The following is a 141,525-nucleotide window of genomic DNA, read 5'->3' on the forward strand; positions in this document are numbered from 1 at the left end:
CCCCTCCGAAATGGCTTTGGGGGGAACTCCCCACCCCCCCACCCACCCAGCACTGAGGTGGTACAGGATTGTGTGATCCCATCCCTTGTGTGAGGGCCTCGGGGGAGGTCTCCCGCCGGGAAGGGAGAGCGGGGTGGGGCGGGGGAGGGCAGGAGAAGTCAAGGAAATGTGACCCACAAACCGTGGTTAAGTAACGTTAAGGCTGTGACTCAAAACAGATAACCAGGAGATGAATTGAGAGTTATGGCTGACACTGGGGGGCCCTCTCTGCTGATTGTCGAGGTTCACTGCTCAGCTCCCGAGGTAATGGCCCCTACGCCCTGCTCTCCTAGGCAGAAAAAGTGGGGTGAGTTGAGGATCCAGAGTGTCAGTCTTAACTTGGCGTTCACTGCTTCTGTTGTGTATTGCAGTCTTAGCGTTGCTTAAGCTTGTTTCTCTTACTCCGTCTCTGTTGGCCGCGTAACTGAAATCCAGGCAGCCGAGTGGATGGAGTGGCGGGGGCATTGGCTTACCGTGTAACCTGGGTGAAATTCTTTTTACAGGACGTGGATAGAACGCTTTCACCCTTTCCCAGACACCCAGCCCCACCCCCCCCTCCCGATCCGGTTTATCCTGAGGCTTCTCCCAGATGAAGCCCTCTGACCTCTTTTCTTTGACCGTTCCAGCTTCTCTCCCCCCCGACCACCCGCCGACCTCCATGACGGGCACACGCACACACACACACCTCTTAAATCTAGGAATTTCATTTAATCAGTATTTGGAGTGGTGTATAAATAGCGCTAACAATTACCTCAAATCCAGAGTTTATGAACAACGTTTGGCCTCCCGTAATTGCGGGGACCCTGAGAGATGGAGACGTACCGTCTTCCTTCCCAGATTCTCTAAATGCTGGGTTCGTCGTTTGGGAGTTGGGAAGTTGGCAGTCTCAGCGGGATCCCAGGAGGGGGCCGGGTTTGCGGGCATCGGATTCCACTAGCCGCCCCCTCCGGACTTCCGTCCGCGGGGGCCCCCGGGGAGGGGGTGGGAAGGGCGGCGGTGAGTTAGGGGTGCTCAGCAAGGATAAGGTAAGTGTCCGCCCCGGAGAGGTGAGGGCCCCAAGAGACACCCTTGGTCTCTGTGAGGAGAGAGCACGCGTTGCTTGGGTCCTGATGCGCCCTGACAAGTTGAGGGTGGTCCCTCGCCTCCCCCAGCAGGCCCGCGAGACGCGTTTCCGGATCGGTGTTTCTCGGCCCCGTGAAGCCGAGTTCGGCTCTGAGTGGGGAGGGAGAGAAGTTCCCAGCAGGCCTGGGGACCAGTGCGCTTGTCAACCGATGCGAAACGGGCGCCTTACAACTCCCTCTCCCTTCCCTCCCCCGACTCTTCCCCGGCCCTCTCCCCCACGTAAAGCTCCTTGCCCGGATTGAACGTATGGAAAGACGGATGCAGCTGGTGAAGAAGGATAACGAGAAAGAGAGACACCGGCTGTTCCAAGGGTACGAGACCGAAGAGAGGGAGGAGCAGGAGCTGTCTGAGAAGATCGAACTCGAGTGCCAGCCGGACCTCTCGGAGCCGTCCCAGAGCCTTCCCCCCAAGCCTTTCTCCTACAGCCGGAGCGGAAAAGGCCACAAAAGGTGCCTGAACTTGGCTGGCCTTCCGCCGTCCTCGTCGGGGGCCCGGTGGGGGATGACGGGCAGAAGCGGGGCCAGCCCAGCCCCTGGTGACCTTGCTGGCCAACATATGGTGGGGGGACCGTGCCCCCGGGAAATCCCGGCTGGGGAGGGGGGGTGTCCCCGATGTCACCTCGGAGGCATCTGTACCTCTAATGATGGTATTAAGCGCTTACTATGTGCGAAGCACCATTCGAAGCGCTGGGGGAGGTACAAGGTAATTAGGTTGTCCCACGTGGGGCTTACGGTCTTAATACCCATTTTCCAGTTGAGGGAACTGAGGCCCAGAGAAGTGGAGTCACCCAGCTGACTAGCGGCGGAGTCGGGATTAGAACCCATGACCTCCGAGTCCCAAGCCCGGGCTCTTTCCACCGAGCCACGCTGCTTCTCTAGTTTTGAGGCGGCTGACCGGGAGCTTCTAGAGGCCGTGCCGCGGCTACTCAGGCCCCTCCGGGAAGGGAGATGATGATCGGTGGGTGGCAGTTGGGGGGATTCGAGGGGGAAAGACCCACCTGGGTGGGATGGACGGACCCAGCGGGAAGCAGAGAGGAGGAGGAGGAGGCAGCTCTGACCGGCCCTGATCATTGGCTTTTAGACTGTGAGCCCATTGTTGGGTAGGGACTGTCTCTATATGTTGCCAATTTGTACTTCCCAAGCGCTTAGTACAGTGCTCTGCACATAGTAAGCGCTCAATAAATACGATTGATGATGATGATTGGCTCACGGCCAACTTTCCGGTTCGCCTAAAGACTGTGAGGCCAAAATTATTGCCAATTTGAACGTCCCACTCCCTCGTTGGAGGCATTGAGAAGCAGCGTGGCTCAGTGGAAAGAGCCCGGGCTTTGGAGTCAGAGGTCATGGGTTCAAATTCCGGCCCCGCCAATTAGCTGTGTGGCTTTGGGCAAGTCACTTCACTTCTCTGGGCCTCAGTTCCCTCATCTGGAAAATGGGCATTAAGACTGTGAGCCCCCCGTGGGACAACCTGATCACCTCGTAACCTCCCCGGCGCTTATAACAGTGCCTTGCACATAGCGCTTAATATATGCCGTCATCATCATTATTATTATTATTGAGAATAATAATAATAATGATGATGGTATTTGTTCAGCGCTGTCCTAAGCCACCGGGGTGTACAGGGTGATTAGGTTGTCCCACGTGGGACTCACGATTTTAGTCCCCGTTTTATAGATGAGGTAACCGAGTCACAGAGAAATTAAGTGACTTGACCAAAGTCACACAGCAGCGGCGCAGCCGGGATTAGAACCCACGACCCCTGACTCCCGAGCCCGGGCACTTCCCTGACGGATTTTTTTTTTTTTTCCGTTCTTTCCCTCCCCACCCCCATCTCATACGCGCACACAGGAAATCAGCATTTGGAAGCGCCGAGAGAAAGACTCCAGTGAAAAAACTGGCAGCTGAATTTTCAAAAGTCAAAACAAAAACTCCTAAGCACTTGCCGCTGAAAGAGGAGCCCTCTTTAACCGAGGCCGTTTGCCGACGGGAGCTGCGGAGCCAAGAGACTCCTGAGAGAGGCCGCTGTCTGGCGGACCCCTCCCTGAAGCCCTCCCCCCCGCTGAAGGGGCTCGGCGGCGGCTACTCCAAGGAGCCGGCCTTCCCCAGCGAGATCGAAGAGCTGCCATACCTCTCCACCACTGAAATGTACCTGTGTCGCTGGCACCAACCGCCCCCGTCACCGCTCCCGTTGCGGGAGCCCTCTCCCAGGAAGGAGGAGTCTGTAGCAAGTAAGGAGTAGAAGGCGCCTGCCCTTCCCCTCCCTCCCTCCGTCATTCATTCGGTCGTATCTATTGAGCGCCTGCCGTGTGCAGAGCACTGGACTAAGCGCTTGGGAAGTACAAGTCGGTAAAGAGACGGTCCCTAGCCAACAGCGGGCTCCCTCCCTGCTCCTGCAGCCCGTGAAGGTGGGTGGCCGGCCGGCAACGGGGGCTGCCGGGGGGGTGGTAGCAGACTAGCGTCCAGCAAGGCTGAGCCCAGAGGCGGACGAGGAGGGTCTCGCCGGGGGCAGATTCTGGGCAAATTCAGCCTACCCTCAACCTCTCCTGGGTCTGGACGCCAAGTGGAGATTGGCACCCAGAGCGTCTCGCCCTGCTGTCTCTCTCTGTCGTCCTGCTTCCTCGGTCCCCCCCCCCCCCCCCCCCACCTTTGGTGTTTGCACCCTTTAATCCGGCCCTAGAGAGCCGAGAATGGGAACCGCTCCCCCAGGGCCTCGGGCAGCTCGGCTGCTGTTCCTGTGTTGTGAATAAAGGGGTTCCCTGGGCGTGGCTGTGGAGACTGAGCTGCGTGGGGCCTTGAGGCCCGGCCTCTCCCCTCAGGAGGGGGGCCATCGTTGCGGATACCCGGTGGGGCGGGGAGGGGTCTTCTGCTCGAGGGTCGCTCTCCCAGAGCCGGGCCCAGGCGCTCCCGGGCGGGGAGGCGGGCCCACAATCTCCACCATCCCCTGGGGTCCGCAGCCGGCGAGCGACCCGACCACCGAGGCTTCGGATTTTCCCCGCCGCCCCGTGCCCGCCTCCCATCCCTTTGGCAACCCGCTTGTTTCCATGGCAACCCTGCGAGGCCGCTTATGAGAAACTCTGAGGCAACTTCCCATCCGGTATCGGGAAATGGCTGGGCCACGCGTCGTGCCTCCTCCCAGCTTCCCCTCGGTCGGAAAGGCCCGGTCCGGTTGGGCCGAGGGAGGACCGGGGTTGGGGGGAAGGAGACTTCTCGGGGCCTTGTGGAATTGGGAGGGGGTGGAGGCTGGTTTTTCCCGTTGGGTCCGGGGGTTGAAAGTGGTGGAGGCGGAGGGGAGGTTGGAGAAGCCTGAAAGGGCTGGGGTGAATCTGGGATCAGCAGTTGGGTCAAAACCCACTCCCCTGCCGTGTGAGTTTTGGGTCTTGCTGGGGCCGGGACTCCACCCCGGGGGAGCAAGAGGAGAGGATCACAGGGAAAATGGTGCTGAATTTGGGCGCGTCTTCGCCTCTTCTGGAGAGAGTGCCATGGGGGACTCTTCCCCGCTCTCCTTCTAGTCTTCTCCCTGCTCCCCACCGCTGAAAAGCCAATGGAAAGCGACTGCCCCGGGCAGACCTTCAGAACGCTTCGCTCATCCCGTGAGAAGCATGATGTAGTAGACAGGGCACAGGCTTGGGAGTCAAAAGACCGTGGGTTCTAATTCTGCCTCCGCCCCGTGTCTGCTGCGTGACCATGGGCGAGTCACTTCTCTGGACCTCAGGGACCTCCTCTGTAAACTGGGGGTTGAAACTGTGAGCCCCGTGTGGGACGAGGGACTGTGTCCAACCCGATTTGCGTGTACCCACGCCAGCGCTTAGTACACGTGGCGGTTAACAAACACTCCGGATGCCCATTTGTCCGCGTGGGTGGGAGTTTCTTTTCCGTCCTCCTCGGCCTCTGAGCTGACTCTCCCCCGCCGCGTCACCTAGGGTGCCTGGTGCCGTCGAGCGCTGCCGGAGAAACGTCCGTCTTGGCCGGTGAGTAGTAGAGGAACAGGGGCGACCGGGGCTCGTGAGGGGCGGCAGGAGCCCCGTTGCTCAGCACGGCGGGCACAGCAGGGCATTCCCGCCCGCGGCCGGCTGTCTCCCAGGACGATGGTGAGCGGTGGCTTCCGGGGCTGGGGTCGTCTGGGCTGTCGGGGGACGGGCAGGGCGCCCACTCCTCCGCTCCCACCGCCTCCGGGCCGCCCAAGGAGCTTGAGGCTGGGGCCATCGCCCCGTACCCAAAGACCGTCTCTTTTCCCCGCCCCTCTTCTTCCAGTTCCTTCTTGGAGGGATCACTCCGTGGAGCCCCTGCGAGAGACGAGCCCTTCGGAAGTCTTGGAGGTGGGGAGAGGACACCCTGGGAAAGGGGGTGGGGACGGGTCTCCCGGCGCACACTAACCAGCGAAAGATCTTGCGACTGTTGAGAGCGTGGCTCTTAAAGCGTTCATTTGAGCCGTTTGTATTTATTGAGCGCTTACTGTGTGCAAAGCACTGTACCGGGTGCTTGGGAGAGTACAGGATAACAATAAACGGTCACATTCCCCGCCCCGATGAGCTTAACGTTCGATCGTATTTATGGAGCGCTTACTGTGTGCAGAGCAGTCTAGAAGGGGAGACAGTATAAATAAAGAAATTTCAGCGGTCAGCCAAGTGTGGTTTTTGGAGGCTCTGACATCCCTGCCCACTCCGGGGTGGGAGCTCCTAGTTCGTTCAATCCAGCAATGGATTCATTCGGCACTTATCGCGTGCTGACCGCTGGACTAGAGTATGAGGCGGAAGAGGTGGTAGACACCTTCCCTGCCCACAAGGAGTTTCCAGTCTGGAGGAGGAGGCAGATAGGTACCGGAGATCTGTGGGGTGAACTGAGTGTTTAAAGGGGACAGATGCAATGGGCAGAGGCAATGCAGAATAATTTTTAAATGCTTACTATGTGCCAAACATTGTTCTAAGCACTGGGGTAGATACAAGGTGGTGATGAGGGCATTTGTTAAGCACTGTTGCAAGCGCTGAGGTAGATACAAGGTAATTAGGTTGTCCCACGTGGAGCTTATAGTCTTAATCCCCATTTTACAGATGAGGGAACTGAGGCCCAGAGAAGTGAAGGAGCTTGCCCAAGGCACACAGCAGACAAGGGGCGGAGCAAGGATTAGAATTCACACCCTCTGACATCCAAGCCCGCGCTCTTTCCACTAAGCCACGCCGAGTCCCCGTCCCCTAGGGGACTCACAATCGAAATCCCCATTTTGCAGACGAGGTAACCGAGGCCCAGAGAAGTGAAGTGACGTGCCCGAGGTCACACAGCAGACGAGTGGCGGAGCCGGGATTAGAACCCACATCCTGTGACTGCCAAGGTCGTGCTCATGTCACTGGGCCTTAGCAGAAGGGAGAGGGAGTAGGAAATGAGGGTGTAGTTGGGCAGAGGCCCTTTGGAGATGGGATTTTACATGTGGATAGGGAGAAACTCAGCTTCCTGTCTTCCTGGGTGCCACAAACAGGCATCTGCTTGTTTTGTACTTCCCAAGCGCTTAGTACAGTGCTCTGCACATAGTAAGCGCTCAATAAATACGATTGATTGATTGATCTGCTAGTTGATGTTCATTCAGTCGTGTTTATTGAGTGCTTATTGTGCGCAGAGCACTTGGGAGAGTTCAGTATAACAATAAACAGACACATTCCCTGCCCATGACAAGCTCACAGTCTAGAGGGAGTTGACAGGATCCCTGGAGGTGGCTTTGCACCTACTGGATTGAGCAAGGGCCCCAGAGTCACAAAGACCTGGGTTCTAATCCCGGCTCCGCCACTTGGTTGCTGGGTGACCTTGGGCAAGTCACTGCGGCACTCCCCTGCACCTCAGATCCTTCAAGTGTAACACGGGGATGAAGAGTGTGAGTCCCATGTTGGGACAGGGACTGTGTCCAACCTGATTACCTTGTATCTAGCCCAGCGTCCGGTATGTAGCAGGCTCTTTAGTAAATACCATTATTATTAGTAGTAACGAATGACCCGAGCGGGGGGGGAGGGAGGGCTGAGGCCACCTGACCTACCGGCCGCTCTGCCCCCAGAACCTGGACGACAGCGTGTTTTCTAAGCGGCATGCAAAACTGGAGCTGGACGAGAAGAGAAGGAAGAGGTGAGGCGGGCTGGCAACGTCTCCAGGGGCAGGGGGGCGATGGGTTTCCTCCTCCACGTCCCCGATCCCGATTGCTGGGGGGTTTGGGGGCTCCCGGACCCAAATGCTTCCCTAGCCGCGGGCCAGGTGGCCCTCTGCCCTCCCGCCGGCCCCGACCGTAGGCCCTAGGCCGGGTGTTCAGTTTGGAGCGGGTGCTCAGGGGCGTGGGGTTTGTCTGTTCTGCTTGGCCGGTCTTTCCCCACCCAGATGGGATATTCAGAGGATCAGGGAACAAAGAATCCTACAGCGATTGCAGCTCAGAATGTACAAAAAGAAAGGAATTCAGGAATCTGAGCCGGAGGTTACCTCATTTTTCCCTGACCCGGACGATGGTGAGTTTGGCCTGGCCCCTGGGGCCTTTCCAGGGGGGTGGAGGGGGGCGGCTTGCCCTGCGTGCGTCAGGGTGGCCCCGAGCCTCGCTGACTTCAATCCCTCCGGTTCTCTTCTTGCAGTTGAAAGTTTGCTGATCACCCCCTTCCTGCCTGTTGTAGCATTTGGACGACCATTACCCAAACTAACCCCACAGTGAGTATGTGGCCGCCCTCCTCGGCCCCGCCGGCCCCCGTTTTTTGTTTTTGGGTCCTTTTAGGGTTCTGCCTAGCCGAGGGAGGGTGGGTGGGTAAGGAGCCCAGAATGTCGGGCAAGCAGCAGCCACGCCGGAGAGGCAGGCCCCTCCTCGGGTCTGAGCCGAGTCAGTCCGCGGGGCCTGGAGGGGGTCAGAGACCCTCCGCTGCCTGGGCACATCATCATCATCAATAGTGTTTATTGAGCGCTTACTATGTGCAGAGCACTGTACCAAGCGCTTAGCACTGGGGGAGTCTGCAGCAGGACCAGAGCCCCCCCATCCCAGGGGTGATGGCGGGTCAGCGGAGCCCCTCTCCTTCCCCGCTGTCCACCAGGAACTTCGAGCTGCCCTGGCTGGACGAGCGCAGCCGCTGCCGGTTGGAGATCCAAAAGAAGCAAACGCCTCACCGGACCTGCCGGAAATAGCGGCCCGGGAGAGACGGCTCCGGGTGTGTGTTGGGGGGGGGTGGGGCAGGTGGAGCCGGCCGAGAGAGCCAGTCAGGAGCTCCCGCCATCCTCACGTATATCGCCTTTCACGGAGAATCCCCTTCCATGCTTTTGGGTTTTTGCTATCGTCCCCTTGTTCTGTTTTCACAAAGCGTCTTCTCCGGGCTACTTGCGTCCTGCGGGTTTTTTGTTTTTGTGTTTCCCTCCCATTCTGGAGAGCGATAACAGGCGGCACCCCCGGGGCGGGTTTGGCCCTGGCTTGTGGCCATCCGAGCGGCCCGTGCATGGTGTGAGCAGGCCCGGGAGGGTGTGGGCCCACCTGCCTTCTGGCCGAGGTGCTTTTTTCCCCCCCATAAACCATGTCATTAACGGCTCAGGGCCCGGGCGAGGGGTGTGGGTGATTCGAAGGGGGCCGATGACAGTCAGCCGCGTTTTCCCCTCCGTCCCCACCCTGCCGGCAGGGCCGTGAGGCCTTCTGGAGCGGACAGAACAGGGTCAGCACCCTGCCTGCCCTGGGGCTTTCACAACCGTGTATTCCCGATGGCCACACCTTTCTGGGGTCACGGAAGGCCCCTGAGGGGGAGGAAGTAGCTTTCACGAGCTCTGTACTGGTGCCACCTAGGTTCCCCGCCTGTCCCCATCCCCCTGTGCCCGGCGGGCCGTTATCCTGTGACAGCAGAATCCGATACGCACAACGCGGTTCCCTTTTCCCGCGCATTTCACTACAACCCTGCCTAGCGGTTTAGAGCCGGCCGAAGGGCCGCCGCAGCCCTCTGCTCCAGCACCGGCTGTTGCTGCGGAATGGGAAACGGCCTTCACGGCCGTGGCCCGGGTTCCGGGGGAAGGTACGCTTCCCCTTCCCTGGAGAGGAGATGGGGCGTGCCCGTGCCAGCTACCATTTGGGGCACGGTGCCAGACCCAGCTCCGGGGGGGGATCAGTTCAGCACCCCAGGATCCCTTGGGCAAGACCCAGCTGGTTCCCCCAGTTTTAACGGGAAAGAACCGGGCGGCGTGGGCACCCTACGCCCGGGCAGGGCGGGGTGGCGGTCTTTGTTCGGTGATGCTTCCTCTCCTATAACCGTTCTTCCATCTGCCCGGGAGGAGGAGGAGGAGGAGGAAGAAGGGAGGGCTTGGGTGGAGAGCCAGCTGCCCACACTGCAGCGGCGAAGGTGAACGCAGCGAGGAAGCCGGAGCGGACCGGCCGCTTCCACCAGAGCGATGGCCGCAGCAGAGCTGACCTTCTTTTCCCCTTTTCCTCTCTCCTTCCTCCGTCCTTTCAGTCTCTAAGACGACTTAGATCGCGCGCGCTGCGTGGCTCCAGCGCGAATTCTCGAACTTCCCCCGAAGGAAGAGCGATAAAAGGGAGCGGGGCCTCTGCTTTGTCCTTCCCTTTCTCTATCCCAGCACCTCCCGTCCAAGGCAGCGGCTCAAACCTCTTCCTCTTGGATTCCCGCCGGCCTTCCCCGCGCCACACGCGTTTTCAGCGGTAAATTTCTGGGGTCAAGCGATCCCGTCCCGTGTGGGGGCCGTGGGACGCGGCGGAGCAGGACGGGCCGGGATATTAGTGAGGGATAGTCTTATTTCTCCCTTTAAGGGATTCAACACTGTGAAATTCAATCTCCAACCGCGGCCCCTGCCTGCGCTTCTCCCCTCCAACCTAGTCCTCCGTTCTAATCTCTCGCTTTAACCGAGTTTAAAGTCGCGTTACTAAATGAAAGGAAAGGCCCGTCCGTCCCCTCCAGGTTTCGTGGGAAGCCCACCTCACCCGCCGTCGTCTGTGTTGTAATTCATACTTTTGATACCATTTCTGATGTGTAAAATTGGTTGTCTTGTAAATATCTTATATAAAAAGGTTCAACTGTAAATAAACTATCGTGGCTGTTAATTTTTTTTTTTTTTTTGAATTTTTCCTTTGGTTTGTTAGGTTTTAACAGTGTTAACGGGCAGTATTAAACAGTTCTGCTTGTATGTTAAAAAAACATTGAATCAGTTTTTTACAATAAAACAGAAAACCAGAGACCTTGTTCTCACTTACGTGCGAGGGGCTCTCTTGGGCGCGGGAGAGGGGAGGTGGTCTGAGAGGGCCTGGGGCATTGGGTCCGACCCGGCGATGAGGATTGAGAAGTAGCACGTTGCAATAATAGTAATGATGGCATTTATTAAGCGCTTACTACGTGCAAAGCACTGTTCTAAGTGCTGGGGAGGTTACAAGGCGATCAGGTTGTCCCACGGGGGGCTCACAGTCTTTAATCCCCATTTTACAGATGAGGTAACTGAGGCACAGTGAAGTGGCTTGGCCAAAGTCACACAGCTGACAATTGGCGCGGCCAGGATTTGAACCCATGACCTCCGACTCCAAAGCCCGGGCTCTTTCCACTGAGCCACGCTGCTTCTTGTAACGGACGGAATATGGGCCTGAGAGATGGACCTGAATCCCAGCTCTGCCGCTTGTCTGCTGAGTGACCTTGGGCAAGTCACTTCACTTCTCTGGGCCTCGGTGACCTCATCTGGAAAGTGGGGATTGAGACTGTGAGCCCCACGTGGGACAGGGACTGTGTCATTCATTCATTTATTCAATCCTATTTATTGAGCGCTTACTGTGTTCAGAGCACTGTACTAAGCGCTTGGGAAGTCCAAGTTGGCAACATAGAGAGATGGTCCCTACCCAACAGCGGGATCACAGTCTAGAAGGTGTCCAACCTCATTTGCTTGTATAATAATGGTATTTGTTAAGAGCTTATTATGTGCCAAGCGCTGGGGAGGATACAAGGTGATCAGGTTGTCCCTTTTGGGGGCTCACAGTCTTAATCCCCATTTTACAGATGAGGTAACTGAGGCCCAGAGAAGCGAAGTGACTTGTCCAAGGTCACACAGCCGTCAAGGGGCAGAGTTGGGATTAGAACCCACGACCTCCGACTCCCAATCCCGGGCTCCTTCCACTGAACCACGCTGCTTCTGCTGCTGGTATCCATCCCAGCGCTTAGTACAGTGCCGGCACAAGGTGAGCACTTAACAAATACCTCAATTTGTTAGAGAAGCAGCATGGCTCAGTGGAGAGAGCCCGGGCTTGGGAGTCAGAGGTCGTGGGTTCTAATCCCGACTCCGCCACTTGTCTGCTGCATGACGTTGGGCAAGTCACTTCACTTCTCTGGGCCTCAGTTACCTCAACTGTAAAATGGGGATTAAGGCTGTGAGCCCCACATGGGACAACCTGATTACCTTGTATCGCTCCCCAGCGCTTAGAATACTGCTTTGCACGTGGTAAGTGCTTAACAAATACCCAAATTATTATTATAATTATTATTCTCTGTGCCTCAGTTCCCTCATCAGTACAATGGGGGTGAAGACTGTGAGCCCTATGAGGGACAACCTGATTTCCTTGTATCCCCCCAGCACTTAGAACAGTGTTTGGCACAATAGCGCTTAACAAATGCCATAATAATAATAATATCCCCCCAGCGCTTAGAACAGCGCTTCGCACATAGTAAGAGCTTAACAAATACCAAAATTATCATTATTACTATTATTATTCTCTATGCCTCAGCTACCTCAACTGTAAAATGGGGATTAAGACTGTGAGCCCCACGTGGGACAACCTGATGTCCTTGTATCCCCTGAGCGCTTAGAACAGTGCTTGGCACAAGGTAAGCGGTTAACAAATACCATAATAATAATAATAATATCCCCCACCAGCGCTTAGAACAGTGCTTGGCACATAGTAAGCGCTTAACAAATACCATAATAATAATAATAATATCCCCCCCAGTGCTTAGAACAGTGTTTGGCACATAGTAAGCGCTTTACAAATACCCAAATTATTATTATTATTCTCTGTGCCTCAGTTCCCTCATCTGTAAAATGGGGGTGAAGACTGTGAGCCCCACGTGGGACAACCAGATTACCTTGTGTCTACTCCAGGGTTTGAAACGGTGCTTGGCACATAGTAAGCGCTTAACAAATACCATAATAATAATAATATCCCCCCCCCCCAGTGCTTAGAACAGTGCTTGGCACAAGGTAAGCGCTTAACAAATACCATAATAATAATAATATCTCCCACCAGCGCTTAGAACAGTGCTTGGCACATAGTCAGCGCTTCACAAATGGCATAATAATAATAATACCCCCCAGCGCTTAGAATGGTGCTTGGCACACAGTAAGCGCTTAACAAATACCATAATAATAATAAACACCGCCCCAGCTCTTAGAACAGTGCTTGGCACATAGTAAGCGCTTAACAAATACCATAATAATAATAATAATATCCCCCCCAGCGCTTAGAACAGTGCTTGGCACATAGTAAGCGCTTCACAAATACCCAAATTATTATTATTCTTCTCTGTGCCTCAGTTCCCTCATCTGTAAAATGGGGGTGAAGGCTGTGAGCCCCACGTGGGACAACCTGATTACCTTGTGTCTACTCCAGGGTTTGGAACGGTGCTTGGCACATAGTAAGTGCTTAATCAATCAATCAATCGTATTTATTGAGCGCTTACTGTGTGCAGAGCACTGTACTAAGCGCTTGGGAAGTACAAGTTGGCAACATATAGAGACGGTCCCTACCCAACATAATAATAATAATATCCCCCCACCCCCACAGCACTTAGAACAGTGCTTGGCACATTGTAAGAGCTTAACAAATACCATAATAATAATAATATCCCCCCGAGCGCTTAGAACTGTGCTTGGCACATAGTAAGCGCTTAACAAATACCATAATAATAATAATAATATCCCCCCCCCCCGGGGCTTAGAATGGTGCTTGGCACATAGTAAGCGTTTAATACCCAAATTATTATCATTATTATTATTCTCTTTGCCTCAGCTACCTCAACTGTAAAATGAAGATGAAGACTGTGAGCCCCACGTGGGACAACCTGATCACCTTGTATCACCCCCTCAGCGCTTAGAACAGTGCTTGGCACATAGTAAGCGCTTCACAAATACCATAATAATAATAATATCCTCCTCAGCGCTTAGAACAGTGCTTGGCACATAGTAAGCACTTCACAAATACCATAATAATAATAATATCCCCCTCAATGCTTAGAACAGTGCTTGGCACATAGTAAGCGCTTCCCAAATACCAAAATAATGATAATATCCCCCTCAGCGCTTAGAACAGTGCTTGGCACATAGTAAGCGCTTCACAAATACCATAATAATAATAATAATAATACCCCCCTCAGTGCTTAGAACAGTGCTTGGCACATAGTAAGCGCTTCACAAATACCATAATAATAATATCCTCCTCAGCGCTTAGAACAGTGCTTGGCACATAGTAAGCGCTTCACAAATACCATAATAATAATAATATCCCCCTCAGCGCTTAGAACAGTGCTTGGCACATAGTAAGCCCTTCACAAATGCCATCATCGTCATTATTATTAGCTCAATTATGATGAGAAGCAACGTGGCTCAGTGGAAAGAGCCCGGGCTTTGGAGTCAGAGGTCATGGGTTCAAATCCCGACTCCGCCACTTGTCAGCTGTGTGACTTTGGGCAAGGCACCTCACTTCTCTGGGCCTCAGTTCCCTCATCTGTAAAATGGGGATGAAGACTGTGCCCCACGTGGGACAACCTAATCACCTTGTATAATAATAATAATAATAATGATGGCATTTATTAAGCGCTTACCATGTGCAAAGCACTGTTCTAACTGCTGGGGAGGTTACAAGGCCGCGCGCGCAAGGCACTGTGGGAGTGGTAGTCCCCGGGCGCGGCCCTTAGTTTCCCAGCAGGCCCCGCGCCTGCCCCCCCACCACTGCGCGCGCAAGGCACTGTGGGAGTGGTAGTCTCCGGGCGCGGCGCTTGGTTTCCCAGCAGGCCCCGCGCCTGCGCCCCGCGCGCGCATGGCACTGTGGGAGTGGTAGTCCCCGGACTTGGCCTTTAGTTTCCCAGCAGGCCTCGCGCCTGCCCCCCACCCCCGCGCGCGCAAGGCACTGTGGGAGTGGTAGGCTTGGGGTTTGGCCCTTGGTTTCCCAGCAGGTCCCGCGCCCGCCCCCCCGCGCGCGCGCGCGCGCAAGGCACCGTGGGAGTGGTAGTCCCCGGGCGCGGCGCTGGGTTTCCTGCCCCCCGCGCGCGCAAGGCACCGTGGGAGTGGTAGTCCCCGGCCGCGGCGCTTGGTTTCCTGCCCCTCCCGCGCGCAAGACACTGTGGGAGTGGTAGTCCCCGGGCGCGGCGCTTGGTTTCCCAGCAGGCCCCGCGCCTGCCCTCCGCGCGCGCAAGGCACTGTGGGAGTGGTAGTCCCCGGGCTCGTCCCTTGGTTTCCCAGCAGGCCCCGCGCCTGCCCCCCCCCTCCCGCGAGCGCAAGGCACTGTGGGAGTGGTAGTCCCCGGGCGCGGCGCTTGGTTTCCCAGCAGGCCCCGCGCCCGCCCCCCACCCCGCGCGCGCGCGCAAGGCACTGTGGGAGTGGTAGTCCCCGGGCTCGTCTCCCTTGGTTTCCCAGCAGGCCTGTCGCGGGGCGGGCGGAGTCGAGTGGTCAAGATGGCGGACCGGCGGCGCCAACGGGCCTCGCAGGACACGGAGGACGACGAGTCCGGGGGCTCGGGCACCGACAGCGGCGGCGGCGGCGGCGGCGGCGGCTCGCCCGCCCGGGCCGCCGCCGGGGGAGCAGCGGGAGGAGCGGCGGCGGGAGAAGCGGGAGAAGCGGGAGGAGAAGAAGAAGCAGGAGGAGGAGCAGGAGCAGGAGGCGGCGGGGCCCTCAACCCCAGGAGGGCGGACAGCGGCGGGGCCGGACCCACGGACCAGTCCGAGTGTGTGAGTCACGGGCACACGCACACACACACACACACACAAAGCGTCAGCCCGTCATTCACTCATTCATCTCATCAGTCATTCAGTCGTATTTACACGGACATTCAGTCAGCATCCCATCATTCACTCATTCATCTCATCAGTCATTCAGTCGTATTTAGTAGTAATAATTGACACACACACACACACACACACACACACACACACACGGCTATTCATTCACCATCCCATCATTCACTCATTCATCTCATCAGTCATTCAGTCGTATTTAGTAGTGATAATTGACACACACGCACACACGGCCATTCATTCATCATCCCATCCTTCACTCATTCATCTCATCAGTCATTCAGTCGTATTTGATAATAATAATTGACACACACACACACACACACACACACACGGCCATTCATTCATCATCCCATCATTCACTCATTCATCTGATCAGTCATTCAGTCGTATTTAATAATAATAATTGACACACACACACACACACACACACACACACGGCCATTCATTCATCATCCCATCATTCACTCATTCATCTGATCAGTCATTCAGTCGTATTTAATAATGATAATTGACACACACACACACACACACGGCCATTCATTCATCATCCCATCATTCACTCATTCATCTCATCAGTCATTCAGTCGTATTTGATAATAATTCACACACACACACACACACACAGAGCCATTCATTCATCTGATCAGTCATTCAGTCGTATTTAATAGTAAAAATTGACACACACACACGGCCATTCATTCATCATCCCATCATTCACTCATTCATCTGATCAGTCATTCAGTCGTATTTAATAATGATAAGTGACACACACACGGCCATCATCCTTTTAGACTGTGAGCCCACTATTGGGTAGGGACCATCTCTATATGTTGCCAACTTGTACTTCCCAAGCGTTTAGTACAGTGCTCTGCACACAGTAAGCGCTCAATAAATGCGGTTGATGATGATGATCATCCCATCATTCACTCATTCATCTGATCAGTCATTCAGTCGTATTTAATAATAATAAGTCACACACACACACACAGCCATTCATTCATCATCCCATCATTCACTCATTCATCTGATCAGTCATTCAGTCGTATTTAATAATAATAAGTCACACACACACACACACACACAACACACAGCCATTCATTCATCATCCCATCATTCACTCATTCATCTTATCAGTCATTCAGTCGTATTTAATGATAATAATTGACACACACACGGCCATTCATTCATCTGATGAGGCATTCAGTCGTATTTAATAATACTAAGGGACACACACACACACGCACACACTGACACACACACACACATGGCCATTCATTCATCATCCCATCATTCACTCATTCATCTGATCAGTCATTCAGTCGTATTTAATAGTAATAATTGACACACACACACACACACACACACACACACACACAAACACGGCCATTCATTCATCATCCCATCATTCACTCATTCATCTGATCAGTCATTCAGTCGTATTTAATAGTAATAATTGACACACACACGGCCATTCATTCATCATCCGATCATTCACTCATTCATCTCATCAGTCATTAAGTCGTATTTAATAATGATAATTGACACACACACACGGCCATTCATTCATCATCCCATCATTCACTCATTCATCTGATCAGTCAGTCAGTCATATTTAATAATAATAATTGACACACACGCACACACACGGCCATTCATTCATCATCCGATCATTCACTCATTCATCTGATCAGTCGTATTTAATAATAATAATAATAATAATAATGATGACGGCATTTATTAAGCACTTACCATGTGCCAAGCCCTGTTCTAAGCGCTGGGGAGGTGACAGGGTGATCGGGTTGTCCCCCGTGGGGCTCCCAGTCGTCATCCCCATTTGACAGATAACTGAGGCCTAGGCAATAGTAATAACAATAATGATGGCATTTGTGAAGCGCTTGCAATGTGCCAAGCACTGGGGGAGGTGACGACAAGACGATCAGGTTGTCCCCCATGGGGCTCCCAGTCTTCACCCCCATTTGACAGATAACTGAGGCCCAGACAATAGTAATAATAATAATAATGATGGCATTTGTTAAGCGCTTACTATGTGCCAAGCACTGGGGGAGGTGACGACAAGACGATCAGGTTGTCCCCAGTGGGGCTCCCAGTCTTCATCCCCATTTGACAGATAACTGAGGCCCAGACAATAGTAATAATAATAATGGTGATGGCATTTGTTAAGCGCTTACTATGTGCCAAGCACTGTTCTAAGCGCTGGGGAGGTGACAAGGTGATCAGGTTGTCCCGTGGGGGGGCTCACAGTTTTCATCCCCGTTTTACAGATGAGATAACTGAGGCCCAGAGAAGTGAAGTGACTTGCCCAAAGTCACCCAGCTGACAATTGGGATATGAACCCATGACCTCTGACTCCAAAGCCCGGGCTCTTTCCACTGAGCCACACTGCTTCTCTATAATAGTGGCATTTATTAAGCGCTTACTATGTGCAAAGCCCTGTTCTAAGCACTGGGGAGGTGACAGGGTGATCAGGTTGTCCCATGGGGGGGGCTCACAGTTTTCATCCCCGTTTTGCAGATGAGATAACTGAGGCCCAGAGAAGTGAAGTGACTTGCCCAAAGTCACACAGCTGACAATTGGTGGAGCCGGAATTCGAACCCATGACCTCTGACTCCAAAGCCCGGGCTCCTCCCACTGAGCCACGCTGCTTCTCTGAGCGCTTATTTACTGAGCGCTTCCTGTGTGCAGAGCACTGTACTAAGCACTTGGGAAGTCCAAGTCGGCAACATATAGAGACGGTCCCTACCCACAGCGGGCTCACAGTCTAGATTCATTCATTCATTCAGTCGTATTTATTGAGTGCTTCCTGTGTGCAGAGCACTGTACTAAGCGCTCGGCAAGTCCAAGTCAGCAACATATAGAGACGGTCCCTACCCAACAGCGGGCTCACAGTCTAGATAGATTCATTCATTCATTCAATCAATCGTATTTATTGAGTGCTTCCTCAATAACTCCACTGAGCCACGCTGTAATCTCCCCAGTGCTTTGCACATAGTAAGTGCTTAATAAATGCCATCATTATTATCATTATGAGGGAACTGAGGCCCAGAGAAGTGAAGTGCCTTGCCCAAAGTCACCCAGCTGACAATTGGCGGAGCCGGGATTCGAACCCATGACCTCCGACTCCAAAGCCCGGGCTCTTTCCACTGAGCCACGCTGCTTCTGTCTGTTGCCAAATTGGGCTTTCCAAGCGCTTAGTCCTGTGCTCTGCACGGAGGAAGTGCTCAATAGATACGATCGAATTTCCTTCCTTCCTTCCAAGCGCTTAGTACAGTGCTGTACCCACAGTAAGAGCTCAATAAGTACGATTGAATTTCCTTCCTTCCTTGGTTCATTCAATCGTATTTATTGAGCACTTACTGCGTGCAGAGCACTGTACTAAGCGCTCGGGAAGTCCAAGTCGGCAACATATAGAGACGGTCCCTACCCAACAACGGGCTCACAGTCTAGAAGGGGGGAGACAGACAGCAAAACAAAACATGTAGACAAGTGTCAAAATCATCAGAACAAATAGAATTAAAGCTCTATGCACATCATTAACAAAATAAATAGAATAGTAAATATGTACAAGTAAAATAGACTAATAAATCTGTACAAATTTAAAAAAGTGCTGTGGGGAGGGGATCACTCTCCAGCCCCTCTTCGATGATGATGCTTTCATTCATTCATCCATTCATTCAGTTGTATTTATTGAGCGCTTACTGTGTGCAGAGCACTGTACTGAGCATTGGACCTCCCCCTCTAGACTGTAATCCCGTTGTGGGAAGGCATTGCATTCATTCAGTCATATTTATTGAGCGCTTACTGGGTGCAGAGCACTGGACTAAGCGCTTGGAAGAGTACAATTCGGCAACAGGTAAGAAACCATCCCTACCGAACAATGGGCTCACAGTCTAGGAGGGGGAGACGGACAACAAAACAAATGGACAAGCATTATAATAATGATGGTATTTGTTAACCGCGCTTAGTACAGTGCTCTGCACACAGTAAGCACTCAATAAATACGATTGAATGAATGACCGTGCCAAGCACTGTTCTAAGCACTGGGGGGGATACGAGGTAATCAGGTTGTCCCGCGTGGGGCCACAGTCTTCATCCCCATTTTGCAAATGAGGAAACTGAGGCACTGAGAAGTGAAGTGACTTGCCCAAAGTCACACAGCTGGCAAGTGGCGGAGCCGGGATTGGGACCCGTGACCTCTGACTCCGAAGCCCGGGCTCTTTCCACTGATAGATCAATAGCGTCAAGATAGATTAATAGAGTTATAGATCGGTATACATCATTAATGAAATAGAGTAATAAATCGTGTTTGACTTGACGCCTGTTCAATCGTCTGGAGAAGCCGCGTGGCTTAGTGGAAGGAGGACGGGCTTGGGGAGTCGGAGGTCTTGGGTTCTCATCCTGCCTCCGCCCCTTGTCAGCTGAGTGACTTGGGGCAAGTCACTTCATCATCAATCGTATTTATTGAGCGCTTACTGTGTGCAGAGCACTGCACTAAGCGCTTGGGAAAGTACAAGTTGGCAACATAACTTCACTTCTCTGGGCCTCGGTTCCCTCATCCCTAAAATGGGGGTTAAGGCTGGGAGCCCCACGTGGGACCACCTCATCATCTTGTATCTACCCCAGCACTTAGAACGGTGCTTGGCACATAGTAAGCGCTTAACAAATGCCATCATTATTATTATTGTTTATTGAACGCTCACTCGGAGCCCAACACTTTACTAAGTGCTTGGAAAGTACAATTCAGCAACAGGTAGAAACAGTCCCGGCCCACAGCGGGCTCACGGTCTAGAAGGGGGGGACAGACCTCAAAACAAGTAAAAGGGCATCAATATCAATAAGCAGAATCATAGATAGATACAGTCAATCAATCAATCGTATTTATTGAGCGCTTACTGTGTGCAGAGCACTGTACAAGTTGGCAACATATAGAGACCGTCCCTACCCAACAGTGGGCTCACAGTCTAGAAGATACACATCATTAATATAAATAAGTAGAATTATAAATATGTACATATATACGCAAGTGATGAGGAGGGGTAGAGGAAAGGAAGAGAGGGTGATGGGGAGGGGAGGAGGAGCTTAGTCTGCTTAAGGGGGGTTTAGTCTGATGTTCACCAACTCTCTTGTCTTATGCCCCCCCAAGCGCTTAGTACAGTCGTCCGCTCACAGGAAGCGCTCCATCAGTGCCATCGACGGGTTGGCAGAAGTCAGGGATCCCAAACGCCGCTCCGTCTGGGGATTCATTCATTCCTTTAATTGTATTTATTAAGTGCTTACTATATGAAGAGCCCCGTACTAAGCGCTTGGGGATGTACAGTACAGCAATAAAGAGTGACAGTCCCCGCCCACAGCGAGCTCACGGTCTAGAGTTTGGGGGGAGGCAAACATCAGTGCAAATAAATAAAATTATAAGTATATCATCATCATCAATCGTATTTATTGAGCACTTACTGTGTGCAGAGCACTGTACTAAGCACTTGGGAAGTCCAAGTTGGCGACATATAGAGACAGTCCCTACCCAGCAGTGGGCTCATAGTCTAAAAGGGGGAGACAGAGAACAAAACCAAACATACTAACAAAATAAAATAAATAGAATAGATATGTACAAGCAAAATAAATAAATAAATAAATAGAGTAATAAATATGTATAAAATATATACAGGTGGTGTGGGGAAGGGAAGGAGGTAAGATGGGGGGGATGGAGAGGGGGAGAGGAAGGAAGGGGCTCAGTCTGGGAAGGCCTCCTGGAGGAGGTGAGCTCTCAGCAGGGCCTTGAAGGGAGGGTAGAAGTGCTGTGGGGTTGGGAGACGGGGGAAGAGCAAAGGGAGCAAATAAGGGCGACCCAGAAGAGGATGCTACAGGCCAGAGAGGAGGGGCGGGCGGTGGCCCCCGGCCACCCCAGCCCCCTTCGGAGTAGGTTCTTCCCCTCCCCTGCCTCCGTGGGTGTTTTGGTTGCAACTCATCATCAGTCGTATTTATTGAGCGCTTACTGTGTGCAGAGCACTGTACTGAGCGCTTGGTAACTCGTGATGGGGCACAGAGGTGACGGTAATGGCCAGCCAGGAGCTAACGCACATCCTCTCTTTCCCCGCAGGAGAGCGAGGATGGAATCGAGGGAGATGGTGAGTAGCCTACTTGCAGCTCTTTCTCCTCAGGATAAGGGGGGACGCCCCCACTCCCTCCCTTCTTCCTTCCCTCCCTTCCTCCCTCCCCCCCCTTCCCACCTCCAGTCAGTCAGTTGCGTTCATTGAGCGCTTACTGTGTGCGGAGCACTGTACTAAGCGCTTGGAAGAGTAGACTATAACAAGACACATCCCCTGCCCTCACAGTCCCAAGTCCAACAACCATGCTTTCCTGAGGCGGTCGTTGTGCAGGTAGGGGTAATGAGGTGGCAATCACTTACCCACCTTCCCTCCAATCAATCAATCAATCATATTTATTGAGTGCTTACTGTGTGCAGAGCACTGTACTAAGCGCTTGGGAAGTACAAGTTCCTCCACCCAACTAATCCCCGTGGGCTGGGAATAGGAAAGAGCACTGCAGCCTCGATTGAGCCAAGGGACTTCCATTCATTCTTTCAGTTGTATTGAGCACTCACTGTGTGCAGAGCACTGTACCAAGCGCTCGGGAGAGTACAGTAAAGCAGCAGACTCGTTCCCTGCCCACAACAAGCTTACAGTCTAGAGGGCGAGACAGACGTTGATTCTATCTAGACGTTGATTCTATCTAGACGTTGATATAAATAAATATGTTTGTCAGTGCTGTGGGGCTGGGAGGGGGGACTTAGTTTTTGCTGCGTGAAGAGAAGGAAGCCATTGGGAGGAGGCCGACTCCTCTAGGTTCAGACGTTTTCTCCATCTGGTTGACTGTAGCTCTGTCTCTCTCCTCTCTCCTTTCAGCCGTGCTCTCCGACTACGAAAGTGCCGAGGACTCGGACGTGAGTGCGAGGGTTTTCAAACCCGTGGGAAGAGCGGCTGAGAGCCGGAATTGGGGTCAGCGGCGAGGAGGTGGGCGGCCGTGGCTTGAGGTCCGGCGAGCCCACCTGCCCCTCTGGGTTTCCTGAGATCCCGCTGGGCCTAAATCACCTGGCGCGTTTCTCTAGCTCCCGAGCCCCGGCTTGCTGCCTCCTTTCGCTGGAGACAGAGTGATGGAGCGGGAGGAGAAGGGGTAGGGATAATTTGGAGTTTGATTTTGGGAAGCCCGTCAGCCCCACAGCCAGAGGACCCCTGGGGCGGCTTCTCGTCGGTGCCTCTCGGCACCTTCCCTGCCCGCCCTCGAAGGTGCCGGCCAGTGGCTTCGTTCAGCTGCATAGCCTCCACCGGCCCTCGGTGATCCATTCAATCATATTTATTGAGCGCTTTCTGTGCGCAGAGCACTGTACTAAGCGCTTGGAAAGTCCAAGTTGGCAACATCTAGAGACGGTCCCTACCCAACAGTGGGCTCACAGTCTAGAAGGGGGAGACGGACAACAAAACAAAACGTATTAACAAAATAAAATAAATAGAATACATACAAGTAAAATAAATAAATGAGTAGTAAATACGTACAAACATATGTACATAGTGATTTGAATATAGATAGCACACCCCTCTAAATGGTTATCACAACCAAAAGCTTGGTAGACTGTGAGCCCACTGTTGGGCAGGGACCGTCTCCATCTGTTGCCAACTTGTACTTCCCAAGCGCCCAGCACAGTGCTCTGCACATAGTAAGCGTCCCATAAATACGATTGAATGAATGAATGGTAACCCAGTTTTCTGGATATGCGTATGCTAGGTATCTAAGCATGGGGGCTTTCCTTTTTTCAGAGCAGTAGTTGCCCCAAATCAATCAATTAATCAGTGGTATTTATAGTAATAACAATAAGAATGGCATGTGTTAAGCAGTTGCCATGTGCCGAGCATTCATTCATCCAATCATTTTTATTGAGCGCTTATTGATCCAGTTATGGAGTTTCCTCAGGGCACAGCTGGAGCCGGGTGACGGGCGATTTGGAGCCACCCTGGCGCACTTCAGCCCGACGGTTTCACCCGGAGTGACGGGGCAAGGGGTTCTTTGGGTCCTCGGAGATGTCCATCGTCCTTTCATGGCTCGTCCCGGTGAACTCTTTCCTCAGAGAGAAGCCTGCATCTGACCTGGGTCTCAAAAGACTCTCTGCCCCGAGGGATCAGGCTGAACTGAACACGTTTTGGCCGAGTTTGGACCCCCAGCCCACGACCCGGCCAAGCCTCAGTCGGGTCCTTTCCCTGGCTCCTGAAATTCATGTCAGTTTAGAGATCCCGGGCCCAGGCAGCCACAGAAGCCGTAAAGCCCGAGAGGGGTGACTGGGGCCTTGGTGGAGCAAGAGCAGGGCTGGGAGTTGTAGTCCCAGCCCCCCTTACCTTCTCTGTGACCTTGGCCAAGTCACTTCACTGCTGTGTGCATCATTCATTCATTCAATCGTACTTATTGAGCGCTTACTTGTGTGCAGAGCACTAAGTGCTTGGGAAGTACTTCCCCGGCCCACGTCACCCCCCGGGCCTGGAATGCCCTCCCTCTGCCCATCCGCCAAGCTAACCCTCTTCCTCCCTTCAAGGCCCTACTGAGAGCTCACCTCCTCCAGGAGGCCTTCCCACACTGAGCCCCTTCCTTCCTCTCCCCCTCGTCCCCCTCTCCATCCCCCCCATCTTACCTCCTTCCCTTCCCCACAGCACCTGTATATGTTTGTACATATTTATTACTCTATTTATTTATTTATTTATTTATTTTACTTGTACATATCTATTCTATTTATTTTATTTTGTTAGTACGTTTGGTTTTGTTCTCTGTCTCCCCCTTTTAGACTGTGAGCCCACTGTTGGGTAGGGACCGTCTCTGTATGTTGCCAATTTGTACTTCCCAAGCGCTTAGTACCGTGCTCTGCACATAGTAAGCGCTCAATAAACACGATTGATGATGATGATGATGATGAAGTACAAGTTGGCAACATATAGAGACGGTCCCTTCCCAACAACGGGCTCAGTTTCTCCATATGTAAAATGGGAAGATCCTTTTTCTATTCGGGGTTCACAGCGCGTGTCTGACGGGAACATCTTGTGCCTACCCTGGCGCTTGGCACTTAGCAAGGACACAGTGCGTGTCTGAGGGGAACATCTTGTACCTACCCTGGCGCTTGGCACTTAGCAGGGACTTCATCAACTCCGTCATCAGTTTATTGTGGAGATCGATCAAGAACAGAGTTACCCCACGGGGCAGCAGTGCGGCTTTAGTGGATAAAGCACAGGCCTGGGAACCAGAGATCCTGCGTTCAAGTCCCGTTTTAGCCACTTGCCTGCTGTGTGAACTTGGGGGAGTCACTTAACTTCTGGGCCTCAGGTTCCTCAACTGTAAAATGGGGATTTAATAGCTGTTCTCCAGCCTACTTGACTGTGGGCCCCATGTAGGAGGGGACTGTGTCCCACCTGATTAATTTGTAATCTACCTCAAAGCTTAGAATAGTGCTTGTCGCATAGTAAGCGCATAACAAGTACCGCGCGGTGCGTGGGTGTGTATTTCACACCGATGCTGGTTTAGCATGCCTGGGGTCGGTCCGAGTGAATGCCCAGTCTCCTAGGGATAGTGGTGGTGACAACTCTAGGGGGTCAGGGAAAGTGGGCAGAACAGAGACGGTTTGGGATGGCAAATACAATCAGTTGTATTTATTGAGCGCTCGCCGTGTGCAGAGCACTGTACTAAGCACTTGGGAGACTGAACGTAACAATAGAACAGACACGTTCCCTGCCCACGACGAGCTTACGGTGTAGAAGACCGTATGTGTGACCTTGGCACTTAGCAAGGACACAGTGCGTGTCTGAGGGGAACATCTTGTACCTACCCCGGCGCTTGGCACGTAGCAAGGACTTCATCAACTCGGTCACTTAGCTTCCCTGGGCCTCAGTTACCTCATCTGTAAAATGGGGATTAAGACTGTGAGCCGCACGTGGGGCAACCTGATCTCCTTGTAACCTCCCCAGCGCTTAGAACAGTGCTTTGCACATAGTAAGCGCTTAATAAATGCCATTATTATTATTCCAGCGCTTAGAACAGCGCAGTGCTCTCCCCCTTTTAGACTGTGAGCCCACTGGTGGGTAGGGACTGTCTCTATATGTTGCCAACTTGTACTTCCCAAGTGCTTAGTACGGTGCTCTGCACACAGTAAGCACTCAGTAAATATGATAGATTGATTGATTTGCGCATAGTAAGCGCTTAAATACCAACATTATTATTATTATTAGAAGGAGTTTGTCCAAGGATCATCTCATTTGGCCTTTGGCCCGGCCTTCAGGGAGCCTCCATGCCGGGGGCACCTCCATTTCTGAAATGGAGTGGGAGCCCACAAGCCTTCTTGTCGGGATGGGGGTGTCTTGCCTCTCCCCCCTGCCAGCCTCAGGGATTGAGTGCCGAGTCCGGGTGACGCCGGGCATGGGGTTTCCCTGCCGAAGCTGGTCGGAAGGGTTGGGGTCTCGGGGTGGTGGCGGTCCTTCGGAGCCTCAACCCAGCGGCCGACCTGGGGTTTCTCTTCAAGGGGGAGGAGGGGGAATACAGCGAGGAGGAAGGCTCCAAAGTGGAGCTGAAGGCAGAAGCCAACGACGCGGCGGCCAACTCCTCGGCGAAGGACGACAAGGGGGAGGAGGAGCCGGAATCGAAAGGCACCGTGACGGGCGAGAGGCAGAGCGGGGACGGCCAGGTTCGTGCCCGCCGGGGGCCCCTTCCCCTTCCCGTCCCCCAGGGAGCCGGCCGGTCCGGCCCTGGGCCGCCGGACTGAGGCCTCCCGCCCGCCTGTCCCTCAGGAGAGCACGGAGCCCGTGGAGAACAAAGCGGGCAAGAAGGTCCCCAAACACCTGGACGATGACGAGGATCGGAAGAACCCGGCGTACATCCCGCGGAAAGGCCTCTTCTTCGAGCACGATCTCCGCGGGCAGACCCAGGAGGAGGAAGTCAGGTGAGGCCGGCTGGGGGTGGCGGTGGGATGCAGACGCCGTCCGCAGCGGGACCGTCCGTCATATAAGCCAACACGCTTAGCGAGCGCGGGCTGATAATCTAACGCTTTACCGAGCGCTTGGGAGACTGCAGTAGAGTAAACCCGATCAAGGATTTTACAAAAATGAGTTACATCTGGGAGGAAGCCGTAGAGTCTAAAGCTCCGGGCTGTGGACGTGTTAAAGCGGCAGAAGGGACTCGAAGAGGAGTTGTGATTTCACAAGAGCTTCGAAGATGGGAAAGGGATAGTCCGTAGGAGGAGTTGGCGGAGGGAGGTCCAGGCAGAGGGGAAGCTGTGAGCAAGAAGATTGGCGGCGGGAGAGACGAGGGAGAGATCCAGTCAATAAGGTTAGTCGGGGAGGAATGAAGCGTACAGGCCCAGGGTTGTGAAAGGAAAGAGTGTGGATGAGAGAAGTGAACTTTGAAGAGTGGGGAGGCATTGCGGGTTGAGAAAACAGATCTGTGCGTACGATACCTGTTCCTCTTTCCCCTTAGGCTGTGAGCCCCGCGTGGGACAAAGACTGGGTTTGGTCAGCTTATTTTGTATCTACCCCAGCGCTCGGCACATTGTGAGCGCTTAATAAATACCGCAGTTATGATCAGCGAGGAGGCTGAGGCAGGGGACATCCCGGAGGCAGGAGGAGATGAGAGAGTACAGAGCAGGGAAGCGGTCGGGGCTCGCCAGCTCCATTTGGGAACATTCGTGCAGAGACGGTAGCCCCGTCACCGGGACACCGCCAGGCTTGCTTGAGATGGATTGAGGGAGAATGGGTGGGTTCCCCGAAGGAGTGAGCTTAGAGTGAGAAGAGAAGGGGGCCCAGAACTGAACCCTGAGGGTCCCTCCACTCACATACGGAGGAAGAGCTGGCAAAAGAGATCGAGAAGGGTCAAGTGGAGACGTGGGAGGAGAACTAGGAGGGGAGACCAAGGTTTCTAGGAGAAGGAAGCGTCCAATCAATCAATCAATCGATCAATTGTATTTATTGAGCGCTTACTGTGTGCAGAGCACTGTACTAAGTGCTTGGGAAGTACAAGTTGGCAACATATAGAGACAGTCCCTACCCAACAGTGGGCTCACAGTCTAGAAGGGGGAGACAGAGAACAAAACCAAACATATTAACAAAATAGACTAGATATGTACAAGTAAGAGTAATAATGTACAAGTAAGAGTAACAAGTAAGAGTCCACAGTGTTGGGGGCTGCCGAGAGGCTGAGGAGGATCGGGAGAGCGTACGGTCTGTTAGATTTGGCCAGAAGGAAGTCATCCGGGACCTCAGAGAGGGAGGAAACTGGATGAGAGAGAATCAAGAAGGGAGTCGGCAGAGAAGTGGAAGCACTGGCGTTTGGCGAGGAATAGGAGGAGAGGTGAGGGCTGGAGGGTAGGTGAGATGCGGGGGTTTTTGAGGGCAGAGGGGAAAGAGCCTTCAGAGAGGGAGTGGGTGAAGGTGGCATTCAGAGAGGGGAAGAAAGTGGGCCCAGGTGTCTTCAGAAGATGACGGGGCAGGGGGCGGTTTTTGAAAGCAGACGGTTGAGGAGGACGGGGGTGTGGGCGCGGGGACGGCGCTGACCCGGACCGGTGAGTGGGCCCTGTGGGCGGGCGCTGGCGGGCCCCGGGGATGTCCCTCCCCCGGCCGCGAGCAGCCCCTTCCCGTCACGGCCCAGGCCCAAGGGGCGGCAGCGGAAGCTGTGGAAGGACGAGGGTCGCTGGGAACACGACCGGTTCCGGGAGGATGAGCAGGCGCCCAAGTCGCGGCAGGAGCTCATCGCCCTCTACGGCTACGACATCCGCTCTGCCCACGACCCCGACGCCGTGAGGCCCCGCCGGAGGCGCAAGCCCAGGTGAGCGAGCTCGGCCGGGGACCTCCGGTCGGTCGTGGCGGCCGGACCGCCCCGCGCCCACCCCGTGCGCTGAGCGCCGGCTCTCCCGGTCTCCCCCAGGTTCGGCAGCCCCCCGCAGCGGGAGCCCCACTGGAGTGGCGAGCGGCCCCACAAGCCCCCACGTCACCACCCGGGCCCCGGGGGCCCCCCCGCCGCCCCCTCGGACGTTCATCAACCGCAGCGCAGCGGGCACCGGCCGCACGCCCCTGCCCAGGGCTCACCTCCGGCCGGCCAGCTCCAAGGAGGGCCGCGGCGGCGGCCCGAGGCCCGCGGAGGCCGGCGGGCACTTGGGCGCCCGCCCCGGGGACCCCGCCGCCGCCCACGAGAACGGATACCGGCCGCGGCGGGCGGACGCGTTTCCGGCCAGGGAGCCGTCCCCCGAGGCCGAGGCCGAGGCCGCCCGTGTATCCGCCGGCTCCCGGAGGGAGGAGGAGGAGGAGGCGGGGGCTCCGGAGCAGCCCCCCGCGCCCGACCCGGCGCCGCCACCGCCCCCCGACAGGCCCGTCGAGAAGAAGTCGTACTCGCGGGCGAGGAGGACCCGGACGAAGGCGGGAGACCAGAGCAAGCCGGGGGAGGAGGCGCCCCCTCCCCCCGAGGTCCCCCCGGCCCCTCCGGCCCCCCCGGCCCCCGGGGCCAGCCCCCCTCCCCCTGCAAAGGCGGGCAGCTGGGAGCCCCCGGCGGAGCCGGGCCTGGCGGGGCTGGAGCAGGACGTGAGCCAGTTGAACCTGACGGAGCCAAGCTGGAGCCCCGGGCAGTCTCATTTCCTCCAGCCCCGGGAGCTGCGGGGTGAGTGCCCGGCGAGCCGGGGTGGGCAACCACCTGGCATGCACAGGACCCCTCGGGGCTCCTCGTGCTTGACCCCCCGGGGCCGGCCCCCTCGGACAAGTGGGGGCGGGGGTGGTCGACCCAGGGAAGGGTGAGGGCCATGGGAGGATGAGATTTCCTCCTCCCTGGATGGATCCCTCCCGCGGGGCCTTCCTGGGTCCCCTCTCCCTCCTCTGCCACCCGGGAGCCGGGAGCTTCACTTCCTGCGGGAAAGACCACCCCGGAGGAGGAGGAGAGATGAGCCCCGGATCATCCGGCTTCCGCCGCTGGTCGGAGCCGGATGCTCGGAGTGGCCGGGGGCACCAGGACCCACCCCACGGGCGGTCGCCCATCCCCTGCCTCGGGCCGTTGGGTCTGCCCCGGGGGAGCTGCCTGGCCGCCCGCACTGTGATCGATGTCACTGGGGCCCGTTAGAACGGAGGCACGTGCTTCCCCCGACCTCCTCCCGCCGCCTCCTAGTAAACAGGGCTTAGGAGACTCGACCAAAGACACGCCGGAGGCCAGTGGGAAAGCCGAGAGGAGAACCCGGGTCTAACCTCGGGGCCGTGCCGCCTTCCCGCCCCGCCCCGATCCCCGCCATTTCCTCTTCGGCCCTCAGCTTGCCCCGGGCTCACTCGGCCGCAGAGGCTTGGAGCGAGGGTACAGACTGGCAGAGCACAGTGCGTTCCCATCCCCGTGGGCAGCAAGGCCTCGTGGGAGCCAGAGGACCTGGGTTCTAATCCCAGTTCCTCCACCTGCCCCCCGTGTGACCTGGGGCAGGTCCCTTCTCTGGGCCTCCGTTTCCTCATCTGTAAAAGGAGGATGAAACACCCGTTCTCCCTCCTGTTTCGATCGTGAGCCCCAAGTGGGACAATAGACTATCTTGTATCTCGCCTGGTGTGTTTGACGTAGAGTAAGCCCTGAGCCCAGTGATCATTATTATTTATTATCACCCTAATTATCAAAGCCAAGCAATTGTTCTCCAGTCCCCAGGCCTGACTGTCTTTCACTGTGGAGCTAAGAGCGGTCACGGGGCCTTTGGGGAGGGTAGAGTGACGTACACCTACATCGCAGTTGTCTCCAGGTTTTGGGCTTTCCAGGCTGGTCCGAAGGGTTTTTTTTTTCTGTTTCTGTTTTCTTTTTTTAGATAGTATTAAGCACTTACTATTTGGCAGCTACTATTCCAAGCGCCGGGGTAGGTATAAGTCAGTCAGGTCGGTTACCTCTCACACGAAGCTCCCAGGCTAAGTAGGAGGGCGTGGCGGGGCGGGAGCATGCGCGCCTGCAGCGATGGCTTGGGCCCCTCTGTGTGTCACAGGAATACCCAGCCACGTGCACATGGGAGCCGGCAACCCCCAGCCCCCACCTCCACCGCCGCCGCAGTTTAACCGGATGGAAGAGATGGTAAGGGGGGGCGGCAATCGGGGGGCAGCCGGGGTGGGTGGGTGGGCGGGCTGACTCCCCTCGTCCAGGCCGCAGGTGGGCTCTTGCATTCATTCATCCCCCTTTTAGACTCCCCCTTTTAGACTGTGAGCCCACTGTTGGGTAGGGACTGTCTCTATGTGTTGCCAATTTGTACTTCCCAAGCGCTTAGTACAGTGCTCTGCACATAGTAAGCGCTCAATAAATACGATTGATTGATTCATTCATTCATTCACTCAGTCGTATTGATTGAGCGCTTACTGTGTGCAGAGCACTGTACTAAGCACTTGGGAAGTGCAAGTCGGTAACATATACAGTCCCTACCCAACAACGGGCTCACAGTCTGGAAGGGGGAGGCAGACCAACAAAACAAAAGGGTTCCCTCAGCTTCCTTCCCTGGGGTTGGAACGGGGTGGGGACTGTACGGCAGACGGGCCGGGCGAAGGGGACCGAGGCCCTCACAGCCCCGTCCCGGCTTTCAGGGCGTCCAGGGCAGCCGAGCCAAACGCTACTCTTCCCAGCGCCAGAGGCCCGTGCCCGAACCACCCGCGCCCCCGGTGCACATCAGCATCATGGAAGGGCATTATTACGACCCACGTGAGTCGCGGCGGGCGGGCGGCATCCGAGGGCGCCTCCCGGGAGGCTGCCAGGGTCTCGGGGTGTGTGTGTGTATGTGTGTGTGTGTGCGGGTGAGCCTCCTCTTCTCTGGAGCCCTCCAGGTGAGCCCTCCAGGTGGGTCTCATTCATTCATTCATTCATTCATTCAATCGTATTTATTGAGTGCTTACCGTGTGCAGAGCACTGTACTAAGCGCTTGGGGAGTACAAGTCGGCAACATCTAGAGACGGTCCCCACACAACAGCGGGCTCACAGTCTAGAAGGGGGAGACAGACGACAAAACAAAACAGCGGTTAGAAGAGTGCTTTGCACAGAGTGAGCGCTTAACAGAATGCCATCATCATTATTAGTAATATGGAGCAGGGTCATTCATTCATTCATTCAATCGTATTTACTGAGCGCTTACCGTGTGCAGAGCACTGTACTAAGCACTTGGGGAGTACAAGTCGGCAACATAGAGACGGTCCCTACCCAACAACGGGCTCACAGTTGAGAAGTTGGGGACGGATGACAAAATAAAAACAGCGGTTAGAAGAGTGCTTTGCACAGAGTGAGCGCTTAACAGAATGCCATCATCATTATTATTAGTAACATGGAGCAGGGTCATTCATTCATTCATTCAATCGTATTTACTGAGCGCTTACCGTGTGCAGAGCACTGTACTAAGCGCTTGGGGAGAACAAGTCAGCAACATAGAGAGAGATGGTCCCTACCCAAAAACGGGTGCACAGTCGAGAAGTCGGGGACGGATGACAAAATAAAACAGTGGTTAGAAGAGTGCTTTGCACAGAGTGAGCGCTTAACAGAATGCCATCATCATTATTATTAGTAACATGGAGCAGGGTCATTCATTCATTCATTCAATCGTATTTACTGAGTGCTTACCGTGTGCAGAGCACTGTACTAAGCGCTTGGGGAGTACAAGTCGGCAACATAGAGACGGTCCCTACCCAACAACGGGCTCACAGTCTAGAAGGGGGGGACGGACGACAAAACAAAACAGCGGTTAGAAGAGTGCTTTGCACAGAGTAAGTGTTTAACAGAATGCCATCATCATTATTATTAGTAACATGGAGCAGGGTCATTCATTCATTCATTCAATTGCATTTACTGAGCGCTTACCATGTGCAGAGCACTGTACTAAGTGCTTGGGGAGTACAAGTCGGCAACATAGAGACGGTCCCTACCCAACAATGGGCTCACAGTCTAGGGACGGGCGACAAAACAAAACAGCGGTTAGAAGAGTGCTTTGCACAGAGTGAGTGTTTAACAGAATGCATTATCATTATTAGTAGTAACATGGAGCAGGGTCATTCATTCATTCATTCAATCACATTCACTGAGCGCTTACCGTGTGCAGAGCACTGTACTAAGCGCTTGGGAAGTCCAAGTTGGCAATATCTAGAGACAGTCCCTACCCAACAGTGGGCTCCCAGTCGAAAAGAGTGCTTTGCACAGAGTAAGCGTTTAACAGAGTTCATCATCATTATTATTAGTAACGTGGAGCAAGGTCATTCATTCATTCATTCAGTCGTATTTATTCATTCAGTCGTATTTATTGCCCCTCCCGTCCCCCGCTGTGTCTTGCAGTGCAGTTCCAGGGACCAATCTACACCCACAGTGACAGCCCTACCCCTCTGCCCCCGCAAGGCATGATCGTGCAGCCCGAGATGCACCTCTCCCACCCAGGTAAGCCCCCCAACTCCGGGCCCCTGCATTCATTCATTCATATTTATTGAGCGCTTACTGTGTGCAGAGCACTGTACTAAGCGCTTGGGAAGTCCAAGTTGGCAGCATCTAGAGACGGTCCCTACCCAACAGCCCCGTACCAGGCTGCCTGTCTCCAGCATCTCCTCTCTACCCCGGCCCGTGCCCTCTTCTGAGCGGGCTTGTCTGCCCTCGGTCAGTCCATCAGTGGTGTTTTGGGAGTGCTTACTGTGTGTCGAGCAGCAGACGCTTGGGAAACTACGGTTACAGAGCTGGTAGATCATCATCGTCATCAATCGTATTTATTGAGCGCTTACTGTGTGCAGAGCACTGTACTAAGCGCTTGGGAAGTCCAAGTTGGCAACATATATAGACAGTCCCTACCCAATAGTGGGCTCACGGTCTAAAAGGGGGAGACGGAGAACAAAACCAAACATACTAACAAAATAAAATAAATAGAATAGATATGTACAAGTAAAATAAATAAATAAATAGAGCAATAAATATGTACAAGCATATATACATATATACAGATGGGATTATATATATATATATATATATATAGGTGGGATTCCCTACCGACAAGGAACTTAGAGTCTTCAACTTGTACTTCCCAAGCGCTTAGTACAGTGCTCTGCACTCAGTAAGCGCTCAATAAATACAATTATTCCCTTCAAAGCCCTACTGAGAGCTCACCTCCTCCAGGAGGCCTTCCAAGACTGAGCCCCCCCTTTCCTCTCCCCCTCGTCCCCCTCTCCATCCCTCCCGGCTTTTCTCCTTCCCTTCCCCCCAGCACCTGTATATAAGTATGTATGTTTGTACGTATTTATTACTCTATCTATTTAGTTTATTTGTACATATTTATTCGATTTATTTTACTTTGTTAATATGTTGAGTTTTGTTGTCTGTCTCCCCCTTCTAGACTGTGAGCCCGCTGTTGGGTAGGGACTGTCTCTATATGTTGCCAACTTGGACTTCCCAAGTGCTTAGTACAGTGCTCTGCACACAGTAAGCGCTCAATAAATATGATTGAATGAATGAATTGATTGATTCAGGGGGGAGACAGACATTAAAGTCAACTCTAACCCCTCCTTTCCCTCCCCCAAATCCCCCCCCCCGTGGCTCCCCCATTCCCTTCAAACAGCCTCGCCTCGGCTTTGGGATTCCCCAGCTCCCCTCCGTATCTGGCTTCTCGTGGCTCGCTTTGGCCCAGGGCTCACCCTCTACTCCTCACAACTTCATTCAGCTGTATTTATTGAGTGCCTAATGGGTGCAGAGCACTGTATTGAGCACACAACTGCCCCTGGAGTCTCCCGGGTGACCCTCCCTTCCACCTTGTTCACGCCTCGCCCTCTGCCTGGACCTCCCTCCTTCAAGCCTGCCACACCGGGTCTAGGCTGGGTGCTGCTTACAATCCATCAATCGTATTTATTGAGCGCTTACTGTGCGCAGAGCACTGTACTAAGCGCTTGGGAAGTACAAGTTGGCAACATATAGAGACAGCCCCTACCCAACAGTGGGCTCACTTACAGGCCAAGAACGGATACCTACTCTGCTGCATTGTGCTTTCCCAAGCGCTTAGAACAGTGCTCTGCTCACAACAAGCGCTCAGTAAATACCACTGATTTGGTGTCTCTCTCCTCCTTGAAATCCTCCTCCTGGAAGTTTCCCCCAACTAATGCCCATCTCTCTGGTCATGCCATCCCATCCGCTCGCTCCCTCAGCCCAGGAGTTGATGTTGGTTTATTATTCACTTCATTAGAGAAGCGGCGTGGCTCAGTGGAAAGAGCACGGCTTTGGAGCCAGAGGTCAGGGGTTCGAATCCCGGCTCCACCACAGGTCTGCTGTGTGTCCTTGGGCAAGTCACTTCTCTGAGTTCCCTCATCTTTAAAATGGGGATTAAGACTGTGAGCCCCACGTGGGACAAACTGATCACCTTGTATCCCCCCCCCCAGCGCTTAGAACAGTGCTTTGCACGTAGTAAGCGCTTAACAAATGCCATCATTATTGTTATTATTATTGTTTATCTCCTTAATTGTTTACATGGTCATTCGCATCTACATCCCTTTTCCTTCTTAGACGGGCAGATGGGTCCTGCCTTCTCTGCCCCTCGGGGACTTTCAGCTCGCAACTCTTCTTCTTGCCATCTGTCTGCAGGGAAGCAACGTGGCCCAGTGGAAAGCGCACGGGCCCGGGGAGGTAGAGGGCCTGGGTTCTAATCCCGGCTCTGCCATTTGGCCGCTGTGGGACCTTGAAGTGAAGTCACTTTACTTCTCCGTGCCTCCTTTTCCTCAATGTTAAAATGGAGTCAGTCGATCGTATTTATTCTACGCTTACTGTGCACTGTGTAGAGAAGCAGCGTGGCTCAGTGGAAAGAGCCCGGGCTTGGGAGTCTGAGGTCATGGGTTCGAATCCTGGCTCCGCCACTTGTCAGCTGTGTGACCTTGGGCAAGTCACTTAACTTCTCTGGGCCTCGGTTCCCTCATCTGTAAAATGGGGACTAAGACTATGAGCCCCACGTGGGACAATCTTGATCACCTTGTATCCCCCCCCCCCCCAGTGCTTAGAACAGTGCTTGGCACATAGTAAGCGCTTAACAAATACCACCATTAGTATTATTATTATTATTGGAACAGTACAGTATGGCAATGTAACAGACACATTCCCTGCCCACAATAAGCCTACAGTCTCGGGGGGCGGCAGGGACAGACACTAATATAAATAAATACATTGCAGATGTAAGTGTTCATTTAGTTGTATTTATGGAGCTTTTCCTGTGTGCAGAGCGTTTGGAAAGTACAGTTCAGCGACAAGTAGAGACAATCCCTGCCCACAACGGGCTCACAGTCTAGAAGGGGGGAGACAGACATCCAAACAAGTAAACAGTCATCAGTAGCATCAATTGAAGAAATAGAATTATTGATACATATGTATCTATAATTCTGTTTCTTTCAGTTGATGCTATATACACGTTTATAATTCTATCAGTGATACATACATATCTGTAATTCTATTTATATGAGGAGTTTTTGCCCGATGCGGAGCAAATGTTGTGAGGCTGGTGGAGGGAGGGAGGGGAGGGTATTCTCCCTCCTTAGACTGTGACTTCTTAGACTTTGACTTAGCCTTCCTCTAGACTGTATGCTTGTTGAGGGCGGAGAACGCGTGTGTGTATTTTTGTATCGTACTCTCCCAAGCGCTTAGTACAGCGCTCGGCACACATTAAGCGCTCAGTAAATATGATTAAGTGAATGAACCCCGTGAGGGACAGGGACCGTGTCCAGCCTGATTAATTTGTATCTACGCCAGCGCTTGACACCCAGGAAGTGCTTGCCAAATACCTCGACCACCATCATGATGACAGTCGTCGGGAGAAGCAGCGTGGCTCAGTGGAAAGAGCCCGGGCTTTGGAGTCAGAGGTCATGGGTTCAAATCCCGGCTCGGCCAGCTGTCAGCTGGGTGACTTTGGGCAAGTCACTTAACTTCTCTGTGCCTCAGTTACCTCATCTGTAAAATGGGAATTAAGACTGTGAGCCCCCCGTGGGACAACCTGATCACCTTGTAACCTCCCCAGTGCTTAGAACGGTGCTTTGCACATAGTAAGCGCTTAATAAATGCCATTATTATTATTATTATTATTATTATTAGGGCCGTTCTGTGCCCCGACACTGACGCTTCTTCTCTCCCCTGCCAGGTTTACACCCCCACCAGACGCCAGCGCCCCTGCCCAACCCGGGCCTGTACCCCCCACCGGTGTCCATGTCCCCGGGCCAGCCACCTCCGCAGCCACTGCTCGCTCCCACCTACTTCTCTGCTCCGGGTGTCATGAATTTCGGCAGTCCCAACTACCCCTACCCAGCAGGGGCCCTGCCCCCGCCGCCGCCCCCGCATTTGTATTCCAACACCCAGGTAAGAGTCCCAAGCGGGCCCCCCACCCCTGCCTCCTTCCACCTGCCTGGGTGCCACTTTCTGGTGGTAAGAGCTGGGCAGGGTGGCCCTGGCACCCGTCCGCACCAAGGCCATGACCCTTCCTCTGAGACCCCGCTTGGGCAGAAACCAAACCAGCCCCCTAGAGCCGCCCTGCCAGGCGGCGGGCGGCTGCCACCTCCTCGGGGTGACAGAGGGCAGGCACACCGGGCTCCTCCCGGAGAAGGGCAGAGCTCAGAAGGGATCCAGATGCTCAGGGACGGAGTGACGGCATCCCGGACGGTCCGGGCTGCTCAAGCGGGGAGGCTTGGCGAGCAGACGGCATCCAGGGGACAGGACTGCAGGTTGCAGAGGCACGGGCGGTGCTGTGGGCCGAGCCGGGACTGTGGGTTAGAGAGGCCCAGGAAGTGGTGCGGGCATGCGGGAGTACAGGTTTCGGAGGCACGGGTGATGGGAGGGCACGGGGGCCAGGTTCCAGAGGCATGGGAGGTGCGGAGCAGGGCCCGGACTGGATTACAGAGGGACCGGTGCGGGGATTACAAAGGCGCAGGGACAGGAGTGCAGGCTGGAAGTGGGCAGCTCAAAACGGTTGGCGCGAGGGGCACCACTGGAGCAAGTTCAGGGCAAACAGTGGGAAGCACTTCCCCGGTACCCGGGGAAGCGTGGGGAATTCTATCCCCTGAAATGTCGGGTAACCAGAAATCTCAGTAGAGTCAAGAAATCGATGGATGAGAGGTCCGTGCAGGGTTCCCAGAGGGGAAAGACGGAATCAATCAATCAGTCGTATTTATTGAGCGCTTACTGTGTGCAGAGCACTGTACTAAGCGCTCGGGAAGTCCAAGTTGGCAACATATAGACACAGTCCCTACCCAACAGTGGGCTCACAGTCTAAAAGGGGGAGACATACAAACATACTAACAAAATAAAATAGAATAGATATATGCAAGTAAAATAGATAGAGTAATAAATATGTACAAACATATACAATCTAGAGGAGGAGGTTAGTCCTAATAATGTTGGTATTTGTTAAGGGCTTACTCTGTGCCAAGCACTGTTCTAAGCGCTGGGGTAGGTACAAGGTAATCAGGATGTCCCATGAGGTTAGGTTAATCAAGAGGTTAGTTAGTTGGTTCTGCGCTGGATCCCTGGGGGCTTGTCAGGAAAACGCTCGGGGTGTTGGATGGTTAAGGTTGTGGATGGTTCACGTTGGGTCACCGGGGGAGAGATGGGGACCAAGGGCAGAATTGGGGGTGTTGGGTCGTCCGTACTGGGTCACGGGGGAAGAATCGGGGACGGAGAGGGGAGCCTTCAAGGTGTCGGATGGGGCTCCAGGCGGGCAACCAGAGAATGGTTCCTCCAGGTATCCTGGTGCCGCTCTTGGCAACAGAGTCCTCGGCAGGAGGGCACGGGTACGCTGCTCGCGGGTGTATCATTTCTACATCTTTGGTTTGCCGGGAGATACCCGGGAATTGTGCGTGTGGGTGGAGAGCTGCCCTGGAGCGTCTGGATGACTCCGGCTAGGGGTGGGGAGTTGGGGGACGCCTCGGGGAAGATAGCAACTTCCCACCCCCTCCACATCCCTCAAGTCCCTTCTGTTCGGGGAGAGAGTGGCCCCAGAGGGTCAGCTCCGTGGCACTCGAGGCCTCTGCGGCCGGACGGGAGCTCGCCCGAGCGGTTTGATCCGTGCAGAGGGAGGCGGGCGGGGAGAGGGGAGGGCCCAGGCCCCCGCCTCGAGACAAGCGAAGTGCTCGTTCTCTATCTCCGGACCGGACCGAAGGTCTGGCAGCAACCCCAAGTCCCGTCCCCCGGGGATCGGCGCCGGGGCCGGATCCGCGCTTCCCGGCCCGAAGGCGGCGAGGTGAGGGACCCGAGGGGGGCGGTGGGGGCTGGAGGGGGCCGGGGGACGGGACGGGGCTCCGGGCCGGCTGATTCCCCGCTGGCCGGTTTCCCCCAGGCCCAGGCGCAGGTGTACGGAGGCGTCACCTACTACAACCCCGTCCAGCAGCAAGTGCAGCCCAAGCCCTCGCCCCCCCGGAGGACCTCCCAGCCCGTCACCATCAAGCCCCCACCCCCCGAGGTACGGCACCCCCCTTCCCCGGGGTCTGCACCCCAGCCATCCCCCATCGCCAGCGTCCCAGACGGAGCCCCTCCTCCCCACCTTCCCCCACTACCCGGTCCCCTCGGGCGCGTCTGACCTGGTTTGAGCCGATACCAAACTGCAGCTTCTCGTTTCAGGTGGTAAGCAGGGCTTCCAGTTAATTTGCGTTTCTAAATGCTTTAATCTAAAACCACAAAGAAAAGTAAGTCCCCAGCCGGCCGTCGGCCCATCTGCTGCCCCTCGCCACCCTCAGGCTCTCGAGGCTAGCGGGCTGGGGGCTGAGAGAGTCCGGCCCTGGTGCCCGAAGGCCATTTGAGTGGGGACGGGGGAGACACTGGGGTGGGGGGCGGACCTCCCCCGCTCCCCCCGGGACTGCATGGCTTCCTCCGGGACCCCCAGCGAGTGGGAGGAAAGCGAGATGGGTTTGCGTTCGAGCTTTTGTTCTCCTCTGATGGTGTGCCACCGCCCCCAGACCCACAGGACTCGGAGCCCCAAGGAGGAGAGGCTGGCCTAGGGACGTCTTCCTGGGAGCCCTGGACACAGCGGGCAGCTTGCGCCTTGGAGAGAGAGAGGCCCTGCCATGGCCCAGGGACTTCTGGAAGGGCCCTCCCCGACTGCCCACCCCCTTTTCCCCTCCTCGCGCCCCTTCCCTCCCTCCCAGGCCCCCCTCCCACTCAAGCAGTCAGTGACAACCTTGCCGGAAGCCCCAGCGTTCGTGTTCTGTCCCCCTTCCAAACGGAACCGGTCCGTCCCACCGAGTTTCCCACAGTCCGTCCCACTGTGGTTCTCCTCCCCCTCCCCAATCTAGGAAAAGCATGGATGTGACCAGTCCAAACTTCCGCCCCTCCCCGCCCCCCACCTGCCCTCTCCCCTCCCTTTTCTTTCGGAGCTTTTGTTCGTTTCTGTTGTTGTTGATGTAAACGGATTCTGGCCGGCTCTTTGCTGGTCCACCCGTGCCCCGCCGGCTGTCAGAGGTTTTCATTGGAGGTGGAAGTGGCGGGGTAGGGGGGAGCATGCCCGTCTCCCCCCCGCCAGGGCAGGGGTGATCTTCAGTTGAAGACGCAAAGTGTCAGCTTTGAGGGAGCCGGGGCTCCCGTGGGGTTGGCAGCGGTTGGGGGGATGATGGTTCTTGCAGGCTTCCCATGGCAATGGGCAGGTCTCCAACCTTCAAGCACCGAGAGAAACCCAGGTGGATCTGGGGGCGTCCGCTGTGTCGGAGGGGGGTGGGGGTCGAGTGCAGCAGGCCCGCGCCCCCTTCAACTTGAGCCCCTGAGCCTCGGTGCTGCGACCGGCCCCGGCCTGCCCTCCAACCATGGGCCCTGGGGCCGAGGCCCCCGGTGGAGCCCAGCCAGCACCCTTGGGGCTCTGCCCTTGAGCCCCATGCGACCTGGATATTGATAATGGTATATATCAAGCGCTTACTATGTGCCAAGCACTGTTCTAAGCGCGGGGGGGATACAAGGTGATCAGTTTGTCCCCACGTGGGGCTCACAGTCTTAATCCCCATTTTACAGATGAGGGAACTGAGGCCCAGAGAAGTGAAGTGACTTGCCCAGAGTCACACAGCTGGCAATTGGCAGAGCTGGGATTTGAACCCCTGACTTCTGACTCTAGAGCCCGGGCTCTGTCCACTGAGTCACGATGTTGTCCAAGACCTCTCCCACCCCAACCCTCCTGCAGCAGAACCTCTGCCGGCCTTAAAGCCCTTGGCCAGCCCCATCGTTGGCCGTTGGCGCCTTGCCCAGAGGCACCCACCATTCCAGGCCACACCGGACCCACTGGGGACCCTAGGGTGGGTCCCCCCCCAGCGGACCAGGGTGACGTGCGTGTCGGTGTGGGCAGGGCTGGTTGGAGACAATAAACTCTTGGCAGTTCGGTTCCCGCCTCTCCCTTGTGCCCAGCGAACAGGGCCCTCTGCCCAGGAGGCCTGACGCTCCCCACCCCCGAAACAGCCCCCTTCCTGCTGGGCCATGGAGTGGGAGAGTCGGGGAGGGGGCTGTGAGACTGTCCCAGCAAAGGGGAGGGATATGAAACTACAGCCTGGTCCATCGTGCATCCATTCGTTCATTATCATATTTTTTGAGCGCTTACTGTGTGAGGAGCACTGTGCTAAGCACTTGATCTCTCTTCTCCCCCGAGAAAGGGGTTTAGTCTGGGCTCCCGCCCAGGCTGGGCCTTCCTGCTTCATTTTTGGGAGGGGCCGGCCATCAGGTGCAGAGGTTGACCCCTGGGCACATGTGCCCAGGGAATCCTTAAATTGCAGGGAGGGCACCAGACACCCATTTCCAAACCTAGCAGGTGGCCCTGTCCCCAGCCCAGCTGGGGCCCACTCCCTCCCACTTCCACTTGCATCCCCCCCCCCCCCCCCCCCCAGTGCCATCTCTAGTGCCATCTGCTCCAGTCCAGCCCCTGGGAGGGATGGGGGTGGCCCCAGGCTGCGGGCAGGGTTGGGCCGGGGGGTGGACAGGTCTCTTCCCGCCTCTTATCCCCAAGGTCAGATCTCATTTCCCTTGGTTGCCCTAGTAACTGGCTCACAAAAGAGCCTGGAGCCTGCCTTCTCCCACCCCCTTAAACACACAGACATAGACACCCCCTCCCCACCGATCTGGTGCTCCCACAGGTCAGGGAGAGGGGCACCCATGGAGCCCCAACCATCTCCCTCGGCAGTGGAACCAGACCTTAGGGAGTTTGGGTCTCGGGGTGCCCCCGTCTCCCCTTAGAGTGGGCACCCAGCCGGGCGGGGGGCAGCCGTGGCATTTCCCCACCACGACCAAGGCCTTCGCCCGTGGCACCAGGCTGCTGTCGCTCCTCCCCAGCTGCCCGTCCCCAATTCTGCCTGGGTGGTTGCCATGGTAACCAGCTCAATCCGGGAGCAGCCGCCTGTACCACTGGCAGAGGAGGCCCCCCTCACCCCAGCGGCCCTGTGGCGGGCATCCACAGCAGCTCCAAAGCCCAGCCACCCCACGGGGTGCGGGTTGGGGGGCAGAGGGAAAGCTGGGGACCAAGGATCCTGGGCCCCCCCATCAGACCCCCGCCCACAGAGCTAGTGGCCGAGGTCTGTACAGCCACACTGACACGCCGTGTGTCGTGCGGGCACGCACATGCCTCAGAGCATGTATGGACACGTGTCCAGAGCCACACCCTGCTCCCCAGCCACACACGGGTCCCTGCCCCCCAGCTGGCGCGGGATAAACACAGGCGAGGCACCCCCGGGGAGCCAGGTGCCACCCCACCCTTCGCTGGCGGAGGACGGCCCCCGGCCAGCCCTGCCCGGGCACAGGCACCCAGGGTGGGGCTGACTGCCGAGCAGGCCCAGAGGCAGGGCGCCGTCACCCCCGGTCCTCAGCTGGGGGCCCAGGAGCTCTGCCCCCACAGCAGCCCGGCTCCAACCCTTCCCCCTTGGCTGGCAAAACCCTCTTCTGTTCTTTTCCTCAGAGCTGGCATGCTGCAGTGATTCCCCCAAGGTCAGGCGGGTGGGAAGCGTCGGAAGTCCCCGGCAGGGCCCGGCATCCGGAACCAGGAGCGTTGACCATGGCGACTTACCGCTGCCCGTCGTAGCCAGGTATCCCGGTGCCCCATTCCAGCTCCGTGCCACCTCTGTCCCTGAGCCTAGTCCCTAATAAACACATATTTATTACTCTATTTATTTATTTTACTTGTACATTTCTATCCTATTTATTTTATTTTGTTGGTATGTTTGGTTCTGTTCTCTGTCTCCCCCTTTTAGACTGGGAGCCCACTGTTGGGTAGGGACTGTCTCTATGTGTTGCCAATCTGTACTTCCCAAGCGCTTCGTACAGTGCTCTGCACATAGTAAGCGCTCAATAAATAGATTGATTGATTGAGCCAGCCGGGCCTGTTCCGACCTGCTGCTCCACCACCCAAACCTCGCGCGCCCATTGACTCCCACTCCCAAGGGGGAAGGTACCACCTTGGCACTGCCCGGCCGTGCCCATCTTGGATCTAGTACCCACAGAGTCGCTTCTTCGCCAAAGAGGCCCCACACGGCTCGCCAGAGGCAGGGTTGCCACCGGGGTTTCGTGTCCCAGCTCTTCCGTGCCCTTTCCTGGGCCTCGGTCATCCATTCACTCGTATTTATTGAGCGCTTACTGTGTGCAGAGCACTGTACTAAGCTCTTGGGAAGTACAAGTCGGCACCATATAGAGGCGGTCCCTACCCAACGGCGGGCTCACAGTTATTCTCTGTGCCTCAGTCCCCTCATCTGTAAAATGGGGGTTAAGACTGTGAGCCCCACAGGGGGACAACCTGATTACCTTGTGTCTACCTCGGTGCTTAGAACAGTGCTTGGCACATAGTAAGCACTTAACAAATGCCATCATTAATATTATTATTATCCCCAGAGGAGGAGGGAGGGTGGGGAACAGCAGCTGCTCACCCCTTTGGCAAGTACGGTGCTGGAGGAACGAATGCCACCGGGCAGATGCTCTGTTTCGAGGAGCCGGGGAAGAGAAGGCCCGCGGCTGGCCACAACCCCAGTGACGTGCCCGCGTAGACTGTGGAGGGGAAGGGTAGCACCAAAGGCCAAAGGCCTTCTCCGGGGCCAGGGAGAAGGGATAGCACAGAGGAGCCAGTGCCCCGCAGTGCCTCGGGGCTCCTCATCCGTCTACAACACTGAGAAACGGCGTGGCATAGTGGATAGCGCACGGTCCCGAGAGTCAGAAGGTCAGCGTGGCTCAGTGGAAAGGGCACAGGCTTTGGAGTCAGAGGTCATGGGTTCAAATCCCGGCTCCGCCAATTGTGTGACTTTGGGCAAGTCACTTCACTCCTCTGCGCCTCAGTCACCTCATCTGCAAAATGGGGATTAAGACTGTGAGCCCCCCATGGGACAACCTGATCACCTTGTAACCTCCCCAGTGCTTAGAACAGTGCTTTGCACATAGCAAGCGCTTAATAAATGCCATCATTAAGGTCATGGGTTCTAATTCCGGCTCCGCCACTTAGCTGCTGCGTGACCTTACGCAAATCACTTCATTCGATCGTATTTATTGAGCGCTTACTGTCTGCTGCGTGACCTTACCGCAAATCACTTCATTCGATCGTGTTTATTGAGCGCTTACTATGTGCAGGGCACTGTACTAAGGGCTTGGGAAATAGTCCCTGCCCACGAGGAGCTCGCAGTTCACATAGCGGTGCCTCAGTTACCTCATCTGTAAAATGGGAATTTTTGTGGCTTAGTGGAAAGAGCACTGGCTTGGGAGTCAGAGGTTGTGGGTTCATTCATTCATTCAATCGTATTTATTGAGCACTCACACAGTGTACTAAGCGCTTGGGAAGTGCAAGTTGGCGACATTTAGAGATGGTCCCTACCCAACAGCGGGCTCGCAGTCTAGAAGGGGGAGGCAGACAACAAAACAAAACATGTGGACAGGTGTCAAGTCGTCAAAACAGATAGAATTAAAGCTACATTTCTAAACCTAGCTCTGCCACTTGTCTGCTGTGTGACTTTGGGCAAGTGTCTTCACTCTCTTTGCCTCAGTTACCTCATCTGTAAAATGGAGATTAATACTCTGAGCCCTAAATGGGACAACCTGATTACTTTGCGTCTACCCCAGCGCTTAGAACAGTGCTTGGCACATAGTGAGCGAAATACCACCATTATTAGTATTATTATTATTATCCATTCCAGCGCTTGCCTGGCCTATCGTAAGTTCATAACAAATACCATAATTACTGTTTGTTATTAGAGTGCAGAAGGGGCCGGGGGTGCGGAGGCAGGTAGCTGGGATGGATGACCTATGAAGTAACGTGGCTTAGTGGGAAAACCCCGGGCTTGGGAGTCAGAGGTCGAGGGTTCATTCATTCATTCACTCAATCGTATTTATTGAGCGCTTACTGTGTGCAGAGCACCGTACTAATCAATCAATCAATCAATCGTATTTATTGAGCACTTACTGTGTGCAGAGCGCTGGACTAAGCGCTTGGGAAGTCCAAGTTGGCAACATAGAGGGATGGTCCCTACCCAACAGTGGGCTCACAGTCTAGAAGGGGGAGATGGAGAATGAAACAAAACATTTGAACAAAATAAGTAGAATAAATATGTACAAGTAAAATAAATAGAGTAATAAATCCGTACAAACATATACATATATACAGGTGCTGTGGGGAAGGGAAGGAGGTAAGGCGGGGGGGATGGGGAGGAGGGGGAGAGGAAGGAGGGGGCTCAGTGTGGAAAGGCCTCCTGGAGGAGGTGAGCTGTATATATGTTTGTACATATTTATTACTCTATTTGTTTTACTTGCACATATTTATTCTACTTATTTTATGTGTGGTGGGCGGGGCCTCGTGACGGTGGGCGGGGCCTTGTGGTGGAGTGGCAGGGCCTCATGAGTGGGCGGGGCCTCGCGGGGCGGTGGGCGGGGCCTCGTTGTGGCGGTGGGCGGGGCCTCGTGGTCATGGTGGGCGGGGCCGCGGATGGTGGTGACGGTGGGCGGGCCCCCTCATAGTTGTGGTGGGCGGGGCCTCGTGACGATGGGCGGGGCCTCGTGGGGGTAGGTGGGCGGGGCCTCGCCGTGGCCAAGGGCGGGGCCTCATAGTTGTAGGGGCCCTCGTGGGGACGGTAGACGGGGCCTCGTGGTGGTGGTGACGGTGGGCGGGGGCCTCATAGTTGTGGTGGGAGGCCTCGTGGGGACGGTGGGCGGGACCTCAAAGTTATGGTGGGCGGGGCCTCGGGACGGTGAGCGGGTCCTCGCGGATGTGGTGGGCGGGGCCTCGTGGTGGCGGTGGGAGGGGCCTCGTCGTCATGGTGGGCGGCCCCTCGTGATGGTGGGCGGGGCCTCGTGGGGACGGTGGGCGGGACCTCTTGGTGGGGCTCGTGAGCGGGCGGGGCCTCGCGGTGGCGGTGGGCGTGGCCTCATAGTTGTGATGGGAAGGGCATCGTGGGGCCGGTGGGCGGGACCTCATAGTGGTGGTGGGCGGGGCCTCGTGATGATAGCGGGCGGGGGTCTCGTGGCGGTGGTGGGCGGGGCCTCGCGGTGACAGGCAGGGCCTCGTGCTGGTGATGGGCGAGGCCTCGTGGTTGTGGTGGGCGGGGCCTCACGAGCGGGCGGGGCCTCGTGACGGTGGGCGGGGGTCTCATGGCGGTGATGGGCGGGGCCTCGGATGGTGGTGGCGGTGGGCGGGGCCTCAGAGTGCTGGTGGGCGGGGCCTCTCGGTGGTGGCGGGCGGGGCCACGTGGGGAGTGTGTGGCGGGGCCTCTCGGTGGTGGTGGGCGGGGCCTCGTGGGGAGTGTGGGCGGGGCCTCCCGGTGGCGGTGGGCGGGGCCTCTCCGCCCCCGCCCCCGCCCCCGCCGCCGCGGCAGCTGCCACCTTCGCGGGAGCAGGAGCGGGAGCGCAGCGGGCGCTCCCGTCCCCGCCCCCTCCTCCTCCTCCTCCTCCTCCTCCGTCCGTGCCCCCCGCGCCCCGGCAAGGGCACTGCCCGCCGCCCCCCCCCGGCCCGGCCCCGCGGACGGCGGGCGGGCATGGCGGCCCGGTGAGCCCCCGGGCAGGCACCCCTCCCGGGCCCCTCCGCCCCGGACGCCCCGGCCGCCGGGCCCGGGGGAGGGAGGGAGGGGGGGCGGGCGGGCGGGCATGAAGCCGCTGGAGAAATTCCTCAAGAAGCAGACGTCGCACCTGGCGGGCCGGGCCGGGGCCGGGGCCGGGGCCGGGGCCGGGACCGTGACCGGGGGCGGCCCCGGGGGTCCTCCGGGGCCCCGGCCCCTGCAGCGGCGCCCGAGCGTGTCCCGCCTGCTGCTGCCCGCCTTCCTGCGGGAACCCCCGCCCGGGGACCGGGACCGGGACCGGGACCGGGAGCAGGAGGAGCAGGAGGAGCAGGAGCAGGCGGAGGATGACGAGGCCGAGGGGGAGTCCGGGGGCCGCTGCTGGCTAAGGCTGGAAGGAGGGAGGCCCGGGACCGGGGCCGGAGCCGGGGGCCCCGCGCCCCCCTCGACCTCCTCCTCCTCCTCCTCGTCCTCGTCGTCGTCGTCGTCGTCGTCGTCGGACGAGCTGTCCCCGGCGGAGCCCCCGCCGGCCCCGGCCTGGCCCCCGCTGGGCGGCCCCGGCCTCCCCGACAGCCTGCTGGGCCGCGTCCTGGAGGGCCTGGCCGCCGGCCACGGGCACGGGCAGGGGCACGGGCAGGGGCAGGGCCCCGATGCCCCCCCCCGCCCACCACGGGCCCGCAGGTAAGCGCCCAGGAGGGGCCGAAGGCGCCGACCCCCGACGCCCAAACCGGGGCGCGGGGGGGCAAGGGGGGCCGGGCAGGGGGGGCTTAGGGGGCGCGGCCGGGCTGCCCTCTGCCGATGCCCCCTGGGCTGGGGGCGCCGCTGTGCCCCTCGGGGGTCCCGGGGGGGGGGCGGTCAGCAGGTTGGCACCGGGACACCTGGACGTCCGAGCTTCCCGCCCTTCACACCCCCGCTCGACGGAAACCCTTTTCATCTTCATCTCCCTCTCTTTCCCTCTCTCTCCCTCCCTCTCTACCTCTTTTTCTCCCTCTCTGTCTCTCCTGCACCCTTTCCTTCTCTCCCTCCCTCCCTCTCTCATTCCCTCTCTCTCCCTCTCCCTTTCTGTCTCTCTCCCCCTTTCCTTCTTTTCCCCTCTCCCTCCCTCTCCGTCTCCCTCCCTCTCTCATTCCCTCTCTCTCTCCCCCATCCCTCTGCCTGTCTGTCTCTCTCCCCCTCTCCCTTTTCCTCTCCCTCTTTTTCTCCCTCCCTCCCTCTCCCTCCTTCTCTCTCCCCCCTTTTCCCCTCTCCCTCTTTTCCTCTCTCCCACTTTTCCTCTCCCCCTCCTTCTTTTCCTCCCTCCTTCTTTTCCCCTCTCCCTCTTTTCCTCTCTCCCTCTCTGTCTCTCCCCCCCTTCTTTCCCCCCTCCCCCTTTTCCTCTCTCTCCCCCTCTCCCTCTTTCCTCTCCCTCTTTTTCTCCCTCCCTCCCTCTCCCTCCTTCTCTCTCCCCCCTTTTCCCCTCTCCCTCTTTTCCTCTCTCCCACTTTTCCTCTCCCCCTCCTTCTTTTCCTCCCTCCTTCTTTTCCCCTCTCCCTCTTTTCCTCTCTCCCTCTCTGTCTCTCCCCCCCTTCTTTCCCCCCTCCCCCTTTTCCTCTCTCTCCCCCTCTCCCTCTTTCCCCCTCTCCCTCTTTTCCTCTCTCCCTCTCCTTTTCTGTCTCTCTCCCCTTCTCCTTTTCCCCTCTCCCTTTCTCCCTCTCCCTCTCCTTCTCTCTACCTCTCTCTCCACTCCTCTCTTTTTCTCTCTTCGTCTCCCTCGTTTTCTGTCCCTTTCCCTCTCTCTCCCCCTGTCCTCCTCTCTCTCTCTCCCTCTCCCTCTCCCTCTCTCTCTCTCCCTCTCCCTGTCCTCCTCTCTCTCTGTCTCTCCCTCTCTCCCTCTCCGTCTCCCACCGCACTGCCGCCTTCCCTTCCCGAAGGAAGCCGGTCCCGGCCCGGGCAGCGCCAATGACGGGGGGAGGTGGGAGGTGGGGAGCCTGAATCCAGCCGGATCCCAAGGGCCCGCAGCAACCCACACCACTCACCCACCCCGACTCCTTCTACGGGACCCCCGGCAGGGAAGACCCCCAGACTCCTTGCCTGCGGGGATGCCCCTCCGCTCCCGCCCCTGACACGGGCCCCTCTCAGGGACGAGGTGAGGGTCCGTTCCCACCAAGATAGGGAAACTGAGGCTCAGGTCAGGGGCCAGGGGCGGGGGGAAGAGAAGCAGGAAAAATCAGGGGTAGGGTTAGACACTCCCCCTCCACCTGATCTCACCCTTTAGGCTTTGCTGAGAAGAAGGCAGTCCAGGCTCCCCGTGGGCAAGAAGCCCCTACCCCTTGCTCCCCTCCCCACCGAACTGGGAGGCGGGTGAAGAAAAGCAAGCCCCGTGGCCCTGGATACCAGGCCCATCCCCACCACCCTCGGCCTTGGCCCCCTGGGCCCGCTCCCACGGCCCTGGTAGGCTGGACTTGTCATTCATTCAGTCGTATTTATTGAGCGCCTACTGTGTGCAGAGCACTGGACTAAGCGCTTGGGAAGTCCAGGTCGGCGACAGCTAGAGACGGGCCCTACCCAACAGCGGGCTCACGGTCTAGAAGGGGGAGACGGACGACAAAACAAAACGGGTGGACAGGTGTCAAGTCGTCAGGGCAAAAAGAATTGGCCCAGGTAGACTGGGTGTGCCCCGCCCCCCTCCACCCTTGTACCCTGGGCACGTCCCCACAGTCCTCCTCCACCCCTGCTGCGCTCAGCCTGGCTCAGTGGAAAGAGCCCGGGCTTCGGAGTCAGGGGTCATGGGTTCAAATCCCGGCTCCACCAGTTGTCAGCCGGGTGACTTTGGGCAAGTCTCTATATGTTGCCAACTTGTACTTCCCAAGCGCTTAGTACAGTGCTGTGCACGCAGTAAGCGCTCAATAAATACGATTGAATGAATGAATGAATGAATGAATGAAGTCACTTCACTGCTCTGGGCCTCCGTTACCTCATCTGGAAAATGGGGATTGAGTGTGAGCCCCCCGTGGGACAACCTGGTCACGTTGTAGCCTCCCCAGCGCTTAGAACAGTGCTTTGCACAAAGTAAGCACTTAATAAATGCCATCATTATTATTATTATTATCCCCACCGCCCTCCGCCGTGGTACGCTGGACCCATATAATAATAATAATAATAATGGCATTTATTAAGCGCTTACTATGTGCAAAGCACTATCCATTGCCCTCCACCCTGGTACAGTGGATCTGTGCCCACCACCCTGGTACATTGGGCCCATACCCACTGCCTCGGTGTGCTGGGCCTGTTCCCACTGCCCTCAGCCCAGGCAATAATAATAATTATGGTATTTGTTAAGTGCTTACCATGTGCCAAGCACCGTTCTAAGCACTGGAGTTTATCAGGTGCCCCATGTGGAGCTCACAGTCTTAATCCCCGTTTTACAGATGAGATAACTGAAGCCCAGAGAATGATGATGGTGATGATGGCATTTATTAAGCGCTTACTATGTGCAAAGCACTGTTCTAAGCGCTGGGGGGAATACAAGGTGATCAGGTTGTTCCACGGGGGGCTCACAGTCAATCCCCATTTCACAGATGAGGGAACTGAGGCCCAGAGAAGTGAAGTGACTCGCCCAAAGTCACACAGCCGACAAGTGGTGGAGCCGGGATTTGAACCCATGACCACTGACTCCAAAGCGCGTGCTCTTTCCTGAAGCCCAGAGAATGATGATGGTGATGATGGCATTTATTAAGTGCTTACTATGTGCAAAGCACTGTTCTAAGCGCTGGGGCGAATACAAGGTGATCAGGTTGTCCCACGGGGGGCTCACAGTCAATCCCCATTTCACAGATGAGGGAACTGAGGCCCAGAGAAGTGAAGTGACTCGCCCAAAGTCACACAGCCGACAAGTGGTGGAGCCGGGATTTGAACCCATGACCCCCGACTCCAAAGCGCGTGCTCTTTCCACTGAGCCACGCTGCTTCTCTAGAGACGTTAAATGGCTTGCCCAGACAAGTGGCGGAGCCGGGATTAGAACCCGCGTCCTCCCACTCCCAAGCCCGGGCTCTTTCCACTGAGCCACACTGCTTCCCTAGGTAAATTGGACCTGTACCCACTGCCTGGTACACGCTGGGCCCGTCCCCACCGCCCTCGCCCCGTCCCACCACCATATGACTGTCCGTGCTGTTCTGGAAGGGTCCGTGGGTCGCCGGGCCGTGGTCTACCTCTGCCCGGTTTCAGAGTGGGGGAAAGGGCATCCGTGCCATCCTCCGTCCCCCTTCCCTCCCAGCCGCCATGCTCTGTGCCCTCCGAGTGTGCAGCCCTGGTTGTGCGCCTTCCATCAGCTCTGAGCCCCCCTTTCCTCTGCCCCCCAGATGCCCTGCTGCCGCCACCCTCTCTCTGCAGCGTGGCCCTGGCCCTGGCGCTCAGCTGGGGTTTGGTGGCGTCTAGGCCGAGCGTCCTGGAGCAGGAGGGAGCGAGGGGGCGGGAAGAACTGGCAAGAGATGGGCCTTGTCTTGGATGTGCCACCACAGGTTCTGGGCCTTCCCAGGAGAGACGGTGCCCCCGGTCCCCTCCCATCGCCTTCTGGCTGGCGCCCGGGAGAACCAGTCTAACCTGCCGAGCTGCCCCATTCTGGCAGCAGCGGGCCGGGATGTGGCACCGAGGCTTCGCCCTCCGCCCGATCACCCCTGGGCAATGCCCCCTCGGCTTCCACCTGCCCCGGGGATGCTCGCCTGGGCGCTAGTCCAGCCAGCTGGATCAGAGACAGCCTGTGCCCTGGCCTGGGGGTCTGCAGTGCCAGTGTCGATCGAGCAGAGGGCACGGGGGGCTCCCCCCGTCCCCGTTCCTCCTGTACCTGGTTTGCCCCACCCCAGAGCTGGCTGCCTGTCAGCCCCACCTCGCCCCCAGCCCAACTGCACCGAACCCCTCCCTTGTTAACCCTGGGCTCCTGCCCGCTCCTGCTCCTGGCACGGGCCAGGCCACCCACCCGCCCCAGAGGCGCTGGGTTCTACTCGGGTGCTTTGAGATCAAAGGGGGTGGGCCTGTCTGGAGCGGGGATGGAGCCTGCCCGGAGCAGGATGGAGCCTGCCTGGCTGGGGGGCTGGAGCCCACCTGGAGGGGGGACAATTCCCAACTGGCAGGGACCGGGATGGGGTTGGGTGGGGGCTGTCTGACTCCAAGTCACTGGGTCTCTGCAACCCATGAATTTTTTTTGGGGGGGGTCTCTGTGTTCCCTGTGGGGGGCTGGGAAGCCTCTGGGTCCTCTCTGGAGGTCGGGGGGGATCTCCCAATCTCCTCTGCGTGTGGAAGGAGCATCCCTGTAGTCCTCTGGGACTGGGAGGGGGCTCTGCAGCCCCTCTGGAGGTGGAAGGGGCATGCTTTGCACATGGTGGGCGCTTAACAAATGCCATCATTATTCTTATTATTCTCTGGGCCTCAGTTACCTCATCTGTGGAATGGAGATTAAGACTGTGGGCCCCACGGGGGACAACCTGATGACCTTGTATCCCCCCCCCCCCCAGCGCTTAGAACAGTGCTTGGCACCTAGTAGGCGCTTAACACATACCATTATTATTATTGTTCTCTGGGACTCAGTTGCCTCATCTGTAAAATGGGGATTAGGACTGTGTGCCCCATGGGGGACAACCTGGTGGCCTTCTGCCCCCCCCCCAGCGCTTAGAACAGTGCTTGGCACACAGTAAGCGCTCTAGTGAGTCCATTGTTGGGTATTGACCGTCTCTATATGTTGCCGACTTGTACTTCCCAAGCGCTTAGCACAGTGCTCTGCACTCAGTAAGCGCTCAATAAATACGATTGAATGAATCTCTATAGCCCTCCGAAGGGGTGGGAGGGGTCTCTGCTGTCTCTCTAGAATTGGGAGGTGCAACCCCTCTGGAGGTGGAAGGGGCGTCTCTACAGCTCTGTGGAGTTGTGGGGGGGTCTCTGTGGTTCCTCTGGAGGTGGAAGGGGCGTCTCTACAGCTCTGCGGAGTTGTGGGGGGGTCTCTGTGGTTCCTCTGGAGGTGGAAGGGGTGTCTCTACAGCTCTCTGGAGGTGGGGGGGGGGTGTCTCTGTGGTTCCTCTGGAGGTGGAAGGGGCGTCTCTACAGCTCTGCGGAGTTGTGGGGGTGTCTCTGTGGTTCCTCTGGAGGTGGAAGGGGCGTCTCTACAGCTCTGTGGAGTTGTGTGTGGGGGGGGTCTCTGTGGTTCCTCTGGAGGTGGAAGGGGCGTCTCTACAGCTCTGTGGAGTTGTGGGGGGGTCTCTGTGGTTCCTCTGGAGGTGGAAGGGGCGTCTCTACAGCTCTGCGGAGTTGTGGGGGTGTCTCTGTGATTCCTCTGGAGGTGGAAGGGGCGTCTCTACAGCTCTCTGGAGGTGTGTGGGGGGGGTCTCTGTAGTTCCTCTGGAGGTGGAAGGGGCGTCTCTATAGCTCTCTGGAGGTGGCGGGGGGGGTGTCTGTGGTTCCTCTGGAGGTGGAAGGGGCGTCTCTACAGCTCTGTGGAGTTGTGGGGGGGTCTCTGCAGCCCCTCTGGAGGTTGGGGAGGAGGTGTCTCTGCGGCCAGGCTGGAAGAGACACCGAGAGGGACAGGAGCCCATAGGTGGGAGAGCCGAGCGGCCCCCCCCCCCGCGGCAGGCTGGCGGCCCCATGGATGGGAGCATGCTGGGGCATGTGGGGGGACCAGGGACCCGAAGTGGGGGCGGAGGAAGGGGGCTCACTCAGGTGCTCAGCCAGACCTGGGCCCGTAGTCCCCCTGACCAAGCCCCCTCCCCGCTTCCCCCATCCCCTGGTTTCTGTCCCCCCAGACATTCTCCTGGATGACATCATCCTCACCCACTCACTGTTCCTGCCCACGGACCAGTTCCTGCGTGAACTCCTGCAGTAATATCCTTTTGGGCGGGGGCTGCGGGGACCCTCCCGGGGTTTCTCGGAGGTTTCACCTCTTCTGCTCTGTTCGTGTAGGGTCTGCAGTAAATATTGTGTTCCTGACCGGCAGGGTTAGCATAGGCCTGCGCTGAATTGTGTGCCCTCCGGCCGGCCGGGTTGATGTAGGTTCTGCGGTAAACACTGTGCCCCTGGCTGGGTTAGTGTAAGGTCTGCGGTGAAACACTGTGACCCTGGCTGCCTCGGTTGGCATAGGGTCTGCGGTAAACACTGTGCCCCTGGCTGCCTCGGTTGGTATAGGGTCTGCGGTAAACACCGTGCCCCTGGCTGACGGGGTCAGTGAAACATCTGTGGTAAACACTGAGCCCCTGGCTGGCAGGGTTAGCGTAGGGTCTGTGGTAAACACTGTGCCCTGGCTGCCTGGATTAGTCTCAGTCTGCGGTAAACACTGTGCCCCTGATTGCCTCGGTTGGTATAGGGTCTGTGGTAAACACTGTGCCCCTGGATGACTGGATTAGTGTAGGGTGTGGTAAACACTGTGCCCTGGTTGCCTGGGTCGGTATAGGGTCTGCGGTAAACACTAAGCCCCTGGCTGGGTTACTTGGGTCTGTGGTAAACACTGTGCCCCTGGCTGGCAGGGTTAGTGAAGGGTCTGTGGTAAGCACTGTGCCCTTGACTGGCTGGGTTAATGTGGGGTCTGCAGTCAAACTGTGCCCTTGGCTGGCAGGGTTAGTGTAGGGTCTGTGGTAATAAGCACTGTGCCCTGGCCGCCTGGATTAGTCTCGGTTTGTGCTAAACACTGTGCCCCTGGTTGCCTGGGTCGGTATAGGGTCTGCGGTAAACACTGTGCCCCTGGCTGGCAGGGTTAGCGAAGGGTCTGCGGTAAACACTGTGCCCCTGGCTGGCAGGGTTAGCGAAGGGTCTGCGGTAAACACTGTGCCCCTGGCTGGCAGGGTTAGCGAAGGGTCTGCGGTAAACACTGTGCCCCTGGCTGGCAGGGTTAGCGAAGGGTCTGCGGTAAACACTGTGCCCCTGGCTGGCAGGGTTAGCGAAGGGTCTGCGGTAAACACTATGCCCTTGGCTGGCTGGGTTAATGTGGGGTCTGCAGTCAAACTGTGCCCTTGGCTGGCAGGGTTAGTGTAGGGTCTGTGGTAATAAACACTGTGCCCTTGACTGGCTGGGTTAATGTGGGGTCTGCAGTCAAACTGTGCCCCTGGCTGGCAGGGTTAGTGTAGGGTCTGTGGTAATAAACACTGTGCCTCTGGCTGGCTGGGTTAGCGAAGGCTCTGCGGTAAACACTGTGCCCCTGGCTGACTGGGTTGGTGTAGGGTCTGCGGTAAACACTGTGCCCTTGACTGGCTGGGTTAATGTGGGGTCTGCAGTCAAACTGTGCCCCTGGCTGGCAGGGTTAGTGTAGGGTCTGTGGTAATAAACACTGTGCCCTGGCTGCCTGGATTAGTCTCGGTTTGCGCTAAACACTGTGCCCCTGGTTGCCTGGGTCGGTATAGGGTCTGCGGTAAACTCTGTGCCCCTGGATGACTGGGTTAGTGAAGGGTCTGCGGTAAACACTGTGCCCCTGGCTGGCAGGGTTAGCAAAGGGTCTGCGGTAAACACTGTGCCCTTGACTGGCTGGGTTAATGTGGGGTCTGCAGTCAAACTGTGCCCCTGGCTGGCAGGGTTAGTGTAGGGTCTGTGGTAATAAGCACTGTGCCCTGGCCACCTGGATTAGTCTCGGTTTGTGCTAAACACTGTGCCCCTGGTTGCCTGGGTCGGTATAGGGTCTGCGGTAAACACTGTGCCCCTGGCTGGCAGGGTTAGCGAAGGGTCTGCGGTAAACACTGTGCCCCTGGCTGGCAGGGTTAGCGAAGGGTCTGCGGTAAACACTGTGCCCCTGGCTGGCAGGGTTAGCGAAGGGTCTGCGGTAAGCACTGTGCCCCTGACTGGCAGGGTTAGCGAAGGGTCTGCGGTAAACACTGTGCCCTTGACTGGCTGGATTAATGTGGGGTCTGCAGTCAAACTGTGCCCTTGGCAGGCAGGGTTAGTGTAGGGTCTGTGGTAATAAACACTGTGCCCTTGACTGGCTGGGTTAATGTGGGGTCTGCAGTCAAACTGTGCCCTTGGCTGGCAGGGTTAGTGTAGGGTCTGTGGTAATAAACACTGTGCCCTGCCTGCCTGGATTAGTCTCGGTTTGCGCTAAACACTGTGCCCCTGGTTGCCTGGGTCGGTATAGGGTCTGCGGTAAACACTAAGCCCCTGGCTGGGTTACTTAGGTCTGTGGTAAACACTGTGCCCCTGGCTGGCAGGGTTAGCGAAGGGTCTGCGGTAAACACTGTGCCCCTGACTGGCAGGGTTAGCGAAGGGTCTGCGGTAAACACTGTGCCCTTGACTGGCTGGGTTAATGTGGGGTCTGCAGTCAAACCGTGCCCCTGGCTGGCACGGTTAGCGTAGGGTCTGTGGTAATAAGCACTGTGCCCCTGGCTGGCAGGGTTAGTGTAGGGTCTGCTATCAACACAGGGCACGGAGCCAGCTGTGACTGGGCGAATTCCCCGGCAGGGCGGGTGAGGGCAGGGCGGGTGAGGGCAGGGTGCCCCAAGCGAAACTCACCCGGGCCCCCCCCCCCCCCGGCCCCACCTTCTCCAAACAGGCTGCAGCCGCCCGGGCCCCGGTGGAGGGGGGCCACGCAGATGGGCCCCTCAGCCCCCAAACCTATGCCCCCGCCCTCCGGCACAATAATAAGAATAACGATGGTGTTTGGTAGGCGCTTACTATGTGCCGGGCGCTGAACTAAACCCCGAGGTGGATACAGACAGATCGAGTTGGACCTAGTCCCTGACCCGCAGAGGACTCACGGTCTTAATCCCCGCTTTCCAGGTGAGGTAGCTGAGGCCCAGAGAAGTGAAGTGGCTTGCCCGAGGCCACACAGCGCTCAAGTGGTGGAGCCGGGATTCAAACCCGTGTCTGCCGTGTGACCTTTGGCAAGTCACTTCGCTTCTCTGAGCCTCAGTTCCCTCATCTGTAAAATGGGGGTTAAGACTGTGAGCCCCACGAGGGACAACCCGATGGCCTTGTATCTCCCCCAGCGCTTAGAACAGTGCTTGGCACATAACAAATGCCATCATTATTATTCTTATTACGGCCTTCTGACACCCATGTCTGCTTGTGTGACCTTGGGCAAGTCACTTCACTTCTCTGAGCCTCAGTTCCCTCATCTGTAAAATGGGGGTTAAGACTGTGAGCCCCACGAGGGACAACCCGATGGCCTTGTATCTCCCCCAGTGCTTAGAACAGTGCTTGGCACATAGTGAGTGCTTTACAAATGCCGTCATCATTATTATTATTATGGCCTTCTGACACCCATGTCTGCTGTGTGACCTTGGGCAAGTCACTTCACTTCTCTGAGCCTCATTTCCCTCATCTGTAAAATGGGGATTACGACAGTGAGCCCCCCGCGGGACAACCTGGTACCTTGTATCTCCCCCAGCGCTTAAAACAGTGCCTGGCACATAGTAAGCACTTAACAAATGCCATCATCATTATTATTATTACGGCCTTCTGACACCCATGTCCGCTGTGTGACCTTGGGCAAGTCACTTCTCTGAGCCTCAGTTCCCTCATCTGTAAAATGGGGGTTAAGACCGTGAGCCCCACGGGGGACAACCTGATCGCCTTGTATCCCCCCCAGCGCTTAGAGCAGTGCTTGGCACATAGTAAGCGCTTTACAAATGCCGTCACTATTATTATTATTATTATGGCCTCCTCCTCCTCATCATCAGTCGTATTTATTGAGCGCTTACTATGTGCAGAGCGCTTGGGAAGTACAAATAGGCAACATATAGAGACAGTCCCTACCCAACAGTGGGCTCACAGTCTACTGACTCTTAGGCCTGGGTTGCAAAAGGACAAGGCACCCGGCTGGCGGCGGGGGTGTGGGGTGGGCGGACCCCAGGTTTCGGGGGCCGTGGGGATCCCCGTGTCCGCCTGCCCACCTTGAGCCCCTTTTTGCCTTGACCCTCAGCAGCTTCGTGCGGGCGGGCGGGCTGGGACTGGGGCTGGGGGAGCTTCCCGGCCCGCGCAGGAAACAGGCCTGCCTGGCTGTGCTGCTCCACTTTCTGGACACCCACCAGGGACTCCTCCAGGAGGACGAGGCCGCCGGACGCATCGTCAAGGTGGGCCGGGGAGGGGGCACCTGCGGGCGGCCCGGGGGCTGGGGCCGGGCAGAAGATACAGCGGAGGGTCGGGACCGGGCGCGGAACGGAAAACCGGGGGAGGCGGCGTGGCCTAATGGAGAGGGCACCAGCCTGCCATTCAGAAGGACCTGGGTTCGAGTCCCGGCTCCGCCAATCAATCAATCAATCGTATTTATTGAGCGCTTACTATGTGCAGAGCACTGTACTGAGCGCTTGGGAAGGACAAATTGGCATCACAATTTGTACTTCCGCCACTTCGCTTCCCTGTGACTCAGTCGCCTCATCTGTAAAAATGGGGGTGAAGACTGGGCGCCTCGGGTGGGACAGGGACCGTGGCCAACCTGATCAGCTTGTATCTACTCAATGGTTAGAACAGTGCTTGACACATAATAATAATAATAATAATGTTGGTATGTGTTAAGCGCTTACTATGTGCCAAGCACTGTTCTAAGCGCTGGGGGAGATACAAGGTAATCAGGTTGTCGCACGTGGGGCTCACACTCTTAATCCCCATTTTCCAGATGAGGGAACTGAGGCCCAGAGAAGTGAAGTGACCGGCCCAAAGTCACCCAGCTGACAAGTGGCGGAGCCGGGATTTGAACCCCTGACCTCTGACTCCAAAGCCCGGGCTCTTTCCACTGAGCCACGCTGCTTCCCTAGTAAGCGCTGAACAAATTCCATCGTTATTATTACTCAATCAATCAATCGTATTTCTTGAGCGCTTACCGTGTGCAGAGCACTGTACTAAGCGCTTGGGAAGTCCAAGTTGGCCACATAGAGAGACGGTCCCTACCCAACAGTGGGCTCACAGTCTAAAAGGGGGAGAGAGAACGAAACCAAACATATTAAGAAAATAAATAGAACAGTGAACAGTGGATTTGTTCGGGCGTCCCCGTCCCTCGCCCGCCACGGTCCCCCCCAACCGCGCGCTGTGTCCGGCTGGAAAAACTCCGGCTTGGCCCCTTCCCGTCCACCTGTCCCGCTGCCCTCCACCCAAATCCCGTCTCCCGTGACCCTTCCCACCCGGCCTTCCCCAGGACCTGTATCTCCTCATCATGAAGGACGAGGATCTCTACCAGGAGCTGCAGGAGGATATCATGAAACTTCATCGGCTCGTGGGAACCGTGGAGCTCAAGTGAGGGCCGGTGCGGGGGGAGGGAGGAGGGGATTGGAAGAGTCTGGAGGGGTGGGAGGGTGACATCTCAAACTCTTCTTCCTCATCGTCACCATCATCTAGTGGTATTTCATTCAATCGAGCGCTTACTGTGTGCAGAGCACTGTACTAAGCGCTTGGGAAGTACAAGGTGGCAACATAGAGAGACGGTCCCTACCCAACAGTGGGCTCACAGTCTAGTCGCTCGATCAAGGAGGACAGAGCGCTTGGATCCGTTTGTCGTTATAGTGTACTCCCCTGAGTGCTTAGCACAGTGCTCTGCACACACTAATAATCATAATAATAATGATGGCATTTATTATGAGCTTACTATCTGCAAAGCACTGTTCTAAGCGCTGATAATAACAGAGGCATTTATTAAGCGCTTACTACGTGCAAAGCACCGTTCTAAGCGCTGGGGAGGTTACAAGGTGATCAGGTTGTCCCACGGGGGGCTCACCGTCTTAATCCCCATTTTAGAGATGAGGAAACTGAGGCACAGAGCCGTTAAGCGACTTGCCCAGAGTCACACAGTTGACGGCGGAGCCGGGATTTGAACCCATGACCTCTGACTCCAGAGCCCGGGCTCTTTCCACTGAGCCAGGCTGCTTCTAAGTGCTCAACAAATAGGACTGTACTCAGCGTTTGGGAGAATACAGCAAAAGCCCAACACAATGACATCTGCCCTCAAGGAACTGACCATCTAATGGGGAGGCAGAAATAAATGATTTACAAGTGGTGAGAGGAGGAGGAAGAACACGGCTATAAGGAAGTCGTACAAATATGTCAACGGGAAAAAGGTGAATAAGTCATTGACTATCAATCAATCAATGGTATTTATTGAGTGCCTATCGTATGCAGAGGCCTAACTAATTAGTTGGGAGAGTACAATAAAAGAGTCGGTAGACATGATCCTTGCCTTTACCTTGTTCACGCCTCTCCCTCTGCCTGGACCTCCCTCCTTCAAGCCTGCCACACCGGGTCTAGGCTGGGTGCTCCTTACAGTCAGTCAATCAATCCATCGTATTTATTGAGCGCTTACTGTGTGCAGAGCACTGTACTAAGCGCTTGGGAAGTACAAGTTGGCAACATATAGAGACGGCCCCTACCCAACAGTGGGCTCACTTACAGGCCGAGAACGGATACCTACTCTGCTGCATTGTGCTTTCCCAAGCGCTTAGAACAGTGTTCTGCTCACAACAAGCGCTCAGTAAATACCACTGATTTGATGTCTCTCTCCTCCTTGAAATCCTCCTCCTGGAAGTTTCCCCCAACTAATGCCCATCTCTCTGGTCATGCCATCCCATCCGCTCGCTCCCTCAGCCCAGGAGTTGATGTTAGTTTATTATTCACTTCATTAGAGAAGCAGCGTGGCTCAGTGGAAAGAGCCCGGGCTTTGGAGCCGGAGGTCATGGGTTCGAATCCCGGCTCCACCACAGGTCTGCTGTGTGTCCTTGGGCAAGTCACTTAACTTCTCTGAGCCTCAGTTCCCTCATCTGGAAAATGGGGATTAAGACTGTGAGCCCCACGTGGGACAAACTGATCACCTTGTATCCCCCCCCCCAGCGCTTAGAACAGTGCTTTGCACATAGTAAGCGCTTAACAAATGCCATCATTATTATTATTATTATTATTTAAGGAGCTAAGCTCATTGTGGACAGGGAATGTGTCTGTTTATTGTCGTTCTTTCCCAAGCGCTCAGTACAGTGCTCTGCACACAGTAAGCGCTCAGTAAATACAGTGGATTGAATGAACAAGGAGCGTAAAGTCTAGAGCGGAAGACAGGTGGGGCAGGCTATAAGGATATGTACATAAGTACATACATACATAAGTACATATGTACATAATACATTCTATTTATTTTATTTTGTTAGTATGTTTGGTTTTGTTCTCTGTCTCCCCCTTTTAGACTGTGAGCCCACTGTTGGATAGGGACTGTCTCTAGATGTTGCCAATTTGTACTTCCCAAGCGCTTAGTACAGTGCTCTGCACATAGTAAGCGCTCAATAAATACGATTGATGATGATGAAGATGATGATAAGTGCTGTGGGGTTGAAGGTGGAAAGAGTAGCCAGTGCTTGAGGGGAACCGACCCAAGTGTCTAGGCGACATAGAAAGAAGGGGAAACGAGGGAAATGAGAGTTAAATCAGGGAACACCTCCGTGGGGAGAAAGGATTTTAGTAAGGCTTTGAAGACGGGAACTGTGATGGACTGTAGGATAATAATAAATGATGATGGTATTTGTTAAGCGCTTACTATGTGCAAAGCACTGTTCTAAGCGCTGGGGGGGTTACAAGTTGATCAAGTTGTCCCACCGGGGGCTCACAGTTTTAATCCCCATTTTCCAGATGAGGTAACCCAGGCCCAGAGAATAATAATAATGGCATTTATTAAGCGCTTACTATGTGCGAAGAAGTGAAGCGACTTGCCCAAAGTCACCCAGCTGACAGCTGGCGGAGCCGGGATTCGAACCCATGACCTCCGCCTCCAAAGCCCAGGCTCTTTCCACTGAGCCACGCTGATTCATTCACTCATTCGGTCGTATTTATTGAGCGCTTACCGTGTGCAGAGCACTGGACTCAGCGCTTGGGAAGTCCAGGTCGGCAACATGGAGAGCCGGTCCCTACCCAACAGCGGGCTCACGGCCTAGAAGGGGGAGACAGAGAACAAAATCAATCAATCAATCAATCAATCGTATTTATTGAGCACTTACTATGTGCAGAGCACTGTACTAAGCGCTTGGGAAGTACAAATTGGCAACACATAGAGACGGTCCCTACCCAACAGTGGGCTCACAGTCTAAAAGGGGGAGACAGAGAACAGAACCAAACGTACCAACAAAATAAAATAAATAGGATAGAAATGTACAAGTAAAATAAATAAATAAATAAATAGAGTAATAAATAAGTACAACCATATATACATATATACAGGTGCTGTAGGGAAGGGAAGGAGGTAAGGTGGGGGGATGGAGAGGGGGACGAGGGGGAGAGGAAGGAAGGGGCTCAGTCTGGGAAGGCCTCCTGAACAAAACCAAACATACTAACAAAATAAAATAAATAGAATAGATAGGTACAAATCAACTCGGTCCATATCCAGTGCTGCTTCTAAGTGTGGAAATTGAAGATAAGATAATCAATCGCATTTATTGAGTGCTTACTGTGTGCAGAACACTGTGTCAGGTCATCAGAATAAATAGTAATAAAGCTAGGTGCACATCATTAAGAAAATAAATAGAGTAGTAACTATGGACAAGTAAAATAAATAGAGTAATAAATCTGTACAAACATATGCTTCTCAGTACTCACAGCTCATTTCTGGCCTCCAAGGACACTTCGGCCTCAAATAGGCGCCCTGGCCTGGCTCTCTGCAGTGGGCAACAGCCCGCGACCCTCAAATATATCCTATATTGGGGGAGAGGGTAAGCCCCCCCCTCTTTTCCTCCGCTCCCCCTCCCCTATTTGTCCATATTTATTCTATTTATTCTATTAATATGTTTGGTTTTGTTGTCCGTCTCCCCCTTCCAGCCTGTGAGCCCGCTGTTGGGTAGGGACCGTCTCTAGATGTTGCCAACTCGGCCTTCCCAAGCGCTCAGTCCAGTGCTCTGCCCACGGTAAGCGCTCAATAAATACGGTTGAATGAATGAATTGTACTTCCCAAGCGCTTAGTACAGTGCTCTGCCTACAGTAAGCGCTCAATAAATGCAGTTGAATATACAGGATAGGACAGGGGAGGGAATTCCAGGACCAGCTGTGGTACGGTGAGCCTGCTGTTGGGTAGGGACCGTCTCTATATGTCGCCAACTTGGACTTCCCAAGCGCTTAGTACAGTGCTCTGCACACAGTAAGCGCTCAATAAATACGATTGAATGAATTAATATTGAGGTACAGCGGGTAAGGTCATGATGGAGGAGAAAAGTCTAGAAACTGGGTCTTGGTAGGAAATCAGAGGTAAGAAGGGAAAGGTACTTTCCAAGCGCTTAGTACAGTGCTCTGCATATAGTAAGCGCTCAAAAAATACGATTGATGATGATGATGATGAAGGGGAGAGCCGGTCGGGGGCTTTAAAGCCGATGGTAAGGAGTTTCCGTTTGAGAGGGAGAGAGATATTGGAGGCTTCTGAGAGAAGAGAGAAGCTGCTTGAGAAGCAGCGTGGCTCAGTGGAAAGAGCCCGGGCTTTGGAGTCAGAGGTCTTGGGTTCGAATCCCGGCTCCGCCACGTGTCTGCTGTGTGACCTTGGGCAAGTCACCTCACTTCTCTGAGCCTCAGTTCCCTCATCTGTAAAATGGGGATTGACTGTGAGCCCCACGTGGGACAACCTGATCACGTTGTATCCCCCCCACAGCGCTTAGAACAGTGCTTTGCACATAGTAAGCGCTTAACAAATGCCATTATTATTATTATTATTATTCTGAGGAGGGGAGATATCGGCTGAGCTGTTTTTGTAGAAAAATGATGCAGGCAGCAGAGTGAAGTACGGACTGGAGTGGGGAGAGAGAGGAGGCAGGGAGGTCAGCAAAGAGGCCGATGCAGTAGTCAAGCGGCGTGGCTCGGTGGGAAAGAGCCCGGGCTTTGGAGTCAGAGGTCATGGGTTCAAATCCCGGCTCCGCCGCTTGTCAGCTGTGTGACTTTGGTCAACTCACTTCACTTCTCTGGGCCTCAGTTCCCTCACCTGTAAAATGGGGATGAAGACTGTGAGCCCCCCCCCCCCCGTGGGACAACCCCATCACCTTGTAACCTCCCCAGCGCTTAGAACGGTGCTTTGCACATAGTAAGCGCTTAATAAATGCCATCATTATTATTATTATTGAGGTGGATCAGCACATAGTAAGCGCTTAATAAATGCCATCATTATTATTATTACTAAGGTGGATCAGCACATATAGTGAGCGCTTAATAAATGCCATCATTATTATTATTATTATTAAGGTGGATCAGCACATATAGTAAGCGCTTAATAAATGCCATCATTATTATTATTAAGGTGGATCAGCACATATAGTAAGCGCTTAATAAATGCCATTATTATTATTATTAAGGTGGATCAGCACATATAGTAAGCGCTTAATAAATGCCATCATTATTATTATTATTAAGGTGGATCAGCACATATAGTAAGTGCTTAATAAATGCCATCATTATTATTATTAAGGTGGATCAGCACATATAGCAAGCGCTTAATAAATGCCATCGTTATTATTATTATTAAGGAGGATCAGCACATAGTAAGTGCTTAATAAATGCCATCATTATTATTATTATTATTAAGGTGGATCAGCACATATAGTAAGCGCTTAATAAATGCCATCATTATTATTATTATTAAGGTGGATCAGCACATATAGTAAGCGCTTAAGAAATGCCATCATTATTATTATTATTAAGGTGGATCAGCACATATAGTAAGCGCTTAATAAATGCCATTATTATTATTATTATTATTATTAAGGTGGATCAGCACATAGTAAGTGCTTAATAAATGCCATCATCATTATTATTATTAAGGTGGATCAGCACATATAGTAAGTGCTTAATAAATGCCATCATTATTATTATTATTATTAAGGTGGATCAGCACATATAGTAAGCGCTTAATAAATATCATCATTATTATTATTAAGGTGGATCAGCACATAGTAAGCGCTTAATAAATGCCATCATTATTATTATTATTAAGGTGGATTAGCACATATAGTAAGCGCTTAATAAATGCCATCATTATTATTATTATTAAGGTGGGTCAGCACATATAGTAAGCGCTTAATAAATGCCATTATTATTTTTAAGGTGGATCAGCACATATAGTAAGCGCTTAATAAATGCCATCATCATTATTATTATTAAGGTGGATCAGCACATATAGTAAGTGCTTAATAAATGCCATCATTATTATTATTATTATTAAGGTGGATCGGCACATATAGTAAGCGCTTAATAAATGCCATCATTATTATTATTATTATTAAGGTGGATCAGCAGGGTAGCAGTTTGGATGAGCACAGTCAAACACATCTACTCATTAGGTGCTCAGATGCTGAGGGTAGAAATCACATTCGTAAGCGTTAAGGGCGACTACTGGGCTAGCGCAGCGAGGGCTGTGGGATCAATTCGGGAAGGCTTCCAGGAGGAGGGGGATTTTTAGAGGAGCTCTGTAGGTGGGGAGGGCCGAAGGGGAGAGGAAGGCCAGCGATTGGGCCCGGGGAGGTTGAGGCTTCCTGCCAACTTCACTGGTGCCAGCTGCGGCGGTGGTGGTGGTGGTGGTGGTGGCGTGTCTGCCCCCCTGCTAATGCCAGCCGTGCCCACCCCAGGATCCCGGAGGAGAAGCCGCCGCCCAGCAAGCAGGTGAAGCCGCTGTTCCGCCACTTCCGCCGCATCGACTCCTGCCTGCAGACCCGGGTGGCCTTCCGGGGGTCTGACGAGAGTGAGTGCCGGGGATTGGGGACCGGGACCCCTCTGGCCTGCCCCCGATGATGGCCCCCGGCACCAGCCGGGGTTTTCCGATCAACGGGTAGCGTTCATTGAGCACTGTCAGTTGAAATTCGTAGACCCCATCACTGCCCACAAGGAGCTCACGGTCTAGGGAGGAAGACGGACAGTAAAAGAAATTACGGATGGATGTGTGTGGGAGGGCTCGAGGGATGGGGCGAAAATCAACGTCTTGAGGGGTATAGGCAGAAGCGCACAGGTGAGGCAGTAAGGTGATAATAATGGCATTTATTAATGCTTACTCTGTGCAAAGCACTGTTCAGGTTACACGGTGATCGGGTTGTCCCACGTGGGGCTCCCACTCTTAATCCCCATTTTACAGATGAGGGAACTGAGGCTCAGAGAAGTGACCTGCCCAGAGTCACCCGGCTGACAAGTGGCGGGGTCGGCATTTGAACCCATGACCTCTGACTCCCAAGCCCGGGCTCTTTCCACTGAGCCACGCTGCTTCTCTGGTAGTTGGGAAGAAAGCCGACTGAGGCCTTACAGCGGATCTTAAGGAGATTAGAGAAGCAGCGTGGCTCAGTGGAATAAACCCGGGCTTGGGAGTCAGAGGTCATGGGTTCTAATCCCAGCCCCGCCACTTGTCAGCTGGGTGACTCTGGGCAAGTCACTTCTCTGGGCCTCAGTTCCCTCATCTGTAAAATGGGGATGAAGACTGTGAACCCCCCCGTGGGACAACCTGATCACCTTGTAACCTCCCCAGCGCTTAGAACGGTGCTTGGCCCATAGTAAGTGCTTAATAAATGCCATCGTTATTATTCTGTTTCCAGGTCCGGAAAGGCCAAGGCTGGGGGGGTCTCTGCAGCCTCCGACCAGGCCCACACCCTCCTGTGGGTTTTGGGGGACCAGATTCCCCCTGTTCCAGCCTCTGGGCCCCAAGAGGGCAGAGGTGTGAGGGCCCTAGTGGGAAAGAGGGAAAGCTGAGCAGGTGTGTGTGGGGGGGGTGACCTCAAGCCCCCCAGCCTGAGTGGCCGCCCCTGCCGTCTCCCCCCAGTCTTCTGCCGCGTCTACATGGCCGACCACTCGTACGTGACCATCCGGAGCCGGCTGTCCGCCTCCGTGCAGGACATCCTGGGGTCCGTGGCCGAGAAGCTGCAGTACTGCGAGGAGCCCGCCGGCCGGCTGGAGACCCTCATCCTGGTGGCCGTGGCTTCGTCCGGGGGTGAGCCGGGGGCCGGAGGGGCTGAGCGGCCTGGGGCCGTCCGAGCCGAAGTCCGGCGGGGGGTCGGAGGGAGGAGGGGGGACTGAGAGGCCCGAGTCCATCCGAAGCGAGGTCCGGCTGGGGGTGGAGGGATGGAGGGAGGGACCAGTGGCCCGTAGCGTGGCTCGGTGGAAAGAGCCCAAGCTTAGGAGTCAGAGGTCATGGGTTCTAATCCCAGCTCCGCCACTTGTCTGCTGTGTGACTTTGGGCAAGTCACGTCACTTCTCTGGGCCTCATCTGTAAGACTGTGAGCCCCATGCGGGGGAACGTGATCACCCTGTATCCCCCCCGGTGCTTGGAACAGTGCTTGGCACATAGTAACAGATGGCATCATTATTATCCGAACCATGGTCCGGCAGGCGGAGGGAGGGATCGAGCGGCCTACGTCCGTCCGAGCCGAGGTGTGGTGTGGGGAGGGAGGGAGGGGGCTCTGAGTGGCCCGTGTCCGTCCGAGCCGAGGTCCGGCGTGGGGAGGGAGGGGCGCTGAGCGGCCTGTGTCTGCGCAGAGAAAGTGGTCCTGCAACCCAGCGACGACTGCGTCTTCACCACTCTGGGCATCAACAGCCACCTGTTCGCCTGTCCCCGCGATGGCTTCGAAGCTCTGGTGAGCCCTCCCCACAGCCCTTTCTCTTCACGGTGTTGGTTAAGCCCTGATTGTGTGCCAGGCACTGTACTAAGCGCTGGGGTAGATACAAGATCCGGGCCAGCCCAGGCCCGGGAGTCAAAGCCATGGGTTCTAATCCCGGCTCGGCCACGTGTCTGCTGTGTGACCCTTTGGGCAAATCACTTTACCTCTCTGGGCTTCAGTTCCCTCATCTGTAAAATGGGGGCTGAGACTGAGTCTCCCCCTTTTAGTCTGAGTCTCCCCCTTTTCGACTGTGAGCCCACTGTTGGGTAGGGACTGTCTCTATATGTTGCCAGTTTGTACTTCCCAAGCGCTTAGTCCAGTGCTCTGCACATAGTAAGCGCTCAATAAATACGATTGATGATGATGATGATAACTGAGTCCCACGTGGGACAGGGACCGTGTCCAACCCGATTTGCTTGTATCTACCCCAGCGCTTAGTACAGTGCACCTAGTGAGCACTTAACAAATACCATAATTAAATTAAATCGAGACTCTTCACCCCAAACCTGCCTCTCCGACTGTGGGAGAGGGCAGATTGGGGCTGCGGGGAGCAGTCACGGGGGCTAGCGGGTCATTTTTAAATTTTTTTTTTTTTTTGTGGGGGTGGGCAGGGGTCGCTTGCGCCGAGCTCCCGAGGCAGGGATCCAGTTTGGGTCAATCAATCAATCAATCGTATTTATTGAGCACTTACTGTGTGCAGAGCACTGTACTAAGCTCTTGGGAAGTACAAGTTGGCAACATATAGAGACAGTCCCTACCCAACAGTGGACTCACAGTCTAAAAGGGGTCTGTAGCTATCAGTCTTATTATTATATTATATTATATTATTATTATTATATCCTTATCAGTCTATCTTATTTATTGAGTATGCAGAGCACTGTACTAAGCACTTGGGGGAGTACAATATACCAATAAACAGATTCCCTGTCCACAACTGAGCGACCTTCCTTTCACTCCGGTCCCGGGCCCCCCAACCCGTTCACTCTCGGAGCCCGTTGAAGACCTGTGGGGAGAGACAGTTATGGGGGACGCAGAGAGTCATCATCATCATCATCATCAATCGTATTTATTGAGCGCTTACTATGTGCAGAGCACTGTACTAAGCGCTTGGGAAGTACAAATTGGCAACATATAGAGACGGTCCCTACCCAACAGTGGGCTCACAGGCTCACAGGCTAAGCTAATACCGCTAATCTCCTCACTGTACCTCGCTCTCGCCTGTCCCGCCGTCGACCCCCGGCCCACGTCCTCCCCCGGGCCCGGAATGGCCTCCCTCTGCCCATCCGCCAAGCTCGCTCTCTTCCTCCCTTCAAGGCCCTGCTGAGAGCTCACCTCCTCCAGGAGGCCTTCCCAGACTGAGCCCCTTCCTTCCTCTCCCCCTCGTCCCCCTCTCCATCCCCCCGTCTTACCTCCTTCCCTTCCCCACAGCACCTGTATATATGGTTGTACATATTTATTACTCTATTTATTTATTTATTTATTTATTTATTTTACTTGTACATTTCTATCCTACTTATTTTATTCTGTTGGTATGTTTGGTTCCGTTCTCTGTCTCCCCCTTTTAGACCGTGAGCCCACTGTTGGGTAGGGACTGTCTCTATGTGATGCCAATTTGTACTTCCCAAGCGCTTAGTACAGTGCTCTGCACATAGTAAGCGCTCAATAAATACGATTGATTGATTGATTAAAACAGAACCAGACAGAGAAGGGGTGATATGACCAGACAGAGAAGGAGAGATAGGACCTTACAGAGAAGGACAATAGGACTGGAGTCCCGAGCCCCTGTGTCTGAAGGGTCTCGCCCCTCCAGGCTCCCCTCCCGGAGGAGATCCCGGGCTCTCCGGGGGACGTGGAGATCCACCGGGCCGAGGCCGAGGAGCTCGCCGCCCACCTCACGGCCTTCCACTGGGAGCTGTTCCACTGCGTGCACGAGGTAAACCGGGATCGCCGGGAGCCTGCGGTCGGGGCTGTGCGGAGCGTTCGGCGAAGCTAACGGTGCCCACGGCTCCCCCACCCCGTGACCTCTGATCTCCCCTTCTCCTCCGCCCCATAATAATAACGATCTTCGTTAAACGCTTACGGTGTGCCAAGCACTGTCCTAAGCACTGGGGTAGATATGAGGTAAGCAGGTTGTCCCACGTGGGGCTCACAGACTTAAATCCCCATTTTACAGATGAGGGAACTGAGGCACAGAGAATAACGTTGGTATTTGTTAAGCGCTTACTATGTGCCAACCGCTGTTCTTGGTAATCAGGTTGTCCCACGGGGGGCTCACGGTCTTCATCCCCATTTTACAGACGAGGGAACTGAGGCACAGAGAATAATGTTGGTATTTGTCAAATGCTTACTATGTGCCAAGCACTGTTCTTGGTAATCAGACTGTCCCATGGGGGGCTCACAGTCTTCATCCCCATTTTACAGATGAGGGAACTGAGGCACAGAGAACAATGCTGGTATTTAAGCGCTTACTATGTGCCAAGCACTGTTCTTGGTAATCAGACTGTCCCACGGGGGGGGGGCTCACAGTCTTCATCCCCATTATACAGGCGAGGGAACTGAGGCACAGAGAATACTGTTGGTATTTGCTAAGCACTTACTATGTGCCAAGCACTGTTCTTGGTAATCAGACTGTCCCACGGGGGTGCTCACAGTCTTCATCCCCATTTTCCAGACGAGGGAACTGAGGCCCGGAGAAGTGAAGTGACATGCCCAGGGTCACACAGCTGACAAGTGGCGGAGCCGGGATTAGAACCCGCGACCTCTGGCTCCCCAGCCTGTGCTCTTTCCGCTGAGCCGCGCTGCTTCTCTGGTTAAGTGGCTTGCCCAGAGTCACAAGGCTGATAAGTGGCGGAGTCATCATCATCACCAATCGTATTTATTGAGCGCTTACTGTGTGCGGAGCACTGGACTAAGCGCTTGGGAAGTCCAAATTGGCAACATATAGAGACGGTCCCTACCCAACGGTGGGCTCACAGGGGGAGACAAAACCAAACATACTAACAAGATAAAGTCGGGATTCGAACCTGCGACCTCCGTCCGTGCTGTTTCCGCTGAGCCCCGCTGGTTCTCTTCTCTTCTCCCCACCCGCCCCCGTCCCTTCTTGTCCCGCACCGGGCTCCTGTCGTCGTGTCGTCGGCTCCTGTCGTCGTCCCGCGGCCTCGCCGGGGCCCTGGCAGCTGGAGTTCGTGGACTACGTGTTTCACGGGCAGAGGGGTCGCCGGGAGACGGCCAACCTGGAGCTGCTCCTGCAGCGGTGCAGTGAGGTGCAGCACTGGGTAGGGACCGAGGTGCTCCTTTGCCAGCCACTCGCCAAGCGCGCCCAGCTGCTGAAGAAGTTCATCAAGATCGCCGCCGTGTGAGCCCCGGGCTGGCGGGAGAGGGGCGGGCGGGCGGGCGGGGAGCCGGGACCACCCCCTCGCACCCGGCCCCCCGGCTAAGCCCCTGCTTTCCCGGGCAGCTGCAAGCAGAATCAGGACATGCTGTCCTTCTACGCCGTGGTCATCGGGCTGGACAACGCTGCCGTGAGCCGCCTGCGCCTGACCTGGGAGGTGAGAGCCCTTCCCCTCCCCACGTCGCTTCTGGCCCGGGCTCCTCTTTTATCTGGTCCCCCCTGTGGGTCCCATTCTGGAGAAGGCCAGGCCCCCATCTGTCCAGCCCCACCTCTGCCTCAGGACCCCCCGAGCTGGGGACTGGCCACATCCCCGACCCTTCCGTCGCCGCGTCCGACCGCCCCTCCGCCTCCCCAACTCTGTCCCTAGAAGCTGCCCGGGAAATTCAAGAATCTCTTCCGCAAGTTCGAGAACTTGACGGTGAGTTCGAGACGCGTCTCCCTCCCCACCTGTCCCCCTGGGCCCCAGAGACCCCCCCCAACCCAACCCGACAGGTACACACCTTCCCCCGTAGGACAACTTGAGGGAGGGTCAGGGATGGAGAGGGGAGAGTTGGGGGTGTTAGGTGCCGGGTCACTGAAAAGAGGATTAGGGATGGAGAGAGGAGGGAGTTAGGGTTAGTGGACGAGCCATCCCTTATCATGAGAGTGGGTGTCCCGGAGGGCAAGCAGCGTGTTCCTTTCAGCTTGGAACGGAGGCCTCCACCCCAAAGATACCCCACCCTGGGTCTCGGGGACCCTTCTGGAGGCGATTGATCCCCTGGCTTCCCCGGCTAAGTGAAAGGGTCCGGGGAAGCGGTGCCAGTCTGTGCTCTTCTGCCCCAGGCGTCGTGGTGCGATGGGGGCCTGGGATGACCCGGGCCCCCTCCAGTCCTGCTTCTGGGGGGTGCGGGAGGAGCAGGGAACACTGTCTGCCCTGCTCTGAGCACCCCCTGCCTTCCTCAGGACCCCTGCAGGAATCACAAGAGTTACCGCGAGGTCATCTCCAGGATGAAGCCCCCCGTCATTCCCTTCGTGCCTCTGATTCTCAAAGGTCAGCAGCCCGCCCTCCGACCCCCGACCTCCGCCCTGGGCTCCAATCCCCGATCCTTACCGACTCTTTCTCCCTCCACAGATCTGACCTTCCTGCACCAGAGTAGCAAGACCCTCCAGGATGGATTGGTCAACATTGAGAAACTGGTGAGCCCTGGGACCTGCTGAGGTGGGGCGGGCCGGCTGGGACGGACCCCCTCTTCCTGGCCTTTGGGAGCCCCCACTCCTCGGACTGGCCGGAATCACCGGGCGCAGGTGGGAATTGAGCCTCCCCCCCGACTCCCAGACTCCCTGCCGTGTGCAGCCGGCCCCCCGGCTTCAGTCTCCCCTCCCCTCCGCAGCACGCCGTGGCCGAAAAAGTGCGGACCATCAGGAGGTACCGGAGCCGGCCGCTCTGTGAGTTCCCCCCGGGAGGGCAGGCCGGGGACCTCCCAACGTTTCTCCCACCCTTCCCCATGTCTCGGTCACTCCGCCAATTGTCAGCTGTGTGACTTTGGGCAAGTCACTTCACTTTCTCTGCGCCTCAGTTCCCTCATCTGTAAAATGGGGATTAAGACTGTGAGCCCTCCGTGGGACAACCTGATCACCTTGTAATAATAATAATAATAATAGCGTTTGTTAAAAGCTATGTGCAGAGCACTGTTCTAAGCGCTGGGGGGTTACAAGGTGATGAGGCTGTCCCACGGGGGGCTCACAGTCAATCCCCATTTTCCAGATGAGGGAACGGAGGCACAGAGAAGTGAAGTGACTTGCCCAAGGTCACACAGTGGGCAGAGCCGGGATTTGAACCCGCGACCACTGACTCCAAAGCCCGGGCTCTTTCCACTGAGCCACGCTGCTTCTTGTAACCTCCCCGGCGCTTAGAACAGTGCTTGGCACATAGTAAGCGCTTACTAAATGCCATCATTATTATTACTTTCTGTTGGGCCCCATCCCGGGTGCCCACAGTTCCTGCCCATTCCCGCCCCGCCACCGGGACGGGCTGAACCCCCCTCTCCACAGCATTCCCCATTCTCTACGTCCTTCCCTCGTGCCTCCCATCTACAGAATTCCCACGGAATTCCCCCGTGCTCCTCTCTCCACGGCATTCCCTCTCTCTTTGACCCCCACCGTCCCCCCTCTGTGGTCTTCCCCCTGCACCCCCCTCTCCACGACGCCCTCCCCGTGCCCCCATCCTTGGTCCCGCGGTGTGCCGTGGCACCGGGCTCCCCCCCGGGGTGCCCAGGGCAGGCAGGGGGTGACAGTAGCCCCGGTGTGCCCGCAGGCCTAGAGATGGAGGCCTCCCCTCACCACCTGCAGACCAAGGCCTACGTTCGGCAGTTCCAGGTCATCGATAACCAGAACCTGCTCTTCGAACTCTCCTACAAGTTGGAGCCGGACGGCCAGTGAGGGGCAGGGGGGCGGGGGGCGAGGAGGAAGAGGGGCCCACCCCACGCCTGCCCCACTGGGCCCGGGCGCCATGCCTCACTACACTCAAGCACTTTGTACATCCCCATCCCGGCCCCCCATCCAACCCCTTCCCAACAGGGGGGTGGCGGGGGAGTCCTTAAAGCACTGGCCCCTCGGACTCGCCCTGCTGGCCCCTCTCCCTCCCTGGGGAGGGCTCAGACCCCTCCCAAAGCTAGGACTTGGGGGGCTCTCTCTCTTTTTCCCCCCTGCTCCCCGGAGGAAGCCCCTCCAAGAGGATCAGGGTCGGATCTGATGGGTGTTAGCGGTAAGGCACCCCAGGGACCAGGGTGGGGACTTAATTTGGTGCTAACACTGACACTCCTCTCCCACCCCCCGTCCCCCCCAAAGCCCCACGCTGAGCAAGAGGGCGTGAGCCAGTGGGCCGGGACTCTGATGCCTGGTGCCCGCTCCGCCTTTCTCTTTCCCTTTCTTCTCTCCCCCCTCTGCCCTTTCCTCGCCTCCGACCTCCGCCGCCTCTCCAAGTGCCACCCCACTGGTAAAGGCTACCTTGCGGGGCGGGGGCCGCCGGGGGCCCCCGCTCGGGCCCCGGGGAAGAGCACTGCTCAGGGAAACAGGAGGGGCCGCCGGGGCTGGGTCAGCGCCTCCCTCCACCCTGCCGCCGGAGGGGGAAACTGAGGCCCGCCTGCCCTGTCTATTTTCTCTGCGACCCAAGAGGGGGGGGACCCCTCTCCCCAACTCCTGCCTCTCCCCCCAACCTCAGCCACTGGTTCGGGGGGGCCACCTGTGTGAAACCTGCCCCCCACCCCAGAGACACCGGCACCCCCATCTCTTCCCGTCACCCTGGGCCAGAGAAAGGCTCAGTTCTCCTGTGGTTTCTGGGACTTCCCCCATCCCATCCCTAGCGGGGCTCCCGCCGCTGCTCTGAGAATGTATATATTTTTTACCAAATGCTCTCTATGTATGTGTAAATTTATTTTTTAAAGAAAAGCTGAGGGACCGAGCTCTGTATGATACGTCACCCCGGAAGACACAATCCCTTTCGTATTGCGCTGCTGCCCCGCCCCGCCTCCCACTTACTCCGACATACACAGACACACAACCCAGCCCCAGCTCACACTGACAGGCCCACACACCTCCAGCCCCGACTGGCATACGCACCCACACTCAAAAACGCACACCCACGATCAGACACACACAGACACACAACCCTCTCCTCTCCCCACAACGGCCCCCGACCCACACACTTGTGTGCAACGTCCTTGCTTGCTCCCCCGTCTCCCCAAGGTGTTCCCCTTCACCCCAAACTCAGAGTCCCCCACCCCCCGACCCCCGCACTGGGTTCGTGGACCCTTTGTTCCGTACTGTGTCAGTTGTTGCTGTAGGGGCCTCCGGGAGGACAGACACTCAATAAAGAACCTCCGAATTAAAGGTCCAGCCTCTCTGGGTCTCCTTTTCGGGGTCATCTGGGGAGCGAGGGCCCTCCCTGTGGTTTCCAATCCCGGCTCCGCCACATCTCTGCTGTGTGACCTTGGCCAAGTCACTTCACTTCTCTGAGCCTCAGTTCCCTCAGCTGTAAAATGGGGATGAAGACTGCGAGCCCCACGTGGGACAACCTGATCACCTTGTAACCTCCCCAGCGCTTAGAACGGTGCTTTGTACATAGTAGGCGCTTGACAAATGCCATTATTATAGCAGCGTGGCTCAGTGGAAAGAGCCCGGGCTTGGGAGTCAGGGGTCATGGGTTCAAATCCTGGCTCCGCCAATTGTCAGCTGTGTGACATTGGGCAAGTCACTACTTCTCTGTGCCTCAGTGACCTCATCTGTCAAATGGGGATGAAGACTGGGAGCACCCCGTGGGACAACCTGATCACCTTGTATCCCCCCAGTGCTTAGAACAGTGCTTTGCACATAGTGAGCGCTTAACAAATACCATTATTATAGCAGCGTGGCTCAGTGGCTTGGGAGTCAGGAGTCATGGGTTCAAATCCTGGCTCCGCCAATTATCAGCTGTGTGACATCGGGCAAGTCACTACTTCTCTGTACCTCAGTTACCTCATCTGTAAAATGGGGATTAAGACGGTGAGCCCCCCTTGGGACAACCTGATCACCTTATAACCACCCCCCAGCACTTAGAACAGTGCTTTCATTTCATTCATTCATTCAATCGTATTTATTGGGCGCTTAACGGGTGCAGAGCACTGTACTTGGGAAGTACAAGTTGGCAACATATAGAGACGGTCCCTACCCAACAGTGGGCTCACAGTCTAGAAGGGGGCTTTGCACATAGTAAGCGCTTAATAAATGCCATCATTATTATTATTATTATTCTCTGAGCCTCAGTTCCCTCATCTGTCAAATGAGGATGAAGACTGGGAGCCCCCCATGGGACAACCTGATCACCTTGTGTACCCTCCAGCGCTTAGAACAGTGCTTTGCACATAGTTAACTTTTAACAAATGCTTTTATTATTATTATTATTCCGGGTTGTCTGCCTGGAGGTTGGGGAAAGCCGGGTCTCTGACGTCATCTCACCGCTGGCCCGTAGGCTGGAGACGCCCCCTAGTGGCCGGATATGGGTAACGCCGCCCACGCACGGCGTGATGACGTCACGCCCCCGCCGTTGCCATAACTACGGAAGGTCCAGCCAGGGCGGGAAGTGCTCATTCATTCATTCATTCGTATTTATTGAGCGCTTCCTGTGTGCAGAGCACTGTACTGAGCGCTTGGGAAGTCCAAGTTGGCAACATCTAGAGACGGTCCCTACCCAACAGCGGGCTTACAGTCTAGAAGGGGGAGACGGACCACAAAACAAAACATATTAACAAAATAAAATAAGTAGAATAAATATGTACAAATAAGAGTAATAAATACGTACATACATATATACATATATACAGGTGCTGTGGGGAGGGGAAGGAGATAAGGCGGAGGGGATGGGGGGGAGGATGTGTTCATTCATTCATTAATTCGTATTTATTGAGCGCTTACTGTGTGCTTGGGAAGTCCAAGTTGGCAACATAGAGAGACGGTCCCTACCCAACAGCGGGTTCACAGTCTAGAAGGGGGAGACAGACAACAAAACAAAACATATTAACGACATAAAATAAATAGAATAAATATGTACACATAAAATAGAGTAATAAATACGTACAAACGTATATACATATATACAGGTGCTGTGGGGAGGGGAAGGAGGTAAGGCGGAGGGGATGGGGAAGGGGGGGAGGATGTGTTCATTCATTCATTCGTATTTATTGAGCGCTTACTGTGTGCAGAGCACTGTACTAAGCGCTTGGGAAGTCCAAATTGGCAACATATAGAGACGGTTCCTACCCAACAGCGGGCTCACAGTCTAGAAGGGGGGAGACGGACAACAAAACAAAACATATTAACAGAATAAAATCAATAGAATAAATACAAATAAAATAAATAGAATAATAACTACGTCCAAACATATATATTAACAAAATAAAATAAATAGAATAAATACAAATAAAATAAATAGAATAATAAATACGTACAAACATATATATGCAGCTGCCCCCTTCCCCCACGTCCCACCATCCTTAGCCGTTGCTGCCCTTCCTAAGATGGCGAAAGGGGAATGCTGAGGGCTTTCAAAGCCCGACCTTCTAAAGATGGCGACCGGAAGGTCGCGCCTTACCTGCCTGACCTTCTCAAGATGGCGCTCGCGAGCCTGCGGGCCAGAGGCGGGGCCTTCTCCTCCTCCTCCCGCCCCCGCGCCTCCCGCTGCCGCGCATGCGCCCGGCCCTCCCGCGGCCTCCATTTTGTTCTGGGGACGCAGGGGACGGTGGGAGCGGATCCATTTCCGGGTTGACGGAGGAGGCGGCGGCGGCGGCAAGAACCGGAGAGGCGAGTGAGCTCCGGGGCCGGTGGGGAAGGGGGTGCTGCGGGGGGATGTGGGCGGGGAGACGGGGGAAGGTGAGGGGCTGGGGACGCCGGGACGGGGGTGGAGGGGGGCGGGGCCGATGCTGAGGCGCCAGGTGGGGAGGGGCGGGGCCTAGGAGAAGAGCGGAGCCGTGGGAAGTGGGCGGGGCCTGCGGGCATGCGCAGGCGAGAAGGAGGCGGGGCCTGCGGGCGTGCGCAGGTGAGAAGGGGGCGTGGCATGTAAGAAGTGGGCGGGGCCTGCGGGCATGCACACGTGGTGAAGGGGGCGGGGCCTGCGGGCGCGCGCAAGAGGGGAAGGGGGCGGGGTGTGTGAGACGCGGGCGGGGCCTGCGGGCATGCGCAAGTGGGAAGGAGGCGGGGCCTGCGGGCATGCGCTGGTGGGAAGGGGGCGGGGCCTGAGGTCTTGCGCAGGCGAGAAGGAGGCGGGGCCTGCGAGAAGCGGGCGGGGCTTGGAGACATGCGCAGGTGGGAGGGGATGGGGCCTGTGGGCATGCGCAGGTGGGAAGGGGGCGGGGCATGTGAAATGGGCGGGGCCTGCGGGTATGCGTAGGTGATAAGGAGGTGGGGCCTGTGAGAAGTGGGCGGGGCTTGCGGGCTGTGGCAGGTGGGAAGGGGGCGTGGCCTGCGAGCATGCGTTGGTGGGGAGGGGGCGGGGCCTGTGAGGGGGCGTCAGACGGAGAGGGGCGTGGGCTATGAGAAGGGGCGGGGCTCCGGGCATGTGCCAGGTGGAGAAGGGCGGGGCTTGCGAGCCTGCACGCCTGCGCAGGAGGGAAGGGGCGGGGCCTTCCAACACGCGCCAGATGAGGAGGGGGCGGGGCCTGTGAGGGGGCGTCAGGTGGAGCGGGGCGTGGGCTATCATCATCATCATCATCAATCGTATTGAGTGCTTACTGTGTGCAGAGCACTGCACTAAGCGCTTGGGAAGTACAAATTGGCAACATATAGAGACAGTCCCTACCCAACAGTGGGCTCACAGTCTAGAAGGGGGAGACAGAGAACAAAACCAAACATACTAACAAAATAAAATAAATAGAATAGATATGTACAAGTAAAATAAATAAATAAATATGTACAAACGTATATACATATGGCTACGAGAAGGGGCGGGGCTGCGGGTGCCAGATGGAGAAGGGCGGGGCCTGCGAGCATGTGCAGGAGGGAAGGGGCGGGGCCTGCGAGAAGGGGCGGGGCCTATGAGAAGGCCCGGGGCTGTGGGTAGTGGGCGGGGCCTGTGAGAATTGGGCGGGGCCTGAGGGCATGCGCCAGATGGGGAGGGGGCGGGGCCTGTGAGGGGGTGCAGGTGGGAAGGGGGCGGGGTCTGCGGGCCTGCGACAGAGGGGGGCGGGGCCTGCGAGGAGGGGCAAGTGGAGAGGGGGTGGGGCCCGCGGGCATGCTCCAGATGTGGGCGGGGCCTGTGAGGGTGTGCAGGTGGGAAAGGGCGGGGCCTGTGGGAATGGGCGGGGCTGTGGTGAAGTGGGCGGGGCCTGTGAGAAGCGGGAGGCGCTAAGTGGGGAGGGGCGGGGCCTATTAGAAGAGAAGCAGCGTGGCTCCGTGGAAAGAGTCCCGGCTTTGGAGTCAGAGGTTTTGGGTTCGAATCCCGCCTCCGCCACGTGTCTGCTGTGTGACCTTGGGCAAGTCACTTCACTTCTCGGAGCCTCAGTTCCCTCATCTGTAAAAGGGGGATTAAGACTGTAAGCCCCCTGTGGGACAACCTGATCAATCAATCAGTCGTATTCATTGAGCGCTTACTGTGTGCAGAGCACTGTACTAAGCGCTTGGGAAGTACAAGTTGGCTACATATAGAGACAGTCCCTACCCAACAGTGGGCTCACAGTCTCTTGTAGTAATAATAATAATAATAATGATGGTAATAAAATGTGGGGCAATTTGATCACCTTGTAACCGCCCCCAGCGCTTAGAACAGTGCTCTGCACATAGTAAGCGCTTAACAAATGCCATCGTTATCATTATTATTATTTTAAAGGGCCAGGAGGTGCCAGGTGGGGAGGGGCGGGGCCAATGAGAAGGGGCGGGGCTGTGGGGAAGTGGGCGGGGCCTGTGAAGGGAGCGGGGCCTGCGGGGATTAATTCGTTCAATCGTATTTATGGAGCGCTTACTGTGTGCAGAGCACTGTACTAAGCACTTGGGAGGTATAAGTCAGCAACATAGACGGTCCCTACCCAACAGTCTAGAAGGGGGAGACGGGCAACAAGACAAAACAGATTAACAAAATAAAATAAATAGAATAGTAAATATGTACAAGTAAAATAGAGTAATAAATCTGTACAAACATATGTGCAGGTGCTGTGGGGAGGGGGAGGAGGTAGGGCGGGGGGGATGGGAGGAGGAGGATGGGGAGAGGAAGGAGGGGGCTAAGCGCTTACTATGTGCCAAGCACTGTTCTAAGCGCTGGGGAGGACCCAAGGTGATCAGGGGAAGCTGCGTGGCCCAGTGGAAAGAGCATGGGCTTTGGAGTCAGAGGTCATGGGTTCGAATCCCAGCTCCGCCACATGTCTGCTGTGTGACCTTGGGCAAGTCACTTAACTTCTCTGTGCCTCAGTTACCTCATCTGTAAAATGGGGATGAAGACTGTGAGCCCCACGTGGGACAACCTGATCACCTTGTATCCCCCCCCCCCCACCAGCGTTTAGAACAGTACTTTGCACATAGTAAGCGCTTAACAAATGCCATTATTATTATTATCATCATCAGGGGATGACTGGGGTGTGAAGTGGGCGGGGCCTGTGTGAAGTGGGCGGGTCAGTGAGAAGTGGGCGGGGCCTGTGAGAAGCGGGCAGGCCAATGGGAAGGGAAGAGGCCTGTGAGAAGTGGGCGGGCCAATGGGAAGGTGTGGGGGCATGTGGGAAGGGGTGGGGCCTGTGAGAAGTGGGTGGGCCAATGGGAAGGGAAGAGGCCTGTGAGAAGTGGGCGGGCCAATGGAAAGGGGCGGGGCCTGTGGGAAGGGGCGGGTCCTGTGAGAAGTGGGCGGGGCCTGTGTGAAGCGGGCAGGCCAATGGGAAGGGAAGAGGCCTGTGAGAAGTGGGCGGGCCAATGGGAAGGTGTGGGGGCATGTGGGAAGGGGCGGGGCCTGTGAGAAGTGGGCGGGGCCTGTGAGAAGTGGGCGGGCCAATGGGAAGGGAAGAGGCCTGTGAGAAGTGGGCAGGCCAATGGGAAGGGGCGGGGCCTGTGAGAAGTGGGCGGGCCAGTGGGAAGGGGCGGGCCAATGGGAAGGGAAGAGGCCTGTGAGAAGTGGGCGGGCCTGTGGGAAGGGGCGGGGCAGGCAAGGGGTGCAAAGTGGGCGTGGCCTGTGAGAAGTGGGCGGGTCTGAGAAGTGTGTGGGCCAATGGGAAGGTGTGGGGCCTCTAAGAAGTGGGCGTGGCCTGTGCCAAGTGGGTGGGCCCCCTGGACTAAGCGCTTGGGAAGTACAAATCAGCAACCATGTAGAGATGGTCCCTACCCAACAATGGGCTCACAGTCTGGAGGGGCAGCGTGGCTCAGTGGAAAGAGCACGGGCTTGGGAGTCAGAGGTCATGGGTTCGAATCCCACTTGTCAGCTGTGTGACCTTGGGCAAGCCACTTAACTTCTCTGGGCCTCAGTTACCTCATCTGGAAAATGGGGATGAAGACTGTGAGCCCCATGTGGGACAACCTGATCACCTTGTATCCCACCCAGCGCTTAGAACAGTGCTTTGCACATAGGAAATGCTTAACAAATACTAACATTATTATTATTATTAGAAGACTTTCCTCCTCTGTAAAATGGGGGTTCAGTACCTGTTCTCCCTCTTACTTAGACTGTGAGCCCCACGTGGGACGGGATCCGGCTAACCTGATTATCCCCTATCTACCCCAGCACTCAGTACAGTGCCCGCCACATAGTAAGCGTTAAACAAAAGCCACCACAAAAGCAGTCTAGGCATAGTGAGAGCGAGAGGAAAAACAAGGGCATAGCAGGAAGTAGGTAGTAAGATGTAGTAATGAGTGTGTACACAAATAGTCCCATGTATGTGAGTGGTGAGGATCGTGATCAAACACGGAAGTGGTCAGGGTGGCTAGTGGGTGAGTAGACTGTTGGGAATTAATCAGGGAGGGCTTCCTGGAGGAGGTTTTTTGGCTTTTCTTTTTTAAAGAAAAGCTTTGAAGATCTCATCTTTCCACTGACCCCTTGCCCACCTCCTCCCTCTGGCATGGAACTCCTTCCCCTTTCATAATAATAATAGCGATAATAATAGTAATGATTGTGGTACTTAAGCGCTTAGTATGTGCCAAGCACCGCACTAAGCCCTGGGGCAGATACACTCATTCAGTCGTAGTTATTGAGCGCTTACTGTGTGCAGAGCACTGTACGAAGCGCTTGGAAAGTCCGATTCGGCAACAAATAGAGACAATCCCTACCCAACGGGCTCACGGCCTAGGTCCCATATAATAATGATGGCATTTGTTAAGCGCTTACTATGTGCAAAGCACTGTTCTAAGCGCTGGGGGGGGGGGGATACAAGGTGATCAGGTTGTCCCAAGAGGGGCTTACAGTCTTAATCCCCATTTTACAGATGAGGTAAATGAGGCCCAGAGAAGCGAAGTGACTTGCCCAAGGTCACACAGCTGATGTGGTGGAGCCGGGATTAGAACCCATAACCTCTGGCTCCCAAGCCCGGGCACTTTCCACTGAGCCACGCTGCTTCTCCAAGGCTCATAGTCTCATATGAGGCTCACAGTCTAAATCGGAGGGAGTAGAGGTATTGAATCCACTTTGCCGATGAGGGAACTGAGGCACAAAGAACAGCAGTGACTTTCCCAAGGTCGCGCAAGCTATATGGTGGAGCCGGAATTAGAACTCAGGTCATCATCATCATCATCAGTCGTATTTATTGAGCGCTTACTACGTGCAGAGCACTGTACTAAGCGCTTGGGAAGTACAAATTGGCAAAATAGAGAGCCAGTCCCTACCCAACAGTGGGCTCACAGTCTAAAAGGGGGAGACAGAGAACAAAACCAAACATACTAACAAAAAAAAAAAAATAGAATAGATATGTACAAGTAAAATAAATAAATAAATAGAGTAGTAAATATGTACAAACATATATACAGGTGCTGTGGGGAAGGTCCTCCGACTCAGAAGCCCAGGCTCTTTCCACCAGGTCAGGCCGCCTTCGTACATGACAGACCATCGCTCTCCCCACTTCAGAGCCTTATTAAATTCACATCATCATCAATCGTATTTATTGAGTGCTTACTATGTGCAGAGCACTGTACTAAGCGCTTGGGAAGTACAAATTGGCAACATATAGAGACGGTCCCTACCCAGCAGTGGGCTCACAGTCGAAAAGGGGGAGACAGAGAACAAAACCAAACATACTAACAAAAAAAGAATAAATAGAATATGTACAAGTAAAATAAATAAATAGAGTAATAAATGTGTACAAACATATATACATATATACAGGTGCTGTGGGGAAGGTCCTCCGACTCAGAAGCCCAGGCTCTTTCCACCAGGTCAGGCCGCCTTCGTACATGACAGACCATCGCTCTCCCCACTTCAGAGCCTTATTAAATTCACATCATCATCAATCGTATTTATTGAGCGCTTACTATGTGCAGAGCACTGTACTAAGCGCTTGGGAAGTCCAAATTGGCAACATATAGAGACAGTCCCTACCCACCAGTGGGCTCACAGTCGAAAAGGGGGAGACAGAGAACAAAACCAACCATAGTAACAAAATAAAATAAATAATTCACATCTCCTCCAGGAGGCCTTCCCTGACTAAGCCCTATTTTCCTCTCCTCCCGCTCTCTTCTGCATCACGTAGGGATCCTTCCCATTTAGGAAGCGGGGATCCTCTCCATCCTCAGCCCCACAGTACTTAACGTACATATCCGTAATTAAAATATATGTCTCCCCCTCTGTACCGTCAGCTTCTTGAGGACAGGGAACGTCTCTAGCGAGTCTGCTGCGCTGTACTCTCTAAGGTGCTTAGACCAGGGTTCTGCCCACGGTTTTTATTCATTCAGTCGTATTTATTGAAGGCTCACGGTGTGCAGAGCACTGTACTAAGCAGTTGGGAGAGTACAACAATAAACAGACACATTCCGTGCCCACAGCAAGCTTACAGTTTAGAGTGGGGGAGACAGACGTTAAATAAATAAATGACAAAATGCTTCCAAAAGAGTACCCGGGCCGCACCTGGAAGAGGGAGGCGAGGCTGGAGGCAGGGAGGTGCCTCAGTTCCCCCGTCTGTAAAATGGGGATGAAAACGGTAAACAACAACAACAGCAACAACAATCGTATTTATTGAGCGCTTACTGTGTGCAGAGCACTGTACTAAGCGCTTGGGAAGTACAAGTTGGCAACATAGAGAGACAGTCCCTACCCAACAGTGGGCTCACAGTCTAAAAGTCTGTCGTTTTATTTGCATTGATGTCTGTCTCCCCCACTCGAGACTGAGCTCCTTGCGGGCAGGGAATGTCATTGTTTATCATCGTATTACTCTATTTATTTATTTATTTTACTTGTACATATCCATTCTATTTATTTTATTTTGTTAGTATGTTTGGTTTTGTTCTCTGTCTCCCCCTTTTCGACTGTGAGCCCACTGTTGGGTAGGGACTGTCTCTAGATGTTGCCAATTTGTACTTCCCAAGCGCTTAGTCCAGTGCTCTGCACATAGTAAGCGCTCAATAAATACGATTGATGGTGATGATGATGACTCTGTCCAACCCGGTTAGCCGGTCTCTACCGCGGCACTCAGTATAGTGCCCGGCCCATAGTAAGCACTTAACGCGCCCCCATTTAAAAAAAGAAAACACCAACGATGGTATTGTACTATGCAACAGGGGGAATGGAAGGGAATTGGATCCCTCCCGAGGCTCCCATCTGTGTTGTAAACGACTTTCCGTTTCGTATTTATTGAGCGCTTTACCGTGGGCAGAGCGCTGGACTGAGCGCTTGGGAGAGGGCGGTTCAACAGAATCAGCAGGCACGTCCCCCCTGCCCGCAACGAGCGGTACAGGCTAGCGGGGGAGAACGGCGTTAATAGGAATCAATAAATCATTTATAATGATTTAAAATGATGATTTAAATCATTTACAATGATTTAAAATCATTTATAATGGTTTTAAGAGAAGTAGCGTGGCTCAGTGGAAAGAGCACGGGCTTTGGAGTCTGTGGTCAGAGGTTCAAATCCCGGCTCCACCAGTTGTCAGCTGTTAAGTGGGCAAGTCACTTAACTTCTCTGTGCCTCAGTTACCTCATCTATAAAATGGGGACTAACTGTGAGCCCCCCGTGGGACAACCTGATCACCTTGTAACCTCTCCAGCGCTTAGAACAGTGCTTTGCACATAGTAAGTGCTTAGTAAATGCTATTATTATTATTATTATTATAATGTCATTGAAGGATACGTACCTAAGTGCTGTGGGGTTGGGTGGGGTGAATATCAAATGTCCAAGGGTCACAGATCCAGATGCATAGAGGACGTGGAAGGGAGAGCGAGTCATGGGGGGAAAACGGGATCAGTGGGATTTATTGAGCGCTTACTACATGCAGGGCTCTGGACTGGGAGAGTCCGATACAGCAGAATTAGCAGACAGCGTCACGTTTTGAAGGCGGAGAGAGTAGCGCGTTGGTGTAGTGCTCAGGGATTGTCTCTATTTGTTGCCTAATTGTACTTCCCAAGCGCTTAGTACAGTGCTCTGCACACAGTAAGCGCTCAATAAATACAGTTGAATGAATGAGGAGGCCGATCCAGTAGCCCAGCTGGGACGTGACTTGCCCCGAATTATTTGGGTGGGGCGGAAGGGCGCAGGCGGGAAATGGCTTTGGAAGAAGAACTGGTAGGATTTAGCAAGTCTTGGTCAGGGGAAAACCTGGGCTCGGGAGTCAGAACGACCTTGGGTTCTAATCCTGCCTCTGCCCCTTGTCTGCTGGGTGACCTTGAGGAGGTTACTCCGCTTCTCTGTGCCTCTGTCACCTCACCTGGAAAATGGGGATTCAGATGGTGAGCCCCATAGGGGATGGAGGACTGTGTCATTCATTCATTCATTCATTCAGTCGCATTTATTGAGCGCTTACTGTGTGAAGAGCGCTTGGGAAGTACAAGTTGGCAACATAAAAACCTGATTACCTCGTATCTCCCCCAGCGCTTAGTGCCTGGCCCATAGTAAGCGTTTGACAAGCGCCATTAAAAAAAAAATAAGTGGGGGTCTCTTCTACGGTTTCATCAATCGGTCCCCGACTGTCGCCTTTGGGGCTCCGAGCTCAGGGTCCTAATTTGTGGGGGGCTCGGGGATGCGGGTCACGGACCAGACGGGGGTATGGGGGCCATCACCCCCCACTTGCCTCCCTTATGACCCTTCTGCTCTCAGCCAGGAGCTATTTGCCCTTGGCGTGGCTTAGCGGAAAGAGCACGGGCTTGAAAGTCAGAGGTCGTGGGTTCTAATTGTCTGCTGTGTGACCTTGGGCGAGCCACTTAGCATCTCTGTGCCTCAGCTACCTCATCTGTAAAACTGGGGACTAAGGCTGTGAGCCCCACGTGGGACAACCTGATTACCTTGTATCTACCGTGGCGCTTAGAAAAGGGCTTGGCCCAGAGTAAGCGCTTAACAAATACCGTAGTTATTATGAATAATTATGAATTATTATGATGAAACCCCTTCTCCTTAGCCAGCTGGAGGCTCTGAAGGCAAGAGGGAGGTGGGGCAGAGGTTGAACTGGTATTGCCTAGTGGAAAGAGCGTGATCCTGGGAATCAGAGGACCTGGGTTCCAATCCCAGCTCCGCTACTTGTCTGCTGGGTGGCCTTGGGCTAGCCACTTCTCTGTGTCTGTTACCTCATCTGTAAAATGGGTATTAAGGCCTTACCTCCCTTTGTGGAGCAGGAACTGTGTCCAACCTGATTATTTTGTGTCCGTCCCAGCGCTTAGTACTTTGGCTGGCACATAGTACTTCGGCGCTTATCAAATAGTGTTTTAAAAATAAAAAAACAGCTTTTAGGGGGCCCGCCCATTGAACCTTAATTAGTTGGGTGCGCCCAGCCTTTTCCTCAAGTGAGGTCGTGGACTCCAGGGCCCTTGAGGGAGGAGAGGTGATAAGGGTGTCTCACTCCCTTCCTTCGGGAGACCTTTCCTGATTAATCTCTTATCTCTCCACCCTATTTTCCCCTCCCTCCTTCATCACCTAGTCACTTGAATTCAGCCCCCCTAAGCTCTAAGTACTTTCCCGTTCTCTCCCCAACACTTCTCTCCATCTTCTCCTACTCAGTTGCTTCTCTGTCTTATTTTAGCATCTGCCTCGCCTGCTATTTTGTGAGCTCGTCAAGAGCCAGGATCACGTCTGTTTCCTCCATTGTACTCTTCCAAACACTCAGTCCAGTGCTCTGCACAGGGTAAGTGCTCCATAATTTTGGATTTCAGGGCTTACTATGTGCCAAGCACTGGGGTAGATTCAAGATAATTAGGTCAGACAAAGTTCCTGTCCTACATGGGGCTTATAGTCCCAAGTAGGAGGGAGAACAGATCTGGAAGCCCTATTTTACATGTGTGGAAACTGAGGCCCAGAGAAGTGACGTGACTTGCCCAGAGACACCCAGTAGACAAATGGCCTAGCGGATGGAGCACGGGTTTGGGAGTCAGAAGGACCTGGGTTCTAATCTTGGCTCTGCTGTGTGGCCTTGGGCAAGTCAGTTCATTTGTCTGTGCCTCAGTTCCCTCATCTGTAAAATGGGGATTAAGATTGTGAGCCCCATGTGGGACAGGGACTGTGTCCAATCCGATTATCAGTGCTTGGCACATAGGAAGCACTTAAATCCAAAACTATGGAGCACTTTCATTGTGCAGGGCACTGGAATGAGTGTTGGGAAGAGCACAGTGGAGGAAACCGACCTCTCAGAGGTCACCAGTGATCCCGTTTTGCCAAATCCAACGGCCTCTACTCCGTCCTAATCCTCAACCCCTCAGCTGCCTTTGACACTGTGGACCACCCTCTTCTCCTGGAAACGCTTATCCGACCTTGGCTTCACTGCCTCTGTCCCCTCCTGGTTCTCCTCTTATCTCTCTGGCCATTCATTCTCCGTCTCCTTCGTGGGCTCCTCCTCTGCCTCCCACCCCTGTAACTGTGGGAGTCCCTCCAGGTTCCCCTTCTATTCTCCGTCTACACCCACTCCTTGGAGAACTCATTCGCTCCTATGGCTTCAACTACCGTTTCTATTCAGGTGACACCCAACTCTACATCACCTGCCCCGATCTCTCTCCCTCTTTCCAGTCTCGCATCTCCTCCTGCCTTCAAGGCATCTCTACTTGGACGTTCTCCCATCACCTCAAACTTATCATATCCAAAACAGAGCTCCTTATCGTCCCACCCAAACCCTGTCCTCCTCCTGACTTCCTCATCACTGTAGACAGCACCACCATCCTTCCTGTCTCTCAAGCCTGTAACCTTGGCATTATCCTTGACTTCTCTCCGTCATCCAACCCACATAGCTAAAATCTTCCCTCTCCTCTCCGTCCAAACTGCTAACCACAATAATACAGTCACTCATCCTATCCCACCTGGATTACCGCGTCAGCCTCCTGGCTGGCCTCCCAGCCTCCTGTCTCTCCCCACTCCAGTCCCTACTTCACTCTGCTGCTTGGATCATTTTTCTATAAAAACATTCTGGACACGTCACCCCGCTCCTCAAAAAACTCCAATGGTTGCCCATCCACCTCCGTATCAAACAAAAACTCCTCACCATTGGCTTTAAAGCAGCCCACCACCTAGCCCCCTCCTACCTCACCTCTCTTCTCTCCCTCTACAACCCAGCCCGCACACTTTGCTCCTCTAGTGCTAACCTTCTTACAGTGCCTCCATCTCACCTGTCTCGCCACTGACCCCCCTACCCCACATCCTTCCTCTATCCTGGACCACCCCTCCCTCCTCTAATCTGAAACACAACCACTCTCTCCCGCTTCAAAGCCTTATCTCCTCCAAGAGAAGGATTTGTACTTCCCAAGCGCTTAGTACAGTGCTCTGCACATAGTAAGCGCTCAATAAATAACGATTGATGATGAAGACGCCTTCCCAGACTAAGCCCCTCTTTTCTTCATCTTCCACTCTTCCCCCTTCCCTTTTCCCCCCACCCCAGCCCCAAAGCACTTACGTACATATCTATAATTTCATTTATCCCTTTGCTCTTCCTGGCTCCCAGCCCCAAAGCACTTATGTACAGATCTGTCAATCAGTCAATCGTATTTATTGAGCGCTTACTGTGTGCAGAGCACTGTACTAAGCGCTTGGGAAGTACAAGTTGGCAACATATAGAGACAGTCCCTACCCAACAGTGGGCTCACCGTCTAAAAGTCTGTCGTTTTATTTGCATTGATGTCTATCTCCCCCACTCTAGACTGAGCTCGTTGCGGGCAGGGAATGTCATTGTTTATCATCGTATTACTCTATTTATTTATTTATTTATTTTGCTTGTACATATCTATCCTATTTATTTTATTTTGTTAGTATGTTTGGTTTTGTTCTCTGTCTCCCCCTTTTAGACTGTGAGCCCACTGTTGGGTAGGGACTGTCTCTAGATGTTGCCAATTTGTACTTCCCAAGCGCTTAGTCCAGTGCTCTGCACATAGTAAGCGCTCAATAAATACGATTGATGATGATGATGATGATGAGGGAAAAGACCGGGGTCTGGAGGAAGAGGGGGCAGGATTGTGGTGGGAGTAGGGCTGGGGGGTCGGGGTTTAGCGGGGGGGGCTGAAATGAGGCCGAGAGTGTGCCGGAGGGGGAATCATCATCAGTCGTATTTATTGAGCGCTTACTATGTGCAGAGCACTTGTCCTCTCCACGCACCCCTGCTGCAAATGGGGGGACTCCAGGCTGAGGGCTCCAGGCCGGCCCTCGGGAAAGGCCCATCCTACGGCCCGGTCCGGTTTGCAGTGGCAGCGGCCGAGGGAACGGAGCCGGTTCTGAGGCCCAGCTCCAAACTGGGAGCAGTAGCATCCCCCCTCCACCCCTACTCCTGCCGGCGGGTGGTCCTGGAGTTGCCCGGGACTCTCTGGCTAACGTTGCCCCTCGCCCCCGTGGCCACTTTGATGGAGACCGTATCTTCCGGGGCCTCGCTAGGTCATGGCTCTAAGCCCCCCATAGTAATAATAATAATAACGTTGGCATTTGTTAAGCACTCACTATGTGCAAGGCACTGTTCTAAGCGCTGGGGGGGATACAAAGTGATCAGGGTGTCCCACGTGGGGCTCACAGTCTTAATCCCCATTTTACAGATGAGGTAACTGAGGCTCAGAGAAGTGAAGTGACTTGCCCAAGGTCACACGGCAGGCATGTGGCGGAGCCGGGATTCGAACCCATGACCTCTGACTCCAAAGCCCGTGCTCTTTCCACACGCTTCATGGGCCTGTTTGCCCACTACCCCCCTCTTCCAGCCCCAGCTCTGCTCCAGAACTGGTGCCGGGCTTCGGGCCCCTGCTCCTCTCAGGGACTTTCCCCCGGCCTCCAGCCCAGGGACCGACCCCCGGCCCTGACCTCCAAAACTGCCCCCCAATTTTGAGCCCCGGGGCTGTCCCTGATCCTCGAACCCCAGCTCTGCCCCAGAACCGCCCCCCCCCCCCAGCTTCTGGCCCCAGTTCTGCCCAGGTAATAATAATAATAATGGCATTTGTTAAGCGCTTACTATGTGCCAAGTAATCAAGTTGTGATCAAGTTGTCCCACGTGGGGCTCACAGTCTTCATCCCCATTTTTACAGATGAGGTAACTGAGGCTCAGAGAAGTGAAGTGACTTGCCCAGGGTCACACAGCAGACTTGTGGTGGAGCTGGGATTCGAGCCCGTGACCTCTGACTCCAAAGCCCAGGCTCTGTCCACTAAGCCACGCTGCTTCTGGTACTGTCCTTCCACCCCGGCTCTGCCCAGGGACTGCCCGCTGGCATCCGACCCTGGCTCTGCCCAGTGACTGCCCACTGACCTCTGACCCCGGCTCTGCCCAGGGACTGCCCGCTGGCATCCGACCCTGGCTCTGCCCAGTGACTGCCCACCGACCTCTGACCCCGGCTCTGCCCAGGGACTGCCCGCTGGCATCCGACCCTGGCTCTGCCCAGTGACTGCCCACCGACCTCTGACCCCGGCTCTGCCCAGGGACTGCCCGCTGGCATCCGACCCTGGCTCTGCCCAGTGACTGCCCACCGACCTCTGACCCCGGCTCTGCCCGGGGACTGCCCGCTGGCATCCGACCCTGGCTCTGCCCAGTGACTGCCCACCGACCTCTGACCCCGGCTCTGCCCAGGGACTGCCCGCTGGCATCCGACCCTGGCTCTGCCCAGTGACTGCCCACCGACCTCTGACCCCGGCTCTGCCCAGGGACTGCCCGCTGGCATCCGACCCTGGCTCTGCCCAGTGACTGCCCACCGACCTCTGACCCCGGCTCTGCCCAGGGTCTGTCCTCTGACCTCGGCTCTGCCCACGGCCTTCCCCCAGCCTCCGGGCCCTGACTCTGCCCCAGAACCGTCCTCCCAACCTCCGGCCCCATCTCCGCTCCAGCCAGGCGGGTTCAGGAGAGATTCATTGGCATCGTGCCCCGTGGCTCCGGCTTTTCTGCTTCTGAGCTCAGTGTCTGCCTCTGACCCCTTTGGCAGCTCCTTGATGGGCGAATGCCCGGCCTGGCACCTCCGACAGTTGAATGGGCACAGCCAGGGGAGAGTGAAGGATGCCAGCTGGGCACGAGCACGGCTGAGAGGATTCTCTCGCCAACCCTGGGGAAATGGAAAGGGGGGATCGGGGCAAGACAGGGTTGGGGCAGGGACACCCGATTCTAAGGAGAAGCAGGATGGCCTAGTGGATAGAGCCCGGGCCTAGGAGCCAGAAGGTCATGGGTTCTAATCCTGGCTCCGCCGCTTGTCTGCTGTGTGACTACACTACACTTCTCTATGCCTCAGTTCCCTCATCTGTCAAATGGGGGTGAAGACTGGGAGCCCTATATGGGACCGGGACTGTGTCCAACCCAATTATCCTGTATCTACCCCAGTGCTTGGAACAGTGCCTGGCACATAGTAAGCACTTGTGGGACAACCTGAGGGCCTTGTATCTCTCCCGGCGCTTAGAACAGGGGTTGGCACATAGTAAGCGCTTACCAAATACCATCATCATCATGGATGATGTATATGTATATATGATTGTACCTATTTATTACTTTATTTATCTTGTACATATCTATTCTATTTATTTTATTTTGTTGGTACGTTTGCTTATGTTCTGTGTCTCCCCCTTCTAGACTGTGAGCCCGCCGCTGGGTAGGGACTGTCTCTATGTGTTGCCGACTTGTATTTCCCAAGCGCTTAGTCCAGTGCTCTGCACACAGTAAGCGCTCAATAAATACGATTGATTGATTGATTGATTAATACCGTAATTATTGTTATTATTAGGAGAAATTGTACTGGGCAGAATTTTGCACCAAACTCCGCCTTGCATCCCTCAGCTTGGCCGTTGCTCTGTCCTTTGGGGCCGGGAGCCAGAGCTGACCACAGGCCAGGCCGTGACCAGAGTGAGGAGAAGAAGGGGGGCTTTGGTTGAGGGGAACCGGGGGTACCCAAGAGACCGACCCAAGCCTCTGGCCACCATCGGAGATGGGGTCGATCCATCAATCGTATTTATTGAGCTCTTACTGCGTGCAGAGCAATGTATGGACTAAGCTTTGGAGAGAGTACAATATAACAAAGTTGGTAGACTTTCCTCTCCCCCTCGTCCCCCTCTCCATCTCCCCCATTTTACCTCCTTCCCTTCCCCACAGCACCTATATATATATGTATATATGTTTGTACGTATTTATTACTCTATTTATGATCCATCAGTTGATCGTATTTATTGAGCTCTTACTGCGTGCAGAGCAATGTATGGACTAAGCTTTGGAGAGAGTACAGTATAACAAAGTTGGTAGACTTTCCTCGCTCCCTCGTCCCCCTCTCCATCCCCCCCATCTTACCTCCTTCCCTTCCCCACAGCACCTGTATATATATGTATATATGTTTGTACGTATTTATCACTCTATTTACGATCCATCAGTCGATCGTATTTATTGAGCTCTTACTCCATGCAGAGCAATGTATGGACTAAGCTTTGGAGAGAGTACAATATAACAAAGTTGGTAGACTTTCCTCTCCCCCTCGTCCCCCTCTCCATCCCCCCCATCTTACCTCCTTCCCTTCCCCACAGCACCTGTATATATATGTATATATGTTTGTACATATTTATTACTCTATTTATTTGACTTGTACATATCTATTCTATTTATTTTATTTTGTTAATATGTTCGGTTTTATTCTCTGTCTCCCCCTTCTAGACTGTGAACCCGCTGTTGGGTAGGGACTGTCTCTATATGTTGTCAACTTGTACTTCCCAAGCGCTTAGTACAGTGCTCTGCACACAGTAAGCGCTCAATAAATACGATTGATTGATTGATTGATAGATGAGCCCCCGTCATTCATTCACTCATTTAATCGTACTGATTGAGCGTTTAGGGTGTGCAGAGCACTGGACTAAGCGCTCGGAGATATTCCCTGAGCTGAGGCCTCACCCCTTGAAGAGGGAGCCCCCCCCCCACCAAGCCTTCATTCATTCATTCATTCAGTCGTATTTATTGAGCGCTTACTGTGTGCAGAGCACTGGACTAAGCGCTTGGGAAGTACAAGTTGGCAGCATCTAGAGACGGTTCCTACCCGACAGCGGGCTCACAGTGTAGACGGGGGAAACAGAGAACAAAACAAAACTTATTAACAAAATAAAATAAATAGAATAAATATGTACAAATAAAATAGAGTAAAATATGTACAAACATATATACACTATTTATAGTGTGTGTGTATATATACATATATACACACATACACACACTATATATATGTATATATACATACACATATATGTATATATACACATATATATAGTATATATGTGCGTGTATATGTAGATACAGATACATAGATGAGCCCCCGTCATTCATTCATTCATTTAATTGTACTGATTGAGCGTTTAGTGTGTGCAGAGCACTGGACTAAACGCTCGGAGATATTCCCTGAGCTGAGGCCTCACCCCTTGAAGAGGGAGCCCCCCCACCAAGCCTTCATTCATTCATTCAATCACATTTATTGAGCGCTTACTGTGTGCAGAGCACTGTACTATATATATACACACATATATGTACATATATACATATATACACACAATATATATGTATTTATACTTATATATAGTATATATGTGTGTGTATATATAGATACAGATACATAGATGAGCCCCCGTCATTCATTCACTCATTTAATCATACTGATTGAGCGTTTAGTGTGTGCAGAGCACTGGACTAAGCGCTCGGAGATATTCCCTGAGCTGAGGCCTCACCCCTTGAAGAGGGAGCCCCCTACCAAGCCTTCATTCATTCATTCATTCATTCATTCATTCAATCACATTTATTGAGCGCTTACTGTGTGCAGAGCACTGTACTATATATATATACACATACATACACACACAATATATATGTGTGTGTATATATAGATACAGATAGATAGATGAGCCCCCATCATTCATTCATTCATTCATTTAATCATACTGATTGAGCGTTTAGTGTGTGCAGAGCACTGGACTGAGCACTCGGAGATATTCCCTGAGCTGAGGCCTCACCCCTTGGAAGAGGGAGCCCCCCACCAAGCCTTCATTCATTCATTCATTCATTCATTCAGTCGTATTTATTGAGTACAAGTTGGCAACTCAGGACCCCAATTTTTCTAGGCCGGGTCAGCTGGAGGGCTAGGGCCAATTCGGGCGTCTTCCTGTGGCGCGTTGGCCGGCTTAACCCTGAACGGGAATGTGTTTCAGACTGTGAGCCCACTGTTGGGTAGGGACTGTCTCTATATGTTGCCAATTGGTACTCCCCAAGCGCTTAGTACAGTGCTCTGCACATAGTAAGCGCTCAATAAATACGATTGATTGATTGAAGGGGGAGATTTCGGAGGGGCGTGGGGATGATGGAATAGGCTCGGGGGCAGGCGGGACTGATTTCCCTCGCGGGGGATGGCCCTGCCCCTGGCTGGCCATCTCAGTGGGCACCCGCCACCCGCCCGGGGCTGAGGTTGCCACCACCCCTGGGGCCGGGGGGGATCGGAGCCAACTGGCTGAGAGATCCGCACCCGGGCCCCGCCCGGGGGGGTGCTTGTGGGCCCCTGGGGCATCCCCTCACTGACCGGTTCTTCGCCGTCAGGTCTATGAGCGAGCCGGGGCTGCCCGGCCAGGCGGACAGAGGGCAGGGCCAGCCGGGAGCGGGGAAAGGATGCCAATCCCTCCGCCCCCTCCACCACCGCCCGGCCCACCGCCCCCGCCCACGTTCAGCCAGGTAGGTGACCGGGTCCCCCCGCGATCCCCTCCCCAAACACACACCGCCTCTGCTTGCCGCTCGGGTAGCCCACCCGGGCCCGTCCGGAGGGGGTCTGGCCCCCTACCCCCATTCCCACCACCTGAGGAGCGTGGACCTCGGAGTCGGAAGGACCTGGGTTCTAATCCCGTCTTCAGTGTGACCCTGGGCAAGTTGCTTCGCTTCTCTGTGCCTCAGTTACCTCTTCTGCCAAGTGGGGATTAAGATTGTGCGCTCCAAATGGGACAGGGACTGTTTCCAACTTGATTAGCTTGTCTGCATCCCAGCGCTTAGTACAGTGCCTGGCACAGATTAAGAGTTTATTAAATGCCACAGTTGTTATGGCCCCATGGAGCTGTGGAGCATGGACCTTGGAATCAGAAGGACCTGGGTTCTAATCCCATCTTCGCCACTTGTCCGCTGTGTGACCCTGGGCAAGTTGCTTCGCTTCTCTGTGCCTCAGTTACCTCTTCTGCCAAATGGGGATTAAGGTTGTGCGCCCCGAGTGGGATGGGGACTGTTTCCAACCTGATTAGCTTGTCTCTATCCCAGCGCTTAGTACAGTGCCTGGCACAAAGAAAGAGTTATTAAATGCCACAGCTGTTATGGCCCCATGGAGCTGTGGAGCATGGACCCTGGAATCAGAAGGACCTGGGTTCTAATCCTGTCTTCGCCACTTGTCTGCTGTGTGACCCTGGGCAAGTTGCTTCACTTCTCTGTGCCTCAGTTACCTCTTCTGCCAAATGGGGATTAAGGTTGTGCACCCCGAGTGGGACAGGGACTGTTTCCAACCTTCTTAGCTTGTCTCTATCCCAGCGCTTAGTACAGTGCCTGGCACAAAGTAAGAGCTTATTAAATGCCACAGTTGTTATGGCCCCATGGAGCTGTGGAGCATGGACCCTGGAATAATAATAATAATGATGATGATGGCATTTATTAAGCACTTACTATGTGCAAAGCACTGTTCTAAGCGCTGGGGAGGTTACAAGGGGATCAGGTTGTCCCACGTGGGGCTCACAGTCTTAATTCCCATTGTACAGATGAGGGAACTCAGGCCCAGAGAAGTGAAGTGACTTGCCCAAGTCACACAGCTGACAATTGGCGGAGCCGGGATTTGAACCCATGACCTCTGACTCCAAAGCCCGGGCTCTTTCCACTGAGCCACGCTGCTTCTTCAAGCAGAAGGACCTGGGTTCTAATTCGGTCTTCGCCACTTGTCCGCTGTGTGACCCTGGGCAAGTTGCTTCACTTCTCTGTGCCTCAGTTACCTCTTCTGCCAAATGGGGATTAAGATTGTGCACCCCAAGTGGGACGGGGACTGTTTCCAACCTGGTTAGCTTGTCTCTACCCCAGCGCTTAGTACAGTGCCTGGCACAGAGTAAGAGCTTATTAAATGCCACAGTTGTTACGGCCCCATAGAGCTGTGGAGCATGGACCCTGGAATCAGAAGGACCTGGGTTCTAATCCTGTCTTCGCCACTTGTCTGCTGTGTGACCCTGGGCAAGTTGCTTCACTTCTCTGTGCCTCAGTTACCTCTTCTGCCAAATGGGGATTAAGGTTGTGCACCCCGAGTGGGACAGGGACTGTTTCCAACCTGATTAGCTTGTCTCTATCCCAGCGCTTAGTACAGTGCCTGGCACAAAGTAAGAGCTTATTAAATGCCACAGTTGTTATGGCCCCATGGAACTGTGGAGCATGGATCCTGGAATCAGAAGGACCTGGGTTCTAATCCAGGTCTGCTGTGTGACCCTGGGCAAGTTGCTTCACTTCTCTGTGCCTCGATTACCTCTTCTGTCAAATGGGGATTAAGATTGTGCGCCCCGAGTGGGACAGGGACTATGTCCAACCTGATTAGCTTGTCTCAATCCCAGCGCTTAGTACAGTGCCTGGCACAGAGTAAGAGCTTATTAAATGCCACAGTTGTTATGGCCCCATGGAGCTGTGGGTGGCAGGGCCCCAGAGGAGGGTGGTGACGGGGGGGCCTCCCGGGCCTCGCGGTGTGACGTGGCCCGCGGGTACTGTCAGGTGGCGGCACTGACCGTCCCCTTCCTGATGCCAGGCCTGCACGGAGCCGCCCAAACTGAGCCGCGATGAGCAGCGGGGTCGCGGCGCCCTCCTGCAGGACATCTGCAAGGGGACGCGGCTGAAGAAGGTGACCCACATCAATGACCGCAGCGCCCCTGTTCTGGAGAGTGAGTGGGCCCGGCGGCCGGGGCGCCCTGGGCTCCCGGGGGGGCGGGAGGGGGACTGCCCGCTGCCCCCCAGCCCCCGAACGGGCGGCCTGGGGGCCCGGCTGGGTGCGGGGCCTGGCGCGGACCACCCGGAGCTGACCAGGCCGAGGTCGTGTGTCTTCCAGAATCCAGGGGCGGAGGCGGCGGCGGCCACGGTTCCGGCCCCGCGGCCCTGCACCCCAAGGGCGGGCTCTTCCAAGGTGGCGTGCCCAAACTCCGCCCAGTCGGCCTCAAGGACGGGACGGGTAAGCGCACCGCTGGCCTGGCCGGGCGGGGGGACCTCCGGGACCCCGGGGGGGTGGCATTCGGCTATAATAATGATAATAATAATAATAATGACGGCATTTGTTAAGCGCTTACTATGTGCAAAGCACTGAAGAAGCAGCGTGGCTCACATTTATTGAGCGCTTACTGTGTGCAGAGCACTGTACTATATATGTACATATATACACGCACTATATATATATATACATATATGCACACAATATATATATGTAGAAATACATATATATGGTATATATGTAGAAATACATATATATGGTATATATGTGTGTGCATATATAGATACAGATAGGTAGATGAGCCCCCATCATTCATTCATTTAATTGTACTGATTGAGCGTTTAGTGTGTACTGGGCCATGGCTCAGTGGAAAGAGCCCGGGCCTTGGTAGATACAGATACATAGATAGATGAGCCCCCGTCATTCATTCATTTAATTGTACTGATTGAGCGTTTAGTGTGTACTGGGCCTTGGTAGATACAGATACATAGATAGATGAGCCCCCGTCATTCATTCATTTAATTGTACTGATTGAGCGTTTAGTGTGTACTGGGCCTTGGGAGTCAGAGTTCATGGGTTCAAATCCCAGCTCTGCCAGCTGGGTGACTTTGGGCAAGTCACTTCACTTCTCTGGGCCTCATCTGTAAGATGGGGATGAAGACTGTGAGCCCCACGTGGGGCAGTCTGATCACCTGTAACCTCCCCAGCGCTTAGAACAGTGCTTTGCGCATAGTAAGCGCTTAATAAATGCCATCATCATTATTATTCTAAGCGCTGGGGAGGGTACAGGGTGATCAGACTGTCCCGCGTGGGGCTCGCGGTCTTAATCCCCATTTCGCAGATGAGGTCACTGAGGCCCAGAGAAGCTGAGTGACTGGCCCAAGGTCACCCAGCTGACAGTTGGCAGAGCCGGGATTTGAACCCATGAGCTCACCTCCTCCAGGAGGCCTTCCCAGACTGCGCCTCCTCCTTCCTCTCCCCCTCATCCCCATCGCCCCGTCTTGCCTCCTTCCCTTCCCCACAGCACCTGTATATATGTTTGTACATATTTACTACTCTATTTATTTATTTTACTTGTACCTATCTATTCTGTTTTATTTTGTTAATATGTGTGGTTTTGTTCTCTGTCTCCCCCTTCTAGACTGTGAGCCCGCTGTTGGGTAGGGACCGTCTCTAGATGTTGCCAACTTGGACTTCCCAAGCGCTTTAGTCCAGTGCTCGGCACACAGAAAGCGCTCAATAAATACGATTGATTGATTGATTGACCCCTGACTCCAAAGCCCGGGCTCTTGCCACTGAGCCCCGCTGGCTACGTAAAGGCGTGGGCTCCTTGTCGTAGTCACTGTGAGGAAGCCGGGGGTGGTCGGCGGGAGGGCTGCCGGGCCGCCTCCCCAGTGTGACCTCGGGGAGGAAGGGCCGGGACGCCAACGGTGCCCGCGTTCAGGTGGTTCGATGGGGCCTGGCGGAGGTGGCTGACGGGCGCTCCTGGCTTCCTCGCAGAGAGCCCCTCGACGAAGCCCGGCCCGCAGGTTCCCGTTTCTCGTGCCGCCGCCCCCCGCCCTCCCCACGATGACTCCGCCAGCAGCCGGGCCTCCCCGCCAGAGCTGCCCCGCACGCAGAGACCCTCCCTGCCGGATCTATCGCGACCCATCCCCGCCAGCGGCAGCAGCCCGGGCATGAGGCACAGCTCCTCGGCACCACCGCCCCCGCCGCCGCCACCCGGCCGCCGCGCCCACGCTCCCCCGGCCCCGCTGCCGGGGCCCGGCGGCAAGGCCGCGGCCTACAACCGGGAGAAGCCGCTGCCGCCCACCCCGGGGCCCAGGCTCCAGCCCCCTCCCTCGCCCGGCAGCGCCCGGTCGGGACTCGGCGGCCAGAACCCGTGCCTGGCTCCCCCGCCCCCGCCCCCGTACCGCCAGCCCCCCGGCGTCCCCAACGGGCCCCCGAGCCCCACGCTGGAGGCCGCCCCCGAACTGCCCCAGAGACACAACTCTCTGCATAGGAAGGTCCCGGCCCCGCTGCGAGGCCCGGCGCCCCAGCCGCCCGCCTCGGCCTCGCCCTCGGCGCCGACCGGCCGCCCGCCGCCCCCGGCCCGAGACCCTCCCAGCCGGGGAGCAGGTAAGAGCCCGCCCGGTTCCGATCCCACCCTCTGCCTCGCCGCTCCGCCCTCCCTCCCTCAACACAGCCCTCCCGTGCCCGCCTTTTCTCCATCCCTCCCCGTCGCACGTGGGGCTGGGCCTGCTGCCGCAGGAAGCCGACCGGGAGCCCACCGGTGGGTAGGGACCGTCTCTAGATGTTGCCAACTTGGACTTCCCAAGCGCTTAGTACAGTGCTCTGCACACAGTAAGCGCTCAATAAATACGACTGATGATGAGCCCGCTGGTGGGTAGGGACCGTCTCTATATGTTGCCAACTTGGACTTCCCAAGCGCTTAGTACAGTGCTCTGCACACAGTAAGCGTTCAATAAATACGACTGATGATGAGCCCGCTGGTGGGTAGGGACCATCTCTATATGTTGCCAACTTGTACTTCCCAAGCGCTTAGTACAGTTCTCTGCACACAGTAAGTGCTCAGTAAATATGATTGATTATGAGCCCGCTGTTGGGTAGGGACCGTCTCTATATGTTGCTAACTTGGACTTCCCAAGCGCTTAGTACGGTGCTCTGTGCACCATAAGCGCTCAATAAATACGATTGAGTGAATGAATAGGGACCGTCTCTATATGCTGCCAACTTGGACTTCCCACGCGATTGGTACAGTGCTCTGCACACAGTAAGCGCTCAATAAATGTGAATGAATGAATGAACACATCCTCCCCTCCTCATCCCCTCCGCATTACCTCCTTCCCCTCCCCACAGCACCTATATATATGTATATATGTTGGTTTGTATTTATTACTCTATTTATTTATTTTATTTGTATTTATTCTATTTATTTTATTTTGTTAATATGTTTTGTTGTCCGTCTCCCCCTTCTAGACTGTGAGCCCGCTGTTGGGTAGGGACCGTCTCTATATGTTGCCAACTTGGACTTCCCAAGCGCTTAGTCCAGTGCTCTGCACACAGTAAGCGCTCAATAAATACGACTGATGATGAGCCCGCTGGTGGGTAGGGACCGTCTCTATATGTTGCCAACTTGGACTTCCCAAGCACTTAGTACGGTGCTCTGCACACATTAAGCGCTCAATAAATACGATTGATGATGAGCTCGCTGTTGGGTAGGGACCGTCTCTATATGTTGCTGACTTGGACTTCCCAAGCGCTTAGTACGGTGCTCTGTGCACCGTAAGCGCTCAATAAATACGATTGAATGAATGAATAGGGACCGTCTCTATATGTTGCCAACTTGTACTTCCCAAGCACTTAGTCCAGTGCTCTGCACACAGTAAGCGCTCAATAAATATGACTGATGATGAGCCCCGCTGTTGGGTAGGGACCGTCTGTATATGTTGCTAACTTGGACTTCCAAAGCGCTTAGTACGGTGCTCTGTGCTCAATAAATACGATTGAATGAATGAATGAATAGGGACCGTCTCTATATGTTGCCAACTTGGACTTCCCAAGCGCTTGGTACAGTGCTCTGCACACAGTAAGCGCTCAATAAATACGAATGAATGAATGAACACATCCTCCCCTCCGCCTTACCTCCTTCCCCTCCCCACAGCACCTATATATGTGTGTATATATGTGTGTGTGTATATATATATATATATATATATATATATATACACATATATATATATATATGTATATATGTTGGTACGTATTTATCACTCTATTTTATTTGTATTTGTTCTATTTATTTTATTTTGTTAATATGTTTTGTTGTCCGTCTCCCCCTTCTAGACTGTGAGCCCGCTGTTGGGTAGGGACCGTCTCTATATGTTGCCAACTTGGACTTCCCAAGCGCTTAGTCCAGTGCTCTGCACACAGTAAGCGCTCAATAAATACGATTGATGATGATGGAGGGAGGGGGCCGGGCGGGGGGCGCGAGGCGTCCGAAGGAAGCTGGCCGTCAGATCGTAGCGTCTCTTTCCTCAGGGAGAGACTTCCCCGGGTCCGGACTGCCTTTAGGAATCGAGTTAGGGGCTTGGAACTCCCCGGCGGTCCAAGCCCGAGGGCCCGGGCACGTGGCTCAAGATAATAATTAATAATAATGATGGTATTTGTTAAGCGCTTACTACGTGCAAAGCACTGTTCTGAGCGCTGGGGGGGATACAAGGTGATCAAGCCATCCCACGTGGGGCTCACAGTCTTCATCCCCATTTTCCAGATGAGGTCACTGCAGCTCAGAGAAGTGAAGTGACTTGCCCAAGGTCACACAGCAGACAGGTGGCGGAGCCGGGATTCGAACCCGTGACCTCTGACTCGAAAGCCCGGGCTCTTCCACCTGGGCATCGCCCACTCATCCCCACTAGCGAAGCAGCGTGGCTCAATGGAAAGAGCACGGGCTTTGGAATCCGAGGTCATGGGTTTGAATCCCGGCTCTGCTACCTGTCTGCTGTGTGACCTTGGGCAAGTCACTTCACTTCTCAGAGCCTCAGTTACCTCATCTGTAAAATGGGGATTAAGACTGTGAGCCCCGCGCGGGACAGCCTGATCACCTTGTATCCCCCCAGCGCTTAGAACAGTGCTCTGCACATAGTAAGCGCTTAACAAATGCCATTATTATTATTATTATTATTATTATTATTATTATTATTATTATTATTATTCCCACTGAGCCACACCGCTTCTCTAGTGGGGATTAGTGGGCGATGCCCAGGGGATCCTTCCTGTGCCCACTCTGAGCAATCGGGGGACGGGAACCTCTCCTCCTCCCCATCCCCTCCGCCTTACCTCCTTCCCCTCAATCAATCAATCAATCAATCGTATTTATTGAGTGCTTACTGTGTGCAGAGCACTGTACTGAGCGCTTGGGAAGTACAAGTCGGCAACATATAGAGACGGTCCCTACCCAACAGTGGGCTCACAGGCTAGAAGGGGGAGACAGAGAAGAACTACCCACAGCACCTGTATATACGTATATATGTTTGTACGGATTTATTACTCTATTTATTTATTTTGCTTGTACATATTTATTCTATTCATTCATTCATTCAATCGTATTTATTGAGCACTTACTGTGTGCAGGGCACTGTACTAAGCGCTTGGGAAGTGCTGTTTTGTTAATATCATTTGTTTTGCTTGTACATATTCTATTCATTCATTCATTCAATCGTATTTATTGAGCACTTGCTGTGTGCAGGGCACTGTACTAAGCGCTTGGGAAGTGCTATTTTGTTAATATCATTTATTTTGCTTGTACATATTCATTCATTCAGTCGTATTTATTGAGCACTTACCGTGTGCAGGGCACTGTACTAAGTGCTTGGGAAGTGCTATTTTGTTAATATTTATTTTGCTTCTACATATTTATTCTATTCATTCATTCAGTCGTATTAATTGAGCACTTACTGTTTGCAGGGCACTGTACTAAGCGCTTGGGAAGTGCTATTTTGTTAATATTTATTTTGCTTGTACATATTTATTCTACTCATTCATTCAATCGTATTTATTGAACACTTACTGTATGCAGGGCACTGTACTAAGTGCTTGGGAAGTGCTATTTTGTTAATATCATTTATTTTGCTTGTACATATTTATTCTATTCATTCATTCATTCAGTCGTATTTATTGAGCACTTACTGTGTGCAGGGCACTGTACTAAGCGCTTGGGAAGTGCTATTTTGTTAATATCATGTATTTTGCTTGTACATATTTATTCTACTCATTCATTCATTCAGTCGTATTTATTGAGCACTTACTGTGTGCAGGGCACTGTACTAAGCGCTTGGGAAGTGCTATTTTGTTAATATCATTTATTTTGCTTGTACATATTTATTCTATTCATTCATTCATTCAGTCGTATTTATTGAGCACTTACTGTGTGCAGGGCACTATACTAAGCGCTTGGGAAGTGCTATTTTGTTAATATCATTTATTTTGCTTGTACATATTTATTCTATTCATTCATTCATTCAGTCATATTTATTGAGCACTTACTGTGTGCAGGCACTGTACTAAGCGCTTGGGGAAGTGCTATTTTGTTAATATCATTTATTTTGCTTGTACATATTTATTCTATTCATTCATTCCTTCAGTCGTATTTATTGAGCACTTACCGTGTGCAGGGCACTGTACTAAGCGCTTGGGAAGTGCTATTTTGTTAATATCATTTATTTTGCTTGTACATATTTATTCCATTCATTCATTCATTCAATCATATTTATTGAGCACTTGCTGTGTGCAGGGCACTGTACTAAGCGCTTGGGAAATGCTATTTTGTTAATATCATTTATTTTGCTTGTACATATTTATTCTATTCATTCATTCATTCAGTCGTATTTATTGAGCACTTACTGTGTGCAGGCACTGTACTAAGCGCTTGGGGAAGTGCTATTTTGTTAATATCATTTATTTTGCTTGTACATATTTATTCTATTCACTCATTCATTCAATCGTATTTATTGAGCACTTACTGTGTGCAGGGCACTGTACTGAGCACTTGGGAAGTGCTATTTTGTTAATATCAATCAATCAATCATTCAGTCGTATTTATTGAGCGCTTACTGTGTGCAGAGCACTGTACTAAGTGCTTGGGAAGTCCAAGTCGGCAACATCTAGAGACGGTTCCTACCCAGCAGCGGGCTCACAGTCTAGAAGGGGGAGACAGACAACAAAACAAAACATATTAACAAAATCAAATAAATAGAATAAATATGTACAAATAAAATAAATAAATACGTTTTGTAGTCCGCCCCCCCCCCCCCCTTTCTAGACTGTGAGCCCGCTGTTGGGTAGGGACCATCTCTATATGTTGCCGACTTGTACTTCCCAAGTGCTTAGTACAGTGCTCTGCACACAGTAAGCGCTCCATAAATACGATTGAATGAATGAATGTTCTAAGCGCCGAGGTAGACACAAGGTTATCAGGTTGTCCCCCCGTGGGGCTCACAGTCTTAATCCTCATTTTACAGATGAGGGAACTGAGGCACAGAGAATAACTGTGAGCCCGCCGTTGGGTAGGGACCGTCTCTATATGTTGCCGACTTATACTTCCCAAGCGCTTAGTACAGTGCTCTGCACACAGGAATAATAATAATAATAATAATAATCATGGCATTTGTTAAGAGCTATGTGCCAAGCACTGTTCTAAGCGCTGGGGGGATACAAGATGATCAGGTTTGTCCCACGTGGGGCTCACAGTCTTAATCCCCATTTTACAGATGAGGTAACAGGCTCAGAGAATAATAAGATAATAATAATAATGATGGCATTTATTAAGCACTTACTATGCGCAAAGCACTGTTCTAAGCGCTGGAGAGGTTACAAGCTGATCAGATTGTCCCGGGGGGGCTCACAGTTTCAATCCCCACTTCACAGATGAGGCAACTGAGGCCCAGTGAAGTGACGTGCCCAAAGTCTGACAGCTAAGTGGCGGAGTCGGGATTTGAACCCATGACCTCTGACTCCAAAGCCTGCGCTCTAAGCGCTCAATAAATACGATCGAATGAATGAATAATAATAATAGCAATAATTATGGTATTTGTTAAGTGCTTACTATATGCCAGGCACGTACCAAGCGGTGGGGCAGATGCAAGCAGATCGGGTTGGACACAGCCCCTGTCCCACGTGGGGCTCACAGTCTCATTCATTCATTCGATTCGATCGTATTTATTGAGCGCTTACTGTGTGCAGGGCACTGTACTAAGCGTTTGGGAAGTCCAAGCTGGCAACATGTAGAGCCGGTCCCTACCCAACTCAGTCTAGAAGGTCTCGATCCCCATTTTCCAGGTGAGGTCACCGAGTGACTCCACAGCTGCCGAGTGGCGGAGCCGGGATGAGGACCCCTGACCCGCGGCTCCCAAGCCACGCCGCCCGCTGGCCCGCCCCTTCCCACCGGCTCTCCCGAGCGGGCTCAGCGGGTTCCCGGAATACTCTCCTTCTATATGTTGCCGACTTGTCCTTCCCAAGCGCTTAGTCCAGTGCTCTGCACACAGTAAGCGCTCAATAAATACGATTGGTGATGATGCTCTAGACTGTGAGCCCACTGTTGGGTAGGGACCGTCTCTAGATGTTGCCAGCTTGTACTTCCCAAGCGCTTAGTCCAGTGCTCTGCACACAGTAAGCGCTCAATAAATATGATTGATTGATTCCAACGAGGGCTGGGGCTCTCTCAGCCCCCGCCGCCGCCGCCTGGAATGCCCTCCCTCTGCCCATCTGCCAAACTAGCTCTCTCCCTCCCTTCAAGGCCCTACTGAGAGCTCACCTCCTCCAGGAGGCTTTCCCACATCATCATCATCATCAATCGTATTTATTGAGCGCTTACTGTGTGCAGAGCACTGTACTAAGCGCTTGGGAAGTACAAGTTGGTAACGTATAGAGACAGTCCCTGCCCAACAGTGGGCTCGCAGTCTAAAAGGGGGAGACAGAGAACAAAACCAAACATACTAACAAAATAAAATAAATAGAATAGATAGGTACAAGTAAAATAAAATCATTCGATCGTATTTATTGAGTGCTTACTGAGTGTAGAGCACTGTACTAAGCTCTTGGGAGAGGACAATACAACAATAAACAGAAACATTCCTTACCCACAACAAGCTTTCAGTCCATAAATTCCCCCTTCTCCACACTGAGCCCTTTCCTTCCTCTCCCCCTCGTCCCCCTCTCCATCCCCCGCATCTTACCTCCTTCCCTTCCCCACAGCACCTGTATATATGTAGATATGTTTGTACGTTTTTATTACCCTATTTATTTATTTATTTTACTTGTACCTATCTATTCTATGTATTTTATTTTGTTGGTATGTTGGGTTTTGTTCTCTGTCTCCCCCTTCTAGACTGTGAGCCCACTGTTGGGGAGGGACTGTCTCTATATGTTGCCAGCTTGTACTTCCCAAGCGCTTAGTACAGTGCTCTGCACACAGTAAGCGCTAAATAAATACGATTGATTGATTGATTGATTGATCTATGAGGAAGAGAGGAGGCCCCCTCTGCCCCGACTGGTCTCGGCCTTCATCTGCCCGGAGGCAGGAGGCTGGATCATCCCCTGCCCCCCTGGGTGTCTTGCGGCTGGCGCGCTGAGCGCAGGCTCCTTCCGTCCGGCCGCCCTCCCACCTCCCATCATCATCATCAATCGTATTTATTGAGCGCTTACTGTGTGCAGGGCACTGTACTAAGCGCTTGGGAAGTACAAGTTGGCAACATATAGAGACTGAGCCCCTTCCTTCCTCTCCCCCTCGTCCCCCTCTCCATCCCCCCCATCTTACCTCCTTCCCTTCCCCACAGCACCTGTATATATGGATATACATTTGTACATATTTATTACCGTATTTATTTATTTATTTGACTTGTACCTATCCTGTGTATTTTATTTTGTTAATATGTTTAGTTTTGTTCTCTGTCTCCCCCTTCTAGACTGTGAGCCCACTGTTGGGTAGGGACTGTCTCTATATGTTGCCAGCTTGTACTCCCCAAGCGCTTAGTCCAGTGCTCTGCACACAGTAAGCGCTCAATAAATACGATTGATGATGATGTTGGGTAGGGACTGTCTCTATATGTTGCCAGCTTGTACTTCCCAAGCGCTTAGTACAGTAAGCGCTCAGTAAATACGATCGATTGATGGATCTATGAGGAAGAGAGGAGGTCCCCTCTCTGGATCATCCCCTGCCCCCCTGGGTGTCTTGCGGCTGGCGCGCTGAGCGCGGGCTCCTTCCGTCCGGCCGCCCTCCCACCTCCCATCATCAATCGTATTTATTGAGCGCTTACTGTGGGCAGGGCACTGTACTAAGCGCTTGGGAAGTCCAAGTTGGCAACATAGAGAGACGGTCCCTACCCAGCAGTGGGCTCACAGTGGGCTCACACTCCCACCGTGCCCGCGGGTCTGTTCCAGCACCGCCGCCGCCGCCGCCCCTGCTGCGCAACGGCCGGGACGCGCCGCCCCCGCCCCCGCCCTACCGGGGGCTCGCCACCTCGAAGCCCCCGCCGCCCCCGCCCTCCAGGACTCCGGCCGGCCCGCCGCCGCCGCCGCCTCCCCCCCCCGCCCCCGCTGAGGAACGGCCACCGGGACTCCCTCGCCACCGTCCGCTCCTTCCTGGGTGAGTAGCCCCCTGGACCACCTCATCATCATCATCATCATCATCATCAGTCGTACTTATTGAGCACTTGCTGTGTGCAGAGAGCACTGTACTAAACGCTTGGGAAGTACAAGTTGGCAACCACCTGTGGGGGCTGTGTCGCCCGGCGGCTAGTGAGTAATAATAATAATGATGATGGCATTTATTAAGCTCTTACTATGTGCAAAGCACCGTTCTAAGCACTGGGGAGGTGCCGAGGTCATCAGCTTGTCCCACGGGGGGGCTCCCAGTCTTAATCCCCGTTTTCCAGATGAGGGAACTGAGGCCCGGAGAAGGAAAGTGACCTGCCCAAGGTCACACAGCCGACATGTGGCGGAGCCGGGATTCGAACCCCTGACCTCTGTATTTTGTTAATGGTGTGCTTCTATTTATTTTGTTGGTATGTTTCGTCGTCTGTCTCCCCCTTCTAGACTGCGAGCCTGCTGTTGGGTAGGGACCGTCTCTAGATGTTGCCAACTTGGACTTCCCAAGCGCTTAGTACAGTGCTTCGCACACAGTAAGCGCTCAATAAATACGATTGAATGAATGAATGAATGAAAGCCCAGGCTCTTTCCACTGAGCCACGCTGCTTCTCTAAGCAGAAGCGGCGTCTGCTTCTGTACTACCTCTCAGCGTCACCCACCCCCATGGAAAGCATCTGGGGACTCGCTCTCCCCAACAGCTGTGCTGGCCAGAGTCGCTGCCGGGACCCCGGCCTTGCTTCATCGGCCTCCTACAACCCGGACACGGAGGAGCTTGGAATCGAGGGTCCTCTGGCGCGTGCTTTGCCATCCAGTAGCCAAATTTCCCTCCTGGTGATGGGCAGCCAGCTGGAGGCCTGCTGTGTTCCTTTGGACAAGTTACTTCTCTGTGCCTCAGTTACCTTATCAGTAAAATGGGGATTTAATTCCGGTTCTCCCTCTAAGACTGTCAGTCCTGTATGGGACAGGAAGAGTGTCCACAATTGCTCCTGGAGCTTGGAATTGAGGGGCCCCTGGTACATGCTTTGCCAGCCAGTAGCCAAATTTCTCTCCTGGTGATGGGCAGCCAGCTGGAGGCCTGCTGTGTTCCTTTGGACAAGTTACTTCTCTGTGCCTCAGTTACCTTATCAGTAAAATGGGGATTTAATTCCTGTTCTCCCTCTTTCTAAGACTGCCAGTCCCGTACGGGACAGGAAGAGTGTCCACAGTTGTTCCTGGAGCTTGGAATGGAGGGGCCCCTGGCGCGTGCTTTGCCATCCGGTAGCCAAATTTCCCTCCTGGTGATGGGCAGCCAGCTGGAGGCCTGCTGTGTTCCTTCAGACACGTCACTTTACTTCTCTGTGCCTGTTACCTTATCAGTAAAATGGGGATTTAATTCCTGTTCTCCCTCTTTCTAAGACTGCCAGTCCCATACAGGACAGGAAGAGTGTCCACAGTTGTTCCTGGAGCTTGGAATCGAGGGGCCCCTGGCGCGTGCTTTACCAGCCAGTAGCCAAATTTCCCTCCTGGTGATGGGCAGCCAGCTGGAGGCCTGCTGTGTTCCTTTGGACAAGTTACTTCTCTGTGCCTCAGTTACCTTATCAGTAAAATGGGATTTAATTCCTGTTCTCCCTCTTTCTAAGACTGTCAGTCCCATACGGGACAGGAAGAGTGTCCACAATTGCTCCTGGAGCTTGGAATGGAGGGGCCCCTGGCACGTGCTTTGCCATCCAGTAGCCAAATTTCCCTCCTGGTGATGGGCAGCCAGCTGGAGGCCTGCTGTGTTCCTTTGGACAAGTTACTTCTCTGTGCCTCAGTTACCTTATCAGTAAAATGGGGATTTAATTCCTGTTCTCCCTCTTTCTAAGACTGCCAGTCCCATACAGGACAGGAAGAGTGTCCACAATTGCTCCTGGAGCTTGGAATGGAGGGGCCCCTGGCGCATACTTTGCCATCCAGTAGCCAAATTTCCCTCCTGGTGATGGGCAGACAGCTGGAGGCCTACTGTGTTCCTTTGGACAAGTCACTTCTCTGTGCCTCAGTTGCCTTATCAGTAAAATGGGGATTTAATTCCTGTTCTCCCTCTTTCTAAGACTGCCAGTCCCGTACGGGACAGGAAGAGTGTCCACAATTGCTCCTGGAGCTTGGAATGGAGGGGCCCCTGGCGCATGCTTTGCCATCCAGTAGCCAAATTTCCCTCCTGGTGATGGGCAGCCAGCTGGAAACCTGCTGTGTTCCCGGGTTCCTTCCTAGGGGAGCAGGACGGACCCCCCAACCGTCGCCCATCTCTCTCCCTGGGCCCGGCAGCAGTGTGCGTCTTTATTTCCATCTCCCAAATTGGGCTGTCCCCTCGCCCACTCCTCGCCAGGCAGCCCGGGCAATCCCCAGGAGACCGTCTCTAGATGTTGCCGACTTGTACTTCCCAAGGGCTTAGTACAGTGCTCTGCACACAGTGAGCGCTCAGTAAATACGATTGAATGAATGAATGAACCTTGGTCAAGGGTGTGTGAGTGGCACGCGTACCCTGCCCCTCTGGGCCTGAGAATGAATCCAGGTTATTAGCTTCCAGCCCGATGGTCTCCACCTGCTCCCCCTCAGCCCGCTGGGCACGGTGCCCCGGCCTCATTCGCCCTGGATCGGTTTAAAGAAGACGCCGTCATTGACTCCCTCCCTCCCTCCTCTCCTCCTGGCTAGATGACTTTGAGTCAAAATATTCCTTCCATCCTGTGGAAGACTTCCCCGCTCCCGAGGAGTACAAACACTTCCAGAGAATTTACCCCAGCAAAACGAACCGAGGTGAGGAGGGGCCGGCTGGCGGGCGGTGGCGGTGGGTGAGGGTGGGGCGGCCTGCACCCCTGTAGGATCGGAAAACCGGGATTTCCTCCCCCGGCTTCAGCCCGGCCCCCGTTGGGGTGATTCTTTGGTCCCCTCATCCCTCGGGGGGAAAGCCCGTTCATTCACGCATTCATTGTTGTATTGAGCGCTTACTCTGGGCAGAGCACTGTACTAAGCACTTGTACAATATGACAATAAACAGACGCAGTCCCTGCCCGCAACAAGGGGGAGGGGGAGACAGACATTAATATAAATAAATATAATCACAGTCGTGTACCTAAGCGCTGTGGGGCAATAGATGAATAAATACAGCGCTTAGAACAGTGCTCTGCACCTAGTAAGCGCTTAACAAATACCGTCATCATTATTATTGTTGCGGGGAGCAAGTCAGGGCAACGCAGAGGGGTGTGGGAGAAGAGAAAAGGAGGGCTTAGTCAGGGAGGGCCGACTTTTGGGCCCGTCAGTGACGTTCCTCTCTTGTTTTGCAGCCGCCCGGGGTGCCCCACCCCTACCGCCCATCCTCAGGTGAAGCCCCTCGCGGGCCCTGCTCCTTGGTAAAGAATGGGCCTTTCTTTGCCCCCACCAGAAACCCGCATGGGGGTCCCCCGCCCGCCACCCCCCCTCCCAGCAGCGCAGCCGCCCGACCAGAGCCTACAAGACTCGCCTCCCCCAGAAGGCACCGTTGGCCCCGGCCCCTCGCTCATCCCCCCCACACCGGCCCCGACTCTTCCCCGGCGGGGGCCGGGAGAGGCCAAGGTGTTTCTGGGGGCTGGGCCAGAGGGACCAGCAATTGGCTCGCAGCTGCCTGGGTCGCCGGGGAGAGAGGGGTCTTCTTGGCTGCCCCTCGGGGGTGTTGGTCCGCTTCGGGCGGGAAGACGCCTGTGGGGGCTGGCCGTCCTCTACCGATCCGCTGAGCTAAAGGATCTGCCGAGGAGGGAGCGTTGACCAGCTCCCTGGGCAAACCTCTGCTTCCCGCCCCCCGGGCCAACTGATGCTCTCTAGGCATAATACAGGGGACCACGTAATCCCACCTGAGGAAGGCCCAGGGCCACCCACCCCTGGCCGGACCATGGCACTACCCCCCTGCCCACCCCTCTTGGCTCCAGACCGGATCGGGATGCTGGTAGCCCCCACTTCCACCCTCTCCGGCCTGCCCAGTGAGTGCCGCAGAGGTTGGGCAGTGGGTGGTGGTGGCTCCAACCCATCTGACGTGTTGCGGAGTCCCGCTGGATGCTTGCCCAAGGGGAGACGGCAGTACAGCCCGGCGTTGTCCTAAACCCCCCGCCCCTGCTTCCCGAGCCGGGGCCGTCGGGCAGCAGCATCGCCTCTGCCTCGTCGGCCTTGTGCCCTCCGAGTCCTGTTCCGGGTGTCCGGCCTCTGAGCGGGTAATGCGCCGTCCCCCGAGCGCGGGGCCTGGGCTCCTTGCCCGCCTGGCTCCATTTCCTCGGTTGCACAAGCTGTAGGATAAAGGTGGCCCGCCACCGCTCTCCCCGGCCCCTTTCCTGGCTCGCGGGCCTCTGCGGATGCCTCACGTTGAGGCTCGGGTGTGTCCCAGCCCTTGGCGCTCCTCCCCACCGTCCCCAGACGCACCGAGCGGGGGGCTTGGTTTGTTCTTTAAAGGAGAAAAGCAGCTTCAGGCAGCACAGACGTTTTCCCCCGGGTTTCCCCCCTAAGCCCCTGAGGACCGGCGCTTGGCTTGGTGGTGGCTCATGACGTGGCACATGGAGGTTGGGGGGGCCTGGGGAATTGCCCTGTCGTGTGGGCATGTCGGTGAGGGACCCTGCAGGCACGGGTGATACCCCCGGGACCCGGCCAGCCCAGATGAGAGGAGAGAGTGGCATTAACTGGAGGAGTTTCTGGAGGCGGGCGTGTCGTCGGAGGGCTTCGGTGGGTCGGGTCTGCCCACCCCGGCCCGCCTGGGACCAAGAGCCAACCGCGGCAGCCCACCCGTGCCCCCCAGGGCCGTTCCCTCCCGGCCTGCCCGCCGCCGCTCTCACAAAGTTGGCAGGGACTGGTCAGTCAAGGAAGTGTTTATCCCGGTCAGTGCCACATTCACTGTGCCTTACCTGGCTCGGGTGCCCTGTCACCGCCCCCCCCCCCCCCCCGTCTTCCCTCCCTCATGGACTGAAGCATCAAAGCCCCCTCGTCGACTGGTGGGCTTTTCCTATCATGGCCTGGCGAACGCCCTCCTCTAGGGTCTTTCTGTCCTGGCTCAGGCCCACCACCTCCTCCCCTGTCCTGACCCCCAACCCGCTGCCAGGGGCTCAGCGGGGCGGTGGCGGGGTTAGGATCTGGGTTTAACTTATTGTGGGAATGTACGCCCGGTCCCCCTTCCCCTCGGCGCTGCCCTGTCCCCGTCTGATTAAACTTCACACTGGAAAGCAACCGCACCCCCATCTCCCCGTGTGCTGTGTCCACACTGCCGCGGCCGGGCCGGGGTGGGAGGGTCGGTGGCCCCGGAGGACCCGTGGGACCCAGAACTTGGGAAGTTCGAAGCCAGCAGGTGCCCTCGTCCGTGCCCACCGGGAACCGACGCTGGGGCCAGGAGCCCGGCGGGAATGGGGGCAGGATGTGTCTCAATCCAGGCCGGCGGAGGTGAAGAAGGGAGGCCCACCCCTCCTCAAGCCTGGCACTCCTGTTCCGCGGTTCATCCGAGGGGCCTTTCTTATCCCCTCATAGGCCACGGGGTAATAATAATAATAATAACGGCATTTATTAAGCGCTTACTATGTGCAAAGCACTGTTCTAAGCGCTGGGGAGGTTACAACAGGATCATGTTGTCCCACGGGGAGGCTCAGTCTTAATCCCCATTTTCCAGATGAGGTAGCTGAGGCACAGAGAAGTGACTTGCCCAAAGTCACACAGCTGACAAGTGATTTGAACCCCTGACCTCTGACTCCAAAGCCCGGGCTCTTTCCACTGAGCCACACTGCTTCCCCAGGAGGAGCTGGGACGCCCCGACTATCCAAACCCTGGCACCTCTCCAGCTGGATCGGGAAGGCCCCTGGGGGAGAAGAGAGCTTAGCCCAGTGCTCTGTACACATTAAGCACTCAAATCATCATCATCATCACCATCAATCGTATTTATTGAGCGCTTACTGTGTGCAGAGCACTGGACTAAGCGCTTGGGAAGTACAAATTGGCAACATCTAGAGACAGCCCCTACCCAACAGTGGGCTCACGGTCTAAAAGGGGGAGACAGAGAACAAAACCAAACATACTAACAAAATAAAATAAATAGAATAGATATGTACAACTAAATAAATAAAATGCCATCGACTTATTGGAAGTGCAAGGTGAGGAGGGAGGGAGGGCCTTGTCTTGGGCATTTCCGCAGAAAATGAGGGTGGCAAGGTGGAGCCGGGTGTAGATTCTCACCTAAATTGTTCCCCCCAAGCAGCTTCCTCGTGGAAAAAGGTGGGTGGGGAAGTGAGAAGGGGTCAGGCCCTCTTGCCACCTCAGTGCCCTGTGTCAGGGGAGGTGGGCATCAGCGCGGCTCAGTGGAAAGAGCCCGGGCTTTGGAGTCAAGAGGTCGTGGGTTCAAATCCCGGCTCTGCCACTTGTCAGCCGGGCGACTTCGGGCAAGTCACTTCACTTCTCTGGGCCTCAGTTCCCTCATCTGTAAAATGGGGATGAAGACTGTGAGCCCCCCGTGGAACAACCTGATTACCTTGTATCTACCCCAGCGCTTAGAACAGTGCTTGGCACATAGTAAGCGCTTAACAAATACCAATATTATTATTATCACGCAGGCCGGAGCGGGCCCCTGCCAGGGTGAGCCAGGTGTGTGGCCAGAAGAGCCTAGACAGATAATTCTTGCAGGGCGTGATTCCTGCCCCGTGACCTTGCCGGAGGCGGGCACAGGGGTTGGGTCGGCGTGATGTTGCCGAATTGTACTTCCCAAGCGCTTAGTACAGTGCTCTGCACACAGTAAGCGCTCAATAAATACGACTAATGAATGAAATGATGGGGAGCGTGACTCAAGGCAGCAGCTGCGGGTGAGTGTCCCACATAGTCCTGCTCTGTGGTGAGGGGAAAGCGGGGGCTGGAGATGAGGCCGGTGGCCCACCCCCATAGGAACCCATGAGATCAATCAATCAATCATATTCATTCATTCATTGGTGTTTATTGAGCACTTACTGTGGGCAGAGCACTGGACTAAGCGCTTGGGAAGTACAATTCAGAAACCCCTGCCCACAGCGGGTTCACAGTCCAGAAGTGGAGGAGACAAGAGGACAAAACGAGCAAACAGGCATTCATTCATTCAGTGGTATTTAGTGAGCGCTTACTGTGCGCAGAGCACTGTGCTAAGCGCTGGGGAAGGACAATCCAGCGACAAAGAGAGCCAATCCCTGCCCACGGCGGGCTCACAGGCCAGAAGTGGGGGAGACAAGAAGGCAAAACGGGCCAACAGGCATTCATTCATTCAGTGGTATTTAGTGAGCGCTTACTGTGCGCAAAGCACTGTGCTAAGCGCCGGGGAAGGACAATACGAGGGTGGGGTGGGGGTGGGGGGTGTGTGTGATGGTGACTTACTTTATTGAGCGCTTACTGTGTGCAGAGCACTGGACTAAGCGCTTGGGAAGTACAAGCTGGCAACATAGGGAGACAGTCCCTACCCAACAGTGGGCTCACAGTCTAGAAGGGGGAGACAGAGAACAAAACCAAACATACTAACAAAATAAAATAATATATATGTACAAGTGAGATGGCTTTGCTCCTGCCCACTTCCATCCCTTGGGACTAGGTGTGCATTCACGGCATCACAATAATAATAATAATAATAATGACATTTGTTAAGCGCTTACTATGTGCAAAGCACTGTTCTAAGCGCTGGGGGGATACAACGTGATCAAGTTGTCCCACGTGGGGCTCACAGTCTTCATCCCCATTTTTACAGATGAGGTGACTGAGGCTCAGAGAAGTGAAGTGACTTGCCCAAGGTCACCCAGCAGACTTGTGGTGGAGCCGGGATTCGAACTCATGACCTCTGACTCCAAAGCCCTGGCTCTTTCCACTGAGCCACGCTGCTTCTCTAATAATAATGATGGCATTTATTAAGCGCTTACTATGTCCAAAGCACTGTTCTAAGCGCTGGGGAGGTTCCAGGGTGATCAGGTTGCCCCACGGGGGGCTCACAGTCTTAAGCCCCATTTTACAGATGAGGTACTGAGGCCCAGAGAAGTGAAGTGACCTGCCCAAAGTCACCCAGCTGACGATTGGCGAAGCCGGGATTTGAACCCCTGACCTCTGACGCCAAAGCCCGGGCTCCTTCCACCGAGCCACGCTGCTTCTCGAAAGGTGAAGACGTTCTGAATCGTCATCATCATCATCAATCGTATTTATCGAGCGCTTACTATGTGCAGAGCACTGTACTAAGCGCTTGTGAAGTACAAATTGGCAACACATAGAGAATGAGCCGTTTGGAGCAACTACAGGAACTGGATCTTACGCACACAAGATTAATAGGAAATGCAATTTACCACGCAAATCACAGGTTCACGGTACATAATGCGATTGTGAGATTTATCTGTCTTGGTCACAAGCACCCACCCTTGTCTGTGGGGTCTCCCTGGGGGGTCTCTGGCCCCAGCTTGGCACTCGCCAGCAACGAGGGAGGACTTGGCCGGAAAACTGGTCCGTCCGGACGCCCAGCTTCCCGTTTCTCATTGAGGTTCCAGGCCTTCCTAGCACCCCCGACCTTCCCACCCCAACACCAGGCTGCTCCCCAATTTAGAGGGAGATTTGGTACCTGCCCCAACAGCCCCAACATCCACCTCCCAAACCTCCTCCTCTCCCCATCGTTCAACACACACCCCTGAGTCCGGCGGTGCCAACTGTGTGCCGGGGCGAGGTTGGCCTGCCTGGCTGTGTGGCACGAGTGGAGTGGTTGGGTGAAAAGTCAAGTCAATATGTTAAGCAGTGCTGTTAAACATTAATACCCCCTACACCCGGGCACTAGCTTACTGGGCACTTACTGGACACTTACTGAGCTCAGATGGGGCGTGAGTACCCACTAGAGCGGAACTGAGGCCCTCCCTGGCTCTGGTGCTGCTGATTTGGGCTCCTCACACTCCCCTTTCCCCCTCACCCGGGAAAAAAAAAATTAAGAACAGCCCTCCAGGGGAGAACTGTTCTAAAATTAGAAGAAAAACCAAAGGCATTCAATCGTATTTATTGAGCGCTTACTGTGTGCAGAGCACTGTAGTAAGCGCTTGGGAAGGACAAGTTGGTGACATCCTCTCCCCCTCGTCCCCCTCTCTATCCCCCCATCTTACCTCCTTCCCTTCCCCACAGCACCTGTATATATGTTTGTACATATTTATTACTCTATTTATATATTTTACTTGAACATACCTATTCTATTTATTTTATTTTGTTAGTATGTTTGGTTTTGTTCTCGGTCTCCCCCCTTTTAGACTGTGAGCCCACTGTTGGGTAGGGACCGTCTCTATATGTTGCCAATTTGTACTTCCCAAGCGCTTAGTACAGTGCTCTGCACACAGTAAGCGCTCAATAAATATGATTGATGATGATGATGACTCTCTATATGTTGCCAATTTGTACTTCCCAAGCGCTTAGTACAGTGCTCTGCACATAGTAAGCGCTCGATAAATACGATTGATGATGATGATGATGGTGCTGCTGATTTGGGCTCCTCACACTCCCCTTTCCCCGTCTCCCAGGAAAAAAAAATTTAAGAACAGCCCTCCAGGGGAGAACTGTTCTAAAATTAGAAGAAAAACCAAAGGCATTCATTCATTCAATTGTATTTATTGAGCGCTTACTGTGTGCAGAGCACTGTACTAAGCGCTTGGGAAGGACAAGTTGGTGACATCCTCTCCCCCTCGTCCCCCTCTCCATCCCATCTTACCTCCTTCCCTTCCCCACAGCACCTGTATATATGTATACATGTTTGTACATATTTATTACTCTATTTATTTTACTTGTACATATCTATTCTATTTATTTTATTTTGTTAGTATGTTTGGTTTTGTTCTCCGTCTCCCCCCTTTTAGACTGTGAGCCTACTGTTGGGTAGGGAATGTCTCTATATGTTGCCAATTTGTACTTCCCAAGCGCTTAGTACAGTGCTCTGCACATAGTAAGCGCTCAATAAATACGATTGATGATGATGACGACTGTCTCTATATGTTGCCAATTTGTACTTCCCAAGCGCTTAGTACAGTGCTCTGCACATAGTAAGCGCTCAATAAATACGATTGATGATGATGATGGTGCTGCTGATTTGGGCTCCTCACACTCCCCTTTCCCCCTCTCCCAGGAAAAAAAAAATTAAGAACAGCCCTCCAGGGGAGAACTGTTCTAAAATTAGAAGAAAAACCAAAGGCATTCAATCGTATTTATTGAGCGCTTACTGTGTGCAGAGCACTGTACTAACCGCTTGGGAAGGACAAGTTGGTGACACTCTCTCCCCCTCGTCCCCCTCTCTATCCCCCCATCTTACCTCCTTCCCTTCCCCACAGCACCTGTATATATGTATATATGTTTGTACATATTTATTACTCTATTTATTTATTTATTTTGTTTGTGCATATCTATTCTATTTATTTTATTTTGTTAGTATGTTTGCTTTTGTTCTCGGTCTCCCCCCTTTTAGACTGTGAGCCCACTGCTGGGTAGGGACTGTCTCTAGATGTTGCCAATTTGTACTTCTCAAGCGCTTAGTACAGTGCTCTGCACATGGTAAGCACTCAATAAATACGATTGATGATGATGATGACTGTCTCTATATGTTGCCAATTTGTACTTCCCAAGCGCTTAGTACAGTGCTCTGCACATAGTAAGCGCTCAATAAATACGATTGATGATGATGATGGTGCTGCTGATTTGGGCTCTTCACACTCTCCTTTTCCCCTCCCCCGGGAAAAAAAAATTAAGAACAGCCCTCCAGGGGAGAACTGTTCTAAAATTAGAAGAAAAACCAAAGGCATTCAATCGTATTTATTGAGCGCTTACTGTGTGCAGAGCACTGTACTAAGTGCTTGGGAAGGACAAGTTGGTGACATCCTCTCCCCCTCGTCCCCCTCTCTATCCCCCCATCTTACCTCCTTCCCTTCTCCACAGCACATGTATATATGTTTGTACATATTTATTACTCTATTTATTTATTTTACTTGTACATACCTATTCTATTTATTTTATTTTGTTAGTATGTTTGGTTTTGTTCTCAGTCTCCCCCCTTTTAGACTGTGAGCCCACTGTTGGGTAGGGACCATCTCTATATGTTGCCAATTTGTACTTCCCAAGTGCTTAGTACAGTGCTCTGCACATAGTAAGCGCTCAATAAATACGATTGATGATGATGATGGTGCTGCTGATTTGGGCTCCTCACACTCTCCTTTCCCCCTCTCCCAGGAAAAAAAAAATTAAGAACAGCCCTCCAGGGGAGAACTGTTCTAAAATTAGAAGAAAAACCAAAGGCATTCAATCGTATTTATTGAGCGCTTACTGTGTGCAGAGCACTGTACTAAGCGCTTGGGAAGGACAAGTTGGTGACATCCTCTCCCCCTCGTCCCCCTCTCTATCCCCCCATCTTACCTCCTTCCCTTCCCCACAGCACCTGTATATATGTTTGTACATATTTATTACTCTATTTTACTTGTACATATCTATTCTATTTATTTTATTTTGTTAGTATGTTTGGTCTTGTTCTCTGCCTCCCCCTTTTAGACTGTGAGCCCACTGTTGGGTAGGGACCGTCTCTATGTGTTGCCAATTTGTACTTCCCAAGCGCTTAGTACAGTGCTCTGCACACAGTAAGTGCTCAATAAATACGATTGATGATGATGATGATGATGATGACATATAGAGACAGTCCCTACCCAACAATGGGCTCACAGTCTAGAAGGGGGAGACAGACAACAAAACAAAACATGTGGACAGGTGTCAAGTCGTCAGAATAAACAGAGTTAAAGCTAAATCATCATCATCAATCGTATTTATTGAGCACTTACTGTGTGCAGAGCACTGTACTAAGCGCTTGGGAAGTACAAATTACCTCATCTGTAAAATGGGGATTAAGACTGTGAACCCCCGGTGGGACAACATGATCGCCTTGTAACCTTCCCAGCGCTTAGAACAGTGCTTTGCACATAGTAAGCGCTTAATAAATGCCATTATTATTATTATTATTATTAATGCATGCTTACTGTGGGCAAAGCACTGTGCTAAATACTTTGGAAAGCACAATTCAACAACAGAGACAGTCCCTGCCCACAACAGGCTCACAGTCTAGAAGGGAGGAGACGTATCTAAACAAGTAAGCAGGCATCAATAGCATCAATATAAAGAAACAGAATTACAGATATATATATGGACACATCGTTAAGATAAATAAATAGCATTATAAATATGTATATATGTCTAGAGGGGAGGATACAGGTATCAAAACAAGTAAACAGGCATCAATAGCATCAATATAAAGAAATAGAATTATAGATATATATGGACACATCGTTAATATAAATAAATAGCATTATAAATATGTATATATTTCTAGAAGGGAAGAGACAGGTATCAAAACAAGTAAACAGGCATCAATAGCATCAATGTAAAGAAATAGAATTATTTCCCCCTTTTCATCCCCCCCACCTTACCTCCTATCCCTTCCCCACAGCACCTGTATATATGTATATATGTTTGTACATATTTATTACTCTATTCATTTTACTTGTACATATTTATTCTATTTATTTTATTTTGTTAATGTGTTTGGTTTTGTTCTTTGTCTCCCCCTTCTAGACTGTGAGCCCACTGCTGGGTAGGGACCGTCTCTATATGTTGCCAACTTGGACTTCCCAAGCGCTTAGTACAGTGCTCTGCACACAGTAAGTGCTCAATAAATACAATTGATTGATTGATAGATAGCTATATGTACACATCGCTAATATAAATAAATAGCATTATAAATATGTATATATGTCTAGAAGGGAGGAGACAGGTATTAAAACAAGTAAACAGGCATCAATAGCATCAATATAAAGAAATAGAATTATAGATATATATGGACACACCGTTAATATAAATAAACAGCGTTATAAATATGTATATATGTCTAGAAGGGAGGAGACAGGTATCAAAACAAGTAAACAAGCATCAATAGCCTCAATATAAAGAAATAGAATTATAGATATATATGGACACATCATTAATATAAATAAACAGCGTTATAAATATGTATATATGTCTAGAAGGGAGGAGACAGGTATCAAAACAAGTAAACAGGCATCAATAGCCTCAATATAAAGAAACAGAATTATAGATATACATATATGGACACATCGTTAATATAAATAAATAGCATTATAAATATGTATATATGTCTAGACGGGAGAAGACAGGTATCAAAACAAGTAAACAGGCATCAATAGCATCAATATAAGGAAATAGAATTATAGATAGATATATGGACACATCATTAATATAAACAGCATTATTAATGTATATATGTCTAGAGGGGAGGAGACAGGTATCAAAACAAGTAAACAGGCATCAATAGCATCAATATAAAGAAATAGAATTATAGATATATATGGACACATCGTTAATATAAATAAATAGCATTATAAATATGTATATATGTCTGGAAGGGAGGAGACAGGTATCAAAACAAGTAAACAGGCATCAATGGCATCAATATAAAGAAATAGAATTATAGATATATATGGACACATCGTTAATATAAATAATAGCATTATAAATATGTATATATGTCTAGAAGGGAGGAGACAGGTATCAAAACAAGTAAACAGGCATCAATAGCATCAATATAAAGAAATAGAATTATAGATATACATGGATACATTGTTAATATAAATAAATAGCATTATAAATATGCATGTATGTCTAGAGGGGAGGAGACAGGTATCAAAACAAGTAAACAGGCATCAATAGCATCAATGTAAAGAATTGAATTACAGATATATATGGACACATTGTTAATATAAATAAATAGCGTAAATATGTATATATGTCTAGAAGGGAGGAGGCAGGTATCAAAACAAGTAAAGAGGCATCAATAGCATCAATGTAAAGAAATAGAATTATAGATATATATGGACACATTGCTAATATAAATAAATAGCATTATAAATATGTATGTATGTCTAGAGGGGAGGAGACAGGTATCAAAACAAGTAAACAGGCATCAATAGCATCAATGTAAAGAAATAGAATTATAGATATATATGGACACATTGTTAATATAAATAGCATTGTAAATATGTATATATGTCTAGAAGGGAGGCAACAGGTATCAAAACAAGTAAACTGGCATCAATATAAAGAAATAGAATTATAGATATATATGGACACATTGTTAATATAAATAAATAGCATTATAAATATGTGTATATGTATACAAGTGCTGTGCAGGGGAGGCGGGTAGAGCAAAGGGAGCCAGTTGGGGCATTCATTCAATCGTATTTATTGAGCGCTTACTGTGCAGAGCACTGTACTAAGCGCTTGGGAAGTACAATTCATTCATTCATTCAATCGTATTGAGCGCTTACTGTGTGCAGAGCACTGTACTAGGCGCTTGGGAAGTCCAAGTTAGCAACATCTAGAGACGGTCCCTACCCAACAGCGGGCTCAGAATCTAGAAGGGGGAGACAGACAACAAAACCAAACATATTAACAAAGTAAAATAAATAGAATAGATATGTACATGCAAAATAAATAAATAAATAAATAAATAGAGTAATAAATATGTACAAACATATACATATATATATGTACACATCGTAATATAAATAAATAGCGTTATAAATATGTATATATGTCTAGAAGGGAGGCGACAGGTTTCAAAACAAGTAAACAGGCATCAATAGCATCAGTATAAAGAAATAGAATTATAGATATATATGGACACATTGTTAATATAAATAAATAGCATTATAAATATGTGTATATGTATACAAGTGCTGTGCGGGGGAGGCGGGTAGAGCAAAGGGAGCCAGCTGGGGCATTCATTCAATCGTATTTATTGAGCGCTTACTGTGCAGAGCACTGTACTAAGCGCTTGGGAAGTACAATTCATTCATTCAATCGTATTGAGCGCTCACTGTGTGCAGAGCACTGGACTAAGCGCTTGGGAAGTCCAAGTTAGCAACATCTAGAGACGGTCCCTACCCAACAGCGGGCTCAGAATCTAGAAGGGGGAGACAGACAACAAAACCAAACATATTAACAAAGTAAAATAAATAGAATAGATATGTACATGCAAAATAAATAAATAAATAAATAAATAGAGTAATAAATATGTACAAACATATACATATATATATGTACACATCGTAATATAAATAAATAGCGTTATAAATATGTATATATGTCTAGAAGGGAGGCGACAGGTTTCAAAACAAGTAAACAGGCATCAATAGCATCAGTATAAAGAAATAGAATTATAGATATATATGGACACATTGTTAATATAAATAAATAGCATTATAAATATGTGTATATGTATACAAGTGCTGTGCGGGGGAGGCGGGTAGAGCAAAGGGAGCCAGCTGGGGCATTCATTCAATCGTATTTATTGAGCGCTTACTGTGCAGAGCACTGTACTAAGCGCTTGGGAAGTACAATTCATTCATTCAATCGTATTGAGCGCTCACTGTGTGCAGAGCACTGGACTAAGCGCTTGGGAAGTCCAAGTTAGCAACATCTAGAGACAGCCCCTACCCAACAGCGGGCTCACAGTCTAGAAGGGGGAGACGGACAACAAAACCAAACATATTAATAGAATAAATAGAATAAATATGGACAAATAGGGGAGGGGGAGTGGAGGAAAAGAGGGGGAGCTTACCCTCTCCCCAATATAGCCCCTTCCCAGACTGAGCCCCTTCCTTCCTCTCCCCCTCATCCCCCTCTCCATCCCCCCCGTCTTACCTCCTTCCCTTCCCCACAGCACCCGTATATATGTTTGTACATATTTATTACTCTATTTATTAATTTATTTATTTTACTTGTACATATCTATTCTATTTATTTTATTTTGTTAGTATGTTTGGTTTTGTCCTCTGTCTCCCCCCTTTTAGACTGTGAGCCCACTGTTGCGTAGGGACTGTCTCTATATGTTGCCAATTTGTACTTCCCAAGCGCTTAGTCCAGTGCTCTGCACATAGTAAGCGCTCAATAAATATGATTGATGAGGATGATGATGATGATATAGGATATATTTGAGGGTCGCGGGCTGTTGCCCACTGCAGAGAGCCAGGCCAGGGTGCCTATTTGAGGCCGAAGTGTCCTTGGAGGCCAGAAATGAGCTGTGAATAAGAGAAGCAGGGTGGGTCAGTGGCTAGAGCCCGGGCTTGGGAGTCAGAAGGACTTGGGTTCTAGTCATTCATTCATTCAATCGTATTTATTGAGCGCTTACTGTGTGCAGAGCACTGTACTAAGCGCTTGGGAAGTCCAAGTTGGCGACATATAGAGCCGGTCCCTACCCAACAGCGGGCTCACGGTCTAGAAGGGGGAGACAGACAACAGAACAAAATATATTAACAAAATAAAATAAATAGAATTGTAAATATGTGCAAGTAAAATAAATAGAGTAATAAATCTGTACAAACATATATACAGGTGCTGTGGGGAGGGGAAGGAGGTAGGGTGGGGGGGATGGGGAGGAGGTTTTGTTCTCTGTCTCCCCCTTTTAGACTGTGAGCCCACTGTTGGGTAGGGACAGTCTCTATATGATGCCAACTTGGACTTCCCAAGTGCTTAGTACAGTGCTCTGCACACTGTAAGCGCTCAATAAATACGATTGATTGATTGATTGATTGATTGAGGAGAGGAAAAAGGGGGCTCAGTGTGGGAAGGCCTCCCGGAGGAGGTGAGCTCTGGCGGATGGGCAGAGGGAGGGCATTCCAGGCCAGGGGGAGGACGTGGGCCGGGGGTCGACGGCGGGACGGGCGAGAACGAGGCACGGTGAGGTGGGGCCACCTGATCACCTTGTATCCTCCCCAGCGCTTAGAACAGTGCTTGGCACATAGTAAGCGCTTAACAAACACCAACATTATTATTATTATTGTTCTCAGTGCCTCAGTTACCTCATCTGTAAAATGAGGGACTGTGAGCCCCACCGTGGGACAACCTTGATTACCTTGTATCTCCCCCTCCTCAGCGCTTAGAACAGTGCCTGGCACATAGAAAGTGCTAACAAATACCAACATTATTATTCTTTGTGCCTCAGTTACCTCATCTGTAAAATGGGGATGAAGACTGAGCCCCCACGTGAGACAATCTGATCACCTTGTATCCTCCCCAGCGCTTAGAACAGCGCTTGGCACATAGTAAGCGCTTAACAAATACCAACATTATTATTATTATTCGTGCCTCAGTTACCTCATCTGTAAAATGGGGATGAAGACTGTGAGCCCCACGTGGGACAATCGGATCACCTTGTATCCTCCCCAGCGCTTAGAACAGTGCTTGGCACATAGTAAGCGCTTAACAAATACCAACATTATTATTCTCTGTGCCTCAGTATCCTCCTCAGCGCTTAGAACAGTGCTTGGCACATAGCAAGAGCTTAACTAATACCAACATTATTATTCTTTGTGCCTTAGTTCCCTCATCTGTAAAATGGGGATGAAGACTGTGAGCCCCACATGGGACAATCTGATCACCTTGCATCCCCCTCAGCGCTTAGAACAGTGCTTGGCACATAGTAAGCGCTTAACAAATACCAACATTATTATTCTCTGTGCCTCAGTATCCTCCTCAGCGCTTAGAACAGTGCCTGGCACATAGCAGGCGCTTAACAGCCGCCTTCATCATTATGATTACTAAGGCCCAGCCGCACTGCATGCTGGGGATTGTAGTCTTTCTCTGCGAGGGTCTGACGTCACCCGAGGGCGGTGCCTCAGCGCCGGCCGGAGGGGCCCCCGGAGCGCTCTCATTGGCTGAAAGCGACCAATGGCAGAAGGATTCCCCTGGCCCTCCCGGCCGCGGGGGCCAATTAGCGGCGCGGACGCGGTTTGGCGGGGGGCACCCGGAGCGCTCTCATTGGCTGAAAGCGACCAGTGGCAGAGGGATTCCCCCGGGGCCCCCCTGGACGGCGAGGGCCAATCAGCGGCGCAGACGCGGTTTGGCGGGGGGCACCCGGAGCGTTCTCATTGGCTGAAAGTGACCAATGGCAGAGGGATTTCCCCGGGCCTCCCGGCCGCGGGGGCCAATCAGCGGCGCGGACGCAGTTTGGCGGGGGGCACCCGGAGCGCTCTCATTGGCTGAAAGCGACCAATGGCAGGGGGATTCCCCCGGGGCCCCTCCAGGCCGCGGGGGCCAATCAGCGGCGCGGACGCGGTTTGGCGGGGGGGGGGCACCCGGAGCGCTCTCATTGGCTGAAAGCGACCAATGGCAGGGGGAGTCCCCCGGGCCGCGGGAGCCAATCAGAGGCGCGGACGCGGTTTGGCGGGAGCACCCGGAGCGCTCTCATTGGCTGAAAGCGACCAATGGCAGAGGGATTCCCCGGGGCCCCTCCCGGCCGCGGGGGCCAATCAGCGGCGCGGACGCGATTTGGCGGGTGGCGGGAAAGGAGCAGCTGAGGCGATTTGGCGCGCTCGCGCTCGCCCGGCTGGGGAAGGTAGAGCCGGGGTGGGGGGAGGGGAATGCGTAACTGACTGAGGGGGGACTGTAGTATTAATAATGGCGATGGCCAAGCGCTCACTCTGGGCCAAACGCTGTGCCCCAGGGAAGGGCTTGGAACCCGGTTTTGACCTCCCTCTCTCGTTTCTTTTCTGTCTCCTCAGGTCCCAGCCGCCACCATGGCCGCCACCAGAGCCAAAGGCCAGGCCTCCATCGGCTTCCCCAGGAAGAAGGCAGCGCGCACTGCGGGCAGGCCCAAGGCCCCCCAGGCCTCCTCTTCTTCCTCTTCCCCTGCCCCCCCCATCACCAATCCCGACGGCCCGAAAAGCCCCCCGCCATTGCAGCCCCTCAGCCCCCGGAAGCGCCTGGGTGAGCCGACCTGTCCTTCCCCTCACAAAATGGCTTCCAAAGGGCCCTCAGGCCCGGCTCCGCTTTGGAGCGAAAGATGGAAAATTCAAAAGACTAAGAATGATAACGATGCGATTTCTTAAGCGCTTACGACGTGCCAAGCACTGTCCTAAGCGCTGGGGGAGATGCGGGGTCATCAGGTTGGCCCATGTGGGGCCCACAGTCTTCACCCCCATTTTACAGATGATAATGTTGGTATTTGTTAAGCGCTTACTACGTGCCAAGCACTGTTTTAAGCGATGGGGGAGATGCAGGGTCATCAGGTTGTCCCTTGTGGGGCCCACAGTCTTCACCCCCATTTTACAGATGATAATGTTGATATTTGTTAAGCGCTTACTACGTGCTAAGCGCTGGGGGAGATGCAGGGTCATCAGGTTGTCCCTTGTGGGGCTCACAGTCTTCACCCCCATTTTACAGATGATAATGTTGGTATTTAAGCACTTACTATGTGCCAAGCACTGTCTTCAGCACTGGGGGAGATGCAGGGTCATCAGGTTGTCCCATGTGGGGCCCACAGTCTTCACCCCCATTTTACAGATAATAATGTTGGTATTTGTTAAGCGCTTACTACGTGCCAAGCACTGTTTTAAGCGCTGGGGGAGATGCAGGGTCATCAGGTTGACCCATGTGGGGCCCACAGTCTTCACCCCCATTTTACAGATGATAATGTTGGTATTTGTTAAGCGCTTACTACATGCCAAGCACTGTTTTAAGCGCTGGGGGAGATGCAGCGTCATCAGGTTGTCCCATGTGGGACTCACAGTCTTCACCCCATTTTACAGATAATAATGTTGGTATTTGTTAAGCACTTCCGATGTGCCAAGCTCTGTCCTAAGCGCTGGGGGAGATACAGGGTCATCAGGTTGTCCCACGTGGGGCTCTAACATTGGTATTTGTTAAGCGCTTTCTATGTGCCAAGCACTGTCCTAAGCGCTGGGGGAGATACAGGATCATCAGGTTGCCCCATGTGGGGCTCACAGTCTTCACCCCCATTTTACAGATAATAATGTTGGTATTTGTTAAGCGCTTACTATGTGCCAAGCACTGTTTTCAGCGCTGGGGGAGATGCAGGGTTATCAGGTTGCCCCTTGTGGGGCCCACAGTCTTCACCCCCATTTTACAGATAATAATGTTGGTATTTGTTAAGCGCTTACTACGTGCCAAGCACTGTTTTAAGCGCTGGGGGAGATGCAGGGTCATCAGGTTGTCCCACGTGGGGCTCTAACGTTGGTATTTGTTAAGCGCTTACTATGTGCCAAGCACTGTCCTAAGCGCTGGGGGAGATACAGGGTCATCAGGTTACCCCATTTGGGGCCCACAGTCTTCACCCCCATTTTACAGATAATAATGTTGGTATTTGTTAAGCACTTACTATGTGCCAAGCACTGTTTTAAGCACTGGGGGAGATGCAGGGTCATCAGGTTGCCCCATGTGGGACCTACAAACTTCACCCCCTTTTTACAGATAATAATGTTGGTATTTGTTAAGCGCTTACTATGTGCCAAGCACTGTCTTCAGCACTGGGGGAGATGCAGGGTCATCAGGTTGTCCCATGTGGGGCTCACAGTCTTCACCCCCATTTTACAGATAATAATGTTGGTATTTGTTAAGCACTTACTACGTGCCAAGCACTGTTTTAAGCACTGGGGGAGATGCAGGGTCATCAGGTTGCCCCATGTGGGGCTCACAGTCTTCACCCCCATTTTACAGATAATAATGTTGGTATTTGTTAAGCGCTTACTACGTGCCAAGCACTGTCCTAAGCGCTGGGGGAGATACAGGGTCATCAGGTTGTCCCACGTGGGGCTCTAACATTGGTATTTGTTAAGCGCTTTCTATGTGCCAAGCACTGTCCTGAGCGCTGGGGGAGATACAGGATCATCAGGTTGCCCCATGTGGGGCTCACAGTCTTCACCCCCATTTTACAGATAATAATGTTGGTATTTGTTAAGCGCTTACTATGTGCCAAGCACTGTTTTCAGCGCTGGGGGAGATGCAGGGTTATCTGGTTGCCCCTTGTGGGGCCCACAGTCTTCACCCCCATTTTACAGATAATAATGTTGGTATTTGTTAAGCGCTTACTACGTGCCAAGCACTGTTTTAAGCGCTGGGGGAGATGCAGGGTCATCAGGTTGTCCCTTGTGGGGCCCACAGTCTTCACCCCCATTTTACAGATAATAATGTTGGTATTTGTTAAGCACTTACTACGTGCCAAGCACTGTTTTAAGCGCTGGGGGAGATGCAGGGTCATCAGGTTGCCCCTTGTGGGGCCCACAGTCTTCACCCCCATTTTACAGATAATGGGGATATTACAGATAATAATGTTGGTATTTGTTATGCGCTTACTATGTGCCAAGCACTGTCTTCAGCACTGGGGGAGATGCAGGGTCATCAGGTTGTCCCATGTGGGGCTCACAGTCTTCACCCCCATTTTACAGATAATAATGTTGGTATTTGTTAAGCACTTACTACGTGCCAAGCACTGTTTTAAGCACTGGGGGAGATGCAGGGTCATCAGGTTGCCCCATGTGGGGCTCACAGTCTTCACCCCCATTTTACAGATAATAATGTTGGTATTTGTTAAGCGCTTACTACGTGCCAAGCACTGTCCTAAGCGCTGGGGGAGATACAGGGTCATCAGGTTGTCCCACGTGGGGCTCTAACATTGGTATTTGTTAAGCGCTTTCTATGTGCCAAGCACTGTCCTGAGCGCTGGGGGAGATACAGGATCATCAGGTTGCCCCATGTGGGGCTCACAGTCTTCACCCCCATTTTACAGATAATAATGTTGGTATTTGTTAAGCGCTTACTATGTGCCAAGCACTGTTTTCAGCGCTGGGGGAGATGCAGGGTTATCTGGTTGCCCCTTGTGGGGCCCACAGTCTTCACCCCCATTTTACAGATAATAATGTTGGTATTTGTTAAGCGCTTACTACGTGCCAAGCACTGTTTTAAGCGCTGGGGGAGATGCAGGGTCATCAGGTTGTCCCTTGTGGGGCCCACAGTCTTCACCCCCATTTTACAGATAATAATGTTGGTATTTGTTAAGCACTTACTACGTGCCAAGCACTGTTTTAAGCGCTGGGGGAGATGCAGGGTCATCAGGTTGCCCCTTGTGGGGCCCACAGTCTTCACCCCCATTTTACAGATAATGGGGATATTACAGATAATAATGTTGGTATTTGTTATGCGCTTACTATGTGCCAAGCACTGTCTTCAGCACTGGGGGAGATACAGGGTCATCAGGTTGTCCCTTGTGGGACCCACAGTCTTCACCCCCATTTTACAGATAATAATGTTGGTATTTGTTAAGCGCTTACTACGTGCCAGGCACTGTTCTAAGCACTGGGGGAGATGCAGGGTCATCAGGTTGTGCCATGTGGGGCTCACAATCTTCACCCCCATTTTACAGATAATAATAATAATGTTGGTATGTGTTAAGCGCTTAGTATGGGCCAAGCACTGTTCTAAGCGCTGGGGGAGATACAGGGTCATCAGGTTGCCCCATGTGGGGCCCACAGTCTTCATCCCCATTTTACAGATGAGGAGGCCCAGAGATGTCAAATGATTTGCCCAAGGTCGCACAGAGGACAAGCAGCGGAGCCGGGATTAGAACCCACGACCTCCGACTCCCAAGCGTAGGCTCTTTCCTCTTAACCACAGATGAGGGAACCGAGGCCCAGAGAAGTGAAGGGGCTTGCCCAAAGTCACACAGCTGACAAGCGGCGGAGCTGGATTAGAACCCACGACCTCTGACTCCTAAGCCCCGGCTCTTTCCACTGAGCCACGATGCTGCTTTTAAATGGCTTCCCGCCCAGGGGAGCCATTTCGCCCCGTTTTGGAGTGAAAGCGGGAAAGTTGGGAATAATGATGGTATTTGTCGAGCACTTACTATGTGCCGAGCACTGTTCTAAGCGCTGGGGTAGATACAAGGTAATCGGGTTGTCCCGCGTGGGGCTCACAGTTCATCCCCATCTTGCAGATGAGGCAACTGAGGCACAGAGAAGTGAAGGGACTTGCCCAGTGTCACCCAGCTGACAAGTGGCGGAGCCGGGATTAGAACCCATGACCTCCGACTCCCCGGCCGTGCTCTAAAGTCGTTCTGAATCCGCTTCCAAGCAGAGGAGGGCCTACCTCCCGCCGACTTCCCTTCCCTGATGAAATTTGTGGTATTTGCTAAGCGCCAACTGTGTGCCAAACACAGTACTAAGCACTGGGGTGGATCCAAGCAAATCGGGTTGGACCCATTCCCTGTTATTATTTTATTTTTATTATTTTTATGGTATTAAGCACTTACTATGTGCCCAGCACTTTTCTAAGCGCTGGGGTAGATACAGGGTTATTGGGTTGTCCCACGGCGGGCTCACAGTCTTCATCCCCAATTTCCAGATGAGGTCACTGAGGCCCAGAGAGGTGAAGTGACTGGCCCAAAGTCACCCAGCTGACAGTTGGCGGAGCCGGCATTTGAATCCATGACCTCTGACGCCAAAGCCCGGGCTCCTGCCACTAAGGCATGCTGTTCCACATGGGGCTCCCAGTCCTAATCCCTATTTTACAGATGAGGTAACTGAGGCCCTGAGAAGTGAAGCGACTTGCCCAAGGTCACACAACGGACAAGTGGCGGAGCCGGGATCAGAACCCATGACCTCTGATTCCCAGGCCTGGGCTCTGTATATATACCTGTATATATGTTTGTACATATTTATCACTCTATTTATTTTGCCTGTACATATCTATTCTATTTATTTTATTTTGTTAGTATGTTTGGTTTTGTTCTCTGTCTCCCCCGTTTAGACTGTGAGCCCACTGTTGGGTAGGGACCGTCTCTATATGTTGCCAATTTGTACTTCCCAAGCGCTTAGTACAGTGCTCTGCACATAGTAAGCGCTCAATAAATACGATTGATGATGATGATGATGTCCACTACGCCATGCCGCCAAGTGGTTGTGGGGGGATCTCTCGGGAATAACCCCTTTTCTTTCATTCAGTCGTACTTATGGAGCGCCTACTGTGTGCAGAGCACTGTAATTCCAGGACTAAACAAAGAGCCGTCCTAACTTGGGCTGAATTCGCATCTGGAACCTCGTCGTTTGAAGTAGTTTGGGGCCCCGGGGCACAGCCCCCCGATCTGTCTGCTGACCCTGGAGGAGACCCTGCGTGCTGTTCTGGTTCCCTGAGCCGCCGATGTTACACTTGGTAGCCCCGGGTTGCTCAACGAACACGATTCATTCATTCAATCGTATTTATTGAGCGCTTATTATGTGCAGAGCACTGTACTAAGCGCTTGGGAAGCACAAGGGAAGCAGCGTGGCTCAATGGAAAGAGCCCGGGCTTTGGAGTCAGAGGCCGTGGGTTCCAATCCCGGCTCTGCCACTTGTCAGCTGTGTGACTTTGGGCAAGTCACTCACCTTCTCTGGGCTTCAGTTCCCTCATCTGTAAAATGGGGATGAAGACTGTGAGCCCCTCGTGGGACAACCTGATTACCTTGTATCTACCCCAGTGCTTAGAACAGTGCTTTGCACATAGTACGCGCTTAACAAATACCAACATTATTATTATTATTATTATTACAAATTGGCAACATATAGAAACGGTCCCTACCCAACAGTGGGCTCACAGTCCAGAAGGGGGACCAGTATGTGGCTCAGTGGGAAAGAGCCCGGGCTTTGGAGTCAGAGATCGTGGGTTCGAATCCCGGCTCCACCACTTGTCAGCTGGGTGACTTTGGGCAAGTCACTTCAATTCTCTGGGCCTCAGTTCCCTCATCTGGAAAATGGGGATTAAGGCTGTGAGCCCTATGTGGGACAACCTGATTACTTTGTATACCCCTCAGCGCTTAGAACAGTGTTTGGCACGTAGTAAGCGCTTAACAAATGCCATTATTATTATTATTATTATTATTATTATTATTATACCACCCCCATCCGCCCCCCATTAGCTGGAAGTGCCCTCCAGAAAGGGGCAGGTTTGTCTCCGGCAGAGAATGTGTGTACCAACCCTGTTGTATTGTACTCAGCGCTTAGTACAGTGCCTGGTACCGTCTCTATATGTTGCCAACTTGTACAAGCATTTAGTACAGTGCTTTGCACACAGTAAGCGCTCAATAAATACGATTGAATGAATGGTACATAGTAAGCGCTTAACAAGCAATAATAATAATGCATTTGTTAAGCACTTACTATGTGCGAAGTACCATAATTATCACTCTCCCAAGCACTTAGTATGGTGCTTTGCATACAGTGAACGCTCAATTCGAGTGATTGCTTCACAATGAGATGCAGCATGGACTAATGGATAGCGCCTGGGCCTGGGAATCAGAAGGATTTGGGTTCTAATCCCCAGTCCGTCACTTGTCTGCTGCGTGACCTTGGGCAAGCCGCTTCGCTCCTCTGGCCCTCGCCTGTAAAATGAGGATTAAGACCGAGCCCCATGTGGGGCCTGGGCTGCGTCCGGCGTGATTAGTTTGCACCTACCCCAGCCCTTCCTACAGTGCCTGGCACTTAATAAGCGCTTAACAAATACCATTTTAGAAAGGCAAACGAAGAACTTTCTTCCTGCTTTCTGCCTCTGATGGGCCCATCTGCTTCCCACAGTGGGGTCTGCAAGATGATAGAGTGGAGACATCTGGTGAGAAGATGGTGGTTATCCAGTAATTTCCTAGCTTTAGAGGGTGGAGAACCATTTCCCAAACAGCGCTTTTTCTCCTCTTCCTCCTCCTCCTCCCAGCTCTCCAAGAGCCTGGCATTCAGCAGTTTTGACCCTGGAGTGGAAAACCCGCCCTTACCAGGGTGGGCCAGATGGCCGAACATCTTGCATGACGATTTGTAAGTCCGTTTCCTGCTCGCCGCTGCTAATTACTGCACTTTGGCTCCCGTTTTAAACGCTCCAGGAGATGACAACTTGTGCAACATCCCCCAGTCGCTTCCTTGCTCTCCGCCGAAGCAGAGTAAGAAAGAGAACGGCCCTCCCCTCCCGGTCACGCCGAAGGGACGCCGTCTGGTGTTCGAGGACCAACCGGCCAGTCGGTCTCCCGGCCGAAGGGACCGAGCGGCGGCCCCCTCTCCGGGCCAGGTGAGGGCCCGGAAAGGCCAAGAGACCCCGAGGAATTCGGAGCGCGGTCACCCGTCAGAGCGAGAAGTTGTGTGCGTCAGGCTGTTCAAGCAAGAAGGTTGGTGGCGGGTTTCGGCGCGGCCTCGTCAATGGGCCGATGACTCTCCTCGCGCCGAACCCAGCGGGTTTGCCCTGTCACCTGCCGTGTCTAATTGTCCCTTTATGCCCGGCGCAGGCAGTTGTTACCAGCAGGCCAAGCTGGCCCTGAACACGGCCGTCCCGGATCGGCTGCCCGCCCGGGAGAAGGAGATGGAGGTCATCAGGCGCTTCCTCAAGGAGCACGTCTGTGGAAAGAGAGCCGGGAGTCTCTACGTGTCCGGTGCTCCTGGGACCGGCAAAACCGCCTGTCTCAGCCGGGTTTTGCAGGACCTCAAGGTGCGTGGAGGGGCCGAGCAGTTGTGTTTGCCGGACTTATCATCAATCGTATTTATTGACTTATCCGGTGCCCGCTGCGTAAACTGCGCTGCGCTAAGCACATGCGAAGTACGACTTGAAAAGCGGCATGGCCTAGTGGATACAGCACAGGCATGGGAATCGGAAGGACCCGGGTTCCGCTCACGGCTCTGCCGCTTGTCAGCTGTGTGACCTTGAGCAAGTCACTTCGCTTCTCTGGGCCCGTTACCTCATCTGGAAAACGGGGGTTAAGACTGTGAGCCCCGTGTCGGACAGGGACTGTGTCCTACCTGATTTGCTTGTCTCTACCCCAGCTCTTGGAACAGTGCCCGGCACAGAGTAAGCATTAAACGCCGCGATTATTAATAGATCAGAAACATTCATTCATTCAGTCGTATTTATTGAGCGCTTAACTGTGTGCAGAGCACTGGACTAAGCGCTTGGGAAGTCCAAGTTGGCAACACATAGAGACGGTCCCTCCCCAACAACGGGCTCACAGTCTAGAAGGGGGAGACAGACAACAAAACATGTGGACAGGTGTCAAGTCATCAGAACAAACAGAAGTAAAGCTAGATGCACATCGTTAACAAAATAAATAGAACAGTAAATATGTGCAAGTACAATAAATAGAGTAATAAATCCGTACAAACATATATACAGGTGCTGTGGGGAGGGGAAGGAGGTAGGGCAGGGGGAGAGGAAAAAGGGGGCTCAGTGTGGGAAGGCCTCCTGGAGGAGGTGAGCTCTCAGTAGGGCTTTGAAGGGAGGAAGAGAGCGAGCTTGGCGGATGTGCGGAGGGAGGGCATTCCGGGCCTGGGATTGATGGCAGGACAGGCGAGAACGAGCCGCAGTGAGGAGGTTGGCGGCATCAGTCACATGCTCTGTCCGCGAGGCGCTTACACTCGAATAGGGATGAGGGAGGCTTACGGGCAGAATAAGTGGAATTGTATTTTCAACTGACCCTTTCTGTCCTGAAAAAGACAGTCAGTTGAAAATTATGTATATGTGCAAACCCTGAGATAGGCATAAATAAATAGGTGAGTGCGAGAGAAGAGCGACAGAAGTCTTGCGGGAAGAGGTGGCGTTTTAGGAGGGCTTTGGAGATGGGTAGGGCTGGGGTCTGAGCTGTATCTCTGACCCCCCCATCTCCCCCATTCATTCATTCATTCATGTTTATTGAGCGCTTACTGTGTGCAGAGCACTGTACTAAGCGCTTGGGAAGTACAAGTTGGCAACACTTAGAGACGGTCCCTACCCAACAACGGGCTCACACTCTAGAAGGGGGAGACAGACAACAAAACATGTGGACAGGTGTCAAGTCGTCGGAACAAATCATTAAAGCTCTGTGCACATCATTAACAAAATAAATAGAATAGTAAATATGTACAAGTAGAATAGAGTAATAAATCTGTACAAATATAGATGCAAGTGATGTGGGGAGGGGAAGGAGGAGAGGAAAAAGGGGGCTCAGTCGGGGATCCATCTAAACCTAAACGCCTGGACAATTCCCAACTGGATCGGGAGCCGCTGGATACCTGAGTAGCCTACAGTTACTGTCCTCTCCCTTCCAGTGAGAAGTCTTGTACAAGTGCCAACTTGGACTTCCCAATTATGTGGTATTTTTTAATGTTTGGGTCTTGAGTTGGGGGGACAAGGTAGAGGTGGAGAAGGGCCATGCAGGTTTTCTTGCCCTTTTTTTTTTTTAGTGGTATCAAGTGCTTACTAAGTGGCAAGCACTTTTCTGAGCTCTGCGGTAGACACCAGATAATCAGACTGGACACAGTCCATGTCCCACCCGGGGCTCACAGTCTTGGTCCCCATTTTACAGTTGAGGCAACCGAGGAACGGAGAAGTGACTTGCCCAAGATGACACCATAGATAAGTAGTGGAGCCGGGATTAGAATGTGACTCCCAAGCCCGTGCTCTTTCCACTAGGCCACCCTATTCTCACTTAATAATAGTTGTGGTGTTTATTCAGCTGCCATGGGCGGCTGGAGCGCTGGTCGCTTTCCCATTCCCCGCCCGCCTTCAGCCGATGCCTCAGCAGCTCTCCTGGGTCTGTCCCTCTTAGGGGGAGCTGGGCGGCACCAAGGTCATCGTGCTGAACTGCATGTCGCTGAGGAGCTCCCAAGCCGTGTTCCCAACCATCGCCCGCGAGCTCTTTCAAGAGGGAGCCTCCAGGCCAGCCGGCAGGGACGTGGTGAGGAAGCTGGAGAAGCATATGATGGCAGCAGAGGCGGGCCACATGATGTAAGTATCCCCCCGGGAGATCTCCTTCCAGTTGCTCTCGCTCGGATTTGGGTTCCGGGCCCTCGGGCCTCGACTCGGTCGGGTTCACGGTCGCCTGAAGAAGCGTATGAAAGTATCATCGCCCAAACCCGCCCCTCAAGCCCTGAGCGATAAACTCCTTCGCAGTGATGTAAAGGTCCAACTTAACTTAAAAGCCGAGAGGGGGGCATAAAACATCCAGCAAATAGACTCCCTTCCCTCTGTCTACTAGTTCCCGCCTACACGGGGCAGAGAGGAAGCGCGGGGAGGGGTGCAGGACGTAAAGGAGAAAGAGGGGTTGGGGGCGTGAGGATGCAGCCATGTTCCGGATCCAACTGTCCAGGAGCATCCCTGGTCCCGGATTGGGACCACTGGGACTAACCGCTGCTGTTGGTCAGCGGCCGGAGAGGCGGCTGTCGTGCCCACCTCCAAACTGCACTTGGCCCTAGGGTTGGGTCAAGCGGTCGGCCCCCTCGCCGGGGTCTCTCTGGGCTCTGACCAGTGTGTGTCTGTGTGTTTGTACATGCAGACTTCTGGTTTTGGACGAGATGGACCAGCTGGACAGCAAGGGGCAGGACGTGCTGTACACATTGTTTGAGTGGCCCTGGCTCAGCGGCTCCCGACTCGTGCTCATCGGTGGGTAGCCACGTCTAGGGTTGTGGACCAGGGCGGAGGGAGAAATGGCCCCGTTCTGGGTGGGTTGGGAGGAAAAGGCGGACGGTGCCCCGGCAGAAGGGAGAGGTAAAGTCTCCGTTCAAAGCGACGGTGCTGATCGGTGCCGCTGCCGGCCACCGCAGGCATCGCCAACGCCCTGGACCTCACCGACCGGATCCTCCCGAGACTCCAGGCCAGAGCCAAGTGCAGGCCGCAGCTACTGAACTTCCCGCCGTACACCAAGGACCAGCTGACCGCCATCCTTCAGGAGCGACTGGGGCAGGTGGGACAGGCTGGGGTCCGTGGGAGGGAAAGAAGGAGGCGCCTGGGCACCTCCCCCGGCTCCCACCCCCAGCCGAGCCACGCCTCTGCTCAGAGCAGGCAACTTGCTGACCCGACTTTGGGCCGCTCCTCGGGGCTAGGATGGGTCAGCTGGAGGCAGTCCACAGGCCAGCTCAGAGAGTCTTCTCCCGACCAGGGGGTTGGAGGGGATTTGTGATCCAAGAGTAGTTTTCCCCAAGGATGGGTGTGGAGACCCATCCACTTGACCCTCCCACCTGTAGTCGTGACTGGTAGAGGACTGGAAACTCTCCAGGTGCGACCCTGAGAGGGGTGGGAGAGTACGCTACAGCAATAAATAGACACGTCCCCTGCTCACAAGGAGTTCACGGTGTACCTGGTACTTAAGCGCTGGGGCAGAAACAAGTCAGGCTGAACGCAGTCCCTGGCCCGCAGCCTTGTAGCAGGGAATAGGATTTAATCCCCCTCGTCCCTCTCTCCATCCCTCCCCCATCTTACCTCATTCCCTTCCCCACAGCACCTGTATATATGTATATATGTTTGTACATATTTATTACTCTATTTATTTATTTATTTATTTTATTTGTACATATCTATTTTATTTTGTTAGTATGTTTGGTTTGTTCTCTGTCTCCCCCTTTTCGACTGTGAGCCCACTGTTGGGTAGGGACTGTCTCTGTATGTTGCCAATTTGTACTTCCCAAGCGCTTAGTACAGTGCTCTGCACATAGTAAGCGCTCAATAAATACGATTGATGATGATGGTGATGGAGAGATTCTTCCATCTGATTGTATTTATTGAGTGCTGTGTGCAGAGCACCGTACTAAGCACTTGGGAGAGCGCAATATAACATTAAATTGACACGTTCCCTGCCCACAACGAGCTGGCAGTCTAGAAGGTTCCAGGAAAAAAAAAAATCCTCCAATAATAATAATTAATTATTCATTCATTCAGTTGTTTTTATTGAGCACTGACTGTGTGCAAAGCACTATACTGAGCGTTCGGGAGCGTTATTGTTGTTGTCTTATGCTGGTGAGTCATGTCCGACCTATAGCGACGCCATAGACACACCTCTCCCGGAACGCCCCGCTTCCACCTGCAGTCGTTCTGGTAGCGTATCCATAGAGTTAAAATATGGTAAAAATATGGAATTGGTTTGCCACTACCTCCTTCCGCGCAGTAAACGAGTCTCTGCCCTCGTCCCCTCTCACGCCGCGGCTGCCCGGTACAGGGGAGTTTTGACATGGAGCGGTTTGCTTTCCCCTCACTAGCCACTGCCCAAGCTAGGAACGGAATGGGTAAGGCCTCTGCTTGACCCTCCCACCTGTAGTCGTGACTGGTAGAGGACTGGAAACTCTCCAGGTGCGACCCTGAGAGGGGTGGGAGAGTACGCTACAGCAATAAATAGACACGTCCCCTACTCACAAGAAGTTCACGGTGTACCCGGTACTTAAGCCAAGCACCGTTCTAAGCGCTGGGGCAGAAACAGGTCAGGAACGCGGTCCCTGGCCCGCAGCCCTGTAGCAGGGAATAGGATTTAATCCCCTATTTAATCTAATTAGATTAACATTTAATCTATGTTGCCAACTTGTACTTCCCAAGCGCTTAGTACAGGGCTCCGCACACGGCAAGCACTCAATAAATACGATTGAATGAATGAACGAATCCCCAGTTTTACAGAGTGATCTAGTCATCAATCATCATCAATCGTATTTATTGAGCGCTTACTATGTGCAGAGCACTGGACTAAGCGCTTGGGAAGTACAAATTGGCAACATCTAGAGACAGTCCCTACCCAACAGTGGGCTCACAGTCTAAAAGGGGGAGACAGAGAACAAAACCAAACATACTAACAAAATAAAATAAATAGAATAGATATGCACAAACAAAATAAATAAATAGAGTAATAAATATGTACAAACATACATACAACATATATATACACATCATCATCATCAATCGTATTTATTGAGCGCTTACTGTGTGCAGAGCACTGTACTAAGCGCTTGGGAAGTCCAGGTTGGCAACATATAGAGACATATCCAGACCTCGAAGCTTGTTTACTCGTTTTGGTGCCTGTTCCCCACTTCTGGACTGTGAGCCTGTTGTGGGCAGGGATCGTCTCTCTTTGTTGCTGAATTGTAATAATAATAATGGTGATGGCATTTATTAAGCGCTTACTATGTGCAAAGCACTGCTCTAAGCGCTGGGGAGGTTACAAGGTGATCAGGTTGTCCCGCGGGAGGCTCACAGTCTTCATCCTCATTTTCCAGAGGAGGTAACTGAGGCACAGAAAATCAATCAATCGTATTTATTGAGCGCTTACTGTGTGCAGAGCACTGTACTAAGTGCTTGGGAAGTACAAGTTGGCAACGTATAGAGACAGTTCCTACCCAACAGTGGGCTCACAGTCTAAAAGGGGGAGACAGAGAACAAAACCAAACATACTAACAAAATAAAATAAATAGAAGTGAAGCAACTTGCCCAAAGTCACCCAGCTGACAAGTGGCGGGGCCGCGATTTGAACCCATGACCTCTGACTCCAAAGCCCGGGCTCTTTCCACTGAGCCACGTACTTTCCAAGCGCTTTACACAGTGCTCTGCACACGGTAAACGCGCAGTAAATACGATTGAATGAATGATTGGTGGTCGCGGGAGGCTCGATGGGGATTGTTCAGAAACATCCCTCCCTGAGATTCCCTTAACGGGAGTGTGGTCTGGCAGACGAGGGTCATTGTTTGCCCTCCTCACCCTTCTCCCTTCAAGCAGAAAAGCATGTGAGGGACACTCGAGGCAACCTGGAAGTCTTGGGCCCAGACTCTTCCCCCTCCCAGGCCAAAACCGCAGTCCGGCCGGTCAGTCTCACTGGACGTCGCCCCATCTTTTCTCCAGGTCCCCGGTGACCGGATCCTGGACAACGCCGCGGTTCAGTTCTGCGCTCGGAAAGTCTCCGCCGTGTCCGGAGATGCTCGCAAGGCGCTCGACGTTTGCAGGTAATTTATGGCACCCACCGGCCGCTTTTATTAAAAAGGGGGGGGAAAAAAACTGGCGTTAATTGTCTCTTGTAACTCAAGTGAATGTGACTTCAGAGGCCCCGTTCTGCTGCTTTTTATGCTCCGAAAGGAGGACTTGTTTGTCAGTGGGGAGCCCTGCATTTCCACCGTGTTAATGTCTGAAACATTATCAGTCCATTACCTACGGAGCAAGAGACAAATGAGATGTTGCTGGCACTCCCTGCGGTGATTATAGATTGGTTAATTACATTTGTATTAAAAAAGGCTCCGGTTTACTTTTCCATTAGCCGGCCTCAAGCAGGTTTATTTATGGAGCCGAACCATCTCCGCCTTCAGACTTTTTTTTAATTCCTCCGCTGTTTGGCGGGTGCACCCCTTTTTTCCAGTGGATGGTCTCCCAGAGCTGGGCTTTGGGCCTCCTGGCCTCCCTCCATCGTCGCCCCGCGCTTCCTTCATTCAGTCGTATTTATCGAGCGCTTACTGTGTGCAGAGCACTGTACTAAGCGCTTGGGAAGTACAAGTTGGCAACATATAGAGACGGTCCCGACCCAACAGTGGGCTCACGGTCTGATGGAGTTAGTTGCTTCCCAGCAGGGACCCCCCACCCAGGGCTGGGCCAAAATGGGGCCTCGGTTCCCTTGGGGTCGAATTGCCGGGAGAGAACAGGGCCCGTGGTTTCCCCACCCCTCCCGGGGGCCTGATTGGGGGGGGGTAAATATGTTTTGTTAAGCACTTATGCCTACATAGTGTGTTTATACATATGTATGTGTATATATATAATAATAATAATAATGATGGCATTTGTTAACCACTTATTATGTGCAAAGCACTGTTCTAAGCACTGGGGGAGGATACAGGGTGATCAGGTTGTCCCACATGGGGCTCACAGTCTTAATTCCTCATTTTCCAGATGAGGTAACTGAAAGTGACTTGCCCAAGGTCGCACAGCCGACAATTGGCGGAGCCGGGTTTAGAACCCATGACCTCTGACTCCAAAGCCCGTGCTCTTTCCACTGAGCCACGCTGCTTCTCAGTGCTTAGAACAGTGCTCTGCACATAGCGCTGCATAATAATAATAATAATGGCATTTATTAAGCGCTTACTATGTGCAAAGCACTGTTCTAAGTGCTGGGGAAGATTACAAGGTGATCAGGTTGTCCCACGGGGGGCTCACAGTCTTCATCCCCATTGTACAGATGAGGTAACTGAGGCTCAGAGAAGTTAAATGACCTGCCCAAGGTCACACGGCAGAAATGTGGCGGGGCCGGAATTCGAACCCATGACCTCTGACTCCAAAGCCTGAGCTCTTTCCACTGAGCCACGCAACAAAATAATATTGATGAGGGTATTTGTCGGGCGCTTCCCGTGTGCCAAGCACTGTTCGCAGACAGTCCTGTGGGGGGGAGAGGAAACAAAATAATAATGATGAGGGTATTTAATAATAATAATAATAATAATGGCATTTATGAAGCGCTTACTATGTGCAAAGCACTGTTCCATCATCATCATTCTCAGCCACGCTGCTTCTCGTGGCTAAATCTAAATATCAGTCCGACTTTGTCCCCTTGAAGTTTATCCTTGCGTGCTTCATGCTGCCTGGCAAAACCATTTCTCTACCCTTACTGAAACCCATGCCCATCACCCCCGCTAATTGTTCCAAACATTAAATTCCTCTTCAGGCCCCCTGTCCTCCCGCCTTTCCCATCCCTTGCCCCCAGTGACCTTGCCACCTTCTTTATTAAGAAAATTGACTCTATCAGATGTGACCTCCCTAAAATCAGCCCCTGCCCCTCCTCAGTCCCTCTCCCTTCTGGCCCCCTCTTCAATTCTCCCATCCTTCCCAGCAGTATCTCTAGGGGAGATCTCCTGCCTCCTCAAAAGCCACCCACTTGTGGCTTGTATGTATGTATGTATGTATGTACCTTATCAAAACTCAAGCCCCCTCCCTTCCCTCCCTAACAGCCATCTTTAACCATTCGTTCTCCAATGGCTTCTTCCCCACCACTTTCAAACATGCCCATATCTCTCCTATACTAAAAAACCCCTCCCTTGACCCCACTTCTCCCTCCAGTTATAACCCCATCTCCCTCCTACCATTGCACATAGTAAGCGCTCAACAAATACCATCATTATTATTCCTCTCCAAACTCCTTGAGTGAGTTGTCTACTCCCGCTGTCTCAAATTCTTCTCCTCTAATTCTTTCCTTGACCCCCTCCAATCTGGCTGCCGTCCCCTTCACTCCACAGAAACCGCCCTCTCAGAGGTCACCAATGATCTTGCAAAATCCAACAACCTCTACTCCATCCTAGTCCTCTTCACCCTCTCAGCTGCTTTGGACACTGTGGACCACCCTCTTCTCCTGGAAACGCTTATCCGACCTTGGCTTCACTGCCTCTGTCCCCTCCTGGTTCTCCTCTTATCTCTCTGGCCATTCATTCTCCGTCTCCTTCGTGGGCTCCTCCTCTGCCTCCCACCCCCGTAACTGTGGGAGTCCCTCCAGATTCCCCTTCTATTCTCCATCAACACCCACTCCTTGGAGAACTCATTCGCTCCTATGGCTTCAGCTACTGTTTCTATTC

The 141,525-nt window shown here is 53.4% G+C and overlaps 5 protein-coding genes across 6 annotated transcripts in view; all 5 read left to right on the forward strand.

Moving 5' to 3' along the window:
* The first annotated feature begins 219 nt into the window (after positions 1 to 219).
* On the forward strand, positions 220 to 10,332 carry MSL1 (MSL complex subunit 1). 2 transcript variants are annotated; one of them, XM_038753710.1, is made up of 9 exons: positions 220 to 303; positions 1,387 to 1,610; positions 3,009 to 3,388; positions 5,081 to 5,128; positions 5,412 to 5,476; positions 7,198 to 7,265; positions 7,512 to 7,636; positions 7,757 to 7,829; positions 8,204 to 10,332. In XM_038753710.1, exons 1-9 carry the CDS (start codon positions 244 to 246, stop codon positions 8,292 to 8,294), a joined length of 1,134 nt encoding a protein of 377 aa, XP_038609638.1. In that variant the 5' UTR covers positions 220 to 243; the 3' UTR covers positions 8,295 to 10,332. The 2 variants fall into 2 exon arrangements, with proteins under 2 accessions (XP_038609638.1, XP_038609639.1); XM_038753711.1 differs by having other exon boundaries at positions 271 to 346.
* A 4,468-nt stretch (positions 10,333 to 14,800) lies between these two features.
* Positions 14,801 to 39,568, forward strand: CASC3 (CASC3 exon junction complex subunit). The gene is given in 15 exon segments (XM_038754531.1): positions 14,801 to 15,073; positions 21,255 to 21,282; positions 22,060 to 22,097; positions 25,704 to 25,865; positions 25,969 to 26,120; positions 27,821 to 27,997; positions 28,097 to 28,181; positions 28,183 to 28,822; positions 30,159 to 30,244; positions 30,745 to 30,859; positions 32,471 to 32,569; positions 36,282 to 36,496; positions 38,469 to 38,591; positions 38,750 to 38,814; positions 39,085 to 39,568. Coding segments are annotated over 14 exon segments (2,217 nt in total). The 3' UTR covers positions 38,774 to 38,814; positions 39,085 to 39,568.
* Positions 39,569 to 46,751: 7,183 nt separating this feature from the next.
* On the forward strand, positions 46,752 to 73,866 carry RAPGEFL1 (Rap guanine nucleotide exchange factor like 1). Its single transcript, XM_038753861.1, has 15 exons — positions 46,752 to 46,788; positions 52,872 to 52,947; positions 56,966 to 57,116; positions 58,175 to 58,272; positions 64,599 to 64,711; positions 65,774 to 65,941; positions 66,487 to 66,584; positions 68,419 to 68,541; positions 69,785 to 69,963; positions 70,066 to 70,156; positions 70,367 to 70,417; positions 70,942 to 71,029; positions 71,111 to 71,175; positions 71,370 to 71,424; positions 72,293 to 73,866. Exons 1-15 carry the CDS (start codon positions 46,758 to 46,760, stop codon positions 72,415 to 72,417), a joined length of 1,512 nt encoding a protein of 503 aa, XP_038609789.1. The 5' UTR covers positions 46,752 to 46,757; the 3' UTR covers positions 72,418 to 73,866.
* Positions 73,867 to 76,255: 2,389 nt separating this feature from the next.
* Positions 76,256 to 111,582, forward strand: WIPF2 (WAS/WASL interacting protein family member 2). Its single transcript, XM_038753698.1, is given in 9 exon segments — positions 76,256 to 76,311; positions 93,580 to 93,711; positions 95,789 to 95,921; positions 96,086 to 96,205; positions 97,742 to 98,356; positions 106,175 to 106,305; positions 106,307 to 106,379; positions 109,052 to 109,153; positions 109,681 to 111,582. Coding segments are annotated over 8 exon segments (1,278 nt in total). The 5' UTR covers positions 76,256 to 76,311; positions 93,580 to 93,648; the 3' UTR covers positions 109,722 to 111,582.
* A 13,383-nt stretch (positions 111,583 to 124,965) lies between these two features.
* The window catches only part of CDC6 (cell division cycle 6), a 25,021-nt gene continuing 8,461 nt past the window's right edge, over positions 124,966 to 141,525 (forward strand). The window contains exons 1-7 of the mRNA XM_038754440.1: positions 124,966 to 125,167; positions 132,096 to 132,374; positions 132,492 to 132,691; positions 134,781 to 134,959; positions 135,507 to 135,613; positions 135,775 to 135,914; positions 138,824 to 138,924. Of these exons, the coding sequence (XP_038610368.1) occupies positions 124,978 to 125,167; positions 132,096 to 132,374; positions 132,492 to 132,691; positions 134,781 to 134,959; positions 135,507 to 135,613; positions 135,775 to 135,914; positions 138,824 to 138,924 (1,196 nt within the window). The 5' untranslated portion in view covers positions 124,966 to 124,977. The remainder of the gene's footprint in view (positions 125,168 to 132,095; positions 132,375 to 132,491; positions 132,692 to 134,780; positions 134,960 to 135,506; positions 135,614 to 135,774; positions 135,915 to 138,823; positions 138,925 to 141,525) is intronic.

This window comes from Tachyglossus aculeatus, chromosome 11 (assembly GCF_015852505.1).
Source record: "Tachyglossus aculeatus isolate mTacAcu1 chromosome 11, mTacAcu1.pri, whole genome shotgun sequence".
NCBI lineage: Eukaryota > Metazoa > Chordata > Mammalia > Monotremata > Tachyglossidae > Tachyglossus > Tachyglossus aculeatus.

Excerpts from the sequence above, each read along its gene's own strand:
- RAPGEFL1 (XM_038753861.1), top strand. The coding sequence starts at position 46,758 with ATGCCCCCCCCCGCCCACCACGGGCCCGCAG. Across the intron at positions 46,789-52,871 it reads CGCCCACCACGGGCCCGCAG|ACATTCTCCTGGATGACATC; the intron begins GTAAGCGCCCAG and ends CTGTCCCCCCAG. Across the intron at positions 52,948-56,965 it reads TTCCTGCGTGAACTCCTGCA|CAGCTTCGTGCGGGCGGGCG; the intron begins GTAATATCCTTT and ends CTTGACCCTCAG.
- MSL1 (XM_038753710.1), top strand. The coding sequence starts at position 244 with ATGGCTGACACTGGGGGGCCCTCTCTGCTGATTGTCGAGGTTCACTGC. Across the intron at positions 1,611-3,008 it reads AGCGGAAAAGGCCACAAAAG|GAAATCAGCATTTGGAAGCG; the intron begins GTGCCTGAACTT and ends ACGCGCACACAG. Across the intron at positions 3,389-5,080 it reads GAAGGAGGAGTCTGTAGCAA|GGTGCCTGGTGCCGTCGAGC; the intron begins GTAAGGAGTAGA and ends CGCGTCACCTAG.